Genomic DNA, 144,179 nt, shown 5'->3' on the forward strand with positions numbered 1-144,179 from the left:
TGGAAGGCCATGTGAGTTCGAGATAAACGAGGAAGATTCCGTCCATTTAGTTTTAAAGTCACGATTCTCACTGTTGTTTTTCTTAGTTTTTTCTTCGTAGCCATGTTGAAAACACCCTATATATATATATATGTAGAAAGTATTTTACCTTGGTTATAATAAACGTTAAAATACCTTGGTATCTTTAACACACACACACACACACATATATAAAATAATTCCCTTTATAAGAATAATAATAATAATAATTACCAGGTTGCCTATATCACCTTAGTGCAGTTTCTGAATGCACCCAGCCAAAAGAGAATACTAGTTTGCAGAAACATCAAAGCAACACGGTCACCGCTTTCATATTTCACCATTGCCAGCGTTCACTTGCCCAGTAGAGGGCGCCCGTGCTCTCACTTATTAGTCACTTTGTTGCTCTGCAAATGACCTCAGATGTGGAGGCACCCTAAAACCTAATCCTAATTAGTCACTTTGTTTGGCTGCCCTGCCTACCACGTGCTCAACCGTCCCCTGCACTCCCTTTGTATATCCCCCCCTTCACGCTAGCTTTCCCCTTCCTGACATTGCGCATCTTAGTGACATGAAGTTTCCCGATACCTATAAAACAAATGAAATCTCCATTATGTGAATAAAATCCTTTAAAAATTTTATATATGAAGCTATGATAGTTTTATTTTCATTTTCAATTTTACTTCAGAGTCACATGTACGTACCCAAAGAGCCGCATGTGGCTCGCGAGCCGCAGTTCGCCGACCCTGCCTTAAGGCATAGCATTACACATGTCCCCAGGGAGATATGCTTTGCATTATGGGAGATACTAAGACAAGGATTGATGAGAACGTGGTCTACCTTTACCACGATTCGCCTCAGTGCTGAGCATACTTCAGGCGCAAACTTTGTGTGCTTACGCTTGGATAATGATTAAACTAACTTTATTAGAGAAAAGAGTGTTTAACCAACAATGGGTGGACGATTTTGCTTTTACTGTTAAGGTTGAAAAGGATCTGTGTCTTATCTGTGATACAACCAAAGCCACTTTAAAGCCAGTAATTTCAAGTCATCATGAATGTAATAATAAAATGTTTGCATCTGAATTTCCTCCTGAATCAGAAGTCCGAAAAAACAAGATAAAACATTTGAAATATGATTTAGTAACTCAACAAAATAGCTTTTCCCTCTGTAAGCAAAGTGATTTGACTACTGAAGCTAGTTTGGTTATAGCTTGGAATATTGCTCGAAGTAAACTACCTTACATTCATGGAGAATTTGTAAAAAAAGAATATTAGTGATGTGATTGCAATTCTCGTTCCAGAGAACACTAAACGTAGAAGAAATTCCTATCTCCAGCCGCACTGTTGTGAGACGTATTTCTTAAATTAGTTCTACAATAGTAGGTTCACTGCAGAGTGATCTGAAAATCTGCGTTGCTTACAGCTTAGCATTGGATGAATCTACAGACATTCAAGATATCCCTCTGCTAGCTATATGTGTTCGCTATGTTACAAACACTGGAAATGCAAAAGAAGAATTCTTAGACTTGATAAGCTTAAACGAAACCACAACAGCTATTGACATCAAAAATGCACTTAAAAGCTTTATGAAATGCTCGACTACCATTGCATAAACTTGTTAGCATTGCAACAGGCGGAGCGCCAGCTGTGATAGGTCAAAATACTGGCCTAGTTGGGAAATTGACACATCATATCAACTATCCTGAATGTTTCTTTATCCATTGTATCATTCGCCTTGAGCATTTAGTAAGCAAGCACTTCAAGTTCAACAATGTCATATTGAGTTTTTCAAGTTGTGAATTTCATTCGGACAAGTGCAAAAACACACTGTGAATTTAGAAATTTTATTGAGGAGCTGGAGCTTGAAGAAAAACCAAGTGATCTTTCATTCTACTGTATTGTAAAATGGCTATCAACTACCAATCTTTTGAATAAGTTTGTTGCTCTCTGAACCAATCATAGCTTTGATGAAAAAAATAAAATAAACGAAATACCCACAACTAGAAGATCATGGATGGATACAGGATCTAATATTTTTACAGATGTAATGCAACAACTCTAATATTTAAATCTGGCACTTGAACAAAGTTATTACAGAACTTGCCCAATATCAGTTTTCAGAAAAAATAAAGGTTTTTCGAAGAGATCTTTGCAAGAAAGAAATTTGAGCACTTTCCGAACTTTAAATTAAGAATTACTGCTTTCTCTGATGCTGAAAGTAAACACAGTGAACTGAATCAATATGAAGGAAACATGGAAACACTTTATAATGATTTTGAGAATAGGTTTGAGAAACTAAAAAAATTAAAGCCATATTTTGAATTTCTCGTGAATCCTTTTGTAATTGATGTCATCAACGATGAATATCCTGTTGTTGCACCTATTACCGCAGATGATGCTTCAATAGAGACAGAGCTTGTTGAACTGCAGGATGATGTGGGTTTGAAGCTAGTACATAAAAGTTCATTTGTAATTGACTTTTGTAAACCAATCCCAGATGCAAAACATCCTAATCTTCAGAAAACTGGCTTCTTTTCATACTCCATGTTTTTGAGACAACTTACTGCTGTGATTCTCTCTTCTCCGCAATGAAATTTGTCAAGTCAAAACATCGTGCTATTCTCACTAAAAGCCATCTCACTGAGCTTCTTAGAACAGCTTGTCATCCACCCAGATTTTAAACTATTAACTGTAAAAATGAAGACTTAATCAAAGCTTTCAACGAGATGAGATGAAACATATTTTCTTTGGTGAGTAAGACTACTATATAGTTGTATTTTTTACTATTTATAAATAAAATTTTAAAATAATATTTTCTGCGGCTCTTGAACATTCAAAAATGTATGAAAAGTATAATATGTGGCTCTTATTGCCGAAGAACTTACACGCCCCTATTTTATATACTAAATATACCACTAAAACATCTTCCTACAAGCCAAACATAGGCTTCGGAAGATATGAACATAATAAAAAATGAACTTCTATGACTATTGTACCTGCTCCAAGTATACACATGTGTATACAATGTAACTGTAAATGGTTATAGACGTAATGCATAATTAATTATACATACATACATACATCTTCAAGGCCCACCTTTCCTAATTAGGTTGTGGGAGCAACAGATGCAAGAGGAACTTCCAATGGTCACGATCCTCTGCCACCAAGCTCAGGTGTTCTTGTGGGATTCCCAAACCCGTCCGTCCAAGGTTTTGGATATAATCTATCCATCGAGTCCTTGGCCTTCCACCCTCTGGCTTGGCACAGAGGGCCTGCTGAGGGAGCCTCTCTTGTGGCATTCTGACCAGGTGTCCGTACCTACGTAACTGTGATCTCTCAACACGGAGAAGCAGCGGTTGAGTATTGAGGGTTTCCCGAATTGCAGCGCTTCTGACTCTGTCGAGTTTTGTCAGCCCCGCAATCCCTCGAAGGAACCTCATTTCAGCCGCTTGGATTCGTGTCCGCATTCTTTCGGTGATTACCCAACTCTCATGACCATAGGCTAGAATGGGGAAATAGACTGTATTGAAGATAGCCAGCTTTGCCTTCTGGCTTAACTCCCGCTTCAATACTACCGAACGGCCAAGCTCCCGCAATATTGAGCTTGCTAAGCCAATTTGAGTGTCTAACGTTACGTCCCATTTTCCATCATTCGTGAATATGGACCCAAGGTATTTAAACTTCTCCACCTGCCTCAATGGGACACCACTTACATGTAGAGAAACACTGGGATGGTTGTCTTGAGAACTCAAGTGTTTCAGTTTTGGCCACACTGATCTTCATTCCGGCGTCTGCATAAACAGCTATAAATCTATCCAGGGTCCGTTGGAGGTCATCTGTCGAAGAGCTAAGCAGAACTAGGTCATCTGCAAAAAGCAGACGTCACATGCTACATTTTCCAATTCTGACACACTCACTGCCTCGGCTGTGCCTATCAATCCAGTCCATAAATATTATGAAAAGGAGGGGTAACAGAACACACCCTTGGCGGAGGCCAATGGAGACTGTGAAAGGTTCAGACTTTGTGCTGTTTACTCTGACACAAACTCTGGGCATTCATTCAGAGACTTGATGGCAGCTAATAGTTGGCCATCCACTCCATACTCCTGTACTACTTCCAAAGCTTATCCCGAGGAACCCGGCCATATGCCTTCTCCAAGTCCACAAAACATGTGCACACATTCTTGGCATATTCCATAGATTTCTCAAAGACTAGCCTTAAAGTGAAGGTTTGGTCAGTTGTGCTTCTACCAGGACGAAAGCCACATTGTTCTTCCTGGAACTTTGACTCAACTATGCTCCTGCACCGTCTTTCCAAGCACCTAGCATACACTTTCCCAGGCAGGCTGAGCAGAGAGATTCCACGATAGTTAATGCAATCCTTCTGGTCTCCCTTCTTGAAGACTGATATTATTATGCCTGTCTGCCATTGCTTTGGTGCTCGCCCAGATATCCAAGCAGCCTGACACACTCGAGTCAGCCAGAGAACACTGTCTCGATTTAAGGCTTTTAGCATTTCGGGCTGAATTTCATCATCGCCAGCAGCCTTCCCCGATTTTAGCGATTTTATTGCTAAATGGACCTCTTCTACTGTGAGACTAGTCATTGTACCGATCTGCGCCTCTTGGATGTCCACAACTGCTGGGCCACCCGGGTTAAGGACTCTCAAAGTATTCCCTCCATCTGTGGAGGATATCCTTCTCGGTTGTTAATAGTGCACCATCAGAGGCCTTAATTGCCCTTGCTGTGCACGATTTTCTCCCTCGAAGGTGGCGGATGGTCTGCCAGAATACTTTGTTTGCATTTGCATAGGATGAGTCTAATCTTTCTCCAAGGATTCCCAAGCCTTCTGCTTTGCTGTCTTTATTGCCTCAGCATACCGCAAACGTATCTCAGGTGACCTGACCCTAAGCCATGTTAGGTAGGACTCCTTTTTTGCCCGGGCAGTTTTTTGGAGTTCTTGGTTCCACCAAGGTGTCCTTTTCTCACTGCCCGTTGCCACGACGAGCCGCTTTCTGCCACAGCATGAGAGTGCAGAGGCAGTGACAGTTGTTCTGAACAGCTTCCACTCCTCCACAACATCTGCAGTATGATTGGGAATCTCTTTGAACCCTGAGGATATGTCATCTGCAAACTTCTTCCTCACAGCTTCATTTTCCAATGCCTCCCATTTCACGCGGAATAACTGCTTAGGCTTACCAACGTTGATGGCAGCATCTGGTTTCTGAAGCCGTAGAGTGTACACAACAAGGTGGTAGTCAGTTGACAGTTCTTCCCCTCTTCTCACACGAATGTCCAACACTTAGGAAAATAGGTCTGCTGAGACTATAACGAAATCAATCAGAGACGTTTGTTCTAGTGTATCCCTGTACAAGGTATACTTATGGACTTCTCGGTGCTGGAAGAAGGTATTCATTATGGACAAGCTGTTAGTACAGCAGAAGTCCAATAATTTCAACCCATTCGAGTTAAGGTCAGGGGCACCGTTCCTCCCAACCACACCCCTCCATGTCTGGTCATCTGTTCCAACATGTGCATTGAAGTCACCCATTAGCAGGACTGATTCCATGTCTGCCACCTTGTCAAAAGCAGCGTCCACTTCCTCTAGGAAGGCAGAGTATTCTGACTCCAGATTAGGTGCATAGGCTTGCACCAAAGTCCAATCATGGTTTTTTATCTGAAGCTTTAACACACATACCGCCCCCCCCTCCTCAATGGGATCCACTCAGCAACACGGTCTGACAGCTGGGAGCTTGTGAGTATCCCCACACCCACCTGAGCAGATATTGTCGGGCTCACACCAGAGTAGCAGAGCTTCCACCCCTTATCCAGGTCGACAGTTCCAGAGCCTCTCCTCTTGGTCGAAGAAAGCCCGACTAAGTCAAGCCGGTAGGCTTCCTGGACCAGTTCCAACTCCTTCCCTGTCAGAGAGATGATGTTTCAGTTGCCTAAAGCCAGAGTCTGGTGCCGTTGTAGTTGCTATTTCCGTCCTTTTGCAGATCCATTTTTTGCGCTGCCCCTAAACACCTCCCCAAACGGGTATCGGGCCCATTGATGGAGTTTCCTCTAGCAGAGTGCTGAGGAGTGGTGTCTAATGGAGACTGTAACATATTTTTCGAACGGGTCCCTCTGCCTAAAACCCGAACGCGTCCCTTGGTAACCCGCGCGACGGACGATGCGGTATGAACATCTTTTGATGGCCTGATTACAGTGTTTGATAATGTCCTGTTAGCACAAGACGAAATGATAGCAAAATATAAAAGATTCCCTTCGAATACTCTAATAGCATTCAGGGGAAGGGGCAAGAAGAGAAGAAAGAAAGAAGCAAGGGAGGAAGAGGAGGGACCAGTCTACAGATATTATAACAGATATATATTACATGGAGTAAGGCATGGTCCAGCATCATGTACCTCGGGTTTGCTACGCCCGTACTCACTAAAGTGAGCCCCTGAGGAAATATAAGTAATTCTATAATGTTAATATTCAGTATATGTATACAGTACACACACACACACACACACACATACACGGTGGTTCGAAATTCCACGTACAAACTTTGATGGGAGATAGAGAACATCAAAATTAATCATATTCACATAGGAAAGCATGACCGGAAACGCCACCGGAAGGTATTATACTAACAGGGAGACAATGATAGAAACATAACACAAGGCCGTAAGTAGCGTAAAAATCGTTATTAGTCGTAACTGAACAGATTACTATTCAGTTACGAGTTACGATACATAATATGTATCCAATAGCAGTTGGATACATAATATGGTAAACGAGGTGCATGCTGCCATCTCAGACTTCGAGAAACGACGCATGTTCTTTGTACGACATCAAAAGCTTGAATGAAGAACCCCCAAATGCTCACCTGGAGCGCTGGCGAACAGCGCCACCTATCACTTTCGCTGTCGTTTCTGGTCGTGCTTTCCTATGTGAATATGGTTGATTTTGATGTTCTCTAACTCCCCTCAAAGTTTGTATGGAATTTTGAACCACACTGTGTATATATATATATATATATATATATATAAGATTTATACAAATGCAGTACATTGAATTGCAATTTGATAGAAAATACGCGAATTTTAATAAACACTTCTCTATTATTAACAGCGAACTGGATGCGACATTTTATAAATTACCTTCTTGAAATCTTGGTTTAAATAATAAGAGGATTTGTAATTTGTACATGGCCCTAGGTCTTGTACAAATTACAAATCCTCTTACTGAGTATTATAATTTGTACAAATTACAAATTATAACTTACTGAGTATTATAACTCAGTAAGTTATAATACTATAAAAGGTAAATAAATGATAATGCACATCGATACTCTGAAATCAGTCAAATTGGAAATGGTAGGTTAAAAAACTTTGAGTATCATACAAGAAGTCAAAAATTTCAATTCAGTGTTATTCTTATTATTAAGAGAGACCTCCAGGCAGTCAGAGAACCATCGAGGGAGGCTACATATTATACACACCAGCCTTCTCATACTTATTCTTGAATTTATTCACAATGCTTGCACTCACAACATCCAATTGTAATCCCTTACATTCACGTACCACCCTCTGAGATTAAAATCTAATCCTCAACCCATTAGCGGCTTTCATTCTCAGCTTCCGAGGATGCCTGTTTGTCCTTTCTGCACCCTCTATAAATTTAAAAATTCCATCAATTGAAATCTTGTCTGATCCTTTCAGAAGTCTGCAAGTCTCGATCATATTCACCCCTCTTTCTCCTGTTTGCTAGTGTCTACAGTCTACAAATTCTCAATATGTCTTCAAAATCAGTATTCCACAATCCTGATATCATTTTCACCACTCTCCTTTGTACTCTCTCCAATATATCAGAATCGCAACGGAAACAGGAGACAAGACCTGCGCACAATAGTCTAAGTGAGGTCTTATCAAGGCCTCGTAAAGAGGCAAAATAACACCCTTCCTTATATGTGAACGTTCGTTTCAGCAGTGTAATTATATTTTGAGATGTATTTGCAATCTTTGCCACGTCCTTGAACTTCATCTACGCATCTACTAACATTCCAAGATCCATAGCTTCATCAGTTTCTTCTAGCATAATCCCACCAAAATAATAGGACATTGGATATCTAATCACGCCAGAGTGAACGATTTACGTTTACTGATATTGAACAGACCCATTTTCCCATGTCCACAATTCCAGCCTATTCAAATCATTCTGCAAGTACTGCATAACAGCAGCATTCCTGATTACCATACCTATCTTTCCATCATCAGCAAATAACTGTATGACGGTTGTCAAATCCTTCCCAATATCATTAATATAGAGATTGAATAACAATGGACAAAGCACCGATCCTTGTGGTATACCACTAGGATGCGATGTGGAGAGATGCGAAATTGCCGGTCGCTAGCGGATATTAGTCGTGAAAAGACATGTTGAGTTTTACAATCACCACCGTGGGGGGGGGACATAGCTTGAGCCTAGAAACCTAAAGGAAAGAGTACATAAAATTTTAATGTCTGGAACTTCATATTGTTTGGAATTTGGCACCATAGAAATTAATAAAGGATACCACTGAGCTAATATTCATTTGAAATAAGAAAAAATAATTATTTATCTGTGTTGGAAAAAATACCTAATATAATAATTGTGTTAATATATATATATATATATATATATATAAATATCCTTACTTTATCTTTGCTATTTTCAAGGTTTCATACTTTACTACTGAGACTTAAATATTGTTATTATTTATGATTAAGAAACAAATTAACAACACAACATTGAAATGTAATTTTTTATTTCTTTTTAGCAATATTTTTTTTACATTTAAATGAAAAAAAAATTCAATAATGCACTGTTTAGTCAATCACACATATTATTAAAATTGGTACAGATATCAATTATGAACAAATGATCATCTGCAATTTTTGACGATCTACAAATATTAATCATGTACAATACTTAGCAATGATTATTCTTTATTTTTGCTTTGCTATAACTCTTTCGGCTTAAAGTAAACATAGATAGAAAGATATATAGATAGATAGATAGAGAAAGAGAGAGAGAGAGAGAGAGAGAGAGAGAGAGATCATTTGGACAAGGTTAGCAGAATATCTAAGAGTTAGTGTTCATTATATAACGTATGAGGATTAGGACCTCTCATTCCATGAGAATAAAGATGAAATTAATTAATATTTAAGTTATATTTAAAGATTCAAATATTTTCAAAATTCCATATTGCAAAATTCCTGGTTACAAAACACACATAAATTTTTCGTAATATCGAAATTGATGACCTGAAAAAGATTATATAAGCCTAAGAAAACCTCGCAGAAACTGATTATTTTCTTACTATTCACTGTCTTGTTCATCATATCCGCAAGAAATTGTAAAAGTCACATTGAAAGTGAAGAGCAAATCCTAGAGCGTGTATTAAGAGAATGTGTTCATTGTTTGAATTTTCTTATCTCAAAATTAAAAAAAATCTTTGGATTAATAAGAATTAAATAATTTTTAAGTTAACTTAAGCTAAAAAATCAGAGATGTACATTAGAACAGTCTCTCATCAAAATGCATTTTTGGCTGTTTCTTACTACAGATGATACCTTTCAAGCGCTTCTCATTAATGTGTGTTCTTAAGTGTCTTTTATGACCTTTTCGGGGTAAGAAGTTGATGCAATTTCAATTGTGTCGAATTATTATGAATCTGAAGTCTTCTTTTAAATATTCTGTAAAACAAAATTTCTTACGACAGATTGTACTTCCAAGATCTTTCATTAGTTTGGTTTATTAAATCTGTTTTAATAATTAAATCTCCTGAATTAGAAATTTCCTTTTTCCAGGTAGTACATTCGAAGGTTAGTAATTGTTATGAATTTTAAATGTCTTTTAAGCTGAGATAATTGAGAAAATTTCTTTTCACAGATTATTCAATTATATGGTTTATATGGCGGAACTCATGTGTGGTTTAAGCTGAGATGATTGAGAAAATTTCTTTTCACAGATTCGACACTGGAAAGGTTTCTCATTAGCGTGAATTCTTGTATCTTTTATGAGGTCCTGACTTAAAATTTGTTTTGAGAAAATGTACAAGTATACAGTCATTCATTAGAATGAATTCTCAAGTGTCCCTTAAGATTTGATGCTGTGATAAATTTCTTATCGCACATACTACAGTCGAATGGTTTTTCATTAGTGTGCAATCTCAAGTGTTTTTTTAGAGAACATGAATAAGAAAATTTCTTATGACAGATACTACATTCGAAAGGTTTCTCATTAGTGTGAATTCTTAAGTGTATTTTTAGAGAACCTGAATCAAAAAATTTCTTACGACAGATAGTACATTCGAAAGGTTTCTCATTAGTGTGAATTCTTATGAGACTTTTAAGAGTTCCTAACACAGAAAATTTATTTTCACAGATTGGACATTGGAAAGGTTTCTCATTAGTGTGAATTCTTATGTGTCTTTTAAGATTTCCTGACTGAGAAAATTTCTTTTGACAGAATGTACCAGTATATGGTCTTTCATTAGAATGAATTCTGAAGTGTTGCTTAAGATGTGATGCTGTGTTAAATTTCTTCCCGCACACACTACAGTCGAATGGTTTTTCATTACTGTGCAATCTTAAGTGTGTTTTTAGTGAACCTGACTCATAAAATTTCTTAAGACAGAGAGTACATTCGAAAGGTTTCTCATTAGTGTGAATTCTCATGTGAATTTTAAGACTTCCTAAATGAGAATATTTCTTTTGACAGAATGTACAAGTATATGGTCTTTCATTAGAATGAATTCTGAAGTGTTGCTTAAGATATGATGCTGTGTTAAATATCTTCCCGCACATACTACAGCTGAATGGTTTTTCATTATTATGCAATCTTAAGTGTGTTTTTAGTGAACCTGACTCGGAAAATTTCTTATCACAGATAGTACATTCGAAAGGTTTCTGATTATTGTGAATTCTTATGTGTCTTTTAAGATTTCCTGACTGAGAAAATTTCTTTTGACAAAATGTACAATGATGTTCTCTTTCATTAGAATGAATTCTCAAGTGTACCATAAGATGTGACGCCTTCTTAAATATCTTCCCGCACACACTACGCTCGAATGATTTTTCATTAGTATGAAATCTTATGTGTGTGTTAAGTTCTTCCGATTCTAAAAATATTTTTTCACAGTGGTCGTTCTTAGCCTGTATTCTTGTATCCATTTGATGACTTGCTGAGTGAGAAAAGTACTTCGCTCCATTGTTTTGAAAACTTAAATATGTTTTCTGATGTCAAACAATTTGTTTCTCAGATGGACCCTGGAAAGAATTCTGATTTGAATGAATTCTTAAGGGTTGCTTTGATAATCAGATTAAAATTTGTTATAAGTATTGCACTCAAAGAGACTCTACTAATTATGAGTACATAAATGTTCAATAAAATATTTTGTTCACGAAAATTACTTATCACCGATTACTTATTTAGATGATTTGTTAAGTGTGTTTTATGATCTCCTGCTTGCTAAAATTTCTTTCAATCAACTGAAGAAGAATTCTGTTAGTTTCTCAAAAAAGTTTTGCACATTCGACATCTGTTAAAATTTTTACAATGCACCAAGTATTTTTCATTCAGTTTCATTTTAAAAACTTTACTCTTATTAGAGTACCAGTAATTTGTTATCTTCCTTCTGAATATTCTCTGTTTTTAATCTCTCAAATCAATTGTTTACTGCCTTTTTCTTTGGAAAAATTGCTAATTTTAACTCACTTCTTTACAGGATTTTTAGAGGAAATGATGGGCGCTAATTTGACAGTACAGTACTTCCTTCAGTTCAAATAATTGCTTCTGTTAGTCAAACCTTATTTTAGATTTCCTGAATATTTTTAATTAGTGTGGGGAAAATGTTCTTTATTTCAGCATTCACTTCTCATGGAATATGGATCTGTACAAAAGGAAAAAATAACTGCATTTCATATTCAATCTATACAAATTAAAAATGTATTTGTAATAAACAGAAATTATGAGAGAAATTGCTTTCTAATACTCTGATTTTAATACATTTATATTCATTTTTATATAAAGAAGTGATGTTTACTACTTTTCTATTAAGTTTGTAGTATTGGTTTCGGGAAAAACAAACAAACAAAAACAATGGTATTCAAATGATTTAATACAACATATTGCAGATTAAACCACAATATCCATAAAAAAAGAGTTGCTATTTTAATGCTCATGTATCGTTAATTTGTAAAAATTCAACAGCAGAATAAATATTTCACCTACTGATAGACATGAACGTGCATTTGAAATGTTGCCATGCGTATAACTCCAATAAACTACTGAGAAGAGGAGAAAGACTTCTCTTTATTCTATTTGAAACATTAAGTGACACGAAAACAGTGTATTGAACCTTTCGTTTTGTTCTTCTTACATAGTTTTCAGCGTTTTTTTAACTAGGAATTTAAAATTGATGGCTTAAAATATATCGATGTGTATTATCATTTACCTTATTCAGTAGTTATCGCTTGCCTTAACTGGGCTAAATGGTCTTTCCCACTGTAGGTTTCGTTTTTATTATTTTCTTTTTTCATGCCTCGTTACATACCGAAAGTGTTTATTTCTTCTTGGATGAAGCAGAAATTATGCACTTTTTGGATTTCTTTCTAAGATTTTCTAACAGCACACAACGACCTCCCAAATGCAAATCTTCAAATGGAAACATAAATGGTCAGGCCAGCAGTCTTGTTGATAAATTACAAGTTGGCTTATTATTTACACCAAGATTTCAAAAATTAACTAAATCGTAACATGTAACATCCAGCACGCTGTTAATAACCGAAAAGTGCTTATAAACGATTCAAGTAATTTAGACCAAACAGCAATTCATTAGACTAAAATGGCATAAATCGCATCTGTGTATGCATTCATCTACCGTTTCATTATTGTTGATTTTTTTAAATGTAAAATCTATGATATGTCACAAAGCCACATCACCGAGAACAGCGTGTGACTCATTGGATTAGATAATCCAGCACATGCTCTGGAGGTAAAAAGACATGGCCTCCTTTTCAAATTATTTCAGAATCCAATAACCATTCCACTGAATTCATTCCAGCGTTAAAAATTTATTAGCACCTAAATTTACACTTATGATTATTATTTACTAAAATAAAGAGATAAAAGGCTAATGCTTCAGTTCGGCGATGTAAAATTATATAAATCAAGTGAATAATAGAACCATTATTATTTCAAACCGAATGTAGAAACTGTGAAATTTTCGTAAGGTAAATTAACCAGAGAGCATACGGGAATACATACCCCGGTATTCACGAGTTGCCTTAGTATGGACCATATCGAAGACATAGGTGCCGTCCAAGCTTTATATACTCGCCTTTTATTGATCCATTTTGATAAGATTTCACTGACCTGACAGCTGTTTCGAAATGGTTGCTTCTCCTCAGAGATCAGGTAGAAACCTTAACAGAGAGCAAACCCTCTCGTTCAGTAATATGGAGCTTGATTTCGGTATTGAGTGTTATGGAACTGAAATGGAACTCGGTATCGGTATTGAGTATTAAATATTATTTGAAATTTTTTCATCCGCTATTCTTTACATGGACTTTTCTGTTACTAACAACGTGGATATAGGCTATAATTGTTAATTTAATCGAATTTTTCTTTTTTATGTAGTTGAATTATCACTGCTGTTTTTAGATCAGGTGGTATTTTACATTTCTGAAATATTAAGTATAACATTTTCGTAATGATTGGAGATACTCCGTAGTAGGGGTTGATATCTCGAGATCGTATTTGATAATATCCATGTAATGTTTTAAAAATGATTTTCGAGATCACCGTAGCCAAATCTTTTTATATTATCTTAGAGGAATCTAAGAGTCTTATTTGTTGTGTCTGAATTGTGTCGGTGTTTGTTTATATATGACTGGATATAGTTGACCTTAAATTTGTAATTTTTTCCGTGATTGTATTATTAAATTTTTTACGCTAATTGCTTCGTTCTTAAACTCTGTTTGGCAAAATCCTGGATAGCAGTCGCTGAGGAGTTCATATTTTATTTAGTGATTCCTTTATTGTTATCCATTTTTCTTCAGTTTTAATTTAATTTAATTTAATTGTCTAGGTGAAATAATGTTATTTAATTCGGCGTGTTTCTGATTGGATTTTCTGTTGGTGCCATTCTAAACTTTAATTTCCGGGTAATCTTTAACTTCTGTATCATCGCACTGCATCATAGGTTGCCATGGGTTACCTATTTACTCCTTCATCATCTATTTAAAGTTTCATCTGAGAAAGAACTTGGAGTTTGTTTCTCCAGAACTGGGATGTGTAATGATGTATATTCTGCTAGTTTGAATAGTTGTGGATAAAAGTCTGTTTTCTCTGAGGTGAACTTCAATATGGTCTACACAGGATTCTTTTGTTTTCGTTTCCCATGTAACATGAGATAAAATGGTTGCTATTAAGCCAAACTTGAATAATATAGTATATTATTGAATAATAATATACTATATTAATATTGAATAATAATAAATGAGCCGTAGTAATACTGATTCGGTGGTTAGGATGTTAATTTTGTATCTCTTTAAATTATAGGCTGCTTAAAGTTGTTAAAAGGTTTTAAGATTGAATAATAGGCAATATATTTAAACTGTATGTATATTAATATATAACATGGGTTATCCATTTAGATACTTGAATTTCTTTTTAGTTACGAAACACATAAAACAATGGGGTTTACCTGGTCTTCTATGATATCACCAATTTTTCTTTCGTTGACAGGTGTGAAGAATTTTGTATTGAAAAGCAAGGAATTTTTTTACAATTTTTTCAGTTCACTTTCATTAGTGATGGCCACTTTTCGTGATTGATCAGTTTTCTTCTTGTATATTTTTGAGTATTTGTACTTCTTGTCTGGTTTTTCTTTCTTGTAAAGATACAACAGATTTCTGTAGTATGGTGTTAGATAATCGTTCAAGATATCTAGGACTTTCCTTCGAGGAACAACATATATTCAATGTTGTTAGTCATATTTTTTGGCAACTTTTAATTAATCTTTCTTTAGCCTGTTGCGACGAGAGATAGACTAGGATATTTGCGGTGTTACTGTGTGCTGGAGTTGTTTCCCTAAGTGATTTTATATTTTCTTTGTTTCTTTCACAGAGTTTAAAACTTCTTGCACGCTAACAATATTCAATTTCAAAAATTTAAGTCAAACTGATCTTTTATTTCTTGCTTATGCAAGCTGCGTATATCGTTTAGTGTTTCAATTTGTTTTTCTGTTCATTGCCTGAGTTCTCCAAGAAGGGTTCGCATTATGTTTAATTCTTCAGAGATTAAATCTGTTAGATCAGGTATTTTTGATATGTCGACTTTATTTAGTAATTTATTAGCACTGATTTGGGTCTTAATCTGCTTTGCTAGTTTTGTTCGTTTTCTGCATGAGCTACAAAGACCCAATGATTCGTCACTTTTAGGGATTTCGCTTTCCATGTATTCATGGCACTCAGAAAACCGGGACCAATCCAACTGCAAGTTGTCGTTACAGTCAACACATTGAAAGTAGTTGCCATTAATAGCCCGCTTCTTATCACTGTATCTGCATAGGTATTTCCTACATTTTGACAGCAATATTTGTAATTTGATAGTGACAGTCTTTTATTGAAAGAATTCTAAAACAATGAATTATAAATAGAATGAAAATCAGTAAGTCATACCTGAAATTAGTTGTCTCCAAGTCCTTATATCCTTGAGAAGCCTCTGTCCGGCAGGAAAGGAACGTCAGGTCGAAGGTCACGTCCGTTCACTTTGAAGGTCACCTCAAAATATCAAGGAGCACAAAATTCACATTTCTGTTTACAGTAGAGCGAAGCGACACCTGTGAAATATTAACAAATATCAATAATAATATTAAAATAATAATAATTTTATTATATCAAAAGTTTATTATCTTTCAAAGAAATCAAAGACTATAGTTAACATTTGTTACATGCTATTAGAATTATTATAATTGCGAAAACATAATATTTTAATTAACGTTAAAATTAATAGTAATCATAACAGAATAATTTATGAGTTTTACATTACAACAGTTATATAGTAATTTCTGCATTTTACAATTTACAGTTATATTTCAATTTGTAGTTTATTTAAATCAAAATTTACATTTGCAAATTCTCTTGAACTTGTTAGCATTGCAGAATGTTGAATGCTTTCATTCTTATTGATCTTCGTGAATAGATACACTTCTTTTATTACGATATTGGGTCTCTGTTGTTACGATTGGTGTTGTTTAAGTAGTTCCTTCTCATTATCATCATAATTATTATTATTGTTATTATATATTTTTACAATGATAATTATTATTATTATTATTGTTTTTGTTATTGTTATTATGCAACATTTTGTACTAAACCGAAAATATAATATGTAAATAGTCTAAATGTAAATAGCGATGTTCTGTCTGTGTTGTTACGATGGGTGTTGTTCAAGTAATTCCTCATTTATTATTATTATTATTATTATTATTATTATTATTATTATTATTATTATTATTATTATTACAGCAGAAATGAAGTTTATGAGAAAAACTGCAAAGTATACCCTATTTGATCACAAAAGAAACGAAGATATTATGAAAGAATTAAACCAAGAACCAGTAATAGAAAAAATTAAAAAATATAAACATAAATTGATGGAACACGTTCAAAGAATGAAAACAGAAAGATTACCAAAACAAGCCTTAAAGTACAAGCCATTAGGAAAAAGAAAACCAGGACGTCCTCTTAAACGATTCAACGATGACTTCTATGGCCGGAACAGGCCATGTTAGGCCTAAATCCTTGATACGTATTATTATTATTATTATTATTAAACTGTCAGTAAAGTATATAAAACAATAAAGAAGATACTGAAAAATGATTATTATGTGATAATATCATTAATATAATATTACTATGTAACATGAAAAAATAATGTAACAAATTATTCTTATTATTAAAAAAATATGCAAATAATGAGTTTGCATTGTATGCTTGTGAGAAATAGGAAATATAATATTTTAGTTGCATATGTGTAAATACTGTTGTATAATCACCTTTCTCAAACTTTGAAAAAAATAATAGTAAACTACATGTAATATTATATAATTTGTGTAACTCTGAATATAACTGTAAATTATTACTGTGATTGTTAATTTAAAAGATACCAAAGAAACTATGTTATCATCATTATTATTGAAATATCATTAGATGTAGCACTTAGTGCTGAACCTTGCAAAATAATATACTGAATGTTACTCAAGATGATAATTGTATACAGTATATGTTACCAGTGGCGTGTTGGTAAATTTTTAACAACCGGCTCGCTTTGTGTGACAGGGGAGGGGTGAGATAGACCTTTTCTAACCCCCCTCAACTCAATAAATAAATGATTATGTAACAGATATGTGCCTTTTCTCTTAAAAAATTCAAATTCTTTTTATCAAGATTTTTGTATCGAATAATTTATAATTTTTCATAATAAAAGTGAAACTGATCTCTATAAACAAAGAAATCATTTTTGACATAAATACTGCATCAGCCTCTAAAAGAATTGTCAATTTTTCTGGGTTAGGATGTCTGAAAACGAAACAAGACATTCTTGTTTGAGGCAATTTATTGCGACTTCTGGGAATCTTTCTCTTCAGTGTTTCTCAAAATAGTAATCTACGACTTTTAGCTTTTCCTCCAGCTAACAGGACTATTGTCCAGCATTTCTAAGACGTATTTCAGAAATAGCAACCAGAAGCATTTTCTATGGTATACAGTTTTACATATTGAAAATATAGCATAGTATTTCTAAATCTTTGAATAATTTCAGAAGACCGCTGAACAGCTGATTTCAGATGCAAAGAAAGAGTACAGAATTGGAAGCTTCGAATATACGACAACATTACTGCTTTATTTCTTTAGCAAAACGGTAAACTGAAATAAGAGATTTTGAATACTGTCTGAAAGCTTTCAAACCAGTAGAAATTTAAAGTAGTTATGTAACTGAGTTTGAGGACAGAAGGGGGGGGGGGAGTTGCAGTAAAAAATCCTAAAAATGAGCATTAATTTTTGAATCATACCATACAGGATATCTTTCCTATTATATTTTCAACATATCTACTGTGGTTAAGCACTGGATATTATAGTAATGTGCATCCTACAAAAAAAAAAAAAAAAAACTGTTGCAATTTTAAGTAAAAGAAGATGGCGAAGTGTCTCTGATAATATACCATTGTATATAAATTTTTGATACTAAAAAAGATACAATATCGGAAACCGAGAAATGCAGTTTACATTCATTTGTTTTTCAAAAAAAAAAAAAAAATCGTTCCTAAAATTGAAATGTGACGATCCATATAAAGGTATTTTGCAGAGAAAGAAAGCAAAAATCATGTTTATTTCACTATATGCTATTTAAAAATATAAATATTTGACAAAATATTTTAAACGTAAAGAAACATTTGAAAATTCGCGAAAAATTATCTATATCGTCAGTGAAGTGAAGGAAATTTACTATTACTAAAATATATTCGTTGCAAAGGCTGATCTATGGTCATTTCAGGATTGATTATTTATTTTGGCAGATGTGAAACTTCTTTTTTTGGAAAGAGACACAAGAAAAAAAAAGGATCAAATCTCCTAGTACAGTGAAGAAAATTCGAAGTAACAAAAATTCTGGGGTGGTCTTGCTATTTCATCCACGTCGGCATAGGAGGAATCTGATATCAAAATTGAAGATGTTAATATCAGTTTATTGCTTTATGCGGATGATGTTATATTTCGCGTCGGTCTGTGGCAGGATAGATAGTGAATGCTTTCAAATCCTCTCATGAAACAAATTGTGATAATAACAAAACTAAACAATAACTCAATATTTATTTTTATTGAAAAATATTTGGCCAAAATTTTTATAATAATTTCCAAACAGAAATTTGATTTTCACTAAAATGTTTCTCCTTTTTTCTGTCGTACCCTCGTATCTATGGCCAATCTATGAGTTTTATTTATCCACGAATTTACGAAAGGTGTAGCGTCCCATTCTTTTAATTCTTTGCCCAGTAAATTAACCGCTATGAAATCAGAAATATGTTCAGCCGTTAAACTGTTTCTAAGTTTTGAACATACCAAGTTCATTAAACTAAAACCTCTTTCAGCTTCTGCGATACTGACTGCTATAGTGTTAATTATTTTTCTAGCTGTTTTAATTGTTGCAGGAACTGCTTCCGTTTTTCCCTTTATGTTGTCATCCGCAAAATCTCGAAATTTTTTTTTTTTTTCTGGTATTTCAAAACTTCAATTAATTGATCTAATTTTCTTTCACCTTCCATCCAAGGTGAAGTTAATTTTTCACATGGCCATGTAGATTCATCTAGTAAATCGAAAAGTTCTAAGATATCTTTATTAGCTTTGCTGGGTAAAAGTCGCAAATTCATAAAATAAATAATTTTGTCAAGCAATTTTTCTTTGGGAAGTGACATTACGTTTGTGTCGTTATAAAATGGGATATCTTTATATTTGTCAGATTCCATTAACTCATTAATTTGTTGCTCATGCTTTCCGTGATTGTTTTTAAGAAGTTCAAAAGCACGTATTGTGCGCTTTATTAACATTTTCGCTTTGATTAAATTTGTTTTTCGGGATTGAAAGCCGATTGAAAGTAAAGAAAATTCTTCGAGAATATCTATCATTAGAGCCAGATCTTTAAAAAATTTTATATTGTTAAACTTTTTGCCATGCCGGTATAAACTGCAGACTGAGCAAAATGCTGATACAAAGCAGGATATGCTCGCCACACTGCTTTAGCAGATAGCAAACTACATGCGGCCCATCGCGGCACGAGAATTCGCCCAATTTTAATAATTTCTATATCGAGTTCTTTTGCTATAGCTGCAAGTTCTGTTTGATTTTTATTTGATTGGTGATAAATTGAATAAATTTTATCTTGAAATATTTTAAAAAGATTTGTTTGTTTTATATCAGTAATTGAATCGTCAAGTGCTAGCTGAAGCCTGTTATTTAAACAATGCCAAACAATTATTTTTGGAAATTTTTCCATTAATTTGGTAGCAACTCCAGACTTCCTCCCTAGCATTGTACTGGAACCGTCAGAACAAAAAGCTATTAAATTTGATTGAAAGCCAAACGGCTATTTTTCTGGCAACCTTAATAATAATGAAGGGGATACAAATCCTTTGATGTTTACTGCCAATAAGCGAAACTCTAAGAACTAGGACTAAGATCTATGAGTTTCATACCGAAAAACTATCGGCAAATCCAAGTGTAAGTAACCACTTGGTAGTACAACACCAAGGCAACTCGTATCAAAGGTGAAGCAAGCTATCCTCGTCATAATGTAAAAACACAGCCCCTAGGGGATGTAATGCTGTAATTACATTATGAGGAGAGGTCACTACCCAGACCGGTTTCAACCTTTTTTGAGGTCTCATCAGTGAGTAGTTAGACTTGGAAGATACGATTTGCCTTGGTGTTGTACTACCAAGTGGTTACTTATACTTGGATTTGCCGGTAGTTTTTCGGTATGAAACTCATAGATCTTAATCCTAGTTCTTAGAGTTTCGCTTACTGGCAGTTAAACATCAAAGGATTTGTATCCCCTTCATTTGCTATTAAATTTGCTTGTAAATATTCATAATCAAAACCAAATTGATTCAATGTGGACATTAAAGTATTTTCTGCAGTTGTAGATATCAGTTCTTCAATGCAACAAATAACATAACTGGATTGGAGATGGATGGTACACTATATTGTAAATATATTACTAAAGTACTTTAGTAATATATTGTGGACGCTTTCAATTATAATGCAAATTTTAGAATTCTCGTTGATCACATTTTTAAATATTTTATTCTAATTTCATTTGCAATATGCTCTTCAATATTTGTAGCATTATATCGCGTATATAAACAATTTCCTATGTCAACACCATTTTTTGATTGCAATTCTACTGCCCCTTCGATATCAGCTAAGGGTCTATTTTGTTTTATTAAACTATACACAGTGCTAAATATTTTCGCAGTAATTTCAATCAGTTTAGAATTTATTTTTTTCTATTAAATTTGGTATAGCGTTATTGGCTGATTTCCTTAATAAATCCTGTACAAGACTATGTGATTTAGACAAATTATGTTCTCGAATTTTTTTTTCAAAGAAGCTTGTCTAGAACAGCTATTATTTCCATTTGAGACAATCAAATACATACTCCATTCTTTTGATACATGCACATGTTTCTCCGCAGATACTCCTAAATTTCCAACAATCTTTGCATCCCAATTTTCCTTCCTTTATATCAACCATTTATACTGTTCTAAATGGTTGTTAGTTATTAGTTGATTTTCACACCAACAATCCGGAAGAGAAAGATTAGATTTTTTTCCTAATAATGAATTTTCATTATAGTCACAGATCGAATCTTCTGCAATAGAACTCTGTGAAGAATTTGATTCTTCCCAAAGTTCTATTGTATCTTCAGATGTCTTTATTTCTGCTTCTTCAAATTTTGTCCTTTTAATGTTTATAAAGTTTAATAAATCGCTTTGCCTCTTCGACATTTTGAACAAGGGCTGGAAAAAATTTTTTTTTCTTAACATTTTTCTAATGGAAAGGCATTATGTTGTTCTTACATACATTTATTAAAAAAAAACAGAAGAATATTTATTGTTGCTTATTTCATTTCATTTTTTCAACTAACGGCTATCCGCTTTTCGACCACCAAACTCTAATCCTGATTAAAATTATTTTAATTATAAACAAAAAAATTAAAAAATCGAAATAAAAACATATAAAGAAAATTTGAATATATTACCTACAACTTACCTATTATCAAATGAAATCCTGAACAAAATAAAAAAAAATGTAACACTAATATTACCATTCGTTTAAGACTGGCACAATTATACACTGTGAGTAGCCGATCAAACGACGAGACCGTAGCCGGCGACGAATTCTTATATTTATCGATAGTGCAACAATGTTGCATTTCCAAGAACTTAATGTTGCAAATTCTTGAAAATTTGTCGAAAAATGACGCATTATTGTTATATACCCAGTTCGGGAGTTTTGATAACGTGTTTGTGTTTTAATGAACAGACATTGTTAAATAAATAAAATCCGAATTGAAGTCTTTGGCTCTTCATATATCTAATAATCCAATAATCTAAATAAAATCGTTTCCAAATTCCCGTTCTTAAAGTGTTTATTATACAATTTCAAAATATTTACGAGAAAAAAGTACATGCTATCATTCATCATCTATCCTTTCATAAAGAATTTTAATAACCACGCTCGCCCGACTTAAATATATTAACAACCGGCTCGCTAAATTTGAAAAATATTAACAACCGGCTCGAGCGAGCCGGTCCCAACACACGTTACATAATGTAACGATTTGAGAGATCAATAAAAAAATAAAAAATAAAATAAAAAAATAAAATAAAATAAATAAAAATAAATTATTATTATTATTATTATACATTTTTCAATGATATTTATTATTATTGTTGTTGTTGTTATGCAACATTTTGTACTAACCCGAAAATATAGCATGTAAATAGTCTAAATGTAAATAGACGAATGATAAAGATAACACATTGTCAAATAAAAGAAGGGAAATAAATATGGATACATAATAAAATGTAAAATGCAGCATGTAAACTTATAAACTACCTTGTCTAACTGCGAATAATATTTATAAACGATTATTGTGATTGTCATTATTCTGTTATATGAATTCCACATTATGCAATTAAAAAGATATTAAAGTAGTTATGTAATTGAGTTCCAGGACAGAAGACGAGGGGGGGGGGGTTGCAGTAAAATATCCTAAAAATGAGCATAAATTTTGAATTATTCCATACAGGATATGCTTCCTATTATATTTTCAACATGTCTACAGTGGTTAAGCACTGGATATTATAGTAATGTGCATCAAAAAAAAAAAATTCCGTTGCAACAAAAGAAGAAGGCAAAGAGTCTCTGGTAAAATACAATTAGATATAAACTTTTGATACTAAAAAAGACACAACATCGGAAACCGAGTAATGCAGTTTATAATCATTTGTTGTTCATAAAAATAAAAAATAAAAAATCGTTCCTAAAACTGAAATGTGACGATCCATATAAAGGTATTTTGCAAAGAGAGAAAGCAAAATGTCATATCTATATCACTAAATGTTATTTAAAAATATAAATATTTGACAAAATATTTAAATACGAGCAAACATTTGAAAATTCGCGAAAATAACCAATATTTTCACTAAAGTGAAGGAAATTTACTGTTACTAAAATATATTCAACGCAAAGGCTGATATGTGGTCATTTCAGAATTGATTATTTATTTTGGCAGATGTGAAACTTCTATTTTTGGAAAGAGACACAAGAAATAAATTGTTCAGCAAAAAAAAAATAAATAAATAAAATAAAATAAATCAAATATCCTAGTACAGTAAAGCAAATTCCAACTACCACAGTACATGTAAAGACAAGTGACACAAAAGTCCCTCCACCACAGTTAATCTGTTAATGGCTCTAAAATCGCCATTAAGGTATTAACGGTGGAGGATGGCAAAACTTGATAAAAGATAGAATGGGGATGAAGTTTTGATCCGTGAAAAATGCTGTGGTTGTCTGGTAATTTCATCCACATCGGCCGGTAGCAAGATTAATGCAAAGCACATCTCCTGGAGGAGTGCTATGTATTAAAAGCAAGGGGCCACTACCCAGACCGGTTACGACCTTTATTGAGGTCTCATCAGGGGGATGAGACTCACCTTATGGTAACTTGTTTTGGTAAAATATTTATAAGCTCTGTATTACTAAAATCTTGGTATTTCTAAGCCTGGCTCCCAGACTTAGAAATACAAGGCTATAAATAAATAAATATATATATTTATTTATTTATTTATTTATTTATTTGCTTCCTGCTCTTTACAGATTGAGCAGAATGTCACAATCACCAGCAAAGAAACATAGACATTCAAATGAAAAGGATATTAGACAATTTAAAGAACACTGGACTTAAAAATGTGACATGATTAAGAAAGATAATAAAGTATTATGCATTTTACGTCCCGAATCAGTTGTTTGTAATACTTCTTCTGTAAAGAGACATTTTGAAACTGATCATAAGAAATTAAGTAACAAAAGTGAGCCAAGAACAAAGAGAATTAATTTCTTATGAACTGAGCAAGACAGAAAAAAATGGTCCGATATTTTGATGGAATTTATTTCAGGTAGCCTAGTTCCAATTTAGTTGCTGCTAGTTTTAAGGTTATTTTAAGGTTTCAAAAGTTATTGCCCAAAGTGGAAAACCACTCAGTGATGGGAAGTATAATAGGGAAGCATGGCTTGAATGTGCTCCATTCCTTTTTGACAATCTTTCAGAAAAGGTAAAAATTATTCAGCGCATTAAAGAATTGTTTGAGTAGAAAAACAATTAAGGATAGAACACGTAAGTTGGAAAGGAATATAGCAGAGTAATTAACAAAAGATTTGGCTTCATGTAAGTTCTTTTCTATTTGTGTTGATGAGAGCAAAGACATTATATCATCAGCTAGGCTGGCAATTTTTGCTCGATTTTGTAGGGATGATGATTTATGCAAAGAGATGATTACCCTTTTAACACTACCTGAGCGTACGTGTGGTTGAAATATGCAAAGCAGTTAGGAACGAATTATCTATTCGGCAAATTGATATTTCAAAAGTGGTATTCATCACAAAAGATGCTGCGCCCAGCATGATTGGTAGGGAAGCAGAATTTGTAAATCTGTTTGCAAAGCATGTTGATCATCCACTAATAGGTTTTCATTGCATCCTACATGAGGATAATTTATGTGCAAACGCTGGCTTAAAGGAACTTCAAGAAGTGACGCAAACGGTAACCAAGGTTGTTAATTACATTTCTGCTCTTGCTTTGAATAAAAGACAATTTCAGAATCTATTGAACGAAGTGGATTCGGTGTACAACGGACTAATAATGTACAACAATGTCCGCCCCCCCCCCCCCCCACCCCCCCCCCCCCCCACCCCCCCCCCCCCCCACCCCCCCCCCCCCCCACCCCCCCCCCCCCCCACCCCCCCCCCCCCCCACCCCCCCCCCCCCCCACCCCCCCCCCCCCCCACCCCCCCCCCCCCCCACCCCCCCCCCCCCCCACCCCCCCCCCCCCCCACCCCCCCCCCCCCCCACCCCCCCCCCCCCCCACCCCCCCCCCCCCCCACCCCCCCCCCCCCCCACCCCCCCCCCCCCCCACCCCCCCCCCCCCCCACCCCCCCCCCCCCCCACCCCCCCCCCCCCCCACCCCCCCCCCCCCCCACCCCCCCCCCCCCCCACCCCCCCCCCCCCCCACCCCCCCCCCCCCCCACCCCCCCCCCCCCCCACCCCCCCCCCCCCCCACCCCCCCCCCCCCCCACCCCCCCCCCCCCCCACCCCCCCCCCCCCCCACCCCCCCCCCCCCCCACCCCCCCCCCCCCCCACCCCCCCCCCCCCCCACCCATTAAGAGAGTGTGTTCATTGTTTATATTTTCTTATCCCAAAGTAAAAAAAAAATTGATTACTTTGAATTAAATAATTTTTAAGTTAACTTAAGCTAAAAAATCAGAAATGTACATTAGAACAGTTCCACATCAAAATGATTTTTTGGGTTTTTTTCTACTACAGATGATACATTTCAAGGGCTTCTCATTAATGAGTGTTCTTAAGTGTCTTTTATGATCTTTTCGTGGTAAGAAGTTGATACAGTGGAATTGAAACACTTCAGAATTCTATAATTATGAATTCTGAAGTGTTTTAAATATTCTGTAAAAGAAAACTTCTTACGATAGAGTGTACTTCGAAGTTCTTTCATTAGTTTGGTTTACTAAATCTGTTTTAATAATTAAATCTCCTGAATTAGAAATTTTCTTTTTCCAGATAGTCCATTCGAATGGTTACGCATTTTTAAATTCTTAAATGTCTTTTAAGCTGAGATGATTAAGAAAATTTCTTTTTACATATTATTCAATTATATAGTTTATCAATGGTGTGAATTCTTAAGTGTGGTTTAAGCTGAGATGACTGAGAAAATTTCTTTTCACACATTGGACATTGGAAAGGTTTCTCATTAGTGTGAATTCTTACATGTCTTTTAAGATTTCCTGACTGAGAAAATTTCTTTTGACAGAATGTACAAATAAATGGTCTTTCATTAGAATGAATTCTGAAGTGTTGCTTAAGATGTGATGCTATTTTAAATTTCTTCCCGCACAAACTACAGTCGAATGGTTTTTCATTACTGTGCAATCTTAAATGCGTTTTTAGGGAACCTGACTTTGAAAATTTCTTATGACATATAGTACATTCGAAAGGTTTCTCATTAGTGTGAATTCTTATGTGATTTTTAAGACTTCCTGACTGAGAAAATTTCGTTTGACAGAATGTACAAGAATATGGTCTTTCATTAGAATGAATTCTGAAGTGTTGCTTAAGATATGATGCCTTCTTAAATGTCTTCCCGCACATACTACACTCGAATGATTTTTCATTAGTGTGAAATCTTATGTGTGTGTTAAGTTCTTCCGATTGTAAAAATATTTTGTCACAGACAGTGCACATAAAGTGCTCTTCCTTAGCGTGAATTCTTGTATCCATTTGACGCCTTCCTGTGTGAGAAAAGTACTTCGCTCAGTTGTTTTGAAAACTTAAATATATTTTCTGATATCAAAACAGTTTGTTTCTCAGATGGACTTTGGAATGAATTCTATTTTGAATAAATTATTATTGGTTGTTTTGATATCTAGGTTAAAATTTGTTATAAGTGTTACACTCGAAGGGTTTCTTCTGATTATGAGTTCATAAATGTTCAATAAAATATTTTGTTTACGAAAATTACTTATCACCGATATCACACAGAAGCAGACGAGACACTTAATTGGATGATTTATTAAGTGTGTTTTGCGATCTCCTGCTGGCTAAAATTTCTTTCAACTGAAGAAGAATTCTGTTAATTTCTGAAACAAGTTGCGCACCTTCAACATTTGTTAATATTTTTACAATGCACCGAGTATTCTTCACTCAGTTTCTTTTTAAAAACATTTCTATTTCTTTAGAGTATCAGTAATTTGTTATCTTCCATCTGAGTGTTCTCTGTTTTTAATCCTTCAAATTAATTGTTTACTTCCTTTTTCTTTGGAAAAACTGCTAATTTCAACTCACTTGTTTACAGCATTTTTAGGGAAAAAAATGGCCACTGATTTGACATTACAGTACTTCATTTAGTTGAAATAATTGCTTCTGCTATTCAAACCTTATTTCAGGTTTCCTGAATATTTTTAATTAATGTGAGGGAATGTTTCTTTATTTCAGCATTCATTTCTCGTGGAATATGGATCTGTACAAAAGGAAAAAATAACTACTTTTCATTTTCAATCTACACACACTAAAAATGGAAAGTATTTGTAATGAACAGAAATTATGACAGAAATTGTTTTCTAATACTCTGATTTAAATACATTAATTTTCTTTTTATATAAAGAAGTGGTGTTCACTACTTTTCTGCTATGTTTGTAGTATTAGTTTTGGGAAAAACAAACAAACAAAAACAAAGGTATACAAATGATTTAATACAATACATTGTTTAAAACAGGCGCATTAATCGAAAGCGCACTAATCGAATATAATAACCTATGGAGAAAAGTATAATTCGTTGCTCAAATTTTTTTTTGAACCTTATTTTTTTATAAAAGAATTAAAGTATGTCTCAAGGACTAGTTATAGGAAAACCATGAAGTTAAAAAACAATAAAACATATTTAGAATATAAATTTTATTATTCTAATCCTTAAAGAATTGGGCTAACGTAGTTTGGCGGGCATTTTGTTTCTTTTTTTTTTCATACAACCGACGGTATGGCCCTACTGCCTCTTCTACTCTTCTGCAACTTTTACTGCTTCTCTCTTCATCAGGATCAGCCTCTAAACAAAACTTCGATTGTACGAAAAATATTTTCAAATTGTTTCTGTGAAATCTCTTTTGGCTGATTATCAGTGGGTTAAATTTTCTCATATTCTTCGGGATCTTCCCGCTGTGCATCTAAATTTAGCAGGTCGGAATCACTCAATTCTTCATTTTTCTTTTGACAGAATGTACAAGTATATGGTCTTTCATTAGAATGGATTCTCAAGTGTATCTTAAGATATGATGCCTTCTAAAATGTCTTCCAGCACATACTACACTCGAATGATTTTTCATTAGTGTGAAATCTTATGTGTCTGTTAAGTTCTTCTGATTGTAAAAATATTTTGGTAGATAAATTAATAGATAAAATACATTAATAGATAAAATTTCCCAACAATAGTTACTACTTTAAAAACTACAATGATCATAAAAGAGAAGTTAATTTTCCACATGTAATAATAATAAATTCATCACAGAAGACGGATTGATTACCCTATTTCGGAATGGATTTTCCTTTTTGTGACTTGCGCAGGAGTGTCTCGAATCTGTGGGCGTACTCTATCAGACAACATAAATTTTGGCAGTAAAAATTTGGAGCATAGTGTACATGGAAGTAGTGTAGTATGCCATTAAAAATAAAATGTAATTTGTAAATGTTTTAAATCGGTAACTAAATTATTTCATTCTGGTGAGTGATTTTTTAAAGTCAGCCATAAAAATATATAGGGAGAAATTTTTTAAAATCTGTATCATTTATTTTTAAGATGTATACAAGCGCACTAATCGAATTTGGATAATCGGGGGGCGCATTAATCGAGGGATTACTGTATTTCAAACATTAAGTGACACGAAAACACTATATTGAACCTTTCGTTTTGTTCTTCTTACATAGTTTTTAGCGTTTGCTTAACTTAGCAATTTAAATTTGATGGATTTAAAAATATCGATGTGTATTATCATTTTCAGTAGTTATCGCTTGCCTTAACTACGGTAAATGGACTTTCCCACTGTAGGTTTCGTTATTATTCTGAATTTTTTTTCATGACCTCGTTACTTACCGAAATTGTTCATTTCTTCTTGGATGAAGCAGAATATTATGAACTTTGTGGATTTCTTTGTAAGATTTTCTAAGAGCGCACAACGACCTCCCAACTGCAAATCTTCAAATCGAATCATAAATGGCCTAGCCAGCAGTCTTATTCATACGCTGTTAATAACAGAAGTGCTTATAAAAGATTCACGTAATTTAGACCAAACAGCAGTTCATTAGAATAAAATTGCATAAATCGCATATATGTATTCATTCAGCTACCCTTTCCTAATGTTGATTTTTTTTTCTTTTTAAATAACACCTATGATATGCCACAAAGCCACATCACCGAGAACGGCGTGTGACTCATTGGATTAGATAATCCAGCACATGCTCTGAAGGAAAAAAGACATGGCCTCCTTTTCAAATTATTCCAGCATCCACTTAACCATGCCATTGATTTCATTCCAGCGTTAATAATTTATTACCACCTAAATTTTCATTTATGAACATTATTTACTAAAATAAAGAGCCAAAAGGCTAAGGCTTCAGTTCGGCAATGTAAAAGTATATAATCAAGTGGATATTTAGATCCATTATTATTTCAAAGCTGAATGTAGAAACTGAGAAATTTTCGTAAGGTAAATTAACCAGAGAGCTTATGGGAAAACATTCCCTGGCATAGACGAGTTGCCTTGGTATGGACCATATAGAAGACATAGGTGCCGTCCAAGCATCTATATATTCGTCTTTTAATGGTCCATTTTGATAAGGTTTCATTGACCTGACATCTGTTTTGAACTGGGTGGTTCTCCTCAGAGATCAGGTAGAAACCTTAACAGATAGCATAAACTCTCTTTCAATAAAATGGAACTTGAAATGGAGCTCGACATCTATATTGAGTGTTAAATATTATTTCAAATTTTTCTAGATATTTTGATATTTTTTCATCCACTATTCTTTCAATGATGTTTTCTATTACTGAGAGCGTGGATATAGGCCTGTAATTGTTAATTTCATCGAATTTTCCTTTTTTGTGTAGTTGAATTATCACTGGTGTTTCTATATCTGGTGGTATTTTACATTCCTGAAAAATTAAGTATAACATTTTCATAATGACTGTAGATGCCGCATAGTAGGGGTTGATATCTGGAGATCGTATTTGACAATATCCAGGGAAAGTTTTAAAAATGATTGTCGAGATCACCGTAGCCAAATCATTTTATATTATCTTAGGAGAATCTAAGAGTCTTATTTGTTGTGTCTGAATTGTGTCGGTGTTTGTTTATATATGACTGGATATAGTTGGCCTTAAATCTGTAATTTGTTCTGTGATTGTATTATTAATTTTTTATGCTAATTGCTTCTTTCTTAACAAAAATTAAAGAAAAATTAACAACAATAAACGAATAGCAGTTGTTGAGGCAGAGAAGGTCATATTTTATTCAGTGATTCGTTTATTGTTGTCCATTTTTCTTTAATTTTTGCTTAATTTAATATAATTTTATAGGTGTAATAACGATATTTAATTCGGCGTGTTTCTGATTGGTGTTTGTTTCTGTATAACCCCATTTTAATCTCTCATTATTTAGATTTCTTTTTTATCTGGTGCCATTCTAATCTTTAATTTCTGGGTAGCTTTCTTGTATACACTATGAATAGATACGACGAAAGAATGGTACAATTCTTCCGGATCATTGAACTGCATTGATCCGGAATTGATCTCAGAAAGAAGTTGGAGTTTGATTCTCCAGAACTGGGATGTGTAATGATGTATGGTCTACTAGTGTTGCTTTAATAGTTGAGGATAAAAGTCTGTTTTCATTTTGGTCTACAGAGCATTGTGCTATATTTTCGTTTATCATTTCCCATCTAGCATGAGATCAAATGGTTGCTGTTAAGCCAAAATTAATTATATATCTAAATAAGCCGTAGTAATGCTGATTTAGTGGTTAGGGTGCTAATGTTTATGTCTCCTTAAATTATAGACTGCTTAATGTTTTTAAACGTTTTGAGGTTGAAATAATAGGCAATATATTTTAACTAGGTATATGAATATGTAACATGGTTTATCGATTTGAATACATGAATTTCTTTTTTGCAGTTATGAAACACAAAAAAACATAATAACATCAATTTTGCCCTTCATTAACAGGTGTGAAGAATTTTCGTATTGAACAGCAAGGAATATTTTTAGAATTTTTTCAGCTCACTTTCATTAGTGATGGCCACTTTTCGTGATGGATCAGTTTTTCTTCTTGTATATTTTTGAGTATTTTTACTTCTTGTCTGTTTTTCTTTCTCTGTAAAGATACTACAGATTTCTGTAGTATGGTGTAGTAAAGTTAGATAATCGTTCAAGATATACAGGACTTTCCTTCGAGGAAACATATTCGATGTTGTTAGTCATCTTTTTGACTACTTTTAATTAATCTTTCTTTAGCCTGTTGCGACGACGAGACTAGGATATTTGCGGTATGATCTTTCCCTCGGCTGGAGTTGTTTCCGTAAGTGATTTTATATTTTCTTTGTTTCTTTCACAGAGTTTAAAACTTCTTGCACGCTAACAATATTCAATTTTAAAAATTTAAGTCAAACTGATCTTTTATTTCTTGCTTATGCAAGCTGCGTATGTCGTTTAGTGTTTCAATTTGTTTTTCTGTTCATTGCCTGAGTTCTCCAAGAAGGGATCGCATTATGTTTAATTCTTCAGGAGATTAAATCTGTTAGATCAGGTATTTTGGATGGGTCGACTTTATTCAGTAATTTATTGGCACTGATTTGGGTCTTAATCTGCTTTGCTAGTTTTGTTCGTTTTCTGCATGAGCTACAAAGCCCCACTGATTCGTCACTTTTAGGGATTTCACTTTCCATGTATTCATGGCACTCAGATAACCGGGACCAATCCGACTGCAAGTTGTCGTTACAGTCAACACATTGAAAGTATTTGCTATTAATAGCCCACTTCTTATCACCGTATCTGCATAAGTATTTCTTATACTTTGACAGCAATATTTGTACTTTGATAGTGACAGTCTTATATTGAAAGAATTCTAAAACAGTGAATTGTAAATAGAATGAAAATCAGTAAGTCATACCTGAAATTAGTTGTCTCCAAGTCCTTATATCCCTGAGAAGCCTCTGTCAGGCAAGAAAGGAACGATAGGTCGAAGGTCACGTCCGTTGACTTCGAAGGTCATCTCAAAATATCAAGGAGCACAAAACTCACATTTCTGTTTACAGTAGAGCGAAGCGACACCTGTGAAATATTAACAAATATCAATAATAACATTATAATAATAATAATTTTATTATATCAAAAGTTTATTGTCTTTCAAAGTAATCAAAGACCATAGTTAACATTTGTTGCATGCTATTAGAATTATTACAATTGTGAAAATATATTTTAATTAACGTTAAAATTAATAGTAATCATAACAAGAAAAATTTATGAGTTTTGCATTACAACAGTAATATAGTAATTTCTGCATTTTACAATTTACAATTATATTTCAATTCATAGTTTATTTTAATTCAAAATTTACATTTGCAAATTCTCTTGTGCTTGTTAGCAGTAGGGAATGTTGAATGCTTTCATTTCACTTTTTCACAATTCATTTATAACATTCTTAATAATCTTTCATACTAATTTTTTAATAGCAAAAATAATAATATTCTTATTGGTCTTCGTGAATAGATACACTTCTTTTATTACGATATGTGTCTCTGTTGTTGGATAGGTGTTATTTAAGTAATTCCTCATTGTTATTATTATTATTATTATTATTATTATTATTATTATTATTATTATTATTATTACACAGCACAGAAGGCGCTGTGTAGGCAGACGGATGCATGTACGCTGTATCGCTGTTGCTTGTTTTATAAGTTTAAAGTGTTAATTAACTCATGTTTCTAACTTGAAAGTGCTACTATTTCATTCTACTAGTCACGCTGAAGACAGGGACGTTCAAATTATCAAAATCGGATAAGTAAGATTCAATTTTCAGTGTTGGAAGTTCATAGAGTGTACTGAAGTCACCAGCCAACGAAGGACGTCGCCATTTTAAAAGTCGCACTATAGTCGCTAACCGAAGAAAGGCTAAAGATCACGGAGACAGTGAAGTTAAACAAAAGGAGCTGTAACAAATGCAATAAGCCATTAAGTGATGAAGGGGACCGACCATATTGTTCCGGATGTAACAAAAAACAACACGTCCACTGTTCAGGGATCTCAGAAAGCACGTGGAAAGCAAAAGGAGCTGAAACGGACCGAATAGCGATGTCAACAGTGCCGTGAGAAAACGAAGAACAAAGACCAGACACCAAAGAAAAGTAATGAAGCACATCAAGGTAAGCCGTTTCCGGATCCTAAAATTATAGATAACTTTGATTCTTTTAAACACATGGTGAAAAACTTATTAAATGCACACATGGATAAAATTAACAAAAAATTCGAGGAGTATGAACATTACATACAGTTTAATAACGAGACCTCTGAAGAAATGTTAGGAACCGTGCGAGAAATAAAGACGAAATTAACGGTAGCGATAGAAACGCAAGAAACACTGCAGCGCGAAAATCAAGAATTGCGGAAAGAAGTAAACAAACTCAAATGACAAATGGAACACATGCTACAAAAAGAAAGAAAAAAAGAACTTCAAATTAAGGGAATAACGAAAGAAAATACAGAAGACTTAAGCAACATAATGCAACTGATCGGCAACAAAATTGGAATTCAAATCGCAACCACAGATATCACCTATATCAACCGAGGCCCACAAAAAAATAAAGAGAGACCGCCACCAATCATCGCTCGTTTTACCAACAGAAATCTGAGAGACTCCATTCTTACAGCAAGCAAGAAAACAAGGCCGACAACAACGATCCTAACTGATAAGAAACTCCCAACACCAATCTATATAACGGAACACTGGACTCCATACTTCAAAAATCTTCTATACCAAGCAAGGAAGACAAAAACAGAAAAACTACAAGTTCCTGTGGACAAAAAATTCCCAGATATTTTTGAGAAAGAATGAAAACACTCGAGTATACATAATTACAAGTAAATCCGACTTACACAGACTACCAATATAAAACACTAACTCTTTACATCCTTAAGAATAAGATTAGAACTCATTTAAAAACTATATAATGGAGATCTCAAACATAGGCGAACATATCCAGTCAGACAACATAAACTCCAAGGTCTTTCACTCCTTGAAGAAATGGTTAGACAACATTTCCACTAACACTAACTTCACTATCATACACACAAATATAAGAAGTATAAAAGAAACACTGGCTAACATTGATAACACAGCTCAATTATATCATGATAAACATGATATAATACTGACCGAAGTTGAAATAAATGACACAGAAATTTAAGCATACAACATAAATAATTATCAAACCTACAACTTATATAGACCAAACAAAAGAGGAGGTAGAATTGTGGCATTTATCAAAGAAATATACAATGTGACAGAAAAACAAACTCACTTCGAACATGCGGAAACACTAATTTTGGAACTCACATAGACACAATAGTATCAAATACAAAATAAACACAATATACAGACCCTCAGATAATAATCCACTCAGTTTTCTTCACGAATTAGAAACATGGCTAAGCGGCATCGAACCGCGTACAACACACAGGCTCATCCTAATTGGAGACATTAACATAAATACTCTTGACCACGCTTCTTCAACCACTAACACATATCTTGATATACTAAGTCAATACAACATAAACCCTACCATTTATTCCCCAACAAGAGAAGAAATACTCAATAACTCACTAACACAATCATGCATTGATCATATCAATATACGGGCTTCCATCCATACATATACATCATCGGTAATTAACGTAAAAATTGCCGATCACTACTTTGTCTCCGTTTCATTACGTTTCCTACCTCACTCCCACCAACACAAAAGTCGACAAAACTCGATCATACTAAAGAGCATTGTCGATAACCAAGTAAAAAATACAGACTGGAATTCCCTACTTAAAATAAACGATCCTGTAACATTATACGAGAATTTTCAACTAATGATCAGAAATATACAAAAAAGCAACAAAACCTACACCAAACAGGCGACAAACAGACAGCAATCCGTGGCTAAATGACGACATACTAAATACTATTACTGAAAAAGAAAATCTATGGAAAAAACTTAAAAAGTCACCCAGTAACACACATTTACAAACCTTATACAAAAACACAAGAAATAAACTAACAACAAAAATTCGTAGGGCAAAAAGACGATACTACTTCCAAATATTCATGGAATATGACAACAACATTAAGCAAACATGGGCTACACTCAACGAATTAGTAACCCGAAAAAATAAAACTTCAGCACAAGATTTTATTGCAAAAAGCCTCGGTCATGACACAACCCAAGAAGAACTAACAGACTCATTCAACCATGCTTTCACAAAGCACATCACATCAAAAAAGACAAACTACCAACGATCAACAAAAAACTACCGACACAAAGTCAACAACAAACGATGTATTTTCCACCCATAACAAAACAAGAACTGAAAGAAGCAAGCCTACAACTAAACCAAAGACCACTCCAGGAATAGACAAAATAATACTGACAGACCTCGTGAACATAATATTCGACACAGGCATTATTCCACAACAACTAAAAATTGCAGTAATTACGCCAATATACAAACACGGCAAACAAAACGATACTCAGAACTACAGACCAATAGCTACACTACCAGCCATCTCAAAACTTCTAGAAAAAATAACACACACCAGACTACAGAACTATTTACAGAAGTACAACATCATCTCACAAAACCAATACGGCTTTCAGAAAACAAAAGCACCATTACTTTATTAGAAGACATTGCCGACACAATAAACAAAGCTCTCAACAAAAACAAGTACGCCGTCCTCATACTGCTGGACCTAACCAAAGCATTTGACACACTTGAACATCACATACTACTCACCAAACTATACTCAATAGGTATAAGAGGAATACTGCATACATGGTTCAAGAACTACCTCTCAAACAGAACACAAGTCATAAAAATAGGTACACGTCACAGTCGGAATATACAATTAAAACACGGTGACCTCAAGGTGCCATATTATCACCCACTCTATTCAACATACACATTAACAATGTTCATAACATATCCATAAGAAGTCAAATATTTCAATACGCAGATGACACTGCAGAATTATCAATCCACACAGACATTAACACAGCTCTCTGCAAAGCACAACAAGACCTAAACGAAATTACAACATACTTCCACCAAAACGCTACTCTAATCAACGGCACTAAACCACAGATCTTGATAATACACAACCCAAGAATCATACGCCCTGCATCACTATCGATACATTGTCACACATACCGCTGCATTAATAATGTCACTCATACCGCATGCAAAAATACCTGCCAGTGTTCTGAAATCAAACCTGTAACACACGCAAAATACATTGGTCTCTATATAGATTCTCACCTTAAATGGACAAAATATATAGAATACCCATACACCAAACTCCGGATCATCGCAGCAAAACTCTTCCAAGTTAAAGACATTATTCCACCCAACATAAAAAAAAAAAACTCTTATATGACGGTATCTGCTAATTCCTACTCAAATACGGAATAATTGACTATGCAAATACATCAAATAGCCACCTAACAAAATTAGAAACATTAAACAGGAAAATCGTGTCAACAGTGATTTGGACACCTTACACGCAGCAACCAATATCCGACAAGCACATGGCGATACACAGAATTCTGAGCATTAAAAACCTGAAACATTACATGACATTAACAAGGAATTACTTCAACATCACCTATCGAAACAACAGAGACACATATCGGATAACACGAACTACAAAAACTCTCTACATCCCCACACCCTTCAACAACTCATACTGTTCTTTTGTGAGATCACATCAGATACCCACGCAAATCAACAACCTACCAAGAAAGTTAAAACACGTAGATAACTACAGATAAAAAACGATCTCTGGAAAATATTCCAAGTTAAGAAAGTTAAGAAACCATTAACACTAATATACACATCACAAATCACTAGTATCCAATGCCTACATCCCATACATAAACAGTAGCAACAACACAAATAGTGAAGGCTAAATCCCACTCTCTTCATAAAAGCTAACCCAAGCTTCGAAGTAGGTGGGATTAACTTGCCTCACTCATCTACAAGTAATCCTTATAAGCAGATGCAGAAATTTGTATGAATAATCACTCTTTCTCAAACTTTGAAAATAAAAAAATAAATAAAAATTAATGAGAAATAATAATTGTTATTATTACTATTATTATTTGTTACTATTACAAATGAGAAATAATAAAATGTTAAAAAAAAATTTTAAATGTTAATTAATAATTAAAAAACATATGTAATAATCATCATTATGAATATTATAATAATATACGTTGTAAACAGTTATTGTTATTATTATTATTTAAAAAACTTTATGTACGAGAAAACATTTGTTATGCATAATTGTGTTCATATCATGTATGTAATTTATCTGAGAAATAATTAAAAAAAATAATAATAAAAATTATTATCATTATTATTATTATTATTATAAAAACAAAAAACTACCAACACAAAGTCAACAACAAACGATCTATTTTCCACCCATAACAAAACAGGAACTGAAAGAAGCACTCCTAAAACTAAAACCAAAGACCACTCCACGAATAGACAAAATAAGACTCACAGACCTTAAACACACTTTGAATAAATAAATCCAATACTTTTGAAACTCGTGAACATAATATTCGACACAGGCATTATTCCACAACAACAAAAAACTGCAGTAATTACGCCAATATACAAACACGGCAAACAAAACGATACTCAGAACTACAGACCAATAGCTACACTACCAGCCATCTCAAAACTTCTAGAAAAAATAACACACACCAGACTACAGAACTATTTACAGAAGTACAACATCATCTCACAAAACCAATACGGCTTTCAGAAAACAAAAAGCAACATTACTTTATTAGAAGACATTGCCGACACAATAAACAAAGCTCTCGACAAAAACAAGTACGCCGTCCTTATACTGCTGGACCTAACCAAAGCATTTGACACACTTGAACATCACATACTACTCACCAAACTATACTCAATAAGTATAAGAGGAATACTGCATACATGGTTCAAGAACTACCTCTCAAACAGAACACAAGTAACAAAAATAGGTATATGTCACAGTCGGAGTATACAAGTAAAACACGGTGTACCTCAAGGTCCCATATTATCACCCACTCTATTCAACATATATATTAACGGTGTTCATAACATGTCCATAAGAATTCAAATATTTCAATACACAGATGACACTGCACCACTCGCAGTCCACACAGACATCAACACAGCTCTCTGCAAAGCACAACAAGACCTAAACGAAATCACAACATACTTCCACCAAAACGCAATTCTAATCAACGGCACCAAAACACAGATGTTGATAATACACAACCCAAGAATCATACGCTCTACATCACTATCAATACATTGTCACACATACCGCTGCATTAACAACAAAAATACCTGCCAATGTTCCGAAATCAAACCTGTAACACACGCACAATACCTTGGTCTCTATATAGATTCCCACCTTAAATGGACAAAACATATAGAATACCTACACACCAAACTCCGGATCATCGCAGCAATCCCTACTCAGATACGGAATAACAGTCAATACAAATACATCAAACAGCCACCTAACAAAATTAGAAACACTACACAGGAAAATCGTGTCGACAGTGATCTGGACACCTTACACGCAACAACCAATATCCGACAAGCACATGGCGATACGCAGAATTCTGAGCATTAAAAACCTGAATCACTACATGACATTAACAAGGAATTACTTCAACATCACCTATCGAAACAACAGAGACACATATCGTATAACACGACCTACAAAAACTCTCTACATTCCCACACCCTTCAATAACTCATACACGTTCCTTTGTGAGATAGCATCAGATACCCAAGCAACTCAACAACCTACCAAGAAATTTAAAACACGTAGATAACTACAGAACATTAAAAAACGAACTCTTGAAAATATACCAAAAAAGTTAAGAAACCATTAACACTAATATACACATCACAAATCACTAGCTTCCAATGCCTACATCCCATATATAAACAGTAGCAACAACACAAATAGTGAAGGCTAAATCCCACTCTCTTCATAAAAGCTAACCCAAGCTTCGAAGTAAGTGGGGTTAACTTGCCTCACTCATCTAAAAGTAATCTTTATAAGCAAATGCAGAAATTTGTATGTATAATCATTCTTTCTCAAACTTAAAAAAATAAAATAAAATAAAAATCAAATAAAATAATAAAAATTATGCCAAAAATTCTGTATAATCTTCATTGTTAATATTAGAAGAACATGTGTTGTAAATACATAATATAAAGGCAAAAAAGTGTTATTAAAAATTTTAATTGAAATCCAATGTAGGAATTGCCGCACTTAGTGCTGAACTCGGTAAAATTATAAGATGCAATGTCACACAAGATATTTATTGTATGTATAAATATTTTAGCAATCAATAAAATATATATTATTTTAAAAAAAAAAAAATATATATATATATATATATGTAGAAAGTATTTTTACCTTGGGTATAATTATGTTAAAGATACCAAGCAAATTTTAAACTTGGTTTTACTCCATTTTTCCCAAGTAAGCAAACAGACAAAAATTTCAAGTTTGCGCCTGCAAGTGATGCAAGACAAGCTGATCCTACAGGTAGTGCAAGACCAGGGAAACTCGTGGTAGAAGTGGAACAAGCTCCGATCACTAATCTTAATATTTACCCTTAATGCCAAAACACATCTCCAATAAGGGGATGTATGATGTTTTGTATTAAAGGCAAGGTGCCACTACCCAAAGGCAAGGGGCCACTACCCACGACCTTTATAGCTCTCATCAGTGGGAGCTAGGCTAGAAATACCAAGATTTAGTAATACAAAGTTTAAAATTTTAAAGTTTAAAATTTGCTTGGTATCTTTAACATAATTATACCCAAGGTAAAAATACTTTCTACATTTAGATCTCCTCCTGAGATTTTTATTTAATAAGGTTAGAACACCTTATGGTAACTTGTTTTGGTAAAATACTTACAAGCTCTGTATTACTAAATCTTGGTATTTCTAGCCTAGCTCCCACTGATGAGACCTCAATAAAGGTCGAAACCGGTCTGGGTAGTTGCCCCTTGCCTTTAATACAAAACATCATACATCCCCTTATTGGAGATGTGTTTTGGCATTAAGGGTAAATATTAAGATTAGTGATCGGAGCTTGTTCCACTTCTACCACGAGTTGCCCTGGTCTTGCACTACCTGTAGGATCAGCTTGTCTTGCATCACTTGCAGGCGCAAACTTGAAATTTTTGTCTGTTTGCTTACTTGGGAAAAATGGAGTAAAACCAAGTTTAAAATTTGCTTGGTATCTTTAACATATATATATATATATATATATATATATATATATATATATATATTATTTATTCCCACATATATATATATATATGTTATATATATATATATATATATATATATATATATATTATTATTAAAAAATATATATTGTTATTAAAAATATATATATATATATATATTATTAAAAAAATTATTATTATTACTATTATTTTTATTATACATTTTATAATGATATTTGTTATTATTGTTGTTGTTATTATTGTTCTGTACTAATCATTCTCTACTAAACCGAAAATATAATATGTGAATAGTCTAAATGTAAAGAGCAGTATGATAAAGATAACACTTTGTCAAATAAAAAAAAAAAGAGAAATAAATATGTATACATAATAAAATGTTAAATGCAGCATGTAATCTGATCAACAACCTTGTGTAACTGTGAACAATATTTGTAAACGATTATTGTGATCGTCATTATTCTGTTATATGAATTCCACATTGTGCAATTAAGAAGATGTTAAGAGGGAAAAGTGTAACGTCAGAAATTACAGCTCTGTTTCCTGAATGTTATGAACTATATGTCATTCTCTGAAAGGTGATGATAAGTGAAAGTAAACTGATGTACCGAATTGTACACATGGTTAGTACAGAACTGTAAAGTTGTAAAATTGCAAAGTTTCATTTATTTATTTTGTTTATTTATTCGTATGGAGTTCTCTCCCTTTTCTCCCCCATCCGTATTATGGCGATTTGAGCCCCTTCATGGGGGGTTAAGGATTTATGGCTGTAGACTCGTGTGTGTTCACGGGGTCGGTGTGCCTGCTTGCGGGATGAGAAACCCCAGATAAACTGGGAGAAAAAATCCTGCTGTCCGCACCCAAAGACCGGCTTACTTGGCTATGGCTGAGGAAGATCCTTAAGCTCCTCACGTCGGCGACGGGAATCGAACCTAGGACACTCCTTCCCCAGGCATATGGTTGCGAAGCGCAAGGCCACAAGGCTAACCGCGAATAAATTTTCATTGGCTCATTATTAATGTGAATTGTGAACAAAAATGGATTGTAAAATCAAATTGCAAATAACAAAATGCAAAAATAGCTGTTTAACTGCTTTAATGTAAAGCTGTAACTACAAATTGTTTTTGTTAGTAATTAATTTTAACATTAATTCTAATATTACTTTGTCCTAATCATAAAAATTTTAATAACGTGTAACAAAATGTACCCAACACTCTGTAATTTCTTTGAATGATAATAAACTGTGTGTATTATTATTATTATTATTATACAAACACCTCCCGCAGTAAAGATTCATTAAGGGATGCAATAGTAAGTTTCATTCTACCAGATATAATATATATCATACCTGTTTTCTCACTTTTCACCTCATTTGGCAATAAATTTCACTCTCCATGCAAAAAAGTCATGCACACTCATTTACGTACCACTCCTTTCAAGAAAATTTCATCTCTTTATCCTCTTTCCTCCTTGAACACTTTGAAAAATATCTTGGGTATGAATTTTTTTTCCAATCAATCAAATCAAACTTTATTAACCATCCACTTATTCCACGCAAATATGGAGTTCCCAAGATCCACAAGGAATATACTCCACTCCGTCCCATCTTTGAAGGCATTGATTCACCACCATACAACTTTTCAAAACACCTCGCAAAATACCTCAAATGTTTTTCGGGCAAGTCTTCGTCTTTTATTAGTAACTTTGCAGATTTTGTATCATACATTAAGGATATTGCTGTTAAAGAAAATGAAATCATGGCTAGCTCTGACATAGTATCCTTGTTCACAAATGTTCCTGCAGACGAAGTCCTGACAGTAATCAAAGACGAGTTTTTCATAAAAATGTTAGCCTTACTTACTCATTGCGTCAAGTCTGGATACTTTAGATTTCAAGACACCATCTACAAGCAAAATCATAGTCTAGCAATGGGAAATCCTTTATCTCCTGTACTTGCCAAATTTATCTGGAAGATTTTGGAATTTGGAAACGATATGTGGACATTTTCCTCATTTGGAGCCATGGACGTGAATCTCTTCTAGATTTACTTGAACATCTCAATAGTCAACACCCGAATATATAATTCACGGCTGAATTTGAAACTAATGGTTTCCTGCTTTTCTTGGATGTGAAACTAACCCTTTCTTCTGAAAATCATAAAATTTCTATGATCTTTTAGAGATCATAGAAATTTTATGATTTCTATGATCTCTGATCTATGATTTCTATGATCTATGAGTACAGAAAACCTACACACACCAATAGATATCTCCATAGTCAGTCCCATCATTTCCATCCTCAGAAACTTTGAATTATTTCTACTTTGGGACATAGAGCTGGCTCACTTCTTCACGACACAGACGAACTTCGTAAAGAAATCCATTTTCTTACATCTACATTCAGACTGAATGGTTATTCTCAAAAAAAATTACTAAAAAATTGCATTTTAATCCTTCTAGCTGCCATACTCAAGAAATGTATAATGTTAAAGATAATATGTCTATTCCATACATAAGCACGGTTTCTCAAAAATTAGCCAAGGTTCTCAAAAAATATAACATTAGAACTTTATTTACTCCGCTTCCTAAGATCCGTTCTCTAGTGAGCCGTCCAAAGCCTAGCCATCACAATCTGAAATATCCCGGTGTGTACAAGATATGGTGTGACTGCGACATTCCTTACTTTGGCCAGACGGATAAGTCTATTGAATTGCGTTTAGAGGAGCACAGGAGGGACATCGCTTACAAGAGAACACGTGCCAGTGCTTTATCCAGCCATGTTCTTTTTTTCGGCCAATTCTGACGATGAAAACCATAGTCATACAATCCTTTGGGATAGATCTAACAACGCTTTCCGTTGCCATGACGAATTGGAGAGAACAATTGTAGAATCTAGAGAAATCATCCTCAACACTGTACATTTAAATAATAATTTAAGCTATAACCTCCCAGACTGTCATTCTTCTGTGATCAAATAGTGTGGCTCACGAGATGCTATACGCACGCACTCACCCAACAGTGTGGCCAACGAAGGAACTTTGAATACGTTATCTACAACGTTTTCATGTTAAATATGTATAGTGACTTTCCTGTGCTGTTCACAAGTTTTTTGTCTTCAATGTTTAGTGTTTTTTTCTTTTTTATAAAAACACCCGAAGAAGGCTATAAAAAGCCGAAACTATTCGTGATACTATTAAAACTTTTTTCCTTTTCTCTCGGACACACACACACACACACACACACACACACACACACACACACACACACACACACACACACACACACACACACACACACACACACACACACACACACACACACACACACGAGTAGAGGGGTATTTTGCAGATCTTACTGAGAACTACTACAGCAACGGGATATCGGCACTGGAGCATTGTGGAATAAATGTATTAGTCTTAAGGGAAATTATGTTAAAAAATAAAAACATTATCAAATTATAAATTCGTTTTTTTCATTGTTAGGTATATGACTGCTAAATTGCACTTCTTGTCCGTGTGCTTGCAACAGATAGTATGTATCATATCCAGATTTTGCTGGACTTTTATAGTATACATCCTGAGAAAATTCACAGGACTCTTCACAGGTGTCGTTTCGTTCCATTGTCAAGAGTCCAGTGAATTTTCTGCTCCTTGTTAATTTGTAGTTATATTGCTCTTGATCACCACTTTTATTAAATTTTTTTTTTTCATATTTTACTTCGGATAGTAACTTAAGGTAAGCTAATTACGAACTTTTTACAAAAACGATGAGAAATTAACTTTAAATGATTTTATGAATGTCAGTCGATCCTTGTGATGAATAGTTCCTTTGTTTTAGAGTTTCATACAACGTTTCAGAGATAGAATGGGAGTTCATGTCTTCTATATCGATTCTATCATAACTGTGCGATTGGCAAGACAACGACAAAATTATGTTTGCTCAGGTGCAAAAATTAATTACGTTAGTGAGGCCAGTAGAGGGCGAAGGGGTAAAGTGAAAGATTTGATCATTTTAGTAGGAACGAATGATTTTAAAGGAGGAAAGCATGTTATGAGAGAGGACATGAAAGAATTAGTTGTAGTAGCAAAAGAAAAGAATGAGGGAGTTAAACTCCCAACTAGCCAGGATGTATATTATATAAGTTCAGCAAAATCTGGTTAGGATGCATGCTATCTGTTGTAAGGGATAAGAAGTGCAATTTAGCCATCATGTCCGTTTGAAGGTGCGATAATCCTTAAAGCTGAACACAACACGTAACGAGGTTATCTCCGTTTATAGCTGTGTCTCAGTTACCTATGACAAGAAACGGACTTACTTGTTCTACGCGGGATGACTGCACTGTTAGTTATACTGAATAGACTAAAAATATAGAAATTATTTTCATTTTGGTTTTCTTCTTTTATTGAAAAAAATAATAAATACTTCGAATTAACTTGAAAAACCAATGCAATTTTTCATTTTGCAAATATTTGCTATATTTGCAATTTATTAAAAATAATAATTTGCTTTATAGATAATAATATGAAAATCTTTAATCATACCAAATGTGAAGTACATACTTCGAAAAGCATGAAATTCGAAATTACAAGAAAGTAGATAAATGTAATTTGGTTAATATGAGCGGTCATAGCAGCAGGAAGGGGTGGGGGGTTGAAATACTTCAAAACAAACAAAAAATTTTAAGCAATTCCATATAGGTCATGTCTCAGATAATTTCATCATATATATATATATATTTATATTGCTTCCACCCATGAAATGTTACTTAAAGACACAGCATTACTATTAAAATGAACACTCTACAAAAAACAATAAAAATAACGATTTCTTTCGTTTTTCAACAGCGGGTTCATTTGAAATACTGAATTTAAATTTGCGATATTTTAAAAGTATCATTGACATGAGAATGTAACGCAATTTAACATGTCTCGTTAATAAAAGCAGAAAGAGTTGTTCTCAAACAGTAGCAGTACATCTAAATCTGTAAATATAACAACTTGTGATGCATATTTCCATACATTGTGAAAGTGAATATTAAAATAAAAAGAAATGTTCAAAAAAGTAATTTATTGCAATAAATTTTCTTGACAGCATTTCATTTTCAGAATATTTTAAAACAATTGTTTAACACAAGCGCGAAATTAGTACAAAAATAATTTCTACAATACAGTATTTTCTGTAACACATCTTCCAAAATGAATATGTATGCACGCGGTTTTATATACTGGAAACAACCAAATTGTTGACTTGGAATTTCCTAATGGAGGTAACTCCAGGTATAGTTTGCCCACAGATTAGAGACCTTCGACACTTCTGCGCATGTCCCAAAACGGAGAATCCATTCCGATAATAGGGTAATCAATCCGTCTTCTGGGATGAGTACGTTTATTATTACAGGTCGGAAAATTTAGCTTTTCTTTTACGAACAATGTAGTTTTTAAAGTGTAACTACTTTGCTTGTATAACAGTTGGAAAAATGTACGTAGAGTATTAACAAAGTTAAAAAAGGTATAGCATAAAACAAAAATTTAACGAAATTTATTTTTAAGAAAGTTTTCTATAAAATAAAAATAATTATACAGAAAAACAGAATTTTTTTTTTTTTTTCAAATGAACTTAGATGTTCTAAACTCACAGTTGAGAGAACTGACACACTTTAATGTCCTATACCGATTAATTATTTATGACTTGTTGTGACTCTTTTAACAAACCCATTCAAAGAAAAGGCTGGGAAAAAATACCATTATCAAATCCTTTTAATCTTCATAGTCATCTGAATCGGTGTCCAAATCGCCATCACTTTCACTTAAACTGATCACCAACACATGTTCACTGTTCTAGGTCAATAGGTCATAAACGTTACAAATCCGCTACAGTTAGTTATTCTCATTATTTCCAATGTTCAGTTGACAAAAATAGTAAGAAAAAAGTTACGTACAATTTCTCTTCAAAAAACACTCAGAGAAAGTACATTATAGATCATATTCAGAAATCTCCTCTCAGTGAAAAAGAAAATACTACATATTTATTATTATTATTATTATTATTATCATCATCATCATCGTCATCATTATCTGGCATATTCTTTTATTACAAAAAAGAAATCACAGCAATGTTGGAAAGACATTCACCACTAGTTTAGAGAGGTGGCATTTTTGAATTAGCTATACATTTACTACAATTTTACACTAAAATATGTGAGTATGCTCCCCAGTTGATTTAAGATTGAATGAATTGTCTTTTGAAAGGTTTAAAAATCAATTATTTCAAACATCAGCAAGATGAATAGGTGTTTTCTCCCCACCCCAAATGAACGCTTATACAACACATATGCGTGATTTTTTTTTTTTTTAATTCAAATATTTTTTCTTTCTTAAATAACTGCATTAAATAATTTATAAGTTATCGATGATAAAAGTGAAATAAATTAAGAACTTATTTTAACATACATATTGTATCAGACTATAAAAGAAATATCGGTATTACTCTTTGGCAGTGGTTAAATTCTAAACGAATAAGCTCCGGGGCCCTTACAGTAAGAACCATAAATTTGAGGCTATTGCTTATTTTATAATCGCAATATTTTTTATAATTTTTTTTTTTTCTTGTAGAGTTAAACTATTAGAAATTCTTTTCCACACCACCAGAATCATTAAATACAAACACAAAAACGGAAACTGCTTCAGATACATATACAAAATTACCAACATATAATACTAACATATAACATATAACTCGTAAGATAGACAAATATATGTGTTTACTCATATTAGTAAATGAAATTTTTCTGTCAGCTTAAAAGTAGAATTATGTTCTCCATGTCAGGGGACTAGCCTGATGATGGAAAAGTACAGTGGTAGGGCTGCTAGCTGAAGGCTTCAGAACTAACACCTTCTTCCGAATTTAAACCCATAGGAGGAATATGGTATATTGAAGGGGGAAAGAGTAGTTTATAGAAGAATTATAGTAAGGTTTATAGAGAGGGCATAGTTGTAAGGCCAGCAATGAAAAGACCCCATGGCCCTCGAGTACTCTAATAGCATAAGGGTCACAAAATAAGAAAAGTTGGCTGATAAGGCCTTATAGGAAAGATTAATGTAAGTGGATCTTCCTTAAAGTAGTAGAAGAAGAAGAGGATAGATTCCAGCTAGGGGTCTGTGGGAGTGCCACTTCCCTTACAATCAAGATGATTGCCACTTATGACCCTGTTGGTCCACAAGTCCTTATTCAGTATATTCGGACCACCCCACCATACATACACACAAACACATGCACGCGCGCACACGCACGCACGCACGCACGCACGCACGCACGCACACACACACACACACACACACACACACACACACACACACACACCCATGGCGGGCTCCCCTATCAGCCACCCAAGGGACGCGCTCTCTCTAGCGGTTACAGGATCCCCCCGAGAGCTCACAGAAAAAGATAATCGGATTGAATCTATGGAAAACGATCCTGGAATGGAGAAGAACAAAAATGGAAACGATAAAATATAATCCACATAGCAAACTGGAATGTAAGAGGAATAGCATATAAAGAAATAGAATTATACCAACTATTAAATGAAACAAATTTTAAAATCGCAGTAATCACTGAAACAAAAAAGAAATTAAAAGGAACTATGAGAACCGAAAAAAAATTCTAATGTGATATACAGTGTAGTCGACAGAGACCAAAGAGCACAAGCATTCAAAACAGTTAAAACACTATAAATTATGGAATGAAAGAATAATAGAAGCTAGAATAAAAATAGAGACTATTTAACAATAATTGGTTTATATGCCCCAGAAGAAGAAAGAGAACAGGATAATATTGATTTTTATAATCAGCTACATACAAAGATCATTAAAATCATTAAATGATATCTCAAAGCAATATAATATGACAATATCCAAAGAAAAAACAAAAATAATGGCATTCAAATGAGAAAACCCAATAAGAAGTAAAATAGTGATAGATAATAAAATACTAGAACAAGTAAACACTTTCAGATACTTGGGATGTGATCTATCATACGAAGAAGAAAAAGACATAGACACTAAAATATCAAACTTTGTCAAAGTAAATGGCATAATAAATAGTATATTTAAGCCATCCCTGGTACAAAAACACACTAGAATCAGACTATATAATGTCTTGTCAAAACCAACTCTACTATACGGAAGCGAAACATGGACCATGAAAAGGAAAGATGAAAAACGAATTCAAACAGCAGAAATGAAGTTTCTCAGAAAAACAGCTGGATATACCAAGTGGGACCACAAAACAAATGAAGAAATCTTACAATCCCTAAAAATCAAACCAATTAATTACTACATAAGACAGTATAAACAAAAATGGCTAGAACATTTAAATCGAAATGGACAACAGCAGACTACCAAAAATATTATACAGATACAAAATAAGTGGAAAAAGAAGAATCGAAAGACCAAGAAAGAGATGGCATGAGACCGGAACAGGCCACATGGCCTATATTCCATGACAGGAAGAAGAAGAAGAAGAAGAGGATAATCAGCTACAAATCATATATAATAAAATAAATAAAAATGCTTACGTAATTTTAGCAGGAGACTTAAATGCAAGAATTGGAAATACGAAAATTAATAATAATAATATAGGAATACATGGAGAACATACTCTAAACAGGAATGGCAAAAAATTGATTGATTTTGTAGTTTATAATAACCTAAAAATAATGAATTCCATCTATAAACATAAAGACGTACATAAATATACTTGGGCAGCAAGAGGATGGAATTCAATATTAGATTACTTTATATTAAATGAAAAGACATCAAGATTTTTACTAGATGTTAGAGTTCACAGAGGATATGAAATTAGCAGTGACTACTTCCTTGTTAAAATAAAATTAAGATTACCACCTAAATGGCTACAAGTAACAAGAACAGAAAGAAAATTTGAAACATTTGTTTATAAAACTAGACTACTGAATGAAACAAATGTACAATGGCTATATGAACAAAGAATTAACCATTTCTTTTAGGGTTACACGGTGATCAGCATTCATTTTAAAAATTTTATGGAATTTACAACCGTGTTAAAAAACTTTTTTATTATTCTGACGTTTCGATCTTCACATCAAGATCATTATCTGGAGCGTACATAAGTATACAGAACAAGCTGAGTTACATCATTAACTGTAAGCTAGAGAAACAATGATTTGATCACATGTTATTCTACTGGCGTGACCTCTGGTGGATAAAAAAAATTAAAAATTAAAAAAATTAAAAATAAACTAAAATAATTTTTTTTTATATCAAGCTAAATTCTATTTTTTCAATGAGAGGAATAAACATTCTTTTAGATGGTTTTCTTTCAGAAACAGTTGGTGTCCTATTTTTAGTATTACAGTTCCTATTTTTGATTTACAATACTGGATTTTTCTACAGTCCTGTTAATAGTTGTTCTTGGTGAGGAAGGTCGAATATATGCCTTCCATATGTTTGGGATTTTTAAACCATCATTGTTGTTCAGATTGGGGTGGTTGCTGATAATCTCGCAGGCTTCCTTGAATTTCCGTTCGTACCATGTTCTAGTGTGATGTAGACAGCTGGTAGTTTTCCAGTCAATTCTGTGTAAGGTATTCAGGGCATGATCAGAAAGGCCAGCTTCACCATAATTATTATATTTAATGTGTCGTTTATATTTTTTTGTCTGAGAGGAATAGTGCGTCCTGTTTCTCCTATATATGGTATGTTGCAAGTACAATAAATCCGGTATACTCCAGGGTGAGCTAGTGGAGGGATTGGGTCTTTGGATGAGTTGAGTAAGTTTTTTAATTTTGCAAGAGGTTTAAAGGTGGCTTTGAGGTTGTACTTTTGTAGTACTCTGTTTATTTTGTCTGATATTCCTTTAATGTAGGGAATGGTTATAGTTTTACTGTAGTCTGCTTTGTCATTGTTTTTTATTGTGGTTTTGTAGAGAATTTTGTTTATAGTATTTTGGCTGTATCCGTTTTTTTGTAGTTATTACTGATAATTTTAAACTCGTCTTTCAGTGCCTGTTCACTGGAACAAATCGTCTGAGCTCTGTTTTTTAGCGTGTTGATGACACCTAGTTTTTGTGTTGGGTGGTGGTAGGAGTTTATGTGTATATATTGTCCCGTATGTGTCGGTTTTCGGTAAACAGTGAAGGAAAGATTGCCCGAGGGATGACGTGTGACAAGTGTATCTAGAAACGGAAGTGTGTTGTATTTTTCAATTTCAATTGTGAACTGTATTCAAATACATGCAAATATGTAAATAGGACACCAGCTGTTTCTGAAAGAAAACCATCTAAAAGAATGTTTATTCCTGTCATTGTAAAAATAGAATTTAGCTTGATATAAAAAAAAAATTTTTTTTTTTTATTTTTAATTTTTTAAATTTTTTTATTTTTTTAAATTTTTATTTTATTTTATTTTATTTTTATTCACCAGAGGTCACGCCAGTAGAATAACATGTGATCAAATCATTGTTTCTCTAGCTCACAGTTAATGATGTAACTCAGCTTGTTCTGCATACTTATGTACTCCAGATGATGATCTTGATGTGAAGATCGAAACGTCGGGATAATAAAAAAATTTTTAACACGGTTGTAAATTCCATAAAATTTTTAAAATGAATGCTGATCACCGTGTAACCCTAAAAGAAAGGATTACGATAATTCATGGAGATTCGACCCACAAGCGATGTAACCAATACGGTAAGCTGAAGATGCAAGTTTCGAATTTGATCAATCGACTGGCGTTTTTAAAACGGTGTAGGGACAGCGATATCACTCCTAACTGCATCAGGCTAAAGAGGAAATTCACTTCAACAAAGGCACAAAGAATATACCACCGCATGGAGAAAGCACTACTGAGAGAGCAGATCCAAGCTACCAGAAAGAACCTAGCCGCTACACAAAACCAGCTACTAAAAGAAAAAACGGAGCTGTCCAACTACTTAAACGCAGATATCTGGATAATCATAGAAAGGATTACGGACAACACCACATCCAACAAACGAAAAAAGAAAACCTAATTTCCAAATTTCAAAGACTAAAAGAACGACAAAACCAGCCGCCAGATTCAACGTTTGCCACAGTGAACAAGAACAACCAACCAGAAGCAAGAAACAACAGGAGCCACCAATCACCCACAGGTATCAATAACATAATTAACCTATCTAACCACGCTCTAAACAAAGACGAAATCCCTATACTTAACAAAGGTTTAAATTTAATTTTTCCATATTGCAAATAACTTCAAGACAAACTTGAAGTTATTTGCAATATGGAAAGAGGCCTAAGATTCATACCTAATAATATGGCAGACAAAATATGTATAGAAATTGCGAACATTTTAAACCATAACAAAACAATAACAAGCAACATGACTTAACACGAATTAACAGCGATAAAATCACTTAAAACAAATCCGAATAGTAATAACCAGAGCCGATAAAAAAATGCCACTCTCATTTTAAACCGTACCACTTATATAGAAAAAATGAATCTGCTGGTCTCCGACAATAACACATACAAACTAGTTAACTACAACCCAACTAACAGAACAAAAAACAAAACGGAGAAACTACTTAAATCAATTACCACATGGCCCGCAGATACAATCAAAAAACTGTTCCCTCATTACGCGCGCTCCCCTAGAATTTACGGGCTACCAAAAATTCATAAAGAAAACACCCCGCTAAGACCTATCGTTGAAGGAATTGATAGCCCGACGTATCACTTAGCCAAAAAATTAGCGGCAACACTCAAGGAGTTGGTAGGTCATTCCCCCTCCTATATCAAAAACAAACAACACTTCATACACATCATCAAAGACATTGCATTAGAAAATGATGATTTATTAGTCAGTTTTGACGTCTCTGCCCTCTTTACGAATATCCCAATCAATGACACAATCCTTCTCCTACAAAACAAATTCCCTCCAGATATCACGGCGCTTTTTGCGCATGTATTACGGTCGGGTTAATGACCGCGCAGTTAGCCTAGTGGCTTTGCGCTTCGCAACCATATGCCTGGGGAAGGAGTGTCGATTCCCGTTGTAGACGTGAGGAATTTGAGGATCTTCCTCAGGATCTTCCAAGTTAGCCGGTCTTGGGCGCGGTCAGTAGGGTTTTTTCCGCCAGTTTATCTGGCGTTTTTCATCCCGCAAACAGGCAAACTGGCCCCGTGAACATACACATTTACAGTCAAAAATATATCCCCCCCAGCGGCAGACCAGGCGACGGGTCGGTTGGGAGTAGTACTAACAAGAAGTCGCATCTAAGTAACACGCGGACCCTGCATAGGAAGCGGGAATAACGCGTAGAAGAAGAAGAAGATTACGGCCGGGTTAATTTGTATGGCAAAACGCCTTCTACTTACAAAAAGAAGGCACAGCCATGTGCTCGCCATTATCCCCCCCCTATTGCTAACTTTTACATGGAACATTTTGAGCAACTTGCCCTAGATTCCTCCCCTCTAAAACCCAAAGTCTGGCTTAGATACATTGACGATGTTTTCGCGATCTGGTCCCATGGCCGCCAGACATTAGACACATTCCTTAGCCACACTAAACAAACAACAAAAACGCATACAGTTCACAATTGAAATTGAAAAAACACAACACACTTCCGTTTCTAGATACACTTGTCACACGTCATCCCTCGGGCAATCTTTCCTTCACTTTTTACCGAAAACCGACACATACGGGACAATATATACACATAAACTCATACCACCACCCGACACAAAAACTAGGTGTCATCAACACGCTAAAAAACAGAGCTCAGACGATTTGTTCCAGTGAACAGGCACTGAAAGACGAGTTTAAAATTATCAGTAATAACTACAAAAAAACGGATACAGCCAAAATACTATAAACAAAATTCACTACAAAACCACAATAAAAAACAATCACAAAGCAGACTACAGTAAAACTATAACCATTCCCTATATTAAAGGAATATCAGACAAAATAAACAGAGTACTACAAAAGTACAACCTCAGAGCCACCTTTAAACCTCTTGCAAAATTAAAAAACTTACTCAACTCATCCAAAGACCCAATCCCTCCACTAGCTCACCCTGGAGTATACCGGATTTATTGTACTTGCAACATACCATATATAGGAGAAACAGGACGCATAATTCCTATTAGACAAAAAGAACATAAACGACACATTAAATATAATAATTATGGTGAAGCTGGCCTTTCTGATCATGCCCTGAATACCTTACACAGAATTGACTGGAAAACCACCAGCTGTCTACATCACACTAGAACATGGTACGAATGGAAATTCAAGGAAGCCTGCGAGATTATCAGCAGGCTTCCTTGAATCTGAACAATGATGGTTTAAAACACCCCAATCTGAACAACAATGATGGTTTAAAAATCCCAAACATATGGAAGGCATATATTCGACCTTCCTCACCAAGAACAACTATTAACAGGACTGTAGAAAAATCCAGTATTGTAAATCAAAAATAGGAACTGTAATACTAAAAATAGGACACCAACTGTTTCTGAAAGAAAACCTTCTAAAAGAATGTTTATTTCTGTCATTGTAAAAACAGAATTTAGCTTGATATAAAAAAAATTATTTTATTTTATTTTTAATTTTTTAAATTTTTTTATTTTTTATTTTTTTAAATTATTATTATTTTTTTATTTATTTATTTTTATTTTTATTTTTTATTTTTATTTTTTTTTTATTCACCAGAGGTCACGCCAGTAGAATAACATATGATCAAATCATTGTTTCTCTAGCTTACAGTTAATGATGTAACTCAGCTTGTTTTGTATACTTATGTACGCTCCAGATGATGATCTTGATGTGAAGATCGAAACGTCGGGATAATAAAAAAGTTTTTTAACAAGGTTGTGAATTCTATAAAATTTTTAAAATGAAAGAATTAAGCAATATCTAGATAAAAAAAAACAAAATGAAGAAATAGAAATAGTGTAAATTTTTGAGGTTTCTATATATATTTTTTAATATTTACTAATGTTCTAATGTTACTGCACCTTTGTAATATTTCTAGACTGTTTTCTACTCCTCTGTAAAATATCTGTTTCTTTAATCTGTCTAACGATGTAGCAGTATATCTATCTATTTCTTTTGACTTGTCTTCTATATTTTCATTCGTTAACTTTATTATACTCTATCCTTATCCGTTACTATTCTGTATAGTCAAATAATCTTTAATTCCCTTTCCGTACTTTCAGTATATTAAACTTATACTTGAGATTTCTACAAATTTATTTGATTATTCCAGACTGCGCCACTAAAAATCTGTAATTGGCATAAGAAAATATTTATACTTCCAGTAAAGCACCTCTACATGGTTAATTACAGTCGTGGCTAACTCCTAAGATAAAATTCGTACCAAGGTTTAATTTCTTTTCCGCTTACAGGATTGGCTTCATTTGGGAACAGTGCAGTTGCTAAAAAGATCAGACGGCACTTTTTATAAATAAAATAAACATATTTATTCACACTTTGACAATAATACAATGTATACACTTAAATGATGTTACTATCATTATATCTCAAGGTTAAGCATCAAGATTAAAACATCATATAGAACAACTCTTAGGCAAGTTATAAACATCTTCTTCTTCTTCTTCTTCTACAGCTTCTCCCACTTAAGTGGGGTCACTGTTATGAGTCTCCTCCACACCTTCCTGTCTTGGGCTGCCACCACATCCAAGTTCTTAATCATCAAGTCCTCTTCTACCAGCGCCCTCCATCTCTTCTTTGGCCGCCCACGCTTCCGCCTTCCTTGCACATCCATCTGCATGACCCTTCTTCCCACATATTCGTCCTCCCTCCTCATCACATGACCCAACCATCTCAACCTTGTCTCCTGTATTTTCGCTCCTAAGTTCGTAACTTTCACTGTTCCCCTGACATAGTCATTTCTCAGATGATCCTTTCTGGTCACACCGCACATCCACCTAAGCATTCTCATCTCTGCTACTTCCATCCTGCTGATGTTATTTTTCCTCAGGGCAACAGTTTCTATAGCATATGTCATAGCTGGCCTCACTACTGTCCTATAAATTTTGCCTTTCAGATTGATCGGCACCCTCTTATCGCATAACACTCCAGCCATCTCCCTCCAGTTCCTCCAACCCGCTTGTATCCTGCATCCCACTTCCTTCTCACCTCCTCCATCTTCTTCCACTGTTGAACCTAAGTATCTAAAGTCTCTCACCTTCCTGATGACATTTCCTTCCAGCTCCAGATCTGTCTCCTGGCCACTGCCCACTGCGCAACACATATACTCTGTCTTACTTCTGCTCAGTCTCATACCTCTCTCTTCCAGTACTTTTCTCCATCTTTCCAGTTTAATTTCCGCTTCTTCTCTTGATTCTACACACAGCAAGATGTCATCTGCATACAACATTGTCCAAGGTGCATCTTCTCTCACCTCCTCTGTTACCACCTCCATCCCAATATTAAACAGAAACGGACTTAATGCTGACCCTTGATGCAAGCCAGCTGTTACTTGAAAACCTTCTGTCTGTCCCAAACAGGTCCGAACACTTGTCTTCACATTTCTGTACATTTCCCGCACCAACCTGACATATTTCTCCGGCACCTTCTTCTCCCTCAGACACCTCCAGACTTCTTGCCTTGGCGCTCTATCGTATGCTTTCTCCAGATCAATAAATACCAGATGTAGCTCCCTTTGTTTCTCTCGATATTTTTCCATCATCTGTCGTAACCCAAAGATAGCATCTGTTGTTATAAACATCAAAGACTTAAATCATCAAACATTTAATTCTATATATCAAATAACTATCAGCCCATTTACAATCAAGGAATTATCATGCTTTTACTAATAAAATCTCCAATTCTAACTTTCACAGAAAAAATGTAACACTCACTTTGCATCCAACTTCTCACACCATTACAGTTCTAAATTCTATAATTATCTTATCAGCTCTTTTAAACCATTTCAATGCAATACAACGTAATCTTTAACTTTCATTAATATCTTTTCAATTATTCTAAAAGCAGATTCACTTCATGCGAATTAGTTTTCAATCTGTTACATCTTTCAGTTCTAAGAATTCGGTCTATCCAAAACAGTCCTTTACATCAAAAATTAAGAGAAAGTTTTTCAACAAAAAAATTCAACTGACATCAATTCTTTCATAGGCACAATTGCACTTAGTTGTATCTTCTCTTCGGGCTTATTCTGGATTCCCCTCTATTGTTAGGGCTTGCTCTATCGCTTCAGACACGTCATGGAATCCTCATTCTCCTCTGGAATTTCTCGTCTCCCGATGCACGATAGTCGATGCACGTTCGTCGATTCACCTTAACAACAACAACAACGTTACTGGTTTGCTGGGTGAAGCATAAAATACTTTTTGTTTTCCCCTTTGTCTGTGTCGAGAAGCTGGATGGGGGAGTGGGGGGGGGTTGTGAGTCTTATGCTCGCACTTTATGAACTATGGGGTTAGCTCTGTTCTGCTGAGAGCAGGATTGCCTTGGGTCTTTTATGTTTGTGATAGTCATGTTCACTGTAACTGGAAGCTTGTCTTGTTTTGTATCCTCTGTAGTTTCAGGATGTTGGATTTGGATGTGTGACTCCATGTAGGGAATGCATATGTGATAACTGGTCGTATTACCATCTGGTACAGTAGCAACTTGTTGCGTGTATTCAGTTTGCTGTTGCGGTTGATCAGGGGGGGAGAGCTGGGCTATGGCTCTGGATGTCTTTGTGCCTATGAGTTTGATGTGGCTGTTGAAATTTAGTTTTTGGTCTAGCTGTACTCCAAGGTATCTGGCTTCTGTCTGCCAAGGTATCTTTTTTCCGAGGAGAAGAATGTCGTCTTGGATGAGGGCTTTGCTTCTGGTGAATAGTATAGCTGTGCTTTTGTGGGGGTTTACTTGTATCCTCCAGTCCGAGAACCATTTTTCTAGTGTTGTGATAGTTTCCTGTAGACGACTGATCGCCAGGTGTGGGCGGAGAGATCTTGTCATTATGGCTGTGTCGTCCGCGTATAGGGCTGTGATGGTGGTCCTTAGGTTCTGTGGGATGTCGGGCACATAGATTGTGAAAAGTAGTGGAGCCAGCAGGGAACCCTGTGGAACACCTGCCAGGATTTTGCGCCTAGTTGAGATGGTGCCATTTATTTTTACCTGCATGGATCTGTCAGTGAGGTATGAGTTTATTAGTTTGATAAGGTTTGTTGGTATGTTGGCCTGTATGAGTTTGTAGAGTAATCTTTGATGTCATACCTTGTCAAAGGCCTTTGCAACATCCAGAAACACTGCAGCTGTGTGCAGGTTCCAGTTGTAACCATGTGTGATGTGCTCCACCAGTCGGTGTATTTGTTGCACTGTGCTGTGTACACGGCGGAAGCCAAATTGTTCGTTTGGTATTATTCCTAATTTGTCTGATTCTTCTTGTAGTCTTGAGAGGATGATTTTTTCAGCAATCTTTCCTAAGTTGGATAGAAGGCTGACGGTATGGTAGCTTTGTGGGAGTTGTGGATTGTTTCCTGGCTTTTTTATTGGTATGATGTCGGCAGCTTTCCATGCAGTAGGGAAATGTTGTATCCTCAGTATTGCGTTGGTTATGTTAACCAGGTGCACAATAGCCTTTCGAGGAAGCAGTTTGATGATTCTGTTTGTGATTCCATCAGGACCTGGAGCTTTTTTGTTATTAAGATGTTTTATGATGTTGGTTATTTCCATTGGGGTAGTGGAGGTGATTCTGTCTGGGTTGTCTATGGTCAGACTTAAGGAACGTTTGACCTGCTGGTGGATTTTATAAATGTGGGTGATGTTTATGTTGTCGTATGATGGGCTGCATTGCTTTTCTAGGTTGTCTGCTATTGCTCCTGCTTTTTCTGTATCAGTGTGTGCAGTTCCATGGTCGGTCTGTTGGGGGAGGGGGTAATGGGTTGCGTTTGGTGCGTAGGGTCTTCAGAAATTTCCATATTGTGTGATCTTCTGGGTTAAGTGATGAGAGTTTATTTTCCCAATCCTGATTCCTGTGGTTTTGAATTGATATTCTGACTTGGTTGGTCTCTTGTGTTGTGGTATCTTTTCCTGGCTTTGTTTTTTGTTCTGATTAGTTCCATGATGTTTTCTGGGAGCCATCTGGTTGGGTGGTTGGATGTGGTTTTGGTGACTGCTTCTAATGCTTTTTTGATTTGGTTTGTTAGATTATTTACTGCTTCATCTATTTCTTCTTTTTTGCGGATGGTGGGTGCAGGGCCTATGTATTCTGGTAGGATTTTTGCTAGTTTGTCCCATGATATGAAAGTGTGCTGGGGGGCCAGTTGTTCTTGCGTGCCAAGTTTGATCAGGACTGGGTTGTGGTCAGATGATAATTCATTGATTGTCTCTAGTTGGTACTGGTAACTGATGTTTTTAAGGATAGCTATGTCGAGTACATCTGATCTTCCATTAGGGCTGTAATGAGTGTGCTCAGTGGGTCCTGCTACCACAGCTGAGTTAAGTGTTGAGTAGTTGTGTAGGATGCGTCCACTTCTGTTATTTGTTGTGCTGAACCATGCTGTGTGTTTGGCGTTCAAGTCTTCTGCTATGATAGTCGCGTCAGTGGTGCCAAGGATGGCATCCGAGTCTGCTGTCAGTAGAGGGTTGCTTGGTGAGTTGTAGGCAGCATATATCTTGATGCTTCCAGCGTTGTTTGTGTGGACTTGTATACCTGTAATCTCCAGGTGGGTAGTCTGTGGGTTGAATATGGCATTGTGGTGGAGGTATGGTTTGATGTAGATGGCAGTGCCTCCCCCTCTGGTGCTGAGTGTATCCGTTTGGTACATTGTGTATCCTCTCACTTTTGGGTTGTTGGCAGGTCTAAGGTGGGTCTTGTTGATCAGCATTATGTCTGGGTTGTGTCTTTGTGCAAAATCCTGTAGTTCTAGTGTCTTGTTAGTGAGGCCGTTGGCATTCCAGGTGGCAATCAAGAGTGAGTTGGGTTTTATTTGGTTTTATTCATTGTTGAGTGCTTTCAGTATGGAGTGGGTTCCTTGCAGGAATCTCTTTGTGGAGGATGTCGTTGGGTTTGTTCTGCTGAATTCTTTCAGTATAGTTACTAGCGAGGCAATCAGTATTGCTGTGATGTTGGAGCTTGTTAGGCTGTCTTGTATTGTGTCCCTTGGCCGGGCTGCTTCTGCATATGTCTTGGGTGGAGGTTGAGCCCTTTCCTGTCTTTTTTGGTTAGGGTTTGGTTGGTTTGATGGCTGGTCAGCTGGGATACTTTGAGTGGTCTTCAGTAGGGGAGGTTGGGTGGGTCTTGCAGTCCCTCTATTTCTGGGGTGGTGGCTGCATCCTTTGTAGTTGGCTGGATGGGGTCCTCCACAGTTGGCACATTTGGCTGGTGTGGTTCTTGGTTTTGTGCATGTAATGGCTTGATGTTTCTCTCCACATTTCAAGCATTTGAATTCAGCTTTGCACAGCTTTTGGGTGTGGCCAAACCTTTGGCAACGGTGGCATTGCCCTGCTGATGCCCTTTTCCTGAGTGGTTCCATTGATATTTTAAGTCCGCAGACCGAGGTTATATCGGAGATTTGTGTTTGAGTATTGTGTACCTCAACTGACACGAGTTTTCATTGGTCGTTTGTAGGATCTGAGCATCCGGCTAACTTTGATTGGGGTTAGGCCTTGTTGTGTGAGGTCTGTTGTGATCTCCTCGGTGGTTATGCCTTCAGCTACCCCTCGTAGTACCACCTTGAAGTTTCTTTCGCTGCTAAGAGCGAAGGTGTGGTACTGAATGTTGGTGTTGTCCATTATTTGGGTTATTTGTCTGTAATTTGTGACCGTTTGTGGTTGCATCTTAACTCCTTCGTCCGTGTTTTTGGCCCAGGAGTAATCTATTTTGTGTTGTCTGAGGTTACGTGCTACCGTGGTCCATTTGTCTTTATCCCGTAGGATTACTGGGGGGGGGGACCTTTTCCCTTTTGTCTTGGACTTCTTGTGCAGGTGTGTCTTCTTCCATTTGAGTGTCAGCAGTTCTACGCCTTTTACTGGTGTGTTCTTCCGGGGGGTTCGCCTGAATGGGAACTTCGGGTGGGGGGAAAGACGGAATGTTCCCCTCGGTTATATCTCCCTCGCTTTCGTGGTCAGTGTTATCTGGTTCTTCTATTTTAGAGTGATTGTTAAACGGTGTAGGGGGAAATGATTCGTATAGTTTGACCTTCCCTGACCAGTTGTCATTAAGGAGTTTTCCTAGCCTTAGGAATTCCCTGTATACGTCATCGAAGTTAAGGGTTTGTCAATTGTCGTGGATCTAGATTAGACTAATAAGAAATTGGCTGGAACTTACCTTCGATGTTTTCATCCCAGTTCCATGACTCACTATTCTACTACTACACAGTAGATAATCCAAATCATATTCACTACTCACTCAATCTGATCTCTAGTGCACGCGCGTTCAAAGTTCAATCACTCGCAACTCACTCGATTCACCTTAGTCGATTCCTGACCTTTTTATTTCGCCTCTCTGGACCTTGCGCGAAGTTCTTTAACCCCAAATATTTCCGCGCAAACTTTTGAACTAAGGTCTGAGATCCCGTACCTCCCACGTGCTAACTCCTTTCCTTCTAGAAAGTTCCAACTTCTATCTCCCTGAAGTGTAGTTTAATCCCTTTTTCAGCATAGTGTAACAGCTTCTGATGTATACCGTCCCCTTCTGCTATCGACCTGGACGGCGGTGTCAGACTGCTTTTGTTACAATAGGTTTCCATTCTACCCTATACCAAGTGATACATCAAATATATTTCCAAACTCTAAGGTAATTGGCCCTAAACTTCTATTTTTAGATACTTGTTTACTTTATTTTAGCATGTTTAATTCCTTGGGGTTACTACAGATGGGCATTTTGTATTACTTATGTAAGTAATTCTAACATTCTAACAATTGAAATACACACTCATATATTTTCTATCTACATATCATGTAAATTTTTCTAGGCTAATTTTATATGGTCTGATATTATTATTTACATCTAATATATACAAGTTTACAATTCTTTGAATTTCGGATGTAACTCCTGTAAAATCAAAGCAATTAAACATTGTAAGAATTTATGACGCTGCATCGAATTTTACAATAGAATGGCTTAATATAAAAACGATACTAAATGCAGCAGCAAATGAAAGCTTAGGAAAAACCAAAAAATTCAGTAAAAGGAAAAAATTGAAGATTTGGGATGAAACAATCAAAGAAATAACGAAAAAGAAAAAAGAAACCTATCACAAATGCTTAAGCAGTAAAAGATTAGAAGATGAAATAGAATATAAAAGAATAAGAGCCATAGCTAAAAGAGAAGTCAGAAAAAGACATAGAGAATCATGGAATAAATTTGTTTCTAATTTAGAACATGATTTATATAAAATAAGACCCAATGTAAATAAGATTTTGAAACACCTAAATGCAGATACCAAAGAAAACATAAAATTAAACACTGAATTGAAATTAGAAGAATTTCTAAATTACTACACAGAACTGTGGACAGACAAATATTTTAAAAAAGACAACTTGCAAACAATTAACGAAAATGAAAAGGAAATAACTAAAGAAGAATTAGAAATCATCCTGAAGGAAAAAAGAAACGGAAAATCACCTGGGGAAGATAAGCAAGGTTCAGAACTATATAAATAAGCAGTAACAAGATTCAAAGAAAGACTCTTATTATTTTTAAATAAAATTTATTCAACTGGTATTCCCCCAATAGAATTGAAAAAAGCAATTGCGATTCCTATCTTTAAAAAAGGAAATAGAGATGACCGTAAAAACTATAGAGGTGTCAGTATACTAAATTCCTATTACAAAATATATGGCAGAATCTTAAATAGCAAACTAATGAAATATTCCGAAAACTTTATTTTAGAAATACAGAATGAATTTAGAAAACGACGATCATGTATAGACCCGGCCTTTTGAAAAAAATTAATTATAGAGAAAAGAAGAGAATACAACTTAGAAACACATATTGCATTAATGGACTTTGAAAAAGTTTGAAAAAGTTAAAAGAAACATATTATTTAACATATTAAAAGAAAGACAAATACCAAATAATATACTAAAAGCTATCACAAGTATATATGAAAATAATCAAATACAAATAAGATTAAATCATGAGTTATCATATACCAGAGAGATAAACCAAGGGGAGGGGTCCGACAGGGATGTCACGTCTCAGCAACTCTTTTTAATATCTACTTAAATGAAATAATAATAAAATGGAATAAAAATTTACATCAAAGAATTAAACTTTCTCATTCAGTGAACTTAAACACTCTCCTTTTTGCCGACGACCAAATAATAATTACAAATTCTGAAGATAAACTACAGAAAGTTATTTTAGATCTAAATGAGATATCCAAAGATTATGGTATGATAATATCAACAGAAAAATCAAAAAATATGGCCATTAAAGGACAAGATCCAGCAAGAACTAAAATAGTATTAGATAACAAGATCTTAGAACAGGTGAATTCATTTAACTACCTAGGATGTATGATCACTTATGAAAATGAAAAAGATATAAACGTAAAAATTGAAAAATATTTAAAAATGTCAGGTGTAATTAACTCTATATTTAAATCAAACCTAGTGCAAAAGCAAACCAGACTAAAAGTATACAATACATTAGCCCTACCAGTCTTAAAGTATGGAAACGAAATCTGGACAATAAAACAAAAAGACAAACAAAAATTAACAACAGCAGAAATGAAGTTTATGAGAAAAACTGCAAAGTATACCCTATTTGATCACAATAGAAATGAAGAAATGAAAGAATTAAACCAAGAACCAGTAATAGAAAAAAATTAAAAGATATAAACATAAATGGATGGAACACGTTCAAAGAATGAAAAGAGCAAGATTACCAAAACAAGCCTTAAAATACAAGCCATTAGGAAAAAGAAAACCAGGACGTCCTCTTAAACGATTCAACGATGACTTCTAAGGCCGGAATAGGCCATGCTAGTCCTGAATCCTTGATACGCATGATGATGTTGATGATGATGATGATGATGAGTAAATTAAATTTGAAATATAACTAGTGAAATCTACAGGAAAGTGCACAAAAATAATGTTCCAGTTGAGCGGCAATAGCACGTATTCAGACCCCTCCAATTGACACCCCATGATAACACCCCTTTCGAGGTCGCTGAGGTCATGTTGTGTTGCGTTATCACGCATATTCAACTGCTATGAAGAAATATTGTTTCCTATAATTTCCAAAACTGTTTGTTTTGGTAACTGCGCAGCTTTTTCAACTTTGTAAGAAAGAGTTCTTTAGGAATGGAGGTCGGAGAAGGAACGAAGTTAAGAACTTTTGAGAGCACACTAAGTTCTGCAGGAGAAAGTGTGTGTGAGGATTTGTTAATCACAACATTTTTTAAATCTTGTGAATTGATATGGGGTTGGGGGGGTTGGCGAGTTTGTTCCTGTTTAAGTTGGTTGAATTTTCTGATAAGAATTAATTTGTTGGAGTGTTGCGATCTAGAAGCACGGAGAGAGATAATGTTTTTAATATCAATCCAGGACCTGTTATATAAAGATGAACTTAAGTTATTTTCTAAAGAATCTCTTTTAGAGAAAAAAGAAGCTAAATTGGACTTGGTATCTGCGATTCTTTCATTTAATAAATCAAGTTTATCCTTGCGATAGATATTATAAGCACGTTTAATCCGAATCGATTCTTTGAACTCTAAAAGTTGGGGTTGACAGAGCGAAATTTGCATGTTTTCAGAAAGACTGACCTGTTAATGAAAAGTTCAATCTTTACCAGAGTTTTCTGATATTAATTGATATAATGTACATTAACCTCGTCAGAAGATCTATTGTTATTAGGATTGACTCGGGATGTATACGTTTATATAATTAATATTTAACTGATTAGAACCCGAGAAAGTATAACACAAAAAACTTTAATAAATCACGACTAGTTTCATCGGTGTCCCCGACTTCTTCAGGTGAGTAAGAAATAACACAAAACTTATAAAACTCTTTCTTACAAAAGTTGAAAAGGCGGCTGCGCAGTTTTTTATTTTTGAGATGAAATCTTCAGAGTTTTTGATGAAAGGGAAGAATTGCCAACTAGATGTTTTAAAGAACCTGCAAGACATTTAGACAGATTGTACGTAGGTGAGTCAATACCTTCCACAATAGGTCTTAAAGGAGTGTCAACCTTGTGGATCTTAGGCAGGCTGTACAAACGAAGAATGAGGGGATGGAGAGAGCAGAGAGATAGTCTTGTGTGTCTAGGATCGATGCCATCTTCACTACGGACAACAGTCGTTGTTTGTAGTGAAGTCCTACAGATAATCTATTTCCGACAGAAAGAAAAGCGATCCACCTGCTTCGTAACAGCAATGATATTATTATCTTACCTGCTGATAAAGGGAATGCAACTGTAATCCTAGACAAATCTGACTATCGTTCAAAGATTAGTAACTTATTAAGTTCTGATACCTATTCTATTCTAGAAAGTGATCCCACAAGAGAACTTCATAACCGTACAAACAATCTTCTGAAATCTGCATCTGAACTTCCTAGACACACAAGACTATCTCTCTGCTCTCTCCATCCCCTCATTCTTCGTTTGTACAGCCTGCCTAAGATCCACAAGGTTGACACTCCTTTAAGACCTATTGTGGAAGGTATTGACTCACCTACGTACAATCTGTCTAAATGTCTTGCAGGTTCTTTAAAACATCTAGTTGGCAATTCTTCCCCTTCATCAAAAACTCTGAAGATTTCATCTCAAAAATAAAAAATTTAAATCTCAAAGAATGACAGAATAGTGAGTTTTATAATCGTGTCTCTTTTTATGAATGTACCTGCAGAAGAAGTTCTGACTCTTCTTAATTACAAGGTTTCTAAAAACATATTTGCTCTACTAACGCACTGCATTAATTCCGGCTATTTCTGCTGCGAAGATAAAATATATAAACAAACCAATACAATTGAACCTTGTCATGAGTTGCTATTTTTGTTTTTTGAATTTCATCTGATTTGCGTGCGTTAAGTGTGAACTGACATGGTAAGCAATTTTTATGTATAATATAGACAAGGTTTTAATATATAATTTTCGATAAATTGTTGTCGAAGAAGGTAAGCCTCGTCCTCCTCGTCCAAATTTCACACATTTGAGTAAATCAAATATACCAACCATATAATTAGCCTTGATTACTGTTTTCTAATATACATTACCTTAAAACAAACACATTGTCCTGCACTCTACGCAGATTTGGTTACAATTCATTGATAAAATATTCAAAGTTACAAACAGTTAAATGCATTGGACCAATTTAGATGAGTGCTATGTAATATACATTCTTAAACTTTTGCAGTATAATCTTCTTATTTTGTTTGATATATGCGAGAGGGAGAGGTGCGTTGTACTTCGGAATATTCTAAAATTGGTCAGTTGAGGTTTATTGCTGTTTAATATAATAAAATTACGCCATAATCCAGCCAGTGATTAGGTTACAGTGAGATTCAAAGATAATGAGTGAATAAGTTAAATTCTCTTTATACATGATGTCGAGCGATTGGCAAGGTCTTTGTGTAGGAATATGAAGTTTGTTCATCCATATGCGCGCACATATCATGGTATATCTGGGGTGCAAATCTCGCTCGTCTCACGTGGTGCAGCCTGGATAACGCTAAATGAGCTAGCGCGATCATGCCAGCCAGTCTATCCACGGATCTCCTGCCTGCTAACTACATGTAGCAATCAAAAGTGAATGGTTCCTACAATATCCATTTGAAAAACCAACTGACTTGAAATCTCGGACCTCAAGTCAGAATTTGTCAACTTACCATCGAAGGAATCAGCAAATCAAAATTCGAATGCCTTACAAAATTCTTTCTCAACCAAAGCATAGACATCGTACTCCTAGAGGAAACTCATGCCACAACTAAAGAAGACTTTTTACAGAAGAGGGAGAATATGATGCTACCAGCTCGTAGGAGCAACCTGCCATCATACATATGGCATAGCGATATATGTTCGTAACAACATCGAGCAAACTAAACTTGTTCGTGCGTCAAGTGATAATGATGTTAACCTGGTCGTTGCGAAGCTGGGCGAACTGACGCTTTTTAATCCCAACAAGCCACCAAATGTCCGATGGCCTCAACAAGTCCTCCTCCTTTTGAATTACTCAACAATATATGCGGGAGATAATAGCCACCATGAGTTATGGAAATACACCCTGAAAGATGAATGCGGTATAGCCCTCTCCGACTGGGCTGAGGCCTTCAATATCCACTTGATCTTTGATGCTAAAGAGCGTGGCACCTTCAATTCAGCAGCATGGAGAAGAGACTACAATCCTGACCTCTGTTACATCACCTCTAATCACATAAATGAACCTCCTCAAGGAAGAGTTCTTAGTGACTTCCCTCACAACCAACACCGACCAGTTATCCTTGATGCAGTCATAAAAATACCTCTTGTTCGATCAATTTCCCCTACCGAGATGGAATTTTCGAAGAGCCGATTGGAAAAAAAAATGCCACTGAACTTGACAAGTGAGTTCGCTTCATACTTCCTGTACCCAATAACTACAACCGATTTGTAGGAGCTATTTTCTCCATAGCTAGAGATATTATAACTAAGAGATGTACAAGTTAGAAATATTGCATAATGATAAGAATAATTTAATTTTTAATGGAAAAAGACTTTAATTTCCATTAAAAATTTAAAAAATTTTAATGGAAATGGAAAAAGCAATGTATGAAAAAAAAATAAATGAATTAAATTTTTCTTTTCTTGATTTTATGGAAGCAAATTCATCCCAAACTTCCCTTGGTTCTAGTTTCTCGCAGATATCACCTTCTAATGCGACCGATGACAGTCTTTCCAGTGAAATACTAGATATTAGATATTTTTAATTAGTTTCATTCTTGAAAATTGTCGTCCTCCACTTGCTACTGAAACTAGAAGTGGCGAAATTATTCGAAGCGAAATTGTTAGATTAATAAAGACACTATCTAAATCATTTGCCTGTATATATTGTAATATTTTCAGTTGGGCTAAGCTGTAGCTATCCTGTATGATATCCATTAGAATTTATATTTAATTATATTTAATTATATAATTCGGTAGCTCCAATATCCTTTTCTTCACCATCAGTCAGTGCAACTTATAAATCATCGCCGAGTTTTCTTAGTGTCCTCATCCTTATCAGAAATTTCCTTGAAACTGGATAAAAGCTGAAATATGTTAAAAGTGAGTTGTTAACAGAATAAACCTTTCAACCAAAGAATAATAGTGTCTACAACTTGAAGAGATTGCAGATCAACTGGCGCTTCCTCCTAACATTCAAAATAGAACAATCTTTTCTAACGTCTGCATAATATACTGCTTTTGAACTCAGGAGAAATTTCAAAATCTAGCTTTTTTTGTTGATTCAAAAATAACTTTAAAATTTTCATCCTATCTAAATTTTTCAGTAATTAGTGATAGACATGGACCAGCTATCTCTGATTGACTAGCAGTGGAGACGAAACTGCCTACTCAGACTTCAAGAATCTAAATAGGCATCGCCTACTCCCTACAAGGAAATAAAAGCGTTAGCTTATATTATTATTATTATTATTCAAAAAAAACAAGATATCATTTGAACTAAAATTTGACTGGTGATACAGAACAATTGAGATTCTACTCCAGAATCTAATAATAGTCTATCAGGTAGCGTCGTTAAAAATATGGATTGTTCCAACTAATTCTGTTTTTAATAGATCATATGGGGTCACTTCGATTATGTTTAATAGCTGCTATGCAACTATTCATAGCTGCATAGCATCTTTGAAATTGCACCAAGTACACCGATAAGTATTGGGATGACTTTGTCTGTGTTTAAGCCAGAGCTGTCCAACTTCGATTGCCAGATCTCGATATTTAGTAATTTTTTCCAGTTCTTTCTTGTTAATGTTGCTCTAACTGGATACTGCGATATCAATAATCCAAACCTGTCGATGTTCTATAATGGTGATGTCAGGTCTATTGTGTTCCAAATGCCGATCACTTTGTATTCTAAAGTCCCAGAGAATTTTTGCTGTACTTCGTTTTTCCAATAGTGTCTCTATTTTCTGCTTCCACCAGGTATTAGAAGTAGGATTTTTTTGCATACATGCCAATAAATTATTTTGGCCACTTGATCATGGCGATATTTATATTCAGTTTGAGATATCTTGCTGTAGGCATTGATTAGATTCCATATTCTCATCTTTCTGATCGCATAATCTGCATTTGTTGTTATTACTGATGTTCAAAATTTTTTCTTTGATTGCATTTGTTTTTAATGCCAGTTCTTGCGCTGGCATTTAAATTTTGTTTTTTCTAATTTTAAATCATTTAAATTTTTAAACACGAGAAAACAATGCATAGTCAAAGCGTGTTGACAACACCAATGAAGTGATCATATATTCCTCAAGTGCACGGTCGCCATAAGTAGACTAAATACATAAAATATCCGCACAAAGGCAGTGGGAACACTCGCACTCAAAGTTAGAGGAATTAAAGAATGTTCGTAATATAACATAAATGTTAACACTTTTTACTATTTCAATAAACATTATTACTATGAGAAGACATATTTTCGGGTTGTAATTTAATTTGTTTTATATTTAATAATTGACAACGGGAGCACACAAATAGTTCCATAACTGCATCGCGGTTCGGGAGGAATTTACTCCATCCCGAACGACGATAACTCTCTTCATACCATTTTGTAAGCAGTGTACATTAATTCCTGAACAGTGTCCTTGGGAAATTTGAAACTTTTGCCAAAAATGTATTGCGATATAATTTGTACAAAATTTATAATATATATTTTTTGTGTAATACAGTTTATTAATATGTTGACAGTAAATTTATGTCCAGATATGGCTGTAGTAATCAAACATTTTTCGTAAAAATCGTAAAAATTACCTGTGTCCTTATGTTTTGGACATCAATGTATTTCTCTCACAATTATTAACTCAGATTTGATTTTTTCATGCATTACTCCTCTTATGAGATAATTTGTTCGTTAAACAAGAAAAAAAAAAACATTGCTTGGGGTAGCCAACAGACTCTTATGTAGTACTATATGATGATGTTAATATTCTTTATTTTAATATTCAAAATAGACTGTGTAGCTCAGTGGATGTGGCGTTTGCATACCACGGCGCTTGACCGCACGAAGGAAGACTTTGTGATAGTTTTGGGCCAGCTATCTCTGATTGACTGCCAGTGGAGATTGAACGGCCCAATCACTCTACACAAGTTAGATACAACTAAACGGCCTCGCCTACTCCCTATACTGGAATAAATAAATAAATAAAGGTGTTAGCTGATTGTTTTAGCTGATTAATTTTCAAATTTGTATATCATTCGAAAACATGTTGGAATGATGATGAACTTAAGTTATAAGCTTAATTTTTCTTAATTCTACAGTTTTCATGTGCAAAAATGGAATTATTTATACACTGTGAGTTATTTATACACTCAAAGCTAAGGACAATCTATATTTTTATCTCCATATGAACAAATTTCATCACTAAAGCGAATTGTGGACAAGAGTTTATTGCCAGCATCCTAATAAATTATATCACACAAAAATGTGTTATAAATTTCATACAAATTGAGCTACATATTGAATTTTGAATGGATAGGTGATTAAAGATACTCATTCGAGTATGGAGAATATATTTAATACGATTAAAGGGAGTATTCGGATCTGGAGACCAAAAAGAGTCGTGTTTATTGTGAGAGCAAGTGTTATAATTGACATAATTAAACTGCAGATAATAACATTAAAAAGCACAATGTCAGATCATTGTACAGGGTATCCCAAAATTCACACAAGAATTAAATTTAGCGCCATTTGTGCGGTAAAGTGTTTCCAACGAGAACAAAAAGACAGCGTGACAGCTGACAGTTCAGGGTTATTAAAAATGGACCACACACAGCGAAGAGAGTTCGTTGAATGGATTATGGAATAATAACAAGTGGATGCTTATTTTTCGAACAAAATCATCTTCAGCGATGAGGCTCAGTTTCATCTTGATGGCTTCGTTAATTGACAAAATTGTCGCATTTGGGGTTCAGAAAATCCACGAATGATTGTTGAGAAACAAATGCATCTACAACGTGTCACTGTTTGGTGCGGATTTTGGGCTGGAGGCATCATCGGTCCATTCTTCTTCGAAAATGCGGCTGGTAAGGCAATAACAGTTCATGGTACTCGCTATCGCGACAAGATAATCCAGTTTTTTGTGCCTAAATTGCAAGATATGGATGTGGGCGACATGTGGTTTCAACAAGACGGTGCCACATGCCATACAGCCCGAGAAACAATTCAATTACTGCATGAGTCATTTCCTGGTCGTGTAATTTCCCGTTTTGGTGATCAGAATTGGCCTCCCAGATCATGTGACTTAACGCCGTTGAACTTTTTTCTTCGGGTTTTTTTGAAGTCTAAGGTTTATGCCAACAAGCCCACGACCACCCACGCCTTGAAGGAGGAAATTGAACGCTGTATCAACGAAATTCAGCCACATTTATGCAAAACAACGGTCATGGAAAATTTCGACAAAAGAGTGCGTATGTGCCAGCAAAGCCGTGGAGGCCATTTACCCGATATGCTATTCCATGCATAACCCTATACTGTATACTTTATGAATCAATAAGAAATTACAATTTTTAATTAAAAACCTGTGTTTTCTATCCAAATTACTTCTTGCGTGAATTTTGGGACACCTTATATATAAGAGGAACAAGTATAAATAAATAAATATAAATCAGCTAATGGCTTTTATTCCACTATAGGAAAAGGGCGATTTCAGCTTCGCGTGATTTAGTTTTTGGAGATTGAATGAAGTTTAATCTCAACTCGCAGGCGATCAGCGATAGCTGGCCAAAGACCATCACTGAATTTTAAGTGGCAATCAGTGAAGATTTTGTGTTACCATATCGTGTGCTTCAGCCTAAAACAATATGTTACTCTTTGAAATAGTGTGGGTTCTAAGGTTTATTAGTTTTTCGGAATAAAATTCCACTTGCCCATGCCGTATATCGACTAACTGAAGAATTAGTGGAAGGCTTATAAAAGTTCCTCTATTCAATGACTGGAATTGAATTTGAGCCTTCCTACAGCAGGCTTGCACAATGGATGCAATCGCTACTTTCCACTGAGCTACACAGGCAATTAGGTATTATAACAATGCCTAATGTTGTATCATTATATAATAGTAGACAACGTGACAACATTGAATTATGACAATTGGTGAATAGGAATACATCGCTGGGGAGCGAATGTAACACTATAAATGAAGCGTTTGTGAGGACATGATGTATTTTACTGGCATTTTGCAAGTGTACACATGGCAACCGTCTTAATCACCTTCAAGAGACTATGGTCTGTGATGCTATGAGGAGGAATAACAACCTCAGTGTATCTGAAAGGGGATTTGGTTGTAAAGAGATCTAGAAAACGTTGGATTTGAGGAGTACTTCAAGCGATTTTATGGCTTCTAGATAAACAATATCCTTCAACGTATTGCTTACAGCAAATTCTTCACCTTTTCTGCCAGATTGGCGACACAGAATGTAATAAGATATGAAACTTAATTCACCAATGGAAATGACTTCAGAGATTGGATTATTTATTTACATACACCTCCATACAAGGATAACAAATCCAATAGATCAGATAGAAGACATCGAGAAAGAGGGTGAAATAAAATCTGAAACCGGAGGTAAAAAGTGAACAGAGATTACATTGCAAGCAATATCAGACTTCAATAAACACCTGTGTCACTCATAGGAATGCAATTATATAGAATATAATTATATAGAGAGAGTGGCCGCTAGAGGGCTACATGGTGTGTAGTGTTTTCAAAGCTCCCGAAAGCTAAGTATAATTTTTAATGAAAATTGGAATATTGGTTTAAATCTAAACGTAATATTGTTTATTATTTTTCGTAGCTTGTTGTGTCAGTGTGATTTTGGTGTGAATTCTGTTTTGTTTAACTTAGTATTTTAACAATACGGTTCATAGAATAGAACATGGCGCCAATGCGACAAAAGATAATGGTATCCAAAAATACGATGCCTTTGTTCAAAAACTGTAATGTGATGGAGTTTGTCCAGTGTGATATATGTGGGATGTATACTTTCCCGAAAGAGGCTGGAGTGCGGATGGAAAATGACAGCGGTGGGAGAATGTGCAGAAAGTGTAAGAAAAGTGAGGAATTGAAGCATGTGTCAGGTCGTGAGATTGTTGTGGTTGAAGAAAGCCAGAATGTGAGTGGAAATAATGGCTTGGTAGGGAATTGCGATGTTGTACAAGATGGCAATGAGAGCGGTGATCAAAGAGAGAGTGAAAGCAACTATACAGAGAGAGAAAATGGTTTAAATGATGAAAAAAATGAGGAATGATTTGTAAGGAGTGAGATCGCTAGGTTACGCGAAGTAATACACAGTGCACAGTGGCAGTCTGAGCACTTACAAAACTCTTTCCAGAGTGCCTCGGTTAACGGAAATAAACAAGTGTTTGAAAGGAAAAATAAGCGTAAGAGTTGAAGGTAGAGAGTTTCAGAAAGGAAAGAGTGTTGTATGGTGACTCGTTATTAAGAGGTGTGATAGATGGGAGTTTAACTAAATCGTACTTACTGGGTGCGAAATTTAAGGATGTAAGTGAGAGTATTAGAGTGCAAAAACAGAGAGTGAAAGAATTGATAGTTGTGGCGGGTACGAATGAATTGAAAGGAGATAAATGTTTTATGAGAGAGGATTTGAAAGTATTGTTAAAGGTAGCGAAAGAAAGAGTGACAGAATTAGGATGGGAGTCTGTTGCCGTGGTTTGACGAGGAGTTTAGAAGGAGGGCCATATCGCAAATGACTTTATTCGCAGGTTATGCAGACAGTGTGCTGTGGAATTCGTGGACATGTGGAATGAGTTTGATGGGCAAAAGGATTTATTCAAGATGGATGGCCTGCATTTGAATGGACTTGGTGTGCGGAGACTGGAAAAAGTGTTGCTGAATGAAGTGAAAATGGATGTGCAGAACCAGGTAAACCAGAACTACCAAGGAGGGGGGGTGGGGTGGATATGCAGACATCAGTGAGACATTTGAGTGTAAGAATGTATATAATGTACCCGAGCCAGTATTAAGGACAAGTATTCGGAATGGAATAGTTAGAATAATGCATCAAGATACGGGTGGGACAAAGGGACCTCTGCATTTCATATATACTAATGCCAGAAGTATTAGGAACAAGAAGGAAATTTTTGGCCTTGGTTGGCTCTTTCTGGCCACAGGTTATTGGCATTAGTGAAACATGGCTTAAGGAAGATGATATAGTTAGTGGGATAGAATATGTACGTTATAGTGTGTTTAGGAGGGACACAGAGAATAAAATGGGTGGGAGAGGAGTGTTATTGATGATAGCTGATGAACTGCAGCCAAGGAGAATTGAAGTTGTATTGTAGGATAGTGAAAGAGCTCATTTGAGGCTATTTGGTGTGAGATTGAGACTGGCGGAACAAAATATACAGTTGGGTGCTGCTATAGACCAGGTGATGGAATAGATGGTGGAGATAGTATGCATAAACAAACTGATGAAATGAGTGGAAGGAGGGTAATTATTATGGGGGATTTCAACTATGGTAATATTGATTGGAAGGAGGAGATGACACATGTGAGAAAGGAAATGGATTTTATTCAATTATTAAGGGATAACTATCTGAGACAGCATGTAACTGAAAATACTAGGGGTTTGAGAGTGTCTGACCTGGTAATAGCATCTCAGAATTTGACTGTAATGAATATGACCATGTTGCCACCTATTGGTGAGAGTGATCATGAGGTCCCACACCTTTAGCCACCTGGGAGGGAGCTAAAGGCGTGGAATTTTCGATTAAGACATGGTATATGTGGAACTACCGTCGTGCTGGCAAGTATGACAAGCTTAGGAGATTGCTTGGATCAGTGCCATGGCATGTAAAACTGCAAGGGCTGAAGGTTGATAGTGCATGGGAAGCGGTAAAGGAGCGTTTGAAGGAGGTAATGGCTAACTGTATGCCTAGAGTCCGGAATCAAGTAGGGGTTAAATGGATGAATAACACCATTAAGCTTGAGCTGAATGCCAGAAGAATAACGAGTGTGGTAAAAAAAAAAAGCAAAAGCGGATTATGAAAGGAAACTAGCTATGCAAGCTAAAGAGAATCCCAAACAGTTCTTTCAATATGCTGCAAGCAAAACAAAAAAAAAAATTGTACACAGCAGAATGATTTTAAGGAATGCCGATGGCAAGGAGGTCACTGAATCAAATAATATAGTGGAATTACTGAGCGAGCACCTTGCAAGAGTATGTCATCCAGGTGGTTACATTGAAAAAAATGAAGGATCCGTTAGTTTATACGGGAATTGTGATAAATGAAGTGGAGGTGAATAGTCTATTACAGAACCTTAATGTGAATACATCTGTAGGATTGGATGGTATACCGGCACGGATCTTACGTGAAGCGGCTAAAGAATTATCAGTGCCCTTGACCATGTTGTTTAATCTGAGTCGTTGGTCTGGTTTAGTCCCGAAGGTGTGGAGAGAGGGAAAAATAGTTTCACTGCATAAAGGAGGATCCAAGACTATTGTTGCAAATTACCAACCGATCAGCATATCAGGAGTCATTGTCAAGGTCTTGGAGAAAGTAGTCAAGGGAAAAATGCAGGAATTAATTGATGGAAATGAGATACTGTACGGGGGACAGCATGGCTTTGTGAAGGGTAGAGCATGCCTCAGTAACTTGCTCAAGTTTTATAGCACAGTGACGGCTGAACTGGATAAGGGTAATGGGCTTACAGTGATACTGCTGGACCTGGCTAAGGCATTTGACAGGATACCACATGGAATTCTAATCCGTAAACTGCAACATACGGGAATGGATATAGGGTTGGTGAGATGGATAGGTGGGTGGTTGATGGAGAGATATCAGAGAGTAGTTTATTCAGGAGTAGAGTCCAAAAGATGGCCTGTTACTAGTGATGTGCCGCAGGGTTCTGATCTTGGACCACTGCTGTTTAATTTGTTTATTAACGATATAGGGAAGGATCTAAGAGGAACAGTTCATTTTTTCGCTGATGATACAAAGTTGGGTAGGGCAATAGTGAATGCAGAAGATCTCAAAATCTTGCAGGACGATTTGGATAGATTGGAGTTCTGGGCTGAGGAGAATGGATGTCAATTTAATGTGACACAATGTAAGGTTATGCATTTTGGGGTGAATAGATTAGCAGCAGTATACCATTGGTGGAACTGTACTCCAGGAGATTGATGAGGCCAGGGACTTGGGAGTGTTGGTGGATAGGGAAATGAAGTTTATGGAGCACATTGCAAAAGTGGCTAAATCAGCTCATCAGTTGGTTATTGAAAAATACTTTGACGAGCAGAGACAAGCAAGTTATTGTACCTCTGTACCGAGCCTTGATAAGACCTCATCTGGACTACTGTCCCCAAATTTGGTCACCTAGGTTTCTTCTGGATGGGGAGGATCCAGAGGTGAGTGACCAAGATGATACAGGTCTTTGGAATGAACTTTATGAAAACAGGTTGAAGATTTGTGGGGTGCAGAAATTGCTAGATAGGCGAAAAAGGAGGAGATATGATTGAGACATTCAAATTGCTAAAGTTTCTATAGGATTAATTCAGAGGATATTTTTGAGATCAGGATTGGTGGTGAGTGAACTAAGGGACACCTATGGAAGCTGGGCAAGAGTGTGGTTAGCAGGGGTGTTAGAGCTGGGTTCTTTACTTTTAGAGTGGCAAATGAGTGTAATAAGCTGCCAGAGTCTTGAACTCATTCACTATGACAGTGAATGAGTTCAAGGCAAGGTATCATAGATACTGTGAAAATGTCGTATAGTTGTGTGGACATGATGTTTAGGGCCTCCCTCGATGAGTCTAAGGACTCCCTGCAATCGCTCGTAATAATAATAATAATAATAATTTGGCTAAAATGGTTGCGCTTGTTTGAGTATAGCTAAGGAAGTCTACTACAAATATGAAAAGTGGGAAATCTGACAAATTAATTCACCTTTGTACTTTAAACATCATATATATATACCAATCTTTAAACCTAATTTGAGCTATTTTGACATCATTAACTTCAGAATACTTAAGCGGGCCATTTATCATTTCTATTTTCAAGGAGAGGGTTTCATACTTTACCAATGAGACTTAAAAAGTGTAATTATGTATGATTAAGAAACAATTAACAACACAGCAATGTGATGTAATTTTTTATTTCTTTTACAACAATCATTTTTTTTACATTTAAATGAAAAAACTCAGTAATGCTCTGTTTAGTCAAGCACCAATGTTTTTAAAATTGGTACAGATATAAATCATGTACAGATGATCATCTGCAATATTTGACTATCTACAAATATTAATCATGTACAATAGTTAAATTAAATAAAATTAAATTTAAAGATTAAAATATTTTTAAAATTCTATATTGCAAAATTTCCGATTACAAGAGACACATCAATTTTTCGTAATATCGCAATTCATGACTTAAAAAAGATTTAATAAGCCTAAGAAACCATTGCCGAAACTGAATTTTTTTTTCTCGCTCTTAACCGTCTTGTTCATTATATCCACAAGAAATGGTAAAAACTGACAATAAATGCGAAGAACAAATCATAGAGCGTGTATTAAGAGAGTGTGTTCGTTGTTTATATTTTCTTAACCCAAAGTAAAAAAAAAAAATTGATTACTTTGAATTAAATAATTTTTAAGTTAACTTAAGCTAAAAAATCAGAGATGTACATTAGAAAAGTTTCTCATCAAAATGATTTTTTGGGTTTTTCCTACTACAGATGATACATTTCGAGGGCTTCTCATTAATGTTCTTAAGTGTCTTTTATGATCTTTTCGTGGTAAGAAGTTGATGCAGTTGAATTGTGTACCATTATTATGAATTCTGAACTGTTCTTTTCTGCAAAAGAAAATTTCTTACGACAGATTTTACTTGAAGTCCTTTCATTAGTTTACTTTATAAAATCTGTTTCAATAATTAAATCACCTGAATTAAGAAATTTTCTTTTGTCAGATAGTGCATTCGAAGAGTTACTCATGGTTATGAATTCTTAAGTGTTTTTTAAGATGAGATGATCGAGAAAATTTCTTTTCACACATTGGACATTGGAAAGGTTTCTCATTAGTGTGAATTCTTATGTGTCTTTTATGATGTCCTGACTGAGAAAATTTCTTATGACAGATAGTACATTCGAAAGGTTTCTCATTTGTGTGAATTCTTATGTGGTTTTTTAGATTTCCTGAGTGAGCAAATTTCTTTTCACAGATTGGACACACAAAGGGTTTCTCATTAGTGTGAACTCTTGAATGACTTTTAAGACTTCCTAACCGAGAAAATTTCTTTTCACACATTGGACATTGGAAAGGTTTCTCATTAGTGTGAATTCTTATGTGATTTTTAAGACTTCCTGACTGAGAAAATTTCTTTTGACAGAATGTACAATTATATTCTCTTTCATTAGAATGAATTTTCAGGTGTAACTTAAGATATGATGCATTCTTAAATCTCTTCCAGCACATACTACACTCGAATGGTTTTTCATTAGTGTGAAATCTTATGTGTGTGTTAAGTTCTTCCCATTGAAAAAATATTTTGTCACAGACAGTGCACATAAAGTGCTCTTCCTTAGCGTGAATTCTTGTATCCATTTGACGCCTTCCGCTCAGCAGTGCTGAAAACTTAAATATATTTTCTGATATCAAACAATTTGTTTCTCAGATGGACTTTGGAATGAATTCTATTTTGAATAAATTATTATTGGTTGTTTTTGATATCTAGGTTAAAATTTGTTATAAGTGTTACACTCGAATGGTTTCTACTGATTATGAGTTCATAAATGTTCAATAAAATATTCTGTTTACGAAAATTAGTTATCACCGATATCACACAGAAGCAGACGAGACACTTATTTGGATGATTTGTTAAGTGTGTTTTGTGATCTCCTGTTTGCTAAAATTTCTTTCAACTGAAGAAGAATTCTGTTAATTTCTCAAACAAGTTGCGTACATTCAACATTTGTTAATATTTTTACAATGCACCGAGTATTCTTCATCCAATTTCTTTTTAAAAACTTTTCTATTTTTTTAGAGTATCAGTAATTTATTATCTTCCATCTGAGTGTTCTGTGTTTTTGATCCATGAAATCAATTGTTTACTGCCTTTTTCTTTGGAAAAAAGTGCTAATTTCAACTCATTTCTTTACAGAATTTTTAGCGGAAATAATGGTGGCTGATTTTACAGTACAGTACTTCCTTTAGTTCAAGTAAGTGCTTCTACTAGTCAAACCTTATTTTAGATTTCCTGAATATTTTTAATTATTTTGGGGAAAATTTTCTTTATTTCAGCATTCATTTCTCATGGAACATGGATCTATACAAAAAGAAAAAAATAAGTGTATTTCTTATTCAATCTGCACACAGTAAAAATGGAATGTATTTGTAATGAACAGAAATTATGAGAGAAATTGTTTTCTAATACTCTGATTTTAATACATTTATATTCATTTTTATATGAAGAAGGGATGTTTACTACTTATCTATTATGCGTGTAGTATTAGTTTCGTGAAAAACAAGCAAACAAAAACAATCGTATGCAAATGATGTGAATACAACGTATTGCAGATTAAATTACGATATCCGTAAAACAAAATATTTGCTATTTTAATGCTCAGGTTTCGTTAATTTGAGTGAAAGTTTTGGGAAGGATAGAAGAGGAGAGTATAGAAGCAGTAAGACAGAGGGAATGAGAGAGAGAGAGTTATGTGAACGATAGAAGAGGAAAGAATAGGATAAGTGGAAGAGAGGGAATGAGAGACGGGTATGGGAATGATAGAAGAGGAAAGAATGGGAACAGTAGAAGAGAAGGAATGAGAGCGAAAGAGTTATGTGAACGATAGAAGAGGAAAGAATAGGATAAGTGGAAAAGAGGGAATGAGAGAGAGGTATGGGAATGATAAAAGAGGGGAGAATGGGAGCAGTAGAAGAGAAGGAATGAGAGAGAGTTATGGGAATGATAAAGAGAGGAGAGAATGGAAATAGTAGGAGAGAGGAGAGAATGGAAATAGTAGGAGAGAGGAGAGAATGGAAATAGTAGGAGAGAGGAGAGAATGGAAATAGTAGGAGAGAGGGAATGGTAAGAGGTGTAATGTATGGTGACTCAATGATCCGTGGTGTGCAAGATACGATGCGTGAGGAGTGTTTTCCTGGAGGAATGATAGAAAGTGTGGCTATGACAATTAAGAGGGGTGAAAGGGTGGATGAGATGGTTGTGATGGTAGGAACAAATGATTTGAGAGGTGATTTAAATTGGGCAGCGAGAGACATGAGATTCTTGCTTGAGGTAGTACGAAAGAAGACGCAGAGAGGAAAGATAGCGTGTGTGCTGCCTAGGTATGATAGTGACGAGCTGAGCAGAAGAGCAGTAATATTGAATAACATAATAACTAGAACGTGTCAGAGAGAGGATTGGAAAATGTGGATGCTTGGAGGGCGTTTGAGGACAGAGAGGAATTGTATGCGAGAAACCGTTTGCATTTGAATGAGGAAGGACATAGGCATCTGGAGAGATTGCTGTTCTGAACAAGTCAGTGCGTCAATGCAGGGAAACTAGAATGCCCAAGGTGGCAGCCTCTTGTGGGAAAGGGTAGTTGAGAGAAGGGGAACAAGATCAGGTAACGCTGAGCCCAGTGGAGTGTAGAGGGGATAATGCTGGGTATAGAAATAGTGGCATTTTTATGTTTTATACTAATGCCAGCAGCATCTGGAATAAAGGAGAGGAATTGGAGGCACTGACAGCATCAGCCTGGCCAAAGATTATTGGGATCACTAAGACGTGGTTGACAGAAGAGGATATAATAACAAGAATAGAAGTAGCAGGGTACAGCATTTTTTCGCAGAATAGGAAGGGAAAGCGAGGTGGTGGAGTACTGTTTATGATTAATGACGACTTATGTCCTCTAAGAGTGGAGGCTTTGGAAGGCAGTGACACTAATGATTTTGAAAGCATGTGGTGTTAGGTAGGATAGGCAAGACGGGATATTTAGTGGGATGTTGCTATAAACCAAGGAGCATAGAGGGGTGGGGACCAGATATTTAGACAGTTGAGCTTGGCAAGTGCAAGAAAAATTATTGTTATGGGAGATTTTAACTACAGGGGGTATAAACGGGGGGAGCGGGAGATGCGTGTAGCAATAAGGGAATGGAATTTCTAGAATTTTTGAGGGACAAATGTCTTTGGCAACATGTAATAGAGCGAACAAGAGGTTCAAGAGTTTTGGATTTGGTCATAGCATCAGAAGAGTTGATAATAACTGAGATGACATCTCTCCCACCAGTTGGAGAGAGTGACCATGTGGTTTTGACTTGGAAGATGAATACAGATGCAAGAGTATCAAAGAGACGGGATCATATGTGGAATTAAGGACATGTGATTATAATAGTCTTATTCATCAACTTGGGGAAGTTTCATGGAGGGAGGAATTGGAAGGCCAGAATATCATTAGTGCTTGGGAAATTGTGAAGGAATATTTGTTAGCAGCAATAGTAAACTGTATTCCACAAGTGAAGAAGAAGACACAATTTGGTGTAAAGTGGATGATAAACAATATTAAACAGGAACTGCATGTGAAAAAGAGGCTATGGAAAAGATATAAGGAAGCAGCTGAAAGGCAGATGCATGAAGAATACAAACCACAGGCTAGAAGAGTGACTAGTATGGTAAGGAAGGCGAAAATGGAATATGAGAAGAGATTGGCCATAAGATCAAAAGAAAATCCTAGGGAAGTTTTTAGGTATGTGGCCAGTAGGAGGAGAAATGATTGTGGAAGACTGACAATATGGGATAAAAAAGGGGAATAGAGTGACTGATGCAGTGGACATAGTGGAATTGTTCAGTGAACACTTAATTGGTATTTCATCCTGGAGGAGTAAATTTTAATACTAGAGGGATAGGGCAGGTTCGAGGTTTAGTGGTGCAGGAGAAGAGCATGTTCCAAATACTGAGTACTCTGGATGTCGGTAAAGCTGGCTGTGGGACTGGATGGTATTTCACCATGAGTTTTGAGAGAATGCGATAAGCAACTGACAGCACCTTTGACCTGGCTTTTCAATGAAAGTCTGGCTATGGAAAAGGTGCCCAGGGAATGGAAAGAAGGTGAGATAGTACCTTGCATAAGGATGGCAGCAGAGTGGAAGTGTCTAATTATAGGCCAGATTGTGTGTCATCAGCAGTTGTTAAGATCTTGGAGAATTTAGTTAGGGACTGTATACAACATCGGGCAGATGAGAGTAATGTTATCTGTGAGAGAGAGAGTCAACATGAATTTGTGAGGGGCCGCTCTTGTTTCAGTAATATGCTAACCTTTTATAATAAAGTTACAAGAGCAGTAGATGAGGGAAAGGTATATACTGCCATTTTCTTTTATTTAGCGAAATCATTTGACAGGGTGCCACATGATAAACTGATATTTAAGTTGCAGCACATGGGTTGGGATGTCAGGTTGGTCAACTAGATTCAGGATTGGCTGTCCGATAGGTATCAGACAGTTTTGTATGGTGGGGCAGTTTCAAGGAGGCAGAGGGTTACAAGTGGGTACCCACAGGGCTCAGTACTGGGACCTATACTATTTAACCTTTATATCAATGACATTGTCAGTAGATTGCAGGGGATATTCAGTTATTTGTAGATGATGTGAAGCTGAGAAGGGTTATTAGTAATAGTGCAGATATAGTAATCCTGCAAGAGGATTTGAATAAGCTAGACAGATGGGCAAATGAATGGGGGTATTGGTTTAATGCAGCAAAATGTAAGGTCTTGAGGTTTGGGGCACGTCAATGGGATGCTGCATATTCTATTGGAGTATGCAGCATCCAATCTGTGTGTATTGGAGTATGTGTGTATATTGGAGTATGCAGCATCCCATCTTGTCTCTGGAGTTATCATTCCGTTGTATAAGACCCTGATCAGACCACTCTTAGACTATTGTTCTCAGATTTGATCCTCAGGATTTGAAGGGGATGAATTAACTTTGGATTGGAAAGGGTACAAAAGCTGATAACAAAGACACTTTCAGGACTGTATAATGTTAATTATGAGGATCGGCTAAGGGAATGTGAACTGCAGAGTTTGGTGGATAGAAGAAAAGGAGAGGTGATATGATTGTGAGTTCTTTCGTTTGGTTGAACAGCGGGAAGAAGTGATGACAAGGGGCCATCCCTGTAAATTACGAAAGGAAACTGTGAGCAAGAGGGTGAAGAGAGGTTTCTTTGCATGGAGGTTGATTGAATGGTGCTATGCATTGCCTAATAGAGTGGGGAGAGCGAAAACGGTCAATAATTTTAAGGAGTGGTATGATAAACTTTGTGTTTCCTAGGAAGGACATCCCTCGATGAGTCTTTTGACTCCATAGAGGCCTGAATAATAATAATAATAATAATAATAATAATAATAATAATAATAATAATCTAACACATGCTCTGGAGGGAAAAAACAACAACATGGCATCCTTTTAAAATTATTCCAGCATCCACTAACCATTCCACTGATTTCATTCCAGCCTTAAAAATTTATTACCACCTAAATTTACACTTATGATTATTATTTACTAAAATAAAGAGCCAAAAGGCTAAGGCTTCATTTCGGCGATATAAAATTATATAAATCAAGTGAAAATAACATCAATTATTATTCCAAAGCCGAATGTAGAAACTACGAAACTTTCGTAAGGTAAATTGACCAGAGAGATTACGGAAATACATTTCCGGCATTCACGAAATGACTAAGTATGGACCATATAGAAGACATAGGTGCCGCCGAAGTGTCTATATATTTGCCTTTTATTGATCCATTTTGATAAGGTTTCACTGACCTGACAGCTGTTTTGAACTGGTTGGTTCTCCTCAGAGATCAGGTAGAAACCTTAACAGTGAGCAAACCCTCTCGTTCAGTAATATGGAATTTGAAATGGAACTCGATATCGGTATTGAGTGTTAAATATTATTTCAAATTTTTCTAGATATTTTGATATTTTTTCATCCACTATTCCTTCAATGATGTTTTCTATTACTGACAGCGTGGATAAGACCTGTAATTGTTAATTTCTTCGAACTTTCCTTTTTTATGTAGTTGAATTATCACTGCTGTTTTTAGATCAGGTGGTATTTTACATTTCTGAAATATTAAGTATAACATTTTCGTAATGATTGGAGACACTGAGTAGTAGGGGTTGATATCTCGAGATTGTATTTGATAATATCCATGGAATGTTTTAAAAATGATTTTCGAGATCACCGTAGCCAAATCTTTTTATATTATCTTAGGGGAATCTAAGAGTCTTATTTGTTGTGTCTGAATTGTGTCGGTGTTTGTTTATATGTGACTGGATATAGTTGACCTTAAATTTGTAATTTATTCCGTGATTGTAATGTTAAATTTTTCACGCTAATTGCTTCTTTCTAAAACCCCGTTTGGCAAAGTTCTGGATAGCAGTCGTTGAGGCAGAGGTGTTGATATTTTATTCAGTGATGATTCGTTTGTTATTGTCCATTTTTCTTTAGTTTTTACTTAATTTAATTTAATTGTATAGGTGTGATAATGTTATTTAATTCGGCATATTTCTGATTGGAGTTTGTTTCTGTATAATCCCAATTTAATCTCTCATTATTTAGATTTCTTATTATCTGGTGCCATTCTAATCTTTAATTTCTGGGAAATCTTTAACTTCTGTATCATCGCACTGCATTATATGTTGCCATGGGTTACCTATTTACTCCATCATCATCTATTTAAAGTTTGATCTGAGAAAGAACTTGGAGTTTGTTTCTCCAGAACTGGGATGTGTAATGATGTATGATCTGCTAGTTTTGCTCTAATAGTTGCAGATAAAAGTCTGTTTTCTCTAATGTGAACTTCAGTATGATCTACAAAGATTGTGCTATGTTTTCGTTTATCTTTTCCCGTAGTAATATGTCGTAGTAATGCTGATTTGTTGGTCAGGGTGTTAATGTTTGTGTTTTCTTAAATTATAGGCTGTTTAGATTTGTTAAAGGTTTTAAGGTTGAAAGAATAAGGCAATATATTTTAAATGTAATAGGCAATATATTAATATGTAACATGGTTTATCTATTTGAATACATGAATTTCTTTTTACAGTTATGAAACGCATAAAAACAATGAGGTTTACTGGTCTTCTATGATATCATCAATTTTGTGCTTTATTGACTGGTGTGAAGAATTTTCGTATTGAAAAGCAAGGAATATTTTTACAATTTTTTCAGCTCACTTTCATTAGTGATGGATCAGTTTCCTTCTTGAATATTTTTAAGCATTTGTACTTCTTGTCTGTTTTTCTTTCTTGTAAAGATATAACAGATTTCTGTAGTACGGTGTTAGATAATCGTTCAAGATATACAGGACTTTCCTTCAAGGAACAACATATATTCGATGTTGTTGGTCGTTTTTTTTTTTTTTTTTCTTTACTTTTAATTAATCTTTCTTTAGCTTCTTGCGACTAGAGATAGAGTAGGATATTTTCGCTATGACCTTTTTATGTATGGCTGGATTCGTTTCCGTAAGTGATTTTATATTTTCTTTCGTTTCTTTCACAGAGTTACGGAATTCTTGCAGGTTAGCAATATTAAATTTTAAAAATTTAAGTCAAACTGATCTTTTATTTCTTGCTTACTACATGCTGAGTATAATTTTTAGTGTTTCAATTTCTTTTTCTGTTGATTGCCTGAGTTCTCCAAGAAGAGATCGCATTATGTTTAATTCTTTAGGAGATTAAAACTATTAAATCAGGTATTTTGGATGGGTCGCCTTTATTCAGTGATTTATTGGCACTGGTTTGGGTCTTAATCTGCTCTGTTAGTTTTGTTCGCTCTCTGCATGAACTACAAAGCCCCACTGATTCTTCGCTTTTAGGGATTTCGCTTTACATGTATTCTCAGATACCCGGGACGAATCAAACTGCAAGTTGCGGTTGCAGTCAACACATTGAAAGTAGTTGCCATTAATTGCCCGCTTCTTATCACTGCATCTGCATAAGTATTTCCTCCATTTTGACAGCAATATTTGTAATTTGATAGTGACAGTCTTATATTGAAAGAATTCTAAAACAATGAATTGTAAATAGAATTAAAATCAGTAAGTCATACCTGAAATTAGTTGTCCCCAAGTCCTTATATCCCTGAGAAGCCTCTGTCAGGCAAGAAAGGAACGATAGGTCGAAGGTCACATCCGTTGACTTCGAAGGTCATCTCAAAATATCAAGGAGCACAAAACTCACATTTCTGTTTACAGTAGAGCGAAGCGACACCTGTGATCACACGTGTGAAATATTAACATATATCAATAATATTATTAAAATAATAATAATTTTATTATATCAAAAGTTTATTATATATCAAAGAAAGCATGTAAACATTTGTTACGTGCTATTAGAATTATTATAATTGTGAAAATATAATATTTTAATTAACGTTAAAATTAATAGTAATCATAACAAGAACAATTTATGCGTTTTACATTACAACAGTTATATAGTTATTTCTGCATTTTACAATTTACAATTATATTTCAATTTGTAGTTTATTTTAATTCAAAATTTTCATTAGTAAATTCTCTTGTTACCATTACGGAATGTTGAATGCTTTAATTTCACTTTTTCACAATACATTTATAACATCAGTAATAATCTTTCATACTAAGTTTTTTAATAGCAATAACAATAATATTGTTATTGATCTTCGAGAATAGATACACTTCTTTTATTACGATATTGTGTCTCTGTTGTTATGAGAGGTGTTGTTTAAGTAATTCCTAATAATTATTATCATTATATTACATTCTACAATGATATTATTATTGTTGTTGTTGTTGTTATTTTGCAACATTCTGCACTAAACCGAAAATATAATATGTAAATAGTCTAAATGTAAATAGCCGTAAGATAAAGATAACACTTTGTCAAATAAAAAAAAAGAGAGAAATAAATATGTATACATAATAAAATATAAAATGCAGCATATAATCTTGTTAACCACCTTGTGTAACAGTGAACAATATTTGTAAACGATTATTATGATCGTCATTATTCTGTTATATGAATTCCACATCATGCAATTAAAAAGATGTTAAGAGTGAAAGGTGTAACGTGAGAAATTACAGCTCTGTTTCCTGAATATTATAAACTATATGTCATTCTCTGAAAGGTGAAAGTAAAATAAAAGTTATGAAAGTAAAATTTACTTTCATAAGTGAAAATAAACTGATGTACCGAATTGTGCACATGGTTAGTACATTGAAAAGTTGTAAAATTGCAAAGTTTCATTGGTTCATTGTTAATGTGAATTGTGAACGAAAATGAATTGTAAAATTAAAATGCAAATAACAAAATGAAAAATAGCTGTTTAACTACTTTAATGTAAAGCTGTAACTGCAAATTGTTTTTTATATTACTATTAATTTTAACATTAATTATAATATTACACTGTCCTAATCATAAAAATTTTAATAACATGTAACAAAGTGTTCCAACACTCATGCAATTTCTTTGAAAGATTATAAACTGTGTGTATTATTATTATTATTCAAACACCTCCTGTTGTCAAGGCTCATGAAGGGAGGGGCTATAGTATGAACGTACACCAGTTCATCTTGAAGGCGACATGTTTAAGTTGTTTTTATAAACAGAACGATATGTTGTTCTTTAGAAATGACTAATAATATATTTTCGAAGGAATGAAATATAAGAGGAATTGGAATACTCTTTCCAGTTCCTCTTGAAGACGAATTTTTAAGTTGTTTTCATAACACACAGAATGCCGTATTATTTCTTCGAAGTGACTTATAGTACATTTTCGAAGGAATAAAATAAAAATAGGGATAACCATTGGGAGTATCTCGTGCCTTCTCCGTGCAAACTTTTTTTCATGTCAACAACCGCAAGACTTTTGTATCAATACCACGTTATTACTATATGTAAGGAAATTAACATCAGAGATGAGACTAAATGTTTTTCAAGCCTAAAGCAAACTGAGTGATGGCTTTGCAGTATGCTTTATTGCAGAACCAAATCATAATTATATCAGATGTTATAATGGCAAATATAGTAAGAAAAAAATCATTTACACTTTGTTTTCAAAACACAAAGAAAGAATATTATAAATTCACCCATGATGTTAATATCAATGAAAAAAGAAAATACTACATATTTTTCTTCTGTTATCTGATTTTTTTTCTTGTACTACAAAAACAATTCACTACATATAATCCCGGAGAATGCAAGAGGGCAAAAATCTGTAAATTTATTACATTATAACTAAGAGAGAAATCATGTCAGAAAAAATTATTCATTTAATTTGAGAAGCCTGACTGTACTGTTTCCAGTTCATCTTGAAGGCGAATTTTTAAGTTCTTTTTATAACACAGGCTGATATTTTCGAAGGAATAAAATATAAGAGGAACTGGAATACTCTTTTCAGTTCTTCTTGAAATGGAAAGAGTATTCCAGATAAATTATTTCACCAAAATATAAAATAATAATAAAATTAAATTAACAAAGAAAAAATATAAATAATAATGTGAACATTTTCACTTTGCAGACACTGAACATTGATGGGTTCCAAATTTCTTGTTTGGGAGATGTATATATTACAAAGTTTTGTAATAAAAATTTCTGCTACAATGAAGTTCGACAGAATCAACAATATCATTGTCTTATTTCTGTTTCTCGTGTGGGAGAAAAACGGTAGTATGTTACCCTTATAATTATATCAGATGTTGTAATGGCAAAAATAGTAAGAAAAAAAATCATTTGCACTTTCTTTTCAAAACACAAAAAAAGAAATTGTAAATTCAGCCAATGAAAAATAAAATCGACATATTTTTCTTCTGTTATCTGATTTTTTTTCTTCTAATACAAAGAAGAAATCACTGCATATAACATGGGTATGCAAGAGGGAAAAAATCTGGAAATTGATTGCAGCATAACGTAAATAGAAATCTTGTCAGAAAAAATTATTTATATTAGAGTTCTAATTTCAGCAGACATAATGATATTTTTCTTCTAGGTTAGATACGTGGCATTGTTGAAGTAGCTAAACTTTTGCTACTGTTTTACACTGAAATGAATGGGCATGTTCTCCAGGTGATTTACTTTTGTAACAATTGTCTTGCGAATGATTTATAAAATAAATGCTTGAAATAACTGCAGATAGAATAGGTCTATAACCCTCCCCCCCCTCCCCACAAAAAAAAAGATATGTAATGAATATGCTCCTTTACTTTCAAAATAATTCAAATCAAATCCTCATTTTTCAGGATAATTGTATCAAATAATTTATAATTTTTCGATAATAAAAGTGAAACTCATCATTATAAATTAAGAAAATATTTGGCATTAATAATGTATCAGTATGTAAAAGAAATGTCAGTATTTCTGTTAGGATATCTGCTATCAACAACTGAAAACTAAACATGACACTGTTGACGTATTCTGCACTGCTGCTTGAGGCACTTTTAGTGTGACTTTAGTGTTCTCTCTTTTCTTTTTCAATAGCAGTGAGAGTAATAAGCCTTTAGCTTTTCCTCCAGCTAGCCTCCTAGCTATTATCAAGTATTTCTAAGACGTAGATTATTTCAGAAATAGCAACAACCACAGCAGCAATAGAAGTAATGATATTTGGATTTTTTGAAGAAAAATAAACAAAAATAATACTACTGAACTTTCTTTTGTGTGGTATACATATAAACAATTTTGAATGGTGAAAATAGAGAGTAGAATTTCTAAAATTTCAAAAAATTTCAGCTGATTTTAGATTGCAGAGAAATAGTACAGAATTAGAAACTTCACAGTACAATCTTATTGCCGCATTTCTTTTGTCAAATCGGTAAAATGAAGTAATAGATTTTGAAAAGCTTTCCAACCTGTAGAAATTTAGTAGTTATGCATTTGAGTTTCAGGAGGGGGGCGTAAGCATTAGAAAATCTCCGAAATGAGAAAAAATTTTGAATCATTCCATATATGATTTCTTTCACATTATATTTTCAACATATCTATGAGGATATGCACTGGATATTATCGCAATGTGCATAATACAAAAAAGAAAGAAAGAAAGACGAAGGCGAAGAATTTTGGTTCCAAAAATCGGAAAAACCGAGTAATGCAATTTAACATTTGTTGTTCATAAAGACAAAACAACAAAAAAAAGTCGCTTCTAAAACTCAAATGTAATGATCCATATAATGATATTTTGCTAGGAAAAAAAACAAATGGTCATATTTATTTCAATAAATATTCGACATAATATTTTGAAAGCAAACATCTGCAAATTCGCGAAAAAAAATTATTTCTATATTATAAATAAAGTGAAAGAACAATCAGTGCAACTCTTCCGGTGCACTGATTTGAAGAATAAAATGCACCAATTTTACTCTCACTAAATAGATTCATTGCAAAGGCTGATCGGTGGTCATTTCAGGATTGATTATTTTTGTACATGTGAAATTCGTTTCAATTTTTGGGAAGGGACAGAATATATCCTTTTAGAGGTAAAAAGGTCAAATATCTTAGGACAATACAGGAAATTCAAAGTAGCACAGTAGACATAGAGACAGATAACACAAGGTTATTCACCAAAGTTAATCCACTAATGGTTCTAGAATAGCCGTGACGGGATTAACTGTAGAGGAAAGTAATGCATGATAAACGGTAGAAATAGAAAAAAAAATTCTTCATAATTGTTGCTATCAAAAATCATACGAGCAACTTCCTTACTTCTTCGTCATCACTTACTGAAACACACACACACACACACACACACATGTTACATACAGTTTTGTAGCGTCTGCATTATATTTATATAACCCAACTCTGGATTGGAAAAGACAGCGGAATCTGAAATTTTATTTTCAGCTGAGTTACAGCGTATTTCATTAGGTCAATTTTTTTTTTCACTCCACGTAACTTAAACATTTAAAATGTGTTTAAATGTTTATATTGTACAGTAGAATCTCCTCGTTTTTAGTGAATCTCACGATAATATTCAGTGGTCATATAAGATAAGTGCTTGCAGAGATACGCTTGAAGTAGATGCATCCAACTATTTCTTACACTTATTTATATAAACAACTTTAGTATATGTTTATATAAATAAGTGTAACTTTTTTCACTTTTTTCTTTTCCAATTAGCAATGGGTTAAATACAGGACATGTTATTTTGTCTTCAGTATATAATAAAAATTCAACACTTATCATTTAATTTAGAAACACTGCAGAGAAATATATTTAGAAATTGAATATAATTTAAATCGTTTTTTCATTTCCTGCGATGATGGGCTCAATGGCTGAGGCCATTTTCTTTTATGAATTCTTCATGCCAGTGAAGATAATTTCTGTGACTTGCGTAGTGCAGGATTGTTGGTCAGTAGAGCATAATCAATAGTCAGACCAGGAAAAAAGGAGAATGGTGCTTCTGGAAGTCATCGCATTTGGTAAATGTATAATGCGAATGAACAAAAACTGAGTTTGGTCAGAGGAGGACGATATTTTGTGGAACCGAAAACTTGCACATTTGTGATCAGAGCCGCCAAGAGGAGAAATGAAACTCTGCAGTGTATCGCGAAGGCAAACTGATTAAAACAAATAAAAAAGGTATTGAAAAGCGGCGTGGGAAATCGGGAAGAGGTGCGATTTGTGTTAGATGGTCAAAGGGAAATGATTTTCGGTTTGCGAAATTGAGGCGTTCCTAGTATTAGAAAAATAAATGAATCATGAAATATTTGAGGTAATAATACAAGCACCTCACTGCTAACATATGCTTGGTTACACAGCGCCGAGACTCATGAAGGTCCGAAAGACTTAATTCAAACAAGCATCTGAATTTTGTAACATCAGTGAACATTAAAATTATTACAACATGCAATAAAATATTTTTAATTTCTGACAAACCGGTGGGAAAATACTGAATAACTAGTATAGTAATTTTTCATAGGTTATATCGGTTAACCACTATTCCAACACTTAAGACAAAGTGGTCGTTCTATTTAGATGAGGCTACAAGATCGTCCCTCTTGTATTCGATTAAAAAAAAAATAAAGAAAGAAAGAAATGCTTTCCTGTGAGACTAATGTAGCTCGAAGGTCTAGAAATTATATATATATATATTTAAATTTTACAAATGCTTATTTTATTCTGCTGAAATATTACTTACAAAGAAAAAAAAATTTAAGCTTGTAATTACCTAAAAATATTTCACAATATTTAGTTTACACTATTTTCCTGAAGAAAGAAAATTTCAAAGACTTTTGTGGTTCACTCATTATTTTACTTTACTGGACCTAAACACCACAACACAACACAATACGATAGCTGCACTGGACGAACGAATTGCAGTAACTGAAAAGACACTCGACGCGATTGTTTTTCCTCATAGTACTGTTTACCTGACCCTTTACCCTGACCGTTCCTTCCAAAATGAAACTTTCGCGCAGATGATTCACAGACATGTTTTCACATGCTGGTGGATTTGATGTTGATGTGCGTTTATCTTACTTTGTGACATTATGGTACAAACTTTATCTCTGTGGTTCGAATTCGTCCAAAGGAAGACGAGCGAGCTACCCATTTGTAGATATCTTTTAGTGATGTCACCTCAAACTGATAACCAATGAGATGAACGATCTCGCCATTTGCGGATGTCCGAAATTGTTGGGATGGAAAAAAAAATACAAATTTTACCTTTTCCCACACAAAGTAAGATAAGAATTTGGTTATTTTACAGAGAGAATGCAGATATTTTAACTCATCACGTTACCAAACTCTTAAAAAAGCTTAATGTAAAAAAGAAAAGAAGGTACATTTTTCTTTTCAAATATTTGTACATGATAAACGTTTAAAAACATATCACTGGCAGTCGAAACTTTTTTCTTTTTTTTTTCAAAACTTGACAACACTTCATAGTTGTAATTTGGTGAATAAAGTACAAATGAATTGAAAAGTGACAATTTTGTTACTACATCTGTAGATACCTTCACCAGACTAGAAAAAAAAAAAAAAAACAGTCATTCCAAATTCAAACAATACGACTGTTAGAATTTGGTTATTTACAGAGAGACAACTGATATTTTAGTCCATCACGTTACTTAAACTCTTAAAAAGTTTATTGTAGAAAATAAAAATGGTATCGTAGCATGCCGATAACAAATGAATCAACATGTATATATCAAATAATACTTGCCTTTGGAACAGAAAAATCAAAAACATTCACAAACTTAATAACCATACCCGTTCTTCATTTAAATGATACCAAATGATGAAAACAATATCAGTATGAATTTCCAAAGTTTGAAAAGCTGATGAATTTTTTGCTTGTTGTGATCATACATAGTTATTTGAATGTAAACATTTTATTTTTCTATACAATTTTTCTTTCTTTCTAACTTTCTTTCTTTCTTTTCATTTTACAATATGGATATGAATTTCCAAACTTTGAAAAGCTGATGAATTTCTTGCTTACTGTGATCATAAATATTTATTTAAAGGTAAACATTTTATTTTTCTTGCGAGTCGAAACTTATTTCAAAACATTACCAACCGTACATTCTAGTAATGGGGGAATTAAAAACAGAGACCATAGCAAATAATGGATTTGTAATTTTGTGAATAAAGTAAAAATGAACTGATGAATGACAATTTGTTACTACATCTGTAGATACCTTCACCAGACTAGAAAAACAGTCGTACCAAATTCTAACAATACGACTGTTAGAATTTGATTATTTTATAGAGGCAAACAGCTGATATTTTAGTCAATCATGTTACTTAAACTCGCAGATAACAAGGAATCAGAATGAATGTATATATAAAAAAAAAATGACCGCCATTGGAAGAGAAAAATCAATAACATTAACAAACTTTATAGCCAGAACCGTTCTTCATTTAAATGATAACAAATGATGAAAACAATATAAGTACAAATATCAAAACTTTGAAAAGGTGATGTATTTCTTGCTTGCTGTGATTCCAAAATAGTTATTTGAAGGTAAACATTTTTTTCTTTTCAATTTTCTTTCTTACTTTCTGAGCTAATATTCATTTGAAATAAGAATACATAATAATTTATTTGTGTTGGAAAGAATATCTAATATAATAATTGTGTTAAAATATACAAATATCCCTACTGTGAAAAAAAAAGATTCGAGTTGAGAGGACAACAGTCAAAATACACATTTAAGTAAGACCATTATTTTTTTTTTCTCCTTGTAAAATTTCATGCCACAAACTAACCAGATTTTTTTTTTTTTGACTCAGTGAATTAAAAGTCTTATTTGTTCATGCAAGCTCTCAAATATATCAAGAAACTGTCAACTCTTGGAAGCAAAAGGAATAATCAGGTATTAAATTAATAACCAGAATTTTAGTGGGGAAGATTTCACCTGATATGTTAAATGCTGATAGAATTTGGTTATTTTGCAGACCCATTAGATATTTTAAACAACATGTTACTACACACACACACACACACACACACACACACACACACACACACACACACACACACACACACACACACACACACAATTTCTCACCTATGTACAACAATTTGGCGACTGGATAACAGAGATATCTTTAAGATAAGACTTAATGAGAAATCTATGTTGTAAAATAAATTCACATACATTTTATTTATTCATTAATTTTGCTCAGTTATTCTGTTAGAATATGTAATTAAACTGAATTTTAAAAGTAAAATACAGAAAATAACCATTCAATTTGAAAAAAAAATCATTTCACTTGTCAGAATTCCATACTCTAACAACATTCGGAATTCGAAAGCGGAAATAACACATTCCCTAAACTAAATGGCGCATTGACTTTCCCACTAAGCTTTGAAAATCATAGCATGAGTAACTGTGGGAAGGAATTAAACAGAGAACCAATCGGATAGTAATCTAAATTAAATAGTCAACTATAGAAAAACAGTTGTACTTCCCCGAACTGATAATACCACGCAAAACATCAAAGGAAGAATATGAGTCATGAAAAAACTGAATAATACCGCGATTTGAAGTTACTGCTTGGTTCCGGATTACTACTCATGAAAAACACACGACTTAGGATATGTGTGTCACAATGAACGAATCATGTGAATGCTAAAAACATATAGTCACATCAGAAACATCGTATGACCCTATGCTAAGAATTAACAGTGTACCAAACGGACAGAAATCTAAGGAGCAAAAGTCAAATAACTTTTCAGGTTATTACAGAAATTTTGTTCTTTCAAGATTGTGTTTTTGTGTTGGGTGGATAAAATTTCAACTATTTTGGAATATCTATTTGCATTAAGAAGAATCATTCTGGAAAACTGTAAGTAAATCTAAATTATCATTAGAATTTCTAGACTACATACAAAAAAGTTATTGTAACCTTTTAAGTCTCCGTTTATATTTAAAATACCATTTGGTTTTTTCTCTTCATGCAAACTAAAAAAAAAAACACCATTACCCAAACATTTGTAAACAAGATAACGTTAATTCGAAAAAGATGTCGTCATTTGCCCATAATCTTTTAGTAATGTCACCTCCAACTAATAATGAAAACTTCGGAGCAAAAAAAAAAAAGTGTATGTTTGAGTTATCAATATGTTCCCAATCTGGAAAGAAATGTAATTTAATTTTTTAACTTAAACATTACAATTGATAATTGTAATTTCAATAATCACGGGTCGTATGTTCTGGTAAGCATAATTCTAATACCTATTATTTTTTATGCATTGGTTTGTACTCGTATGTTTTCGTAAGCATAATTCTAACACTGAATATTTTTTTTTCATAAGAATAATCATAGGGTATATATTAGAGTATCAACATGGACACATTAGAGAGTTTTCATGTGTGTGTTTGTGGAACACCAGCATATAATTAATTATACAGAAAAGCGTAATCACTTATTTATTTTTTATATATCACATAAATTTCACATATTTAGTCACATATTTTTTCATTTATGAGTTCATGCCAGTGAGGATTATTCCTGTGACTCGTGGAGTGCAATGGTTTTGATTAGTAAAGCGTACTCAATAGTCAGACCAGGGAAAAGGGAAAATGGTAGTTCCGGAATTCATAGCATTTTCTACCTGTATTCAAAGAACAAAAACTGGGTGTGGTCATAGGAGTGCGATATTGGTGGGACTGGAAATTTCCACAAAATTTTAATCTGAGTTGCCAAGTAGAGAAGTGAACTCTGCAATGTAACCAGAAGGCAAACTGATTGAAACAATTAAAAACGGTAATTAAAATGTAAAGCCAAACGGCTAGTTTTCTGGCAACTTAATAGATATTAAAGGGATAAAAATCCTATGTTGTTATATAGCCAGTAAGTGAAACACAAGATCTAGAACTACGATCTATGAGTTTCAATGCCGAAAAACTATCAGTGAAGGCAATTCGAAGCGAAGGTTATTTTCGAAGCAAAAGTGGAGCTTGCTCCACCTTTGCTTCGAATTGCCTTCGCCGATAGTTTTTCGGCATTGAAACTCATAGATCGTAGTTCTCGATCTTGTGTTTCACTTTTCGGCTATATAACAACATAGGATTTTTATCCCTTTAATGTAAATTAAAAACGGTATTGGGAACACGGTGTGGGTTTTGTGGGGGGGGGGGGTCTGAAAAATTCTCGGACTAACAACGAAAAAACGAATTTATATTTTCAAAATTATTTTTTTCAACATAATCTCCCCCCCCTCTCTCTCTCTCTCTCTCTCTCTCTCTATATATATATATATATATATATATATGCAAATATATAAATATGTAAAAATTTTCTGCTAATCAAAATTAGCAAATAATATGTACATAAAGGTGTCTTCATAATCGCTGTATATTTCGATTTGTAATGCGTGATTACTGGAAACCAAGAAAGTTGAAGTGCAAAGAACAACAGATTATGTTATTTACGTATGGTTCTTTATAAAGCAAAATCGTAAGAGTGTTTAACTTCATGCAATCTGTGAACTAACCTTCGAACTAAGATTATGAATAAAAAATAAAGTAGACTTAATTTAAAAGAGATGGAGGCTGTATTTATTTTAAGATTCCGATTTTCATGAATTTATAAAATAATTGTTTCACGAAAATAATTACTTGAATCAAGTTCTGGGAGAATGAAATGTATTGGCGACTAAGATAATTAGCAAAACAAATGATAGTCACATTGATGTTCCAAAGTGATACAATATTAAGTGAAGAATGTATGAGAGATCTATTTGGCACTGGCAATAAAAACTATAATTATACGATAAAACAAGTAGCAAAAATAAATATAACTTCTAGGTTTAATAAGCCGAAAGGCTATTTTTACCGGCGAACATGTTAATGGAAAGGAGGATGGTAAATCCCTTTTATGCTTTTAATAGCCGGGTACGAAACTTGGATCGAAATCCATCGTAATCCATAGAGTATCATGCCGAATATGATAGTTTTTGATATGATAGTTTTTTTTTTTTTTTTTTTCGGCATGAAATTCTATGGATTACGATGGATTTTGATCCGAGTTTCGTACCCGGCTATTAAAAACATAAAGGGATTACCATCCTCCTTTCTAATAACTTCTAGGTATTTAGTCTAATATAATTTAGATTCCGTTTACTGGGCAAACATCAAGCAACTGCGTTTTTTTGCTGTAGGCAACTGAACATAGATACTTACGCGAGGTAATCTGGTTAAGTGTGCTTGTCAGCATGAAGGATTATCGCATCTTCTAATGCAGCGCTTCCCAAACTGTGGGCCGCGACCCCCTTGGGGGTCGTAGGTTTTATTGAGGGGGGCCGTGAAAGAATGAAAACAAATTGAAAATGTTTTAAGACTAAGTAGATTTTTTTATCTTTTAAGATAAAAAAATCTACTTAGTCTTAATTGCATTCAGAAACGAATTTAATTTTTATTATTTATTATTTCTTTTTTGTTATTTGTTATATTTTATAATTTAATGGGGGAAAAAATCACACTGGTGTTGGTTCGCAAATTTTGCTTCCTGCGTATTTCGGCGCTTAATGAATATTAGTAAATATATGCTTATTCATATAAGTTTCATATCAAAGAAGAAATCTAAGAATTGCAGTTTCAAATATTTCACCTGATATTGACTTTTTGTGTAGCAGTATTGAAACGCATCCATCACATTCTTTCTTTATCACTAAATTTTTCTTTATTTGCAATACAAAGCATATAAAACTTTAAGTTTTATGTGCTTGTACTGCAAATGTACAATAACAATATATCTATCTATATAAAAATGTGAGATAATGTGCCATGTGTATGTAAGATGTGTATGTAAGATGCTAAAAATGTAATATTGGCATTTGATTTTTGCAATATGTTTTGTATTGAATATAAATACAATAAATATAATAATAATATATGTCTATATTATGATTTTTTTTCAAGGCCGTGAAATATTTTAATTTTTCCAAAGGGGGCCCTGACAACCAGAAGTTTGGGAAGCACTCTTCTAATGGACATGAGAGTCAAATTGTACTTCATATTCATGTGCCTTCAACAGGTGTTCCGAATCGTATCTAGGATTTAGTGTATGTATGTATATATACCTTCTGGCCTGTTGCTAGGTTAAGAGATAATCTTTGAAGTGACCTTCGACCCGACGTCCCTTTCCTGCCTGACAGACGCTTTTCACACAAACGGACTGAAAGACAACTAATTTCAGGTATGACTTACTGATTTCATTCTACTATGTTAGAATTCTTGCATTATAATATAATACTATTACTGCGAGTACTACTTTCTCAATACAACTATTCCGTTCAAAAGGGTGGAAGCAGTATGCAGCCGTTGTGATAAGGACCTGCCTGAAAAGGGGTTAAAAGACACGATTCAGAGAGAGAGAGAGAGAGAGAGAGAGAGAGAGAATCAGGAGCAAGTCTTGTACGTCGACTCTACCAAAAGAGGTGAGATTGGCGAAAGAGTGACAAAATTATTTCGGGTGCAAAAATTAATTATGTTAGTGAGGCTTGTAGAGGGCAAAAGGGTTAAGTGAAACAATCGATCGTCTTAGCTGGAACGAATGATTTGAAAGGAGAAAAGTATGGCATGAGAGAGAGGACATGAAAGAATTACTGGTAGTAGCAAAAGAAAAGAGAGAGAGAGAGGGAGTTAATCTCCAACTAGGCAGGATGTATATTATATACGTCCAGCAATATCTAGATACGGTGCATGCTATCTGTTGAAATTCGAAGGTGCGATAATCCTTCACAATAACAGAATACTTAACCAGATTATGTCGCGTTCATAGGTGTGTCTCAGTTGCCTATAAAAAAAACGGAGTTCATTGTTCTATGCATGGTAAGTGCACTCTTAGTTATATTGGATAGACTGAAAATATAGAAATGATTTTTGTTTTCTTCATTTATTGCAAAAACACAAAATAAATACTTTCCATTAATTTGAAAAACCAATACCATTTTTAATTTTTGCAAATGTAGCAAAATTTTGCTATATTGACAATTTATTAGAAATAATAATTTGTTTTATAGATAATAATGTGAAAATATTTAATCATACCAAATATTAAGTACATACTGCGAGAAGTATGAAATAGGAAATCAGAAGCTAGTAGATATTTATAATTCGATTACTATGATATCTCGCTTAATTTAATCATATATATATGATTACCACTACTAGGATCTAGAATTAAAAAAAAAAAAAAAAACCGATCATTTTCAAGGTAACTAAAATGATAATTTTTGGTAAATGAATCACAAGAGTATCGGCAGTTGTTACATTAGAATTTCCTTCACACTGGTTATTCATTTCTCTGCAATGTATTCACCATGCTGACTTTAGTAGTATTCTTTGCCGATTTATTTTTACAAACGAAATGCTAGTTTAGTAATAATTAACATGTTTGTTAATAATATGTAGTGCACAGTTTAACTTCATATAAATTTTTTAAGTCAATTTACTGCAAACGAAAGTTGCTTGGCAAAAAAATCAATGTTCATCCTTTCTAACTAAATTATTTCGTTGTTTTATCACGCATAATATCATGAGAAACTTCGATTGTTATAATAGAAACGTTTTCCCATTAAGGCTAAGAGATATATCGTTATGCAGGGATAGGAATGCTACGGTTGGGCCGGTGTCAGAAGGGTTGCTAGTAACACGATATTTTATTCAAAACGGGACACTGAAAGAAGGCGCGTAGGTACGAATTTGTGAAGTGCGCCAATAACCAAGCTGTGCTTCAATACACTTCGTTTCTAAAATATCTTAATTTTTATAATCTCTATATATCGCATCAAATGAAAAAAATGATTTGTCAATAATTGCTGATTTGTAGGGTTTACTGCTTAAAAGCATACCGATGGTATGCTTTTAAGCAGTAAATATGGAAAATTAACGCAAGCTATTTGCAGTAATCACTGTAGGAAAATGGGTCTTTTTTTTTTTTTTTAATTTACTTATTCTCCTTTCGTGCAGCTGAAATGGTCGCGCAATTGATCCGGATTGTTGGTACGTGAATGAAACATTATGATCTATCATACGTTGGAAGAAGATAAAAATGAAAAATTTAGAATTATGATGCCTTTTTAAAAGGAAAATGAAAAATGTCACAAGCCAAGAAATTTATAATAAATTACATTGAAATAGTGGATATTAAAGATCAACATTATTTCAAAGCTGAATGTTTGTAGAAACCAAGAAAGCTTCCAAAATTTGACCTGAGAGCTTACGAGAATACAATCCTCGTAAACTCTCAGGTCATTTTAAATAGTGCAAGCTAAGGCATCGGTGCAGGGTTAACTTGCACTACTTACGTCCACCACCAAGCGTCCTTCTATTCGACTTTTATTAGTGCATTTGATAAAGGGCTGACAGCTGTTTCGAACAGGCTGATTCTTCTCAGAGATGAGTCAATTCAGTTTTTTCAAAAGAACATCATAGGTCTATACCGAGACCTCACTTACAAAGTATCAAGACATAAGTTCATTCCAACCTCTTGATATCTGAATTGCCATGGTCTGATAACCCGAAGGAAAGAGAGAAGGGAGTAGATGAAGTCCATATTTGGGTGTGACCCTCTCGAGGCTAACCTACTTTGTTATGTCCTCTGCCCTGGGTTTCACAGAACTCTCCTTCCCTTCTTGGGACCTTGCATTATTCACTGGATTATTTGTGGGATCTATAATTGCTAAAGGTAATTGGTTTCATAAATAAACAGATAAATTTGAATTCCATCATTTCTTAACCCTGCATAGTATTGGTGGCGTACAAAATGGCTTTATGAACTGAGATTTCCCCAAAATTTACTGTTCTAGAGCTTTAGAAAGCTTCAATTATGGTAGAGTATAACTTGCTTGCTGGATTTTTGTGCGTTCCAATTACGAATTCTCCATAAATTGTACTTGAATTCTGTAATTAGAAAGATGACTGATTTTGCTAGTGACTGGTGGAGAAAACTGAAGATGGAAATACGTAGGGCCATACTAATACGAAACCAAATACATCTTATTAGAGGGCAGTAATAAAAGGAGTGATTAACTGTTCTAAGATGTCCGTATGCAAAATGTTTGGACTTTATTGTATTTTATCCTCTTCACTGGAAAGTTCTCGTGTAATACCCTCCAGAACAGGTCTTGACTGGAAAGGTGGCTATTTGAAAAAAATTACTATATCCATATTCAAATTCGATACTAGGTGATTATAAAATTGGAAGATTTTTGAGTACTGTTTGGATTTTGGAGATAACAGATTTATTCCTTTGATGTTTTTCTAATAAGATGATTTCTAGTCCGATAGTGTTTGGAAATCATTTATGTGCAAGCTTCTTTGTGATTACTTATACTGCAGTAAGTTAGAGAATATCCTGGAAAAAAATTGTCTAGATGGTTGCTAAGATGAGTGGAAAAAAGAATTTTCTTAATCGTTCTAATGGTGTTATAAAGAAGCGATGTATGATACCTGGGAAACCACATACGCCCTGTAAGTAATGGAAAAGATGATGCTGAAGCTCCATCTCTTGCTCGCGACGATTCCAAAAGAAATAAAGTAAAGGTTTGTGCAGATAAACTTCTGTATTTTCCCTGATATTTGTAAGATGGATGATGTGTCGTAATGCAGGTCATTCCCTGCACTACGACACATCAAGACTGGTCAAGTGTTCTGTTGTCAGTGTTTGAGCTTCCAGGATCGTACTGCAATGATATTTATAAGAACTGTCGTCAGGATCAATAATTTGGTTTTATTACAGTTGGATTCAAGCCTGCTACTTTCTTCTAATGGAAGCAGTATGTTAAAAAACGAGTTCATAGAACTGGTATGAGAACAACTGAAGAGAAAAAATATATATCTGCATAGGCGATGGTTTACCACTCTTGGGATGGTAGTGGTATTGTTCACCCACCTCAGAAATGGTTCTAATACCAGAGGAAAAAGTAGTGGAACCGAAGTATAACCCTGACATACTCTTTTGCAAAGAGGCATAGAATCTGATATTTAGCAGTCAAATATCAAACAGGTTTATTCTTGTGAATAATTTGGAGTCTATGTTATTGACTATGATTCTCTCATCTGTCTTTCTTGGGGAGCAATATTTCGTAACCTTGGTGAAGGTTGCTGTATGTGCCCACTCTGGAAGAAATAATTAAAGAGCTGGATTAGTAAGGGTAAGATGATGTTTCCTGTTGTGCTATAAAATTCTATTCCCAGGCCATCTGGTCCTAAACGTTTCTTGGTCTGCACTGCTTTAGCAGCTAGTTTGATACCACCTGCTGTTATAGAACTGTTTTCGATTACCTAAAGATCAGTTGGCAAACTTTGTATGTGCCACATACCTGGAGCGACCGCCGCTTGCTTATCCGAGGAGGTTTCTTAGTGGTCAGTTAGAAACTCCAGAATTTCCTAGTGTTGCTTGATGTGTTTCCCTGTAGCATGATATCCTTGACGGTTTTCTTACTTAAGCGATTCAGAATCGCTTTTTGTAAAAGGCAGTGGAAGGGGTATCCACTTCTGCGAGTTGCAACCTTACTTTAAAGTTTTGTTATTCTGCTTTCTTAAGAATACTCCTGCGAGACCACAGTATAAGTAAAGGGTCTTCTCCACAAACTAGGCGATCACCCAGATCGCTCTAACTTCAATAAGTGGCCTGAAGGATCATTTAATTCACTACTCTGCAGCGGTTCTATTCAGTGACAGGTTCCAATACCACCGAGAAGGACCGATATATCCCAGAAAAATGCATTCATCAAAGAGACCACACAGAATAAAACTAATCTATAGAACCATCCAGTTTGCAACAGCTGTCAGCACAGTGAAACATCATCAAATGCAATAATAAATAACGAATATACACGAATATACGGATTCGTATATTCGTATATACGCTTGGGAAGCGGTCGTGTTGTTTTAAGTAGTGCAAGCTAAGGCAACTCCATATTCTCGTAAGCTTACGGTATAATATAATAAATGTTTATTACTATTACTCAGCTTTGCGTATAGCAGAGTAAATTTGTGTAACTTATCATACTGTCTTAAAACAGTGCTTCGTAGCTGAAAATAGCAAACTATTAACCACTACCCAACATCCCATTCTCTTCAACCATTAATAACAATACACAGGACAGCTAAGTTTGCCTCTCATTCTGAATGAATCATATAGATATTAAATGGTCTGAGTGTGTTTAACGCTCAGCCGCATAGCAAGACATTTTCCTCACCAGACTAAGGTATTTTATTATTTGAAAGTTGCAATACTTAGTAACACTTCTTACCACAGAAGCCCTGGGCAACTGCTCCAATGCCAAGGTGTTCCGCTACTGCTGCTGGGAATACTGCTTAACAAAGCAGTATCAGATGATATAGACGAAGTTTTAAAAGATTTAAACGTATTTTACTGAAAAATATTTCATTTTTCTTTTTAATTCAGTGCATTGGGAAAAATCTCATGCTTGATGTTTTCCGTTAAACAAAAAAGAAATTCTCAGAAAATTTTCCCTTTATATTTACATTTATATTTATGCACATTTATTTAAATATACATTTACTACAAACAATTACTACAAAATTCTGTTGTAAGTATATATATACTGTATATACTAGGGGGATGCGTCCCCCCCCCGTGTTCTATTCTGGAAGGTCGGTTCTCCTTCAATTCTGATGACTCGAATTTTGAAGACGCCACACTCAGGGTAGCCCCTGAGTGTGGACGCTTCAAAAGGGGGACAACCCCCACCCTGGGCCTACGGCGCCAAACCCCTCGTGTTCCGAACTGGTAGGCCGGTTCCCCTTGAATCCTGATGACTAGAATTTCGAAGACTCGAAAGGGTCCGCCCCCCCCCCCCCCTGGCGCCTATGGCCGCCAACCCTCTGAGTTTGTGACTGGTAGGCGGATTCTCCTTGAATTCTGATGACTCGAATTTTGATGACTCGAAAGGGGGTCCTCCTCGCCTACGGCGCCCAACCATCCGAGTTCCGGACTGGTAGGCCGAATCTCCTTAAATTCTGATGACTCGAATTTTGAAGACTCGAAAAGGTTCCTCTCCCCTGGCGCCTACGGCGCCCAACCACCCTAGTTCCGGACAGGTAGGCCGGTACTCCTTGAATTATGATGACTCGAATTTTGAAGCCTCGAAAGGGGTCCACCCCCTCCCCCTGACGCCTACGGCGCCCAACCCCTCGAGTTCCGGACTGGTAGGACGGCTCTCCTTGAATTCTGATGACTAGAATTTTGAAGACTCCACACTCAGGGTAGCCCCTGAGTTTCAAAACGTTTCAAAAACGTGACATAAAAAGGCTTATGATTTAATATATATATATATATATATATTTTGAAAACGTCTTCAAAATTCGAGATATAGAGAGAGAAGATATATATGTTACCGCTAAAGCTCGAAAGTCGTTAATGTGCACATTACCTGGCTAATCTGCAGATTAACTGATTTGCTCCGTTAACATGCGGAATCAAGAGTTTTCCGCATTTTACCTAGGTAATGTGCACACTAACGGCTTCCGTATCGTTAAAGTTCAAAAGTTTGTTTCTCTCATTTCCTTTCCCTACTCCTTCCCCCCTCCCCCTCCACTTTTAGTTTGGTTTCGCCAGTGTCATATGTTTTGCAAATTCATTTCCTTAATTGTAATAATATTTTAAACCGTTTGATTCTTTGTATTATAGTTTTTAATTGATTGATGATTGATTCTATCAACTAATTTGTTGATTGTTTGATTGTATTAACTTGATTCTTTAGATATCGAAAAATAAATAAATAACATTATGTTAATTTAAGCGTACAGAAACGTTGCTGTTGTTCCAGCAAAGATCTTATTTGCACTTTAACGAGTGCCTAGCAGGTAATGTGCAGATTATCTAGGTAATTTGCAGATTACCTAGGTAATTTGAGAAAAGAAACAATTTTCCTCACGTTAACGGATCACTCTAGTTAATCTGCACAATACCTAGATAATCTGCAGAATAACTGATTTCTGCACTTTAGCGGTAACATATATATATATATATATATATCCTCTCTCTATATAAAAAGATAAGCCGAAATTTGAAACGTTTTTATGTCACGTTTTCTGTCTTACCAGTTTACCCGCTCTTGCCGGCTTACCAGCCAGGAACTCGGGGGGGGGGGGGGGGTTCGGCGCCGTAAGCGCTAGAGGGGGGGGGAATCCTCCCTAGTATATATATATATATATATGTACTTCGATATATAGCATCTCTGAACGTCATTTCTTGTGTTTAAACTTTTACTTACCTTTAACCCCTGACTTGTCGGGTTTATTTATTGTTATTTATCTTAATAAACATCTGGTCGAAATACCGGAATCTTTCTTATAAACATTATATCTGTTAGAATGCATCTTACTATAGCCTCCATTAATGAGTCTTGTCTCCAGGAAGTGTTTGAATAATAATAATAATAATAATAATAATAATAATAATAACAACAACAACAACACGTGGACTTTTATGACCATAAAATCAAAGGAATAAAACCTATAAAATCAAAGGGCAGAGCACTTTGTTTATTTCATTCAAGGACGGTTGCATTTCAGAAATGAATTAGAAGTACGTATGTACATTATACGAGGCGAATCACGAGAGGTAGTAGTGAAGTAAATCCAGTGCGAAAAACGAATCTTTACGTAATACATTATTAGTCTCTTCGATGAAAAGTGATCGAATCATCACATTTTTCATAACATAGAATGAGTAAAACAATTTCAATGTTAAGCTTTCGAAATTTAACTGTGTCATAGAATGACAATGTTTTCTTGTAACAGTCTGAACTTGATATAAGTAGACTGTAATTAATATTGGCACTTGTAAGAAAATTGCATCAATTCCCACTCATACATTTCTGAAGGCTTATATTTCGCACTTAACAATCGCGTCCAAAATCCAAAGTGCTTGTGCTTGCATTTGAACAAATGCAGTATATCGAGTAGTAAATCTAGGTCAGATTCACAAAAGGCAACGGCATTTGTGAAATTTTTTGTTAGTGTTAACTGCCATTTGTCAGCACCAAATAGACGTTATTGAAAAGTGAGGAAAATGTACTTTTTGAAATCTTTTATCCGAAAACTCATGATTTTTCTTCCATTACATTTCAGAACAGATGTTATTTTAGATATTAGCAAAGAAACTTTCAATTCTCTCATTTATATGTAATACTTAAACACCATTTATAAGGTGAAATGTGTGAATTTCTTCCCAAATGCTATTGTTGAAAAGAATGTATGAAATAGAATAAAAGTCAATTCGGTCGAAGCATATTTACGGGCAGTTATTTACATGTGGAAAGACGTTGAACTTCAAGTCAAATGATATAAAACCACGTAGTGAACTCGTAAATGCCAAAACAGAAAAATCAACTTAAAGAAATATCTCATCTAGAAAATAGTAAACTACAAAAAACTTCAAAAAAAATGTATTTATATGTATTTTTTGCTTAATCCTCACCTAACTGCATTTACTTGCATACGAGAAGCTTTGGGAGATAAGGGCATGTGGCACATTGTCTTTCAGCAATAAGAGAAACAGGAGGGAATAAGTGAAACATGATTGATAAATCTTCAGGAATGATGATTTTTTTTCATTATTAATCATCATTATTATTATTATTATTAATGCTTAATGCTATTCCCCCCTCATCATCCTGAACCTAATGATCTGTGGGATAGCAATGCTCCTTTACTACTGAATAATAATAATAGAACAATATGGTTTTTTATTGTCTTTCTTGTCCGATAACTGTTTCATGTCTGTATATATGTGTGTGTTCATGTGTGTGACTAATTTCACTGTTTTCCGGAAGAAAATCCCAGGTCTGTCTTACTAAAAGTCTTCGTTTATAGCGACTGAACTAGAAGGTTCCATTATTATTATCATTACTAGTAATATGCGACGTCAATACAGAAATTTTCATGGGATGAACTTTATTCAGATTCAGTATTTGAAACATTTACAAAAAACTGTCGAACTGTTCCAGTTTTCAGTTCAACTAATTCTGGGCTACAGAAACTACAGAAACAGCTACTAAGAAACAATGTGTCGAAATTACGTATTACAATAACTCTCTGACTTGACCGAATTAGCAGAAGTTGTTGGTACCACAGTTTGTGGTACCAACACGGTTCTGTTTTAGTTCTAAATGGATCACTTTTATCATTACATTTTCAGAAAGAATTTTCGAAATGACAATAGCAATTCCGCTCTGGCTGAATGATATTTAAACAAATTTTACCTTTAATTAAAATTAAAAGAAATACACGTATTAACCACAGTGAAAATTATTTAATTGTAAATATTTCATCCCAAGTATCTTAGGACATCATCAGTACAGTAGTTTTAAACAATAATAGGAATAACATACAGTTAGGGCGCCTGATTACAATAGAATCTCATTAAACGTGCGTAATGTGTTACATAAAAAATAAATTACCTTTAAGATATATATTACAGTTTTAATTTCAATCTGATTAGTGTTATTGTGACAAAATTTGGTAAATCGAAATTTGTTCTCTAATGCAACAAAATAATTATTACGTTTAAATGAACACTTCCATATGTTGTTTGAATCTTCAGTAACGTTAGGTATTGTTACCGAACACCTTTGAACAATAGTTTGCAAGAGAAATGATTTATCAGTGAATTATAAAAGAATTAATCGAAAAATTTTCGGTGAATTGTTTTTCTGAGGATTGCATTTTTGATGAATTATTATTACTTAAATTCTCTTTCGATGAACTGTTTATTCGGCGAATTGCTTTTTCGATGAATTTTCATGGAACCATTCAGTAGACTTTCAATATTTACAAACATACTTCAATGTTATGTAGAAATCCGGAGATAGGTACAGATTTCTCACACAAATCATTGAAATGTCATACTTAACATTGCCCTCTAGCAAACAACAACAACCAAGTTGTTGTTGTTTGGTTGTTGTTGTTGTCGTTGTTTGTTAATTATTTACACAAAAAGTGCGGATATTTCTCTCTAAAATGCACTACTTACAAGACGTGTTGCCTTCCAATACTGGAGAAATCATCTCTAAATCCAGCGGAGAATCTATACTGACATATTGCATAGCTTGCTATGGTACCACAGCAATACTTAATGAAAATACGATACGCATTAAAAAACAGGCTTATGGCAACAACTGCTCTTGAGTGCCAAAATAATGCTCCTCTTTTTCGTACATCAAGGTATATCAACAATCGTCTTCTGACTATAAGAAATTTTAGATATTTCACTATCGTGCTTAGGCTCTACTTTTATCAAACAAGAGTAACAATTTAATATCAAATCAGCCCTCTTCCATGGTACCTATTCCATGTATATATAGGCAATTACCTACTCCGTGAGATTTCGGCAATTATAGTACAATGAATTGCCATTTAATATAAAATACCTAAATCTATAGTAAACACTTCGCAATTATTAGCAGCGAACCGGGGAGCAGATTTTCTGAATTAGTTATTAATAAATATTGAAATATTTTTTAATAAATATTGAAATATTCACATATCTTGGATGCCACATGACGCATGATCTGGACCCCAAAAAAAGAGATAAAAATTAGAATAGCCAGAGCAACAACTATTTTAAAAGCCATGGACAAAATATGGAAGAGCCGAGCTATAAAGATGCAAACTAAACTGCGCATTGTAGAAACCTGTATCTTCAGCAGCATGCTCTGTGGATGCGAGGCCTGGGTACTCCTGAGAGAATCTGAAAGGAGGATATTGGCATTTGAGAGGAAGTGCTACAGAAAGATCTTGAGAATAAGCTGGATACAGATAGTGAACAATGAGGAAATCTACAGACGAATACAACCAAAAGAAAACCTGATTCAGAAAATAATCAAAAGGAAACTACATCTATTTGGTCATATATGTAGAATGAATGATGAGAGAAAATTAAAAATGATGCTGTTTGGAATAATTGAAGGAAAGAACAAAAGAGGAAGACCAAACAGAAATGGGGCGATGACATCATCAAATGGTGCAGAAAAGCTATACACAAACTGACTCATCTTGCACAAAACAGAATGCAATGGAAGAATCATATGAAAATGGCATCAGATACCTACGGGCATTGGACCCATGGTTGTTGATGATGATGATTGAAATATTGGTTTAAATAACAAGATTATGTATAATTAAAAACAGGAGTGATGACCAGACTATGATTTCATTTAAAGAATCGGAGTTAGGGGGTTCTTTTGTGCTGTTAGAAATTCATAGAAATAAACCAATAAAATGTATCATCAGCTTCATCAAAGAAGAAATCAAGAATTTCGGAAAGTAAATAGAGAATGAAAAAAAAAAAAAACTGCGGCAGCAAAGTTCCATTTAATTGAAGAAAGCTATAACTATTGAATAAGGTAAATGATAATGCACATCGATACTTTGAAATGAGTCAAACTGAAACTTGTAGGTTAAAATAACATTGACTACCATATAAGAAGAAAAAAAGTTTCAATTCACTGTTTTCATGTTACGTAATTTTTTGAACAGAAAAAAATAAGTCTTTCTCCTCCCCTCGGTAGTTTATTGGTGTTATATCACATGGTAGGTTCAATTGCAGGCACATGCATGCATGCTTTAGCTGAACTATTTATTCAATAATAGATTTTCTGCAAGTTAATGAAACATGAGGATGAAAGTAGCAACTGTTTTTTATGGATACTACTGTTTATTCTGCAATATGTGACGTTCACATCATCTGTATTCCGTTTTTTTATTGATAATATTTTATTTATTTTTTGTTTTTCCTATTTTTCACGAAACTAATACTACAAACATAAGAGAAAAGTAGTAAACACCATTCTTTAGTTATTTTGAAAAGAATATAAATGTATTCAAAATCAGAGCATTAGAACACAATTTCTTTCATAATTTCTCTTCAGTTTCAAAAACTTTGTTTTCTTATTAATTGTGTGTATATTGAACGTCACATAATGCAGAATAAACAAATGAAATGCTATTTTTTTTCTTTTGTAGAAACCAAACTCCATGAAAAATGGAAAGCTTATAAATAAAGACAATTTTACCAAAACTAATTAAAATATTCAGGAAATTTGAAGTGAAATTTGACGAACCGAAGAAATTATTTGAGCTAAAGAAAGTACTGCACTGATTCATCTGGAAAATGAGCAATCATTATTTCCTCCAGTAATCTAGTGAAGGAGTAAGTTGAAAGTGAGTTACCTGAAACCCTAAATAAGAGAAATATATTTAAAAAGAAACTGAATGAAACCTACTTCATGCATTGTCAAAATATTAACAAAGGTTAATGTATGGAAGTTCTTGAAGAAATTATCAGAATTTATCTTCTGATAAAATAAATTTTTACAAACAGGAAATCTTAAAGTTCACATAAAAATTTATCCAAATAAGTGGCTCTTCGTCTTCTCTATGATTTAGGTGAAAAGAAATTTTCGAAATCGGAAAATTTTGTCGATCATTTATGAATTCATAACCAGCATTAATCCGTTGAGTGTAATACCTAAGAATTTTTAATCTAGATATCTAAAACCACTCTTAAAAATACATACCAATGAGAATCCCATCGAGGCCCCATCTATAGAAAAACATTCCGATATCATAAAATATATTTAAGTCTTCACAACTAATGAAAGAAGAACTTTTCTCATTTAGAAAGGCTTCATATGGATAAAACAATTCACTCTAATGAAGATCACTTTATTGGCGTTGTCTGTGACAAAACATTTTCCCAATCAGGAGAGCTTAGAACCAACTTCAGATTTCATAATATTGAAAAACCATTCGAGTGTGGTATCTGCGGTAAGAAATTTAAGAGTGCATCATATCTTAAGGAACAATTGAGAATTCATTCTAATGAAAAAAACACACTCTTGTACAATCTGTCAGAGGAAATTTTTGCAGCAAGTACATCTTAAACAGCATTCAAGAATTCACACTAATGAGAAACCTTTCGAATGTCCAATATGCGAAAAGAAATTTTCTTATTCAAGAAATGTTAAAAGGCATACAAGAATTCACACCGATGAGAAACCTTTAGAATGTACTCTTTGTGATAAGAAATTTTCCTATTCCGGATATCTAAAAAGACACTTGAGATTTCATTCTAATGAAAAACCATTCGAATGTAGTATCTGTGGTAAGAAATTTATAACCGAATCAAATCTCAAGGTGCACTTCAGAATTCATTCTAATGAGAAACCATATCATTGTACAAACTGTGACAAGAAATTTTCCCATTCAGGAAGTCTTAAAAAGCACATAAGAATTCACACTAATGAGAAACCTTTCGACTGTCCAACATGTAAAAAAAAATTTTCTCATTCAGGAAGTCTTAAATGTCACATAAGCATTCACACTAATGAGAAACCTTTCGAATGTACTATCTATAATAAAAACTTTTCTTGTTCATCAAATCTTAAAACGTACATAAGAATTCACACTAATGAGAAACCTTTCGAATGTCCAATATGTGAAAAGAAATTTTCTCATTCAGGAAGTCTTAAAAGTCACAAAGGAATTCACACTAATAAGAAACCTTTCGAATGTCCAATATGTGAAAAGAAATTTTCTCAATCAGGAAATCTTAAAAGACACATAAGAATTCACACTAATTAGAAACCTTTCTAATGTACACTCTGTGATAAAAAATTTTCCTATTACGAATATCTAAAAACACACTTAAGGTCTCATACTAATGAAAAAACATTCCAGTGTAGCATCTGTGGTATGATATTACAATGCCCATCAAGTCTCAAAGTACACTTGGGAATTCATTCTAATGAAAAACCATATAATTGTACAATCTGTGACAAGAAATTTTCTCATTCAGGAAATCTTAAAAGACACATAAGAATTCACACTAATGAGAAACCTTTCGAATGTACCATCTGTGATATGAAATTTTCTTATTCATCAAACCTTAAACGTCACATAAGAATTCACACTAATGAGAAACCCTTCGTGTGTCCAATCTGTGAAAAGAAATTCTCTTGTTCATCAAATCTTAAAATGCACATAAGAATTCACACTAATGAGAAACCCTTCATATGTCCAATCTGCGGAAAGAAATTTTCTGAGTCACGAAGCCTTAAGAAACATTTAAGAATTCATACCAATGGTTAACTCTTCGAATGTACTGTCTGACATAAGAAATTTTTTAAATTCAGGATATCTAAAATGAGATTTTAGATTTCATAGAAATGAGATAAACCTCGAGTGTTCTCTCTGTCGTAAGAAATTTTCCTCTTTAGGAGATCTAAAAGAACACTTATGAATTTATACTAATGACGAAACCTTTCAACTTCACCATCTGAGAAAGAAATTCTTACTAACAAAAGATCATAAAGGACACGTCAAAACACTCATTAATGAGAAGTATTTGAATTTCTTCATATGTAATAAGAAAGCCCCAAAAAATTCATTTTGATGAGAAAGTGTTCTGATGTACATTTGATTTTTTTAGCTTTTGTTAATTTAATAATGACGTAATACAGACCAATAAAGGAATTTCTACTTCATGGTTAGAAATTATAGAGGACAAACACACTCTCTTTAATACTCACACTAGAATTGCTCTTCACATATATTGTGATATGAATTATCTCTGTTGGACATGAAGTATACGTGGATTAATAAATTGAAACATATAGCCTAGGTAAAGTTTCTTAGGCTAACATGGTCTCTTATGAACCAAGTATTGTGATTATGTGGAAAGTTCTTATGTGTTCCTTATAACAGGAAATTTTTGTAATATGGCATTTTGAAAATATTTAATAATCGAATCTATTAGGATCAGTTTTATGATAAATACAAGTATTATCATATACGATGATATTATTTTAAAGCAATCATAGAAGAAATCAACATATGAAAATCTACATAGTAGGAATTCAAATAAAAAAATAATTTTTAAACTTTATTTACATTAACTAAGAGTTCCTAATTCTCAACTGCTATACTGTACACACTCTGACTGTTAGAAATCCTGCAACTCTTGATCAAATTCCCTCATTGTTCCTTTACTTTGCACCAATAACGATACAGCGAAGTCAGGGTAAAGAACAGCCAATGCTAAATATCTTACATCAATACTATTTTAGATCGTCGACAATTGCAGATCATCATTTGTAGATGATTGATATTTGTACCAATATTCAAAATATGTGTGTTTGACTAAACACAGTATTATTGTATTTTGTCAATTATATGATAAAAATAGTATCTGTCTCTGTTTGCGTAAAATAATTAAGAAATAAATATTTCACTACAATTATTGTATTGATAATTATTGTTTTCTAAGCCTACTTGTTATACTGTTCTAAGTGTTTGCGATAAATTATGTCCCTCCCCGTCCTTCAAAATATCAATGATAGTAAGAGTTCTGAAGCTAATGATGTCAAAATAGCTCAGCTGAGGTTTCGGAAATGGTGTATATGATATACAGTTGACCCTTGAACAACACGGCGGCTAGGGGTACCGATCCCCCCCACTCACTCGAAAATCCGCCCATAACTTTTTGACTCCCCAAAAACCTAACTACTAATAGCCTACTGTTGACAGGAAGCCTTTGCAGATAGCATAAACGGTCGATTAAAACATATTTTGTTTGTTATACGCATTATATACTATACTTACTATAAAGCAAACGTGTGTGGGAGGAGGGGGAATGTTATTAAGAAAATCATAAGGAAGAGGAAATACATATATCGATACCGTTAAGTTATGTCGGCTGTTTACATGTTGAATCATCTGTCTGTAGATAAATTCCGTAGATATTAATCATATTACTAAAAGCAGACATCAAAAATAAAAAGATTATATGAAAAAGAAATTCTTTTTTTTTTTTTTTTTTGTATAACGATTCATGCAGTGATAAGGAAGAAGCAGCAATATGATTGCTTTAGGGTAGCCTATCCTATACACTAATGAATAAATCGTTATAATATTTTATTTTCTGCTAATTAATTAAATTTAATTAATTAATGTTTGTTAATTATATGTAGTTATCATTTAATACTGCATCTCTACGTCTGTTTACTTTTTTCTCTACTGTGAACGCGTCACGTATGCGCCATGTTCAGTTTGTGTTTGTGTGCGTAAGTTTTGATAAATTTTAACTTTTTATAATCGTTTTGTGTATATTTTATGGTAATAAATGATAAAATAGACTATTATGTCTACATATATTTTATGCATTCTTGGCATATCTACATTTTTGTTAATTTTTTCGGTATTTTAGGATAAGCGATTTTCTGCGATTTTTTTTTCAACTTGTCGCAAATCTCAAAAAATTTTCCAATCCTCTTATTGAAAAAAAATTCCTTATAAATGGACTCGCACATTTCAAACACGTGGTGTTCAAAGTTGAACTGTATAAAATACAATGACTAAGCAAGCTATTAAATTGTCAGATTAACCACTTTTCATATTTGTAGCAGACTTCCTTGAACGTTCTAAAGCAGCCACTGTCACTTTTCCCAAATTATATCCTATATCACTCGTATCCGGAGCCTCCGGAGCTCGCAAAGACCTGGGTTCGATTCCCGTGAGTATCGCGAGGAAACTTAATCTGTTCTGTTTCAACGAAAGGTGAGTTAGCTGGTTTCACCGGAAAACTCGGGTTTTTCGCTCCCCCCCCCCCCCGAACAGGCAAACCTACCCCGTGAACAGCACGCAGCTGCAGACATACAATACACCAGGAGGCATAGGACCAACCACCTTATCCTCTAGACAGTCGCAGTTGTGACGTCCACAGCTAAAGAACCTCAATGATTCGTGAATTAACACAAGACATACACAGTTAAAGAAACTCAATGGTTTATAAAAAAGCTTAAGACAAGACATAACTCCTATTCTGGGAGTGACTCGTGCTTTATTGAAACTGATATTGGTTGCAATGAAATTTGTTCCTTTTTTTAACCTCTGGTTTCATGATTTCTTGCACCACGAAGCATCGTTCATATGCTCTCTTTCTGACCTGGATTTGTTATCCTTGAATTTGATTTTATGTATCTCAATAATACACAGTGAAGTAATTTCCATTTGCGAATTAATATTCACATCTCATTACATTCCACGTCACCAACCTGGGAGAAAACGTGAAGTATTTGCAGTAAACAATGCCTCGAAGAATATTGTTCATCTAGCAGCCATAAAATCACTTGAATACTCCACAAAACAAACGTGATAGTTCTCTTTACAACCAAATCTCCTTTCAGATAAACTGATCGATACCTATTTGTTCCCTTCTCAGATGTTTCCATGAAGATGATTCACATGCATACCTTGCTACAAGTGAATATAGAAATATATAATTTATTTTCCAGTATAATACTTCACCTCGTTCAAGCTACATTCTCAACCATGTTTTCCTTAGCATTATTGTTACAATGTCTACTATTATATAATGATATAGCATTAGGCATTGTTATAATGCCTTCTCAGCTGCACATAGCTGAGTGGAAAGCAGCATTTGCACCCAAGGCGCGAGGCTGTCCAAAGAAAGACTAGTTTAATTCCAGACATGACAAAAGGAACTTTTATAAACCTTTCTTCGACTAGTTCTGGGGTTAATCGACCATTGTCGCGGTCAAAGGGAATTTTCTCCTGGAAACCAGAGAAATCGATCTTATAGCCTACACTCTTTCAGATAATAACATTGATTTATGGTGAAGGACCAGCAGATGGTGGCATATATATGTCATCTCTTGACTGGATGCCACTTAATAAATTAGTCACAGTCCTGGGTCATCTCTGATTGCTACCAGAGATTTAACCTCCCCTCTGTCTATAAACGTTTGATCACACTAAAATGCTCTCGCTTACTCCTATAATCAAATAAATGCCATTATCTGTTTTATATATATATATATATATATATATATATGGGAATAAATTTTTAACTTGGGATTTTATAGGGATTTAACTTGGGATTTAACCCAAGTTAAAAATTTATTCCCATCAATATCTCCTCCAGAGATTTTTATTAAAACTTAATACACCTTGTTGCAACTTATATAGGTAAAGTTGATAAGGCTTTGTATTACTAAAACCTTGGTATTTAGGGTCTAGCTACTCACTGAGGAGACCTCAAAAAAGGTCGAAACCGGTCTGGGTAGTGACCCCACCCATAATGCATTGCAGTATACATCTTCTAGTGAGATGTGCTTTACATTATGGGAAAATACTAAGAATAGTGATCAAAGCTTTAACCACCTTTACAATGAGTTGCCCTGGTGTTGTACCATCTTTAGACTTGAACTTTGTTTCAGGCGCAAACTTAATTGTTTGCATACTTGGGATTAGGAGCTAAAATAACCAAGCATATAAAATTGCTTGGTTATCCTAATATATATATATATATATATATATATATATATATATAGTTTTATGAAAAAAATGGAATGACTAGAACCGAGATTTAATTAAAAAGGTTTTAATATAAACACACTACTAGTTTCGGCCTGTAACAGCCTTCTTCAGGTGATATTATAAAAGAAAAAACACTAAACATTGAGGGTTAAAAGACTATGAACATCATAGACAGTCTTTATACATAATTAGCATTAAAACGTTGTAGTTGTATTTGAAGCTGTTCTTTACATAGTTTTATGAAAAAAATTTATAATGTCACCTGAAGAAGGCTGTTACAGGCCGAAACTAGTAGTGTGTTTATATTAAAACCTTTTTAATTAAATCTCGGTTCTAGTCATTCAATTTTTTTCATAAAACTATGTATGTTAACCGAGTCAATGATCATTCCGTCATATATATATATATATATATATATATATATATATATATATATATATATATATATATTATAATTCTTCGTCTAACATTGGGAATTATATTATGCACCAGGTAATGATGTCTATTATAATACTTACTCTAACAATAAACACTTTTTGTTCTGTAGGTCCAAATACTTCCTCTAATCATATTATTGAAATTATCCATACTTTAAAGAATAAGTTTAACTTTCTCTCCATTGAAAGTTCATATCCTGTACTTGAGTCTGTTTCTGCTTCTTCTGATTGTTCGCGGGATTTTTTTTTTAATTTTTTATCAGCCACTTATCCATCTCAGGATTAAATTTTTTAACGTAGAATAGATCAAATAATATCACCACTTACCGATACTGGCACACCACAGACTGATAACATGATATTAGTGAATATTACCTGAATAAGGGAATCCCCGGACCAGGAACATTTTTCTCTTTTGTACTTTTCTCCCTTTACGGTAATTAAGCCTAACGCGAAACAGACAGCAAAGGCAGGTTTTAATAACGTGCATATGATTGGTGCGGTATTAACAAAAAATCGCGCAGCCGAAAGATAAAAGCATAGCTGACAATTGAGTTGAAATGCTAACTCTCTTCAACAGAATTCCATATGTGAAACTGCCATAACATTCATTATGTATATATTACTTAGTTTTAACACTTTTACGAATTTTAACACGTTTAGAATTTTAACACTTTCAGTTGAATTTTATTGCTTCCTTGGGAAATCGAACTCGCACACATCTAATTAATAACAATAGTTTTTAGTTAAGATACTGTGTTTGCCCATGCAACAATTGCTTTTGTTTCAGTCTATATAGCATAGTTTCTGTATGAGGGGACATGTGATTCATTAATTAGTGTGTTTTTATCCCAGTTGTCTCTAATTGCACTATTTGTTGAGAAATATATTACACAGACTGCTCATACCTTATTAACTGGCATAATAAAAGTACATGTTTTTATTGCCTCTGCAGTATAGTTGCTTTTAGGGAGGGGTATTGTTTACCACTGCAAGCGAGTAACTATGTCCCCACATGAACTTGTTTACGCTTTTTTTCATGGGTGAAGTATATGCGAAACTTTTATTGGTAACAGAAAACTAGCTGGGATGACAGTGATAATATAAAACGAGTTTTGATATGTATATAAAGTCAATATCAGCAGTCCCTGATTAATGAAAGGGACAGGAAGATTTTGGAGCTTCCCTGGAGTGCTTTCGAAGTAAATACAATTAACCACTTCTTTGAAATGAAACATATGAATAAGCAATATTTACTAATATTCATTAAGCGCTGAAATACGCAGCACCAATCTGTGAAATTTTCCATTAAAATATAAAAAATAACAAAAAAATAAATATAAAAGTTAAAATACGTTTCTTTTAAAATAAAAAAATCTACTTAATCTTAAAACATTTTAAATTTGTTTTCATTATTTCACGGCCCCCTCAACAAAACTTACGGCCTCCAAGGTGGCCGCGGCTCACAGTTTGGGAAGCGCTGCTCTAGATCATAGATGGCGAACCTATGGCATGCGTGCCAGAGGTGGCAAGCCCGAGAATTTGGCTGGCACGTCAGTGATTTACAGATGATATCCTTTTATACGCTTATAAATTATTAACTTTTTCTTTTAATTGTTACAATACGCACAAATTAAATTTTGTTTTAGAGCAGAAAGCAGCTATGAAGATGTACAAAAGGTAGCGCGACCCAAAGACAAAGGCAACCTACAATTGTTAAGTTGAAATGTTAATTCTCTTCAACCGAATTCCATAACATGTGAAACTGTCATAACAACATGCACTATAATGCATATTTCTTAGTTTTAACACATTCACAAAGGGGTGTCGTTTATCGTTCTGAAGGAACATGTCTTCATCGGTGGGCTAAACTCAAAATAAGTTTCAATTTTTGGTTGAATTTTATTGCTGCTTGTTTGCGTTTGAGCTGGAACAGGAACTCACACATGTATTATATGGCATATTTCAATTCGTGGTAGAATTTTATTTGAAGTTAGCTTTTGTGATCTGTCGTAGTGACATCGAAAATATCAAATGAAATTAAACAAACACTTATTTCATGTAATTGAAAAATTGGACAAGAGTTTTTAATTAGATACTGTGTTTCCGGTGCAACATATGGTTTTGCTTGAGTCAATACAGCATAGTTTCTGTGAGAGGGAACATGTTATTAATAGTTAGCGCCGTTTTTATTCCAGCTGTCTCTATTTGCACTATTTGTTGAGAAATATATTACACAAACTTCAAAAGCCTCTGTACCTTAATCAGAGATACAATAAAACTACCTGATTTTCTTGCATCTGCAGTATAATAGCTGTTGGGGAGGGTGAGTTATTATCGCCTCGACGTGAACATGTTTAAACATTCTTCGTGTGCGAGGCATATGCAACACTTTTTAATGTCCTTTTCTTAAAGTAAAATCAAGAGTTATACACCAGTTATACGCGAGGGCGAGATTACGAGAAATATGGTAAGAGTTTCGCCCACAAGTTGACATCCTTCTGCTGTTTCCCCTGCTCAACTAACTTCGATGGTGCGTTACAATGCTTAAATATTTTTCTCACTACTGTTTCGTCTTTTTCTTTTTTTCAAACTAACATAATGTAAATTATTTTATTAATACAATAATCAATTTTGCACTGAATAACATTATAAATTTATATGTAAATAAATATTATAAATAAAATAATATATTATAAATAATTAAAAATAAATTAATTAACTAAGTTAAATTAGTTTTTCCCGTATGAAAAACTGCCCGGCACGTCAGCAAATCGATTGGTAAAATTTCGGCACGTCGGCAACTCGATTTGTAAATTTTTGACACGCGCCCATAAAAAGGTTCGCCACCACTGGGCTAGGGCAATTCCCAGTACGGCGGCAAGTGTATTCCCGTTAGCTTTCTGGTCGAATTTCGCACGAAACTCCTATAGTTTCTGTAATCGGCTTTGAAATAATGTTGGATTTAATATCCACTTAATTTATATAATTTGCATCGCCGAAGTGAAGCATTTCGCCCCTTATTTTAGTAAATACTTTTGGTAAATATTTAGTAAATACGCACCGACCGAGAGTACGCTTACGTTAACTACACCTCTCCGACGCTTCGAGCTTCTTAGTACTGAGAGTTTTTGCTCTCTTAGGTTTCTGCCATTAGGGACAGATTGCAATGCTGAACTGATGAACTTTAAGTTTGGCGTTGCTGTTACCCTTGAGCAGTGGTGTTGCTAGAACTTTTGCCGCCCGGGGCAGTCCCAGAGTTTGCCGCCCCTCTCAATACACACCAGAAATATTACAAAAAGTCAAAACCACTTATAGGGAAATAAATTAAAACACTATGTTTATTTTTGAAGTAAAACTTTAACTTCAAAATTATTAAATGTTATTTTTCTTGCTCTTCTGTTAGCAAAATCGTCGGTGATATTGGCGAAGTCTATTTCATAGTAATTTTGATAATTCTTAATCAGTTTTAATTATCAAAACTAGCAACACTTACAGTAGTTGTGAGAAAAATTCGAAGTAGTATTACAATGCAGTCATCCCTCGACTTACGTCCGGGTTCCATTCCATCCAGTAAGACCTAAGTCGATACATTAAATCAACAGAGTTATAGGGGTTAGGGCCTTAATTGTAATAAGTATAGTGTCATTTTAATTTTTAAACCTTATTATAAAACTGTACTGTGTGTTACCGCTACTATAAAACAGGAAAATAATCACCCAAATCTTCCTCTACAATCACATCTTCATTATCTTCCCTGTGTGAATGATCTGGCTGTCGCTCTTCTGGTGTAATCTTTGTTTTGTTTTGTTTTTGATGAAAATGTCCAGTGTGCTTCGCTTATTCCTCTTCTTTTGATCATAACTTTGTTCGTAACAAGCAAACGCATCATGTATTTTCGTTTCTATTATTAAGTAGCGTTCAACATTGGGGTGCAGGTCTTCAGCCATTTTGAGAACATCTGCAAGTTCCTTCACTGTAAATTGTTTGATTACCTCTCCTGTTTCTCTTTCCCCCTCTTCCTTTTCTCGTTTTTCCTCTTCTGCAACAGTTGTCCCTCCAGTTTGACCAATTCTTAGTTGGTCAACTCTTCAGGGAAACTTTCTATGAGTTCAATTATGTCGTCATCATTCACTTCGAGATTCAGATTGTTTGCCAGGCCCACTATTACAAACTTCCAAACTCATGCACAAACCTTTTTAATGTATTTTTCCATCTGCCACTCATACACTGAGAATCACTTTGTCCCAAGCCACAGCAATATATTTAATAGCATGATAAATATTGAATGTTTTCCAGAATTGCATGAGAGTCTGGTCATTTCCTTCCGTAGCAGAAATGGATTGTTCCTCTTCTTTTGATCATAACTTTGTTCGTAGCAAGCAAACGCATCATGTATTTTCGTTTCTATTATTAAGTAGCGTTCAACATTGGGGTGCAGGTCTTCAGCCATTTTGAGAACATCTGCAAGTTCCTTCACTGTAAATTGTTTGATTACCTCTCCTGTTTCTCTTTCCCCCTCTTCCTTTTCTCGTTTTTCCTCTTCTGCAACAGCTGTCCCTCCAGTTTGACCAATTCTTAGTTGGTCAACTCTTCAGGGAAACTTTCTATGAGTTCAATTATGTCGTCATCATTCACTTCGAGATTCAGATTGTTTGCCAGGCCCACTATTACAAACTTCCAAACTCATGCACAAACCTTTTTAATGTATTTTTCCATCTGCCACTCATACACTGAGAATCACTTTGTCCCAAGCCACAGCAATATATTTAATAGCATGATAAATATTGAATGTTTTCCAGAATTGCATGAGAGTCTGGTCATTTCCTTCCGTAGCAGAAATGGATTGTGAAAAAGTTCTCCTTAGATAATAAGCCTTAAACGCTGCAAGAACTCCGTGATACATCGGTTGGATCAATGAAATAGTGTTTGGTGGGAGAAACATGGCCTTGAACTTGATGACGATCATCTTTGTAATACTGATGACCTGGAGCAATATGTAGAATTAATAAAATTTTAAATTCTATATTTTCTTTCACACAATGGCTTTTTATTCCACTCGCATAACAGTTGATTAAGGCATCCTCTAACAATTTTTGAGCATCCACGACTACTTATTGCTTCGATAATGAAGTAGGAATATTCATCCTAATGTTTTTGAAGATTCGTGGAGTCTCAATTCTGCCATATCACAAATGGTTTCAGTTTATATCCAGCCACATTACCCGTAACAGAATCGTAACACGGGCATTAAGAGCTTTGATACTAAGTGTAGATTTTAGCTTTTTTGTGGATGAATGTTCGTTCGGCCATTTTTTTCCGCAACAAGGACGATTCATCCATATTAAATATTTGCAGTGGCAAATAATTTTCCTCCGTAAAAATTTTATCCAATGTTTTAACAAATTCGTTGGCAGCTTTATCAGCACTTGCAGATTCCCATATATTTGCACATTATGCAGGTCAAAAGTGCTTGAATCTCATGAACCAACCGGAAGAAGCACTGAATTCCTAGTCATAATCAGGTTTTGCTTTCTCATTCAACATGTTGAAGAAACTTAGTGCTTTAGCAGTTATGGCCAGAGTGCTAAGGGTTATGCGCTTTTGGTTCAGGTCTTCTATCCATGATGCAAGTAGCTTTTCCATATCACCGATAGAACTTTGTCGTTGCTTCATCACTATCGTCGATTTAATGGGAGTAGATCCTTTCACAGCCTCTACGATTTTATCATTATATTTCAAAATGGTCATCACTGTAGTATGATATCATCCGAAGTCATATGCGATCACACCGACGGATTTACTAGCTTCATGTTGCTTTTTAACTTGCAACTTCGTTTCAAGATCAATTGCTAACCTCTTTTTCTGTGATTATTCATTAGGTTGTTTGATTGTGCGTGTAGGAGCCATGTTGCACAAAACATCGCGAAATATTTAACGATAAATACACAAATAACTATTTCTCAAACACAAAATCAACAGAGGAACTGTTGATGACACCGACTGCCGAGGCAGGTTGCCTCTGAAAGAACTGTTGCCACTGTGAATGCTGTACCTTATGCTCGCTTGCGTCTTGTTCGAAAGTATAGCCGAAAATGTTATTTAATCCGTTATGGGATCACGGACGTAACTCGAACGGACGTAGGTCGAGGGATGACTGTATTTGGAAATGAGTTCTCGAGACTGTATTTTAGAATTAACTGGAAAAGTTCAAAAAGATTCAAAGTGTCGCCTGGGGCGGGCCACCCTTTGCCCTCCACTAGCTACGCCTCTGCCCATGGGATGAGGGGTAACGAATGGCAATGCTGCAGCTGATGGAGTTTTAACTGAGTCTTTGCTGTTGCTGTTACTCCTTAGATGATGTACGAGCGGCTCTGCTCGGTGGCAGGGTTGGCCTGCCACTGGGTAGAGCCAATGCAGAGTTGTTCTCGGTGACGTGGTGAGCCTGTCACTGAGTAGAACCAACGATGTGGTCAATATTTCGGTCACTCATAGGGAGTGATCCGGGGATTTATCTAATTTTTAGAGAGACCTTTACTTCTACAGTGTCTCTGACGAAAGCCAATGAGTTTGTAAGCTGTCAGGCAGTGAAACCTTATCAAAATTGAACAATAGGAGGCGAATATATGGACGCTCATAGCTTTCATCTCTCCTATTGGGTTCGGCTAGGGCAAATCGTAATATGGCGACAAGTGTATTCCGGTTAGCTCTTTGTTCAAATTTCGCACGAAACTTTATAGTTTCTGTATTCGGCTTTGAAATAATGTTGGCTTTAATATCCACTTAATTTATATAATTTTGCATCGCCGAAGTGAAGTCTTTTTGGTTCTTTATTTTAGAAAGTATTACTGATTTTTAGATTATTAAATATCCAGAAGTCTCTTACTAAAATTCCATTGTTATTGTTTACTGATTCTCCCTCTGATCCCATGCATCCTGATATTGGTTTGCTTCCCACTCTAGTATTTCAAACACCCATCAAGATTGTTGCTTCATTTTTATTTGTTTCATCAGTAGATTCCTGATGTTTTTCGTAAGTCTTCTGTCTCTTCCTCTTTTACATCCACTCGTGCATAAATTCTGAATTGAATGTTTGATTCATAATTTTCATTTTCACTTTGATTATTCTGTCTGATATCCAAGTATAATCAGAAATTTTGTTTTTCCATTTTTTGTTAATCCAAATTGAAGCCACAATGAAGCCAATTTGTTTTTTTGGAACTCAGGAGAACATGACATAATCTTCTAGAATTTGAGATCACTTCTTTTTTTTTTGTCTTCTCTGTTATTGCTAATATATCAATGTTTCTATTTTTTTTAGTTCTCTCATTAGGTCGTAAGTTTTGCGTCCGATTCCACGGACATTCCATATAGTTATTTTTAATTTTTTTAAAGAGAATTCCCTGTCCATAGGCCAGTGTTTCTCAAACTTTAGATATCCATGTACTCTTTAAGTTTTCATTATTAACAAGAACCACCTTAAATAAAAATAGTATATTTCATTCTAAATGTCTAATTTATTTGAATTTAGGTGTATATGTAAACATATAACAACAAATTAAGTGTAAAAAATATGATTTATTTTTAATAGAACAAACGTTATAAAAATCTATACATTTTTACTTAATATAAATAATTTATCCTGAATGAAAGGAGTAAAATTGCTTATAGTGGAATAAAATTTCAGCACAAATTGGCTCTATAGTTGTTAATTTCAATCTCAGATGCGGTTCGACATCTATAATGCGGTTTCTATTCTTTGTCTTAATATCTAAATGGCTGAAATTCCAACTTCGCACGATATGAACTTGGAAATGGAAAAATTAACCTTAGAACTTTATCTCTGTTGATTCAGGAAATTCATTCTGTATTTGTAGTCAAAATGACGATAACGTATTCTCGATGTATTTATTCTTTAGGAAACCATCAGAAGCTAGTTTTAAAATTTGTTCTTCTTCTATTGACGATAGACCCTTTGGCGTAAATTTGTTTTTATTGAAAGGGTATCTTATTCACTCAATGTTAATATCATATTCAGGGAAATACTTTTCAAGATTCATTTTTAAGCTTTGTAAATGCTACATAATAGTAAATTTCTCATCATCATCAAATTGTCCATTTGCACTTGCGAGTAATTCATGAAGAGATGGTAACGAGTCAAAATTTCACTACCATCCCGTTTTTGCCTTAACTTCATCTTTGCCAATGTGGAGTTCACTTTATCTTGGACATGAAATATAGAAATTGCTTGCCTTATCTCAATTACATCTACTAATAATTCATATAATTATTTTTTTATCAGTGGCTATCGTACGACCTTCGCATTATTGCAGGCTCCGAATGTACCGTCATATATATGAAGCTGAATGAAGATTCACGAGTGATCTCCCGCGAATTTGCAAACTTCAAATGAAACAGTTATCACAATTTGAGCACGAGAATTCATACATAATATATAATTTATTGAGTAATATATACGTTTAAAATGATTCTATTTTTCTTAATAACGATTCCATGCGTTAAGGATGCATAGCTGAAAATTGACATGTACCCCTCAAGACCTTTCACTCCGACCACGAGGATACGCGTACCATAATTTGAGAAACACTGGTATAGGCTATCAACCTTTCGCAATCCCACTACTCGACCTTTTGAGTTCGGTAGTGGGGCTGCACTTTAAGGCCTCCGACCTGCCTTGCTACTTTCTTCACTTAATTATTGCATTATCTTAGAAAACCTATGCCATTTTTAATTTTTTGTGTTCATTTTGTGTAATTGCTGAGTCGACAATACATTTTATTTGTCTCGATGAACTTAATTGAAGATTTGAAAAAAACATTTTGAAAAAACCTTTGAAAAAAAAAAAAAGCTGTTGACATTCCAGATTATGCTATTTTTATTTTTGCTCAGAATCAAATTTCACAGAATACTTTACAGATTCCCCGAAGGATGCGATTTGACGACTTTGCTTTATAGATAATAATAAGAAAATCTTTAATCATATCAAATGCGAAGCATACATACTGTGAAAAGTATGAAATACGAAATTAGAAGAAAGCAGATACCTTAGTCCCCCTTATCCGCGGATTAGCTAAACGCGGTTTCAGTTATCCGCGGTCAAGGTCCGAAAATATTAAATGGAAAATTTCAGACTTAACCCTCCAACCCTCTGATGTGTAGGAAACAGCCAGACCTCCGTAGCTATTTTCATGGATCAAAACTTCATCCCATTCTACCTTTTATCATGTCAGTATCTTCCTCTGCAGTTAATCCCGTTACTGCTGTTCTAGAGTCATTAGAGGATTAACTTTTGGTGAGTGATCTTTGTGTCACCTGTCTTTACCTCTTTTGTGTTACTTTGAATTTCTTTACTGTCCTAAGATATTTGACCTTTTTGCCTCTAAAATTATATATTATGTATCTTCTCAAAAATTGAAACGAATTTTACATGTGCGAAATTAATCAATCCTGAAATCACGACCGATCAGACTTTGCAGTGAATCTATTTAGTGATAGTAAATTTGTTGTATTTTATTCTTCAAATCAGCGCACCGGATGATTTGCACTGATTTTTCTTTCACTTTAATTTAATTTTATTATTATTCTATTTTTTGATGAAATAGTTTACCTGGAATACTCTTTCCAGTTCCTCTTATATTTTATTCCTTGGAAAATATCATTCTGTGTCATACAAACAACTTAAAAATTCGCCTTCAAGATCAACTGTACAGTCAGGCATCTTAAATTACAAGAATAATTTTTTCTAACATGATTTCTTTATTAGTTATAATGTAATCAATTTACAGATTTTTGCACTCTTGCATTCTCCGGGATTATACGCCGTGATTCTTCTTTGTTCTATAAGAAAAAAAATCAGATAACAGAAGAAAAATATGTAGTATTTTCTTTTTCATTGGGTAAATTTTCAATGTTCTTTTTTTGTTTTGAAAAGAAAGTGCAAATAATTTTTTCTTAATGTATTTTCCATTATAACAGCTGATATAATTATGATTTAGTTCTGCAATAAAGCATACTGCAAAGCTATCACTCAGTTTGCTGGAGGCTTGAAAAAGATTTAGTCTCATCTCTGATGTTAATTTCCCTACATATAGTAATAACGTGGTGTTGATACCAAAGTCTTGCGGTTGTTGACATGAAAAAAAGTTTGCACAGAGAATTCCTCTTATATTTTATTCCTTCGAAAATATACTATTAGACATTTCGAAAGAACAATCATTCTTAAAAATAATAATTCCTTAAATAATAAAAATTCCTCTTATATTTTATTCCTTCGAAAATATACTATTAGACATTTCGAAAGAACAATCATTCTGTTTATAAAAACAACTTAAAAAATTCAGTGGCGAACATCCATTTTCTGCACGAAGACCAGGTCTGGCTCCCACTGATAAGACCTCAATAAAGGTCGAAACCGGTTTGGGTAGTGGCCCTTCATATTAAGCATTGCATTATACACGTCCGAAAGGGGGTGTACTTTGCATTATCGGATAAGGTAAGTGATACGAAGGTTTTGCCAAACGAGATAATGAGTGCTCAAACATTGAACCAATTTAAGATGAGGTATGAAATACATCACCTCTGTTAGAATGCATCTTACTATCGCCTCCGTTTATTAGACTTGACTCCAGGAGGTGCATAATAAATTCTCTTTATGCAATCGCTTTTCCATAGCAATAACCGGCTGATAACATTAATCAAAGGATATAAAAAATCGCATAATTTATTTCATTCTATTGTTATGAACATCTACTGTTGCCTGTCGAGTGTGTATATATATACACACTCGATATCAGAAGAAAAATATGTTGTATTTTCTTTTTCATTGGGTGAATTTACAATTTTCTTATTGTAAAAATGTAAAAAATATTAAGCATGTGTAAGTATTTGTTATGCACAATTCTGTTCATGTAATGTACTATATATTAGGTATAGATAATAAAGTTTGATTTGATTGATTGAAAAAAAAAATTCATACCAAAATATTCCTCAAAGTGTTGAAGGAGGAAAGAGGATAGAGAGAATAAGTCGTTCTTGAACGATATATAAAGGAGGGTACGTAAGGGAGTGTGCATGACTTTTTTGCATGGAGAGTGAAATTTATTGCCAAATGAGGTGATAAGTGAGCAAACAGGTATGATAAATATTATATCTGGTAGAATGCAACTTACTATTGCATCCATTAATGAGTCTTGTATAATAATTATAATAATAATAATAATAATTTTTTTTAATATATTTTATTGATTGCTAAAATATTTATACATACAATAAACATGTTGTGTGACATTGCATCTTATAATTTTACAGAGTTCAGCACTAAGTGCTGCAATTCCTACATTGGATTTCAATTAAAATTTTTAATAATACTTTTTTGCCTTTATATTATATATTTACAACACATATTTACAACATAATAATAACAATGAAGATTATACAGAATTTTTTGTATAATATTTTATTTTTTTATTTTTTTATTTTATTTATTTATTTATTTTTTTAAGTTTGAGAAAGAATGATTATACATACAAATTTCTGCATTTGCTTATAAGGATTACTTGTAGATGAGTAAGGCAAGTTAATCCTACCTACTTCGAAGCTTGGGTTAGCTTTTATGAAGAGAGTGGGATTTAGCCTTCACTATTTGTGTTGTTGCTACTGTTTATGTATGGGATGTAGACATTGGATGCTAGCGATTTGTGTTAATGGTTTCTTAACTTTCTTGGTATATTTTCAAGAGTTCGTTTTTTAATGTTCTGTAGTTATCTACGGGTTTTAACTTTCTTGGTAGGTTGTTGATTTGCGTGGGTATCTGATGTGATCTCACAAAAGAACCGTATGAGTTGTTGAAGGGTGTGGGGATGTAGAGAGTTGTTGTAGGTCGTGTTATACGATATGTGTCTCTGTTGTTTCGATAGATGATGATGAAGTAATTCCTTGTTAATGTCATGTAGTGTTTCAGGTTTTTAATCCTCAGAATTCTGTGTATCGCCATGTGCTTGTCGGATATTGTTTGTTGCGTGTAAGGTGTCCAGATCACTGTTGACACGATTTTCCTGTGTAGTGTTTCTAATTTTGTTAGGTGGCTGTTTGATGTATTTGTATAGACTGTTATTCCGTATCTGAGTAGGGATTCGCAGATACCGTGATATAGGAGTTTTTTTTATGTTGGGTGGAATGATGTCTTTAACTTGGAAGAGTATTGCTTCGATGATCCGGAGTTTGGTGTGTAGGTATTCTATATGTTTTGTCCATTTAAGGTGGAAATCTATATAGAGACCGAGGTATTTTGCCTGTGTGTTACAGGTTTGATTTCGGAACATTGGCAGGTATTTTTGTTGTTAATGCAGCGGTATGTATGACAATGGATCGATAGTGATGCGGGGCGTATGATTCTAGGGTTGTGTATTATCAACATCTGTGTTTTGGTGCCGTTGATTAGAATTGCGTTTTGGTGGAAGTATGTTGTGATTTCGTTTAGGTCTTGTTGTGCTTTGCAGAGAGCTGTGTTAATGTCTGTGTGGATTGCTAGTCGTGCAGTGTCATCTGCGTATTGAAATATTTGACTTCTTATGGATATGTTATGGACATCGTTAATGTATATGTTGAATAGAGTGGGTGATAATACGGCACCTTGAGGTACACCGTGTTTTACTTGTATACTCCGACCGTGACATGTACCTATTTTTGTTACTTTTGTTCTGTTTGAGAGGTAGTTCTTGAACCATGTATGCAGTGTTCCTCTTATACCTATTGGTATAGTTTGGTGGGTAGTATGTCATGTTCAAGTGTGACAAATGCTTTGGTTAGGTCCAGCAGTATAAGGATGGCGTACTTGTTTTTGTCAAGAGCTTTGTTTATTGTGTCTGCGATGTCTTCTAATAAAGTAATGGTGCTTTTTGTTTTCTGAAAGCCGTATTGGTTTTGTGAGATGATGTTGTGCTTCTGTAAATAGTTCTATAGTCTGGTGTGTGTTATTTTTTCTAGAATTTTTGAGATGACTGGTGGTGTAGCTATTGGTCTGTAGTTTTGAGTATCGTTTCTTTTGCCGAGTTTGTATATTGGCGTAATTACTGCAGTTTTTAGTTGTTGTGGAATAATGCTTGTGTCGAATATTATGTTCACGAGTTTCAAAAGTATTGGATTTATTTGTTCAAAGTGTGTTATAAGGTCTGTGAGTCTTATTTTGTCAATTCCTGGAGTGGTCTTTGATTTTAGTTTTAGGAGTGCTTCTTTCAGTTCTTGTTTTCTTATGGGTGAAAAATATATCGTTTGTTGTTGACTTTGTGTTGGTAGTTTTTTGTTGATCGTTGGTAGTTTGTCTATATTGAGTAAATTGTGTGATGTTGTTTGTGAAAGCATGGTTGAATCATTCTGCTTGTTCCTCTTGGTTTGTGTCCTGACCGAAGCTTTTGGCAATAAAATCTTGTGCTCAAGTTTTCTTTTTTCGGGTTACTAATTCGTTGAGTGTAGCCCATCTTTGCTTAATGTTGTCATTATATTCCATGAATTTTTGGAAGTAGTAGCGTCTTTTTGCCCTACGAATTTTTGTTGTTAGTTTATTTCTTGTGTTTTTGTATACGATTTGTAAATGTGTGTTACTGGGTGACTTTTTTTTAATTTTTTTCCTTAGATTATCTTTTTCAGTAATAGTATTTAGTATGTCGTCATTTATCCATGGATTGTTATTCTGTTTGTCGCCTCGTTTGTGTTAGTTTATATCGACAATGCTCTTTAGTATGATCGAGTTTTGTCGACTTTTGTGGTGGTGGGAGGAGGGGGGTTGGAAACGTAATAAAACAAAGTTGAGACAAAGTAGTGATCGGCAATTTTTACGTTAATTGCTGATTATGTATATGTATGGATGGGAGCCCGTATATTGATATGATCAATGCATGATTGTGTTAGTGAGTTATTGAGTATTTCTTGTCTTGTTGCGGAGTAAATGGTAGGGTTTATGTTGTATTGACTTCGTATATCAAGATATGTGTTAGTGGTTGAAGAAGCGTGGTCAAGAGTATTTATGTTAATGTCTCCTATTAGGATGAGCCTGTGTGTTGTATGCGGTTCGATGCCGCTAAGCCATGTTTCTAACTCGTGAAGAAAACTGAGTGGATTATTATCTGAGGGTCTGTATATTGTGTTTATTGTGTATTTGATACTATTGTGGCTATTTGTGATTTCCAAAATTAGTATTTCCTCATGTTCGAAGTGAGTTTGTTTTTCTGTCACATTGTATTTTTCTTTGATAAATGCCACGATGTCACCTGATCTTTTGTATGGTCTACATAAGTTGTAGGTTTGATAATTTTTTATGTTGTATGGTAAAGTTCTGTGTCGTTTATTGCAACTTCGGTCGTATTTAGCGCATCTATGTTTATCATGGTATAATTGAGCTGTGTTATCAATGTACGCCAGTGTTTTTTTATACTTCTTATGTTTGTGTGTATGATTGTGAAGTTGGTGTTGGTGGAAATGTTGTCTGACCCTTTCTTCAAAGAGTCAAAGACCTTGAAGTTTACGTTGTCTGACTGGATATGTTCGCCTATGTTTGAGATCTCCATTATATAGTTATATAATGGAGGAATAATAATAATAATAATAATAATAATAATAATAATAATAATAATAATACACACAGTTTATTATCTTTCAAAGAAATTACATGAGTGTTGGGGACATTTTGTTACTATGTTATTAAAATTTTTATGATTAGGACAATGTATTATTATAATTAATGTTAAAATTAATAGTAATCCTAACAAAAAAATTTGTTACAACTTTACATTAAAGCAGTTAAACAGCTATTTTTGCATTTTAATTTTACAATCCATTTTTGTTCACAATTCACATTAACAATGACCCAATGAAACTTTGCAGTTCAGTATTAACCATGTGTACAATTCGGTAGATTACTTTACTTTCAATTATCATCACCTTTCAGAGAATGACATATAGTTTATGATATTCAGGAAGCAGGGCTGCAATTTCTTACATTACACTTTTCACTCTTAACATCTTTTTAATTGCATGATGTGGAATTCATATAACAGAATAATGACGATCACCATAATCGTTTACATATAGTGTTCACTGTTACACAAGGTAGTTAATAAGATTACATGTTGCATTTAACATTTTATTATGTATACATATTGATTTCTCTTTTTTTATTTGACAAAGTGTTATTTTTATCATACGGATATTAACATTTAGTCTATTCACATATTAAATTTTAGGTTTAGTACTGAATGTTGCATAATAATAATACCAACAACCATAATAATAATAATAACCATCATTGAAAAATGTATAATAATAATCAATCAGCTAACGCCTTTTTATTCTCGAATACGGGGAGTAGGCCATTTAGCCCTATCTAAGTTTTGGAGACTGAATGGGCAGTTCAATCTCCACTGGTACCAATCAGAGATAGCTGGTCCAAGGCTATCACTAAGTAAGCTGCATGCAGTGAAGAGAGACAGCTCAAATGTGCCGCCATCTCGTGGTCCCTAACCCTAACACAATATATTTAATGTCTGAAATAATGTGCGTTCTACGGTCGATTTTCTTGAGTTTACGGGACGAAAAACCCGAGTTTCCGAGAGGAAAAACTGGCTTGCCCGTGCCAGAGATCGATTAACTCGGGAACGGTCGGAAAAAGGCTTTTTTGGAAAAAAAATAAAAAAACGCGTTTTTTTATTTTTTAATTTTTAATTTTCATTATAGTAACCTATAATGAAAATGTGAAATGTCTTTTCAGACTTGTGTGTGTGTTCTGTGAATATATGTTAATCAACAATTTGGAATATTCAGAAAACCTAGATAGTACCAAGATGTTCCCATTCTGGAAAGAAATGTAAGTTTTTTTTTTTTTAACTTGAACCTAACAATTGATAATTATAATACAATAATCACTGTTCATATGTTTTTTGGTAAGCGTAATTCTAATACTGAATAGTTTTTTTTTTCTTCTTAAGAATAATCATAGGATACATATTAAAGTACCAACATGGATACATTAACGACTTTTCATGTCTAATGTGTATGTGTGTGTGTGTGTGACACCAGTATATAATTAATTATTCAGAAAAGTTCGAAAGACTGTCGCCATCACGACTTACTCTAAGAATTCCCACCCTTTAACAGTAAAGAAATACCCCAAATTATATTGGAAAAATTAGTACAACTATAGAAGAAGAAAAAGAAAAAAACTGTATGTTTGAGTGACATAGCATATAATTAAATTATTCAGAAAATCCTCGAAACTGTGAATTTCCAAGCACATAACGTCACGATTCTTATCTCTAAATATCACCCACAAGGCAATAAACGAACCAAAAACATCACGTGATATTTCTGACAGACAAGGGCCCAGCGAAATTCCAAACATTCCAAAATCTATAACAACAAACATTCACGTCACGATTCCTTATCTTATCTTGATCTTAATCTGGTCAGAAGTGTCCACCAATCACGACACGATTCCTTATCTCTAATATATCTCCCTTTTCCATTCAAAACAACAACGTCACTTATTTACAACTAACAAATGACGTCACTTATCTACATCTCATAACAACAAACATTCACGTCACAATTCCTTATCTTATCTTGATCTAGATCTTGTTTAAAGTGTCCCACCAATCACGACACGATTCCTTATCTCTACCATCACCCATAATTCCATATGCGAACCAAAACACAAGAACTGAAGCCATTGACACATATGCCCACTGGGAAATTCCAAACATTCCAAACCCATGAAGTCACGCCCACAGGAAGCATTTGTTTTAAAGGGTTCCACCAATCACAACACGAATCCTGATCTCTACCATCACCCACAATTCCATACGCGAACCAAAAAAAAACCTCCACAATTCCATACGCGAACGAAAGCACAAGAACTGAAGCCATTGACACATATCCCCTCAGGGAAATTCCTGACATTCCTAACTCATGAAGCCACGCCCACCGGAAGCATTTGGTCAGAAGAGCCTCCCCTACTACTAAGTTGCAATAAACGACAATGCAAATTACGCATACAACATAAACAATTACCAAAACTAAAACTTATGTAGACCATACAAAAGAGGAGGTGGAATTGTGGCATTTATCAAAGAAAAATACAATGTGACTGAAAAATAAACTCATTTCGAACATGCGGAAACACTAATTTTGGAAATCACAAATAGCCACAATAGTATCAAATACACAATAAACAGAACATACAGATCCCCAGATAATAATCCACTCAGCTTTCTTCATGACTTAGAAGCATGGCAAAGTGGCATTGAACCCCGTATAACACACAGGCTCATCCTAATAGGAGATATTAACATAAATACTCTTTACCACGATTCTTCAACCACTAACACATATCTTGATATACTAAGTCAATACAACATAAACCCTACCATTTACTCTCCAACAAGAGAAGAAATACTCAGTAACTCACTAACACAATCATGCATTGAAAATATCAACATATGGGCTCCCATCCATACATATACATAATCAGTAATTAACGTCAAAATTGCCGATCACTACTTTGTCTCAACTTTGTTTTATTACGTTTCCAACCCCCCTCCTCCCACCACCACAAAAGTCGACAAAACTCGATCATACTAAAGAGCATTGTCGATAACCATGTAAAAAATACAGACTTAAATTATCTACTTAAAATAAATGATCCTGTAACATTATACGAGAATTTTCAACTAAAGTTCACAGAAATTTACAAAAAAGCAACAAAGCCTACACAAACGAGGCGACAAACAGAATAACAATCCATGGATAAATGACGACATACTAAATAGTATTACTGTAAAAGAAAATCTATGGGAAAAAAACCCAAAAAGTCGCCCAGTAACACACATTTACATACCCTATACAAAAACACAAGAAATCAAACTAACAACAAAAATTCGTAGGGCAAAAAGACACTACTACTTCCAAAAATTCATGGAATATAACGATAGAATGAAGCAAACGTGGGCTATACTCAACGAATTAGTAACTCGAAAAAAGAAAACTTCAGCACAAGATTTTGTTGCAAAACGCTTCGGTCAGGACAAAAACCAAGATGAACTAGCAAACTCGTTCAACCATGCCTTCACAAACAATATCACACAATTTACTCAAAATAGACAAACTACCAATGAACAACAAAAAACTACCGATACAAAGACAACAACAAATGATGTATTTTCCACTAGTAACAAAACAAGAACTGAAAGAAGCACGCTTTCAACTAAAACCAAAGACCACTCCAGGAATACACAAAATAAGACTCACAGATATTATAATACACTTTGAACAAATACATCCAATACTTTTGAGACTAGTGAACATAATATTCGACACAGACATTATTTCACACCAATTAAAAACTGCAATAATCTGCAATATACAAACACAGTCATGTCAAAAATTCTAGAAAAAAATAACACACACCAGACTACAGAACTATTTACAGAAGTACATCATCTCACAAAACCAATACGGCTTTCAGAAAACAAAAAGCACCATCATTTTATTAGAAGACATCGCCGACACAATAAACAAAGCTTTCGACAAAAACAAGTACACCGTCCTTATACTGCTTGCCTTAACCAAAGCATTTGATACACTTGAACACGACATAGTACTCACCAAACTATACTCAATAGGTATAAGTGAAATACTGCACACCTGGTTCAGGAACTACCTCTTAAACAGAACAAAAGTAACAAAAATATTTACATGTCACAGCCGTGGTATACACAAAAAAAAAAAAAATAAATAAAAATAAAATAAAAATAAAAATAAAATAAAAATAAAAAAACACGGTGTTTCTCAAGGCGCGATATTCTTACCCACTCTATTCAACATATACATTAACGATGTTCATAACATGGCCATTAGAAGTCAAATATTTCAGTACGCAGATGACACAGCTCTATCAGGAATCCACACAGACATCAACACGGCTCTCTGCAAAGCACAACAAGACCTAAATGAAATCACAACATACCTCTACGAAAACGCAATTCTAATCAACGGTACAAAAACACAGATGTTGATAATACACAACCCACGAATCATGCGCTCCGCACCACTATCGATACACTGTTACACATACCACTGCATTAACAACAAAAATACCTGGCAATGTTCCGAAATCAAACCTGTAACACACGCAAAATACCTCGGTCTCTATATAGATTTCCACCTTAAATGGACAAAACATATAGACTACCTACACACCAAACTCCGGATCATCGCAGAAAGCTCTTCCAAGTTAAAGACATCATTCCACCCAACATAAAAAAAACTCCTATATCACGGTATCTGCGAATCCCTACTCAGATACGGAATAACAGTCTATACAAATACATCAAACAGCCACCTAACAAAATTAGAAACACTACACAGGAAAATCGTGTCAATAGTGATCTGGACACTTTAGACGCAACAACCAATATCTGACCAGCACATGGCGACACACAAAATTCTGAGCATCAAAAATATGAAACACTACATGACATTAACAAGGAATTACTTCAACATCACCTATCGAAACAACAGAGACACATATCGTATAACACGACCTACAACAACTCTCTTCATCCCTACACACTTCAAGAACTCATACGGTTCTTTTGTGAGATCACATCAGATACCCACGCAACTCAAGAACCTACCAAGAAATATAAAACACATAGATAACTAAAGAACATTGAAACACGAACTCTGGAAAATATACCAACAAAGTTAATATACCCATTAACACTAATATACACATCACAAATCAACAGCATCCAATGCCTACATCATATGCATAAACAGTAACAACAACATAAATAGTGAAGTCTAATCCCACTCTCTTCACAAAAGCTAACCCAAGCATCGAAGTAGGTGGGATTAACTTGTCTCACTCATCAACACGTAATCCTTATAATCAAAGAATTAAGATTATGTAACAAAACAGTCAGTAAAGTATAAAACAATAAAGAAAACACTGAAGATACTGATTATTATGTGATGATATCATTAATATAATATTACTATCTAACATGAAAAAATAATGTAATAAATTATTCTACTTATTAAAAAAATATGTATATAATGAATTTATATTGTATGTTTTTTAGAAATAGGAAATATAATATTTTAATTGCATCTGTAAATATATTTCCATAATGACACTTTCTCGAACTTTGGAAAAAAAAATAGCAAACTACAACATATAATATTGTGTACTATAAAATTGTAAATTATTACTGCGATTGTTATTTTAAAAAAAATAGCAAAAAAAGCTATGTTATCATCATTGTTATTGAAATCTCATTATATGTATCACTTATTCCTGAACCTTGTAAACTAATATACTGAATGTTACTCAAGATGATAATTGTATATATGTAAATATTTGAGAAATCAAAAAAAAAATATATATAAAAACTTAGTATGAGAGATCATTACCGATGTTATAAATGTTTTGTGAAAAAGTGAAATGAAAGCATTCAACATTCCCTACTGCTAACAAGTTCAAGAGAATATACAAATGCAAATTTTGAAATAAAATAAACTACAAATTGAAATATAATTGTAAATTTTAAAATGCAGAAATTACTATATAACTGTTGTAATATAAAACTCATAACTTGTTCTTTTTATGATTATTATTAATTTTAAAGTTAATAAAAATATTATATTTTCACAACTGTAATAATTCTAATAGCATGTGACAAATGTTTACTATAGTCTTTGATTTTTTGGAAAGATAATAAACTTTTGATATAATAAAATTTTTATTATTTTATTATTATTATTGATATTTGTTAATATTTCATAGGTGTCGCTTCACTCTACTGCAAACAGAAATGTGAACTTTGTGCTCCTTGATATTTTGAGGTGACCTTCAAAGTTAACGGACGTGACCTTCGACCTGTCGGACAGAGGCTTCTCAAGTATATGAGGACTTGGAAATAACTAATTTCAGGTATGTATGTATTTAGAAATTGTGCATTGTATGGAAACCGACGATACCATACAAACCGAGACATCCAGCAATCGCACCGACGTTGTCCGCGTATGTATGGCGGATACCATGTTCGGCTGCATTTTCCCGCCAGTGACGGAACCCTAACAGTAGCCAAAAATATGGAGTCATGATAGCGTTTGTGTGGTGATAACAAACACGAAACGAATACCCAACTCATTTTTACTTCATTTCTTGTATGCTTTATTTATATTCTCCTCAGTGCTGCTTGTGCCTGTTAAGTGTTATCGACTACTATTCAACCGACAACATTGCATCGTGCATGGGATATATTTAGTTCTGCCGCATATGCCCTTCCAGCGCCCGTAATATTACGAAAGATACGTCAGCTTCTCTAACAGGTTTCATCTGTGGTGACATCCAGCAAAAGTGCTTGTTATTTGTGTTATAGCTGTTTTCTTTATATCCTAAGTAACTTCAGTTCCTCTGGTAAAGGAATGTTCGTTTCAAAATCGGCGGGCGCAATTATTCCACTAGCGAGAAGCTTTTCTCCACTACCCATCTGCGCGTCATTGTGACGTCTGCCTGATGGATGAAGGCACGAGGGCGAGGCGCCTGCTAACGCATCACGACGTGCACAGCGGTCGCCCATAGACTTCCATGTTAAAAAATGGACAGTTGGAAAGGAAAGGAGGAAACGTGAGAAAGATCGTATCGAAGCTAAATTCTAATATTAGCATGTCATGCAATTTGTTACCTTTCAGTGAGAATAGCGCAACTTACTAAAATTACGGCTCTTTTCAGGTTTTGATATTAATCCATTTCGAATATCGGACTCTTTCCTTTCAAACGGCTGGCTCTTTAACATGGTAGCCTATGGGAGACCGCAGCGGACGCATTAATGCGTGAGCGGGTACCTCGTCTTCTTTCGCTACCGGAAATGACGTCACCGGAAGGGGAATGAACCTGAAATCACATCAGATTGACGGCATTATGACGCTCGTATCTCTCTCTCTCCGTCGACGGTTAGCATAGCGACCGTGGTCTCCCTATGTGGCTGTGGTTACGATCGGTCGCTTGCGTGCATATGCGGCCGAGCATGTTTGCTTTTTACGGTATATATATCCACAAGCGGCTAGGGTGAAAAAAGCTTGCCGCACTTGTGATTTTCGTTTCCGAAAAATAAATAAAGGTACATTGCATCCCTGCTAATAAGATATTTGAAGTAGTCGAAAGAAGTAGAAAAAAAATCTTGCAGTTTTAAGCAAAAGACAAAAGCGAAGAGTCTGTGAATAAAATACCATTGGATAAATTTTTGATATTAAAAAGGCTCGCAATCGGAAACCTCGAGTAATGCAGTTTAACACCATTTATTGTTCATAAAAAAAAACGTTCCTAAAATTGAAATGTGAAACCCATATAATCTTATTTTGTAAGGAAAGAAAGCAAAATGTAATATTTATTGCAATAAATATTATTTAAAAATTATATTTGACATAATCTTTCCAATGCAAACAAACATTTTCATTATTTATTTTTGCACATGTGAAATTCGTTTTTATTTTGGGAAGAGACAACAAATTGTGCAGCAAAAAATGTCAAATATCGTAGGGCAGTAAAGAAATTCCAGGTAACCCAGTGCACATAAAGACAATAATCCGTTAACGGCGGAGGGTGGGGGGAGATTGCAGTTGAACAGATAAAATACTGATGAAGTTTCATCAGCATTCTACTTTTTAATTAGGTCAAAGGGATTTTAACATAGCCAGTTTGGTTGTAAAAAGTGACTCATTTGAAGAAATATTAGCGGCATAACATAATAATAAAATCGTAAAATTCATAATGCTTCAGAATAACTTTAATACCAAAACAAGATGAGACGCATCTGTAGAAATCTATTATTAGTCCTTTTAATTATGAACTCTAAGATATATTGGTTATATTTATTTTTGTGTTTTTACTTAAATAAACTAGTTTCATTTTGTCATATATGGTTTTCACTTCTGGACTACCTGGACTTTTAGACTATTGTTCTTATCAGTATTACTAAATTCCAATCTCCTCTGGAAAGTTTCTCTTCGTAAATGTTTGACTTGGGTTGACCAAACACTGAGCGAATTTTTAATCCAGAATTAGCAGTTTAATCCAGAGACAACAGGTTTTTTGTGTGCTGCTGCTATTTGTATTAATTAGTTGGGTAAGAGCAGTTTCTATCACATAAACAGAGTATTTGAATCCCCCCCCCCCGAGTTACTCAAAATTAAAACTTTAAACAAATAGCACTCGCTCTACGATGGCTCAGGAACGACTCACTTGTCTAATAATAATATCTACAGAGCATGAAATTGCATCTACAATCAATATAGATGAATTAATTCGAAACTGATTGAGGCTGTTTAATGCGACTTCTGAAGGAATATGTATATATATATATATATTCAGGGCCACATTTACCATTAGGTGCATGATGCGCAAGCTGGGGGCCTCACTCTCTATGGGGGGCACAGAGAAAAACCTTACTCCTCACAGAGAACAATAAAAAAAAAGCATAGGACGTATATACACGTCCAGCAAACCTGGATAGTTATTATTTTTAGTTATTAGTGATTATTTTTTTAAATTTTAATATTTAAGTTTAACATCTAAGTTTTGTAGCGGAACAAAATGGGATGTAATATCACTTTATTTTAATTATCATTTTATATTATAAAGTGTGTGTATATATATATATATATATATATATATATATATAGAAGAACGATCACAGACATATTTAATGCACAAATTCCCAATTTCAAATGTAACTATTAAATAAGCACTTCGTAGATTAAAATGTGATATTAATAATATATCATGTTCATCGCTCTGTAAATGCTGCTATATAAATCGGCCGCGATAACGATGACCAAAAGCGCCATCTTGCCACAGGTATTTTATTTACTGGCCATCTTCATCCACATGGTGGTTTCCTGCTGCAGGGAGTTAGTTTCTGTTCGTGATATGTGCGCATTCGTTTTGTAAAAAAATCTAACTTTGTCCTCTCTTGCTTAGTATATGCTGCTTGTATTGGTTATGTTTGGATCTGTATGTATGTATTTAGGAATTGTGCATTGTATGGAACCCGACGATACCATACAAACCGAGACATCCAGCAATCGCACTGACGTTGTCCGCGTATGTATGGCGGATACCATGTTCGGCTGCATTTTCCCGCCAGTGACGGAACCCTAACAGTAGCCAAAAATATGGAGTCATGATAGCGTTTGTGTGGTGATAACAAACACGAAACGAATACCCAACTCATTTTTACTTCATTTCTTGTATGCTTTATTTATATTCTCCTCAGTGCTGCTTGTGCCTGTTAAGTGTTATCGACTACTATTCAACCGACAACATTGCATCGTGCATGGGATATATTTAGTTCTGCCGCATATGCCCTTCCAGCGCCCGTAATATTACGAAAGATACGTCAGCTTCTATAACAGGTTTCATCTGTGGGGACATCCAGCAAAAGTGCTTGTTATTTGTGTTATAGCTGTTTTCTTTATATCCTAAGTAACTTCAGTTCCTCTGGTAAAGGAATGTTCGTTTCAAAATCGGTGGGCGCAATTATTCCAGTAGCAAGAAGCTTTTCTCCACTACCCATCTGCGCGTCATTGTGACGTCTGCCTGATGTAACATCCGTTTCATCCCCCTTCCGGTGACGTCACTTCCGTTCGCGAACGTGGACGAGGCGCCTGCTAACGCATCACGACGTGCACAGCGGTCGCCCATAGACTTCCATGTTAAAAAATGGACAGTCGGAAAGGAAAGAGTCCCTGTTAAAAATTGGATTAATTCAAAAATTATGGATTATCCGTTTCGGCGCTTGGTTGCGCTGTGACATTCGAAAGGTAGGGGATTGTCATATATAAGGTTTAATGCTTTTTGGAAGTTTGAAAAAAAGATACGTTTATTGTAAATAAGAACCAATCAGAGTATTAAAAAACAATTTCTCTCATAATTTCTGTTCATTACAAATTCATTCCATTTTTAGTGTGTGTAGATTGAATATGAAATGAAATAATTTTTTTCTTTTTGTACAGATCCATATTCCATGAGAAATGAATGCTGAAATAAAGAAAATTTCCCCCAAACTAATTAATAAAATTCAGGAAATCTAAAACAAGCTTTGACTAGCAGAAGAAATTATTTAAACTCAAGGAATTTTGAAGTACTGTCCTGTCAAATCGGCGACCATTATTTCTTCTAAAAATGCTGTAAACAAGTGAGTTGAAATGAGTAGTTTTTCTAAAGAAAAAGACAGTAAACAATTAATTTGAAGGATTAAAAACAGAGAACACTCTTCTTGAAGATAACAAATTAATGATAATCTAAAGAAAGATTAAAGTTTTTAAAAAGAAACCGAATGAAGAATATTTGCATTTGAAAAATATTTTAAAAAAAAGTTGAATGTGCGCAACTTGTTTGAGAAATTAACAGAATTCTTCTTCAGTTGAGAGAAATTTTACAAGCAGATCATAAAACACACTCAAGAAATCATCCAAATAAATGTTTCGTCTGCTTCTGTGTGATATCGGTGATAAGTAATTTTGGTAAACAAAATATTTTATCGAACATTTATGTACTTATAATCAATAAATCATAACAAATTTTAATCTGGATATCAAAAACAACCCTTAAGAATTCATACTAATCAGAATCCATTCCTGGGTCCATCTGAGAAACAACTTGTTTGATATCAGAAAACATTCAAGTTTTCAAAACTACTGAGCGAAGTACTTTTCTCACATAGGAAGTCGTAAAATGGATACAAGAATACACGCTAAGGAAGAGCACTTTGTGTGCATTGTCTGTGACAAAATATTTTTACAATCGGAAGAACTTAACACACACATAAGATTTCATACTAATGAAAAATCATTCGAGTGTAGTATGTGCGGGAAGATATTTAAGAAGGCATCATATCTTAAGGTACACTTGAGAATTCATTCTGATGAAAGAGAATATAATTGTACATTCTGTCAAAAGAAATTTTCTCAGTCATCAAATCTTGAAAGACACATAAGAATTCACACTAATGAGAAACCTTTCGAATGTACTATCTGTGATAAGAAATTTTCCCAGTCAGGTTCACTAAAAACACACTTAAGATTGCATACTAATGAAAAACCATTCAGCTGTAGTATGTGCGGGAAGAAATTTAAAATAGCATCACATCTTAAGCTACACTTCAGAATTCATTCTAATGAAAGACCATTTACTTGTACATTCTGTCAAAAGAAATTTTCTCAGTCAGGAACTCTTAAAATTCACATAAGAATTCACACTAATGAGAAACCTTTCCAATGTCCAATGTGTGAAAAGAAATTTTCTGTGTTAGGAAATCTTAAAAGACACATAGGAATTCACACTAATGAGAAACCTTTCGAATGTACTATGTGTCATAAGAAATTTTCTCAGTCAAGTTCCCTAAAAAAACACATGATTGGACACTAATGAAAAACCATTCGTCTGTAGTATGTGCGGGGAAAAATTCATCACAGCATCACATCTTAAGGTACACTTGAGAATTCATTCTAATGAATGACCATATACTTGTACATTCTCTCAAAGGAAATTTTCTCAGTCAGGACCTCATAAAGGACACAAGAATTTACACTAATGAGAAACCTTACCAATATCCAATCTGTGGAAAGAAATTTTCTCAATCATCGCAGCTTAATAGTAATTTAAGAATTCATACCAATGAGTAACCATTCGAATGTACTACCTGGAAAAAGAAGATTTCTAATTCAGGAAATTTAATAAACCAAACTAATGAAAGAATTTCGAAGTACAATCTGTCGTAAGAAATTTTCTTTTACAGAATATTTTAAAATTTACTTCAGATGCATAACAATTCAACTGCATCAACTTCTTACCACGAAAAGATTATAAAAGACAATTAAGAACACACATTAATGAGAAACGTTTTGAAATGTGATCTGTAGTAGGAAAACCCCAAAAAATTCGTTTTGATGGGAAACTGTTCTAATGTACATCTCTGAGTTTTTAGCTTAAGTTAAATTCAAAAATTATTTAATTCTAATTAATCCAAAGATTTTTTTTTTCTTTGGGATACGAAAATATAAACAATGAACATACTCTCTTAATACACGCTCTAGGATTT

The 144,179-nt window shown here is 34.4% G+C and overlaps 2 protein-coding genes across 4 annotated transcripts in view; one reads left to right on the forward strand and one right to left on the reverse strand.

The window, feature by feature from the left end:
• Window positions 1–8,800: 8,800 nt before the first annotated feature.
• Window positions 8,801–86,431, reverse strand: LOC150096425 (uncharacterized). 2 transcript variants are annotated; one of them, XM_090409327.1, is made up of 5 exons: window positions 86,294–86,431; window positions 85,819–85,979; window positions 32,126–32,286; window positions 15,740–15,900; window positions 8,801–11,946 (listed from the first exon to the last, which is right to left on the reverse strand). In XM_090409327.1, the coding sequence occupies exon 5, from the start codon at window positions 11,225–11,227 to the stop codon at window positions 10,121–10,123; it is 1,107 nt and encodes a 368-aa protein (XP_090265453.1). In that variant the 5' UTR covers window positions 11,228–11,946; window positions 15,740–15,900; window positions 32,126–32,286; window positions 85,819–85,979; window positions 86,294–86,431; the 3' UTR covers window positions 8,801–10,120. The 2 variants fall into 2 exon arrangements, with proteins under 2 accessions (XP_090265453.1, XP_090265454.1); XM_090409328.1 differs by lacking the exons at window positions 32,126–32,286; window positions 85,819–85,979; window positions 86,294–86,431 and adding an exon at window positions 21,887–22,018.
• An 11,748-nt stretch (window positions 86,432–98,179) lies between these two features.
• Window positions 98,180–144,179, forward strand: part of LOC150096426 (uncharacterized) — a 46,608-nt gene continuing 608 nt past the window's right edge. Inside the window, exons 1-3 of one of the 2 annotated variants that reach the window (XM_090409096.1) lie at window positions 98,180–98,387; window positions 137,861–138,007; window positions 142,093–144,179. The exon at window positions 142,093–144,179 is cut by the window's right edge and continues 608 nt beyond it. In XM_090409096.1, the coding sequence (XP_090265222.1) occupies window positions 142,814–143,506 (693 nt within the window). In that variant the 5' untranslated portion in view covers window positions 98,180–98,387; window positions 137,861–138,007; window positions 142,093–142,813 and the 3' untranslated portion in view covers window positions 143,507–144,179. Of the gene's footprint in view, window positions 98,388–137,860; window positions 138,008–141,020; window positions 141,901–142,092 lie in introns of those variants that run through there. The other variant, XM_090409097.1, reaches the window with a different exon arrangement.

Source organism: Typopeltis vanoorti, chromosome 19 (assembly GCF_054136105.1).
Source record: "Typopeltis vanoorti isolate ZY-2024b chromosome 19, IOZ_Tvanoo_1.0, whole genome shotgun sequence".
NCBI classification, from domain to species: Eukaryota; Metazoa; Arthropoda; class Arachnida; order Uropygi; family Thelyphonidae; genus Typopeltis; species Typopeltis vanoorti.

Excerpts from the sequence above, each read along its gene's own strand:
- LOC150096425 (XM_090409327.1), bottom strand. The coding sequence starts at position 11,227 with ATGGATACAAGAATACAGGCTAAGAACGACCACTGTGAAAAAATATTT.